This window comes from Zea mays, chromosome 2, assembly GCF_902167145.1.
Source record: "Zea mays cultivar B73 chromosome 2, Zm-B73-REFERENCE-NAM-5.0, whole genome shotgun sequence".
NCBI lineage: Eukaryota > Viridiplantae > Streptophyta > Magnoliopsida > Poales > Poaceae > Zea > Zea mays.
This window is the reverse complement of record NC_050097.1, coordinates 233,032,707-233,176,885: the sequence shown is the minus strand read 5'-3', so window position 1 is coordinate 233,176,885 and position 144,179 is coordinate 233,032,707. Positions and strand designations below refer to the sequence as shown.

Sequence of the window (144,179 nt, the reverse complement as noted above, 5' to 3'; positions counted from 1 at the left end):
GGCAAGTTTTGTACTTGGCCGAACCACGGGATAACCACCGTGTCAACTCTGTGATTGCTTTCTTGTGGTTATCGTGTTTTGAGTTCTCTCTAGCCACTTGGCCATACTTGTGCTAACCCTTAACAAGTTTTTGTGGCTTAAGTTTTGATCTTTTACAGGATCACCTATTCACCCCCCCCCCCCTCTAGGTGCTCTCACGGGGCCGGGTGAGGACGCGATTCCTCCGAGGTCGAGGTTGAGGCCGAGCCCTGGGGTCGGGCGAGGCGGAGACCACCTTTCGAGGCCGAGGTTGAGGCTGAGCCCTGGGGTCGGGCGAGGCGGAGTCCTCCTTCCGAGGCCGAGGTTGAGGCCGAGCCCTGGGGTCGGGCGAGGCGGAGTCCTCCTTCCGAGGCTGAGGTTGAGGCCGAGCCCTGGGGTCGGGCGAGGCAGAGCTTCCTGTTGCGCCTGAGGCTGAACTTGGTTGTTGCCAGCCTCACTCTAGCGGGTGGCACAGCAGTCGGAGCGGGGCGAGTGGCGCTGTTTTCCTGTCAGGTCGGTCAGTGGAAGGGCGAAGTGACTTCGGTCACTTCGACCTTGCCGACTGAGGCACGTGTGTCAGGATAAGGCGTCAGGCGATCCTCGCATTGAATGCGCCTACGATACGGTCGGTTGGTGAGGTGATTTGGCCAAGGTTGCTTCACAACAAAGCCTGCCCGAGCTGGGCTTCGGGCGAGTAGAGGGTGCGCCCGTTGCTTGAGGAGGCCCTCGGGCGAGGCGTGAATTCGCCTGGGACTACTGTTCCCGCCCGAGGCTAGGCTCGGGCGAGGCGAGATCGCGTCCCTTGAGTAGACGAAGCCTTGACCTGAATCGCGCCCATCAGTCTCTGTAGCTTGTGCTGATGGTGGTTACCAGCCGTGTTTAGGAGTGTTGGGGGTACCCCTAATTACGGTACCCGACAAAAATCAAGTCCGGGAGAGAGGGTGAAAACAAATCAAATGAGAAACAAGCGGATGAACACGGTGATTTGTTTTACCGAGGTTCGGTTCCAAAGAACCTAGTCTTCATTGAGGAGGTCACAAAGACCGGGCTATTTCAACCCTTTCCCTCTCTCAAACGTTCACATAGACCGAGTGAGCCTTTCCCTTAATCAATCGGGTCACTAAGACCCCGCAAGGACAACCACACTCTTAGGTGTCTCTTGCTTTGATTACAAGTCACTTGAGAACAAGAATGAGAAACAAGAAAGGCAATCCAAGAAGCAAGAGCTCAAAAGAACACAAAATCTCTCTCTCGCAAGTCACTAAGTGTTTGAGATGAATTTGGGACTTGGAGAGTCTTTGATCTTTTAAATTGTGTCTAGGAGTGAATGCTAGAGCTCTTGTATTGAATGTGATACTCAGAAATCTTGGATGCTTGAAGTTGTGGTGGTTGGGGGTATTTATAGCCCCCAACCACCAAGGTAGCCGTTGGGGAGGCTGCTGGTGATGGGCGCACCGGACAGTCCAGTGCACCACCGGACAGATACTGTGCACTGTCCGGTGCGCTGCCACGTCACCCAACCGTTAGGGTTTTGGAGCAGTTGACCGTTGGCGCCTTTGTCTGCTTGTGGCACCGGACAGTCTGGTGGTGCACCGGACAGTCCGGTGCCCCTCTGACTTATGCTGCGCACTGTGCTGCACTTTTCACGCTTGTCAGAGTCCACCGTTGCGCGGAGGTAGTCGTTGCTCCGCTGGCTCACCGGACAGTCCGGTGGCACACCAGACAGTCCAGTGAATTATAGCGGAGTGCGCCTTCGTTTTCCCGATAGTGGCTGGTTCAACCCTGTACGGGCCTGGTGCACCGGAGACTGTCCGGTGGCACACCGGACAATCCGGTGCGCCAGACCACAGCACACTTAAGTCCTTTTTGTTCCTTTTGAATTGGCTCCCTAACTTGAATATTTATTGGTTTGTGTTGAACCTTATGCACCTGTAATACATGAATTCTAGAGCAAACTAGTTAGTCCATATGTTTGTGTTGGACGTTCAACCACCAAAATTAATTGTAGGAAAAGGTTAACCATATTTTCCTTTCAGTTGGTCCAAGGCAATGTGTTGACCTTTTAATCACCAAAAACAAACTAGAAATGGCATAAGGGCACATTTCCCTTTCAGAGGACACCTGGATAGTATCAGGATACTTAGAAGGCATCTTGGCAACATCCTAGGGTATAGTCTTCTATTGATGTAGTCAAATCTAATGCTTTAACTTTTATTATTAGTAAGTACACATGTCAATATCTAGTTTCATCGTGTTTCTTTCATATTTAGTGAACACGCCATTATTTTCACAAATATTAGAATGCATGAGTTTAATCGCAAAGCGGATGCCAGCCATCTTGCAGTCATGATAAGGCTCAATGACATACAACTCATGTCTATCGTTTTGGAGGAAAAAATTGCTACTTTAGCCCTTCTAACGTGGGCTCTCTGCTATTATGTGACCCTCTGTCTATGACTTGTGGGATCATTTGTGTCTATGATTTGTAGGTCTGGTGGTAAAATAGAGAAGTCTACAACTAATAGTGACAAAATAGCAAATTTCCCTCGTTGGAGACATCGTACTTATGTTCGATAGCGTCCATGAGCTCTTTTGCTCTCTTTATGATCATAGCACTAGGTTGCAAACTCGAGATGCAATCTAGTGCTATCACATTATCCATGTCGAAATCTGTATGCTTTTTAATAGTTAGAGGACCTTCACAAGACTTCACAGCCCAAGATGGGTCTATAGTGGTGAGCCACAAATCAAGTTCATAGACCATCTCTTAAAGTTCAATCCACCAAATTCCTCGCATTTGATTATATCAGCAAAGCTACTACCCACCTTTAAGTTCCTATCAAAATTTTGAACATCGTCACATGCAGCGTCAGGGACGAAAGAAGATTGGGGTTGTTTTGCACAGAGAAAGAGATAACTCCATCTTATTTAGGAGGAGGACGTCCTCAGGCGAGTAGGCTTGAGATAACTTTTATGTAGAACTAATTTTTTTTTATCATCACACTACGTATGGTACGGTTGGGTTTTTAATTTTTATTGTAAAATAAATATATCTCGGCTCATAGACTGCAATATCTAAAAAAAAATGTAGCCTTATCTTGCCACGGCAACCTAACGTGGATATTATATTCTGCGTGAAAAGAAAACGAAAGGAAATAAAAACCGTTTGATGCCATTATTAGAAGAGTTATGAAAGGGGAGACTAGGGAAAAAAAGACACGAGTAGCATAGCATAAAAAAAAAGGTCCCACCGAGATTTGAACTCGGGTTACTGGATTCAGAGTCCAATGTCCTAACCGCTAGACCATGGGACCTATGATGCAGTTATTGGCTTCTTACTTATATTTATTCATGTTCAAAGTGCACATGGCACTAGACTACTACAGTGCTAGAGGTACAGTTTATTAGTTTGCCGTCCCGTCGTTACTCCATCATGCTGGCCTCTTTGTCGTTTATATATAATCTTTGCATAATTCAAAGTCTTTGAGTTCTTTTAGTAGTTGTTTGAACAATTCAAAATGAAAAGTAAAGGAAGAAATCCCGGTACTCTTAGCCTTACTTCGATAAAAACACATCAATCCGACGCTGCTTCCTGCTGTTTCCCTGTCATACATGCAAACCCCTGTAGCTTTCACCTTTTAAGCGAGAGTTTGTGTTTGGTACTTGGTGATTGGCATCATCTAGATAGTTTGGTAGTGGTTGGAAGCTTGGTGATCTCTAGGTGATGACTGTAAGAGGCCTAATTTAAAGTGTAAACAGTTATGAGTGACTCATCAAGTCACCATACCAAAGTGACCAAGAATCAATCCACAGAGTGTGCTTGATCGTTACATAGATTAAGGGAGGCTATACCCTTGCATATGTGCTACAACAAGGAATAGTGAAGACTGTCAACTCTCCAGTACCTCGTAAAGACATCGTTGATCTCTAACCCGCTCTTTACGTTGAGCCTTTACATTTGTGCGGTTACTTTTGTGTCTTTATATTTTTATTAGTATTGACATACTAGTATAGGGTAAAAACTAGGTTACAAAACTTTGGCGTGTAGGATAGAAAACACTCTTAGACACAAGAAGTGAAATAAACACAGTGATAGGATTGGATTTTACGAGAACTTTATTTAGCCCAATTCAACCCTTCTCTTGAGCATCTTAATTCTTTCGATCAGCAGTGTGGTTTTCCTCCACGGCGGATGCTTACTCGTCGTTGCTCTTCTATGGCAGTTGCTTTGCCGCCGTTGTCGTGCCATCCCTTCGTGTTGGACGCTTTGCTGCCAAAACCGTGTTGGTTTCTTCTTTAGCGCATACTTCGGTGTCAAGGTCATATTAGTCATCGTTCTGACTCCGGTAGATGCTTTGTTGTTGGTATTGTTAGTACTCCCTCCGTTCTTTTTATTTGTCGCGGTTTAGTTAAAAATGAATTAGCGAGCGACAATATTCGAGAATAGAGGTAGTATTTTCTAGATTGGTGTTTTTCGTTGTAGTTAAGCCTTCGGTGTGGTGGTCTCTCTATTGAGATCTATTTTTCTTGCAAGTTTAGAGTTCTAAGAGCATCTCCACTAGTTCCCTAAAAATAACTCCCTAAACTTAGATTTAGCAAGTTGCTAAATACATATTGGGAACAAAAGTTATATTATTCTCCAACGATAATTAAATTTTTTAAATTATGCTAACTTAGTTTTTCTAGTTATTACTTGCATCTTCAATTTTGGTTTCATTTTGTACGATAAAGTTCAATAATCATTGTTCTTCTCTTGATTACTATCTCATTATGTATGAATCATGGTCGTTCGATTTTCTCTAATTTTTTAATGCATTATATTTGGACTCGTCAAACGAGGATGATAATTAAATATTTTAAATTATGATAACTCAGTTTTTTCTCTAATTTTCATTATGTATGAATCACGGTTGTTCGATTTTCTCTAATTTTTCACTTGCATATATGCGCGAACTCGATGGCTGACAAGTGATTTCATGGCATGATTGACACACGAAACAGGATATTGGAAGTGTGGAATAATTCCTTAAGCCTGGTGACTAAATAGGGATATTCAGGAAGTTGATATATTTGAGGGTCTCATTTAATGAAGTGTTGGATTTTGGGTTCATAACACCCTAAGGCTTGTTTGGGAGAAGGGGTTTGGAGAGAATGGGGGCTAGAACCTCTTACTATTTAAATTTGAATAGTAAAGGATTGTAGCCCCTTGATTCCCTCCAAACCCCTTACTCCCAAACAAATTCTAAATTAATTTTAGTGACTTCTTTTGGGAACTAATGAATATCTTTGGGCAATGACTAATATGCAAGCAGTCATTAGGTGCAAGCGTGCAAGCAGTTCTCTACTTCTCTTGGTCCGTTAGATCTAGATCCAAGCATATATGTAATCGTGGTTTGTTAGGGGCGTCTTTATAAAACTACACGAGGTAGTGGTAGAAGGATTTAAATGCTAAATATGGTATACGGTTAGATCTAGATCTAACCGACCAAGAGACATGCTTGCACGATTACATCTAATGACTACTTGCATATTAGTCGTTGTCATCTTTAAGAGCTAGTTTGAGAACTCTATTTTACAAAGGATTTTCATTTTTCTTTGGAAAATAAAAATGGAGTTGCCAAAATAGTGGTTCCCGTCCCACTTTTTCTTGCTACTCTAGTTTGTTTCATGTTGTTTACCACTTTTTCTTAGTGGTTCGTAACTTTTGCTAGGAGGATACTCTCGTAGATGCAGTAAGAGAGATAGGACATGTGCTACACATAATTCTTTTTCTCTTAATAAAACATGTGCTACGACGTGTTCTCTAAAAAGAAAGGGAGGCAGTATGGGCCAGCGACATGGGAGGTAGCAGAGAAATACTGAAAAAAAGAGAGAAAATGATAGGGAAGAAAGTCACAGTTGCGAGTCTTACAACTAGAGATATAAATAGTATGGGTATTATATGTTCGTATTCGAATTTATTCAGTCTAAAAAACCGAGATCCGCTATGTATTCGAGTTCAAATATTAAATATCTAATCTGTATTTGATTTATATCCATATCCATATACTTAAAGTTGGGTATTTAAGATGATATCCATTCAAATCTTATCCGACGCGACTCGATAATATTTGTATCCGATCTAAATTCGAAGAGAAAAATGTAAAAATAAATGATATATACAAAATTTGTCCGTATTCAATCCGATTACACACCGCTACTTACAACCTCTTTTCAATGTCGGTACATGTTTAGAGCCGTTGGTGAAAATTATTTTCACCGCTAGCTCATAAGGCAGTTAGTGAAAATGTTGTTGATTTTCATTATCGGTTCGTAATATGAACTACTACCGATGAAAATAATTTTACCCATAATTATGTGTACAAACAGTTGCTCATACAGTATCACAAGTGTTTTCAGTGAACTACTGACGAAAATGTTTTCTGTAGTAGTGAAAGGTTGTACGGAAGATGCCAAACAAAACTATTTTTGTCGTACTTCATTCTACCAATTAATCAAAAACAGGATGGTAGAAACTACGTGTGTCGAGCAGCGCTATTCGTCACTCTATATAAAACTTCACTCAAAGAACACTCAGTAATTTCTGGGAACAATTGAATATCGTTTAGTGATTTCCGCTAATGACTAAATATATACACACATCTAAATGTTATTCATCACCTAGGGTGACAAACCCCACGATCCATCATCTGGATCAAAAGGTTTAGTCGGAATAGTCCACCAGGGAATCAACTGCATCGGGAAATTAACTAGACCAGGGAACCAACCACACCAACCGACCAGGAGTTAAAACGGGTCCATATGCGATTAACGAGGCTGATCTACTCTTCGCGCGTAGCGCGCAACAATAAATATTCTGTCATTCAAGGTTTACTTTTACTCCAACGTACAACCAGAACAAATATTCAACTATTTAAGATTTATTTTAGTCATTCGTCGTTTTAAATTTTTATAAGGAAAGAACGTTGAACAACAATTCAAGGTTTACTTTATCCATTCAGAAATAAATATTCGTCAATTCAAGGTGATGATCGAGGATAGGAGGCGACTGCTGAGACACGATGATGAGGAATTACGGACGTTGGGTGGCACGATGGTGGATGGATCGAATCTAAACAGAGTTGGTTATATATATATATATATATATATATATATATATATATATATATATATATATATATATATATATATATATATATATATATATATATTCAGAAAACGTCGTCCTCTTTAGCTAATTATTAAGTCTCTTCTTGAAACTTGTTTTTGTGCTCGAGAAGCCGATGCCAAGAACAAGCCTAGTTGTTCTTATCCCCCCACTTCGTTTCTCACTTGATGCTCATCCATCCATCCATCCGACAGGCACCATCGTCCGTGAAACATTCAACGCAATCCACATCGTTTTCTCTCTTCGCGGAAGCTTGCCGCCGAAACTCCCACCATAAAAGTTAGGGGTGGCCGCTCCCCCATGACGTGCCTTTTCTTGACGTTTGGCGAGCGGCAGCAGTTCGCCGGCGAAGGGCCTCGAAAACTTTTGTCATTTGTTGTGCCTGGATGGTTACACCAATCACCTACTTGACGGGCCTTTCCTATTTCCAGCAAACGAACGAGATTTGTGAAGGATTGGACGAAGAACAGAATGATGCTCTGCACTGTCCACAGTCCTCACCCATTGACCATTCATTTTCAGAGGCTGTTGTCAGCCGCTGCTCTCCTTCAGTTTGCCACCCCCCACTCACCCAACCCCAATCAGTACAATAATGACTGCATGCTAATCCTGACTGACGGGTAAGCAGCACTGAACAAAGAGCACTCCACATAAAATAAAATAAAAAACCCACCAGCCAGAAACACACATCTGTATATGCAATCAATCAAGTGCTCGGCAAGAACAGGTGCCTGCATGCTTGACAGTTTGGCGCGGACAAAAGCTTCCACCATCCTTTGTTCCCCCATTTCACTTACATACACATGGTACAGTCAAAACTTCTTGATTCTGGAAGCACGGGCCGCTGGGGCACATGGCGGGTACAATTAGGAGGCTTAATCACAATCGGCAGCAACAACTTACTAAGGGGAGGCTATAGCAAACAACACATATATATATCTAATAATTAGGGACACAAGGAATGGGGTGTTTGGTTTTCAAGGGGAGGGATCTAATGTGGCTTTCTACTGTGTCCTTACATTGATCTGATCTGCTGTGTATGGTACAAAACATACACCGGTATGGCCGGTTGGCTATGATGAGGGGCTTCCTGTCCTGTATGTACACCGTGGGAGCGCGCTCAGGGTTCCTGGCTGTTCACCCGGTGGTGAAGCTCCAGCATCTCCTGGTGGTTGGGGTCCACCGAGAGGGCCGCGCGGCAGTCCTGGAGGGCGCTCGAGACGTCGCCCACGTGCTCGTGGAAGGCCGCGCGCAGGTGGAGCAGGTTCAGGTCCGCCTTGAAGGCGATGGCCTTGGTCAGCTCCGCGATCGCCTCTTTCTCCTTGTGGTTGTCCATCAGCACTGCACACCGCCAGATCAGATTAGGAAAGAGTCCGCGTCAGCATATCGGGGCGACGGAACAATGAAAAGATGAGCTAATCCTTGGACTGAATGGAGTATGTTCTGGTTGTTACACCTACTGAATGCTGATCAGGTTGAACATAGACAATGGAAGGCTACATTGACTTCTCACCAGCTTTTATGTTAGGAACCAGGGTAGCTGGTTCGTTAAAGTAGCACCAATACTGGAAGTTGAGCAGATGAGCTATATCTGTTGATGACAATTATAAACTACTTTTCAAGAATTTTATATCCTATGTTTCAGTCTGCTTGGAATCTGATGGCCTAGGATCACACATCACCGCCAAGCTTTGTCATGCTAAAATTATAAGAAACTGGATATACCCATGCAGCACGAAGCAGCGCTTACCAGCAGCACGGTATCTGTAAGGATAAACTCGCAGAGGGTCGAGTTTGGTGACCATCTGCAGGTCCGTTTTCGTCAGCTCCCGGTCACAGTACTCGGATCTCTTCTCATATGCCGAAGCGTTGTTCCTGGCCTTCTCTATCAGCTTGGTCATTTCGTCGTATGCACCAGCTCTGTTGTTCCGTAGGAAATGAACCCTTGCAAGGCCTTGATGCGCTCTGGTGTGACCGATCTTTAGTGCATTAATGTAGCATTCAGCTGCCAGGTCTAGCTTCCCACAATCCACATAAACACTTCCGAGGTTGTTTAGAGCCTACATGTCAAGTATTTATCAGTAAGTTGCAGTTATGCATCCTCTCGAACATCTCAAATTACAATGGTACAGAACGATACAGAGACATAAACAGCGCAGTTTCTCAAGTTCATGTATTTATTTTCAATTTTTCGTTTGATTGACCATTGAAAGGAGTGCTCCACTTATACATAGGATTAAAGTAAAATACCCAGTGACGGTGATGGTATCAGATGCTCTAACTTACCTAATAGGTCAACTAGTTGGTAGGAAATAATATTAAACTTTGAGTGTACCCAAGAATCTAGATCTAGGTGATCAGTTGCCATGCTAGGAGAAACAGGACAGTCATTTTTAACGGTGGCAGTGTCATTGCCATATTCAATGCAACAATAGTCAATGAACTAATAGGACATCTTAACTTCCTAACAAAATGTAGCAACACCTGGCAATTGAACAAATATATAGGCAAAGGATGAAAGCAATAACAAGAATCTAAGACCCCACCCTACCCCCAAAAAAGAGACTACTCAATAAATGTAGCAATAAAACTCCACTTCTTATTTTCCAAGGAGAATGATGAAAGTCTAGGAAAAAAATATTAGTGACAACTATATTCCAATTTTTGGTACAAGGTCACTTAAATCGCAACATTTGCTGCATGTCAAGGCAGAAGAAGAAAAAACAGCTGCTCCAAACCATCCATGGTCAATTTAGCTAAGTGAAATTATTCAGGACATGATGCAAAGAGAGAAAAAAAAACTTACCTGACCCTTCCGAAGTCTATCTGAGGGACACCGCAATGCATCTTCTAGAAGTGATACAACTGTTGCTGAGGTAGAAGGATCAAGACTCGAATCAGCCAAAGCATAAGCTTTCAGAAAAAATGCCTCAAATGACCTTTGTATTGCAATGGATGCTTCTGCCTTCTGCAATCCTTCCTCGCAGTGGCCAGTATCATACAATATCCATCCTTCATAGACAAGCCTTTCATGATCACTCGCAGCATGCTCACGAGCAAGCTGCAAACTCCTCATTGCCGCCTCAGGACAGTTTAATCTGATAACACAGAATTAAACCACATCAATCCTAACACCCCAAATAGTGATTCCATAAAAAAAACATACAGTAAGTCAACACTTAGCACAAGAGGCATGTGCAAACATGCTGACAAAACTAAAATGTGAGAATATTCCAGCTTTCGGACACATAATTCTAGTAGGCGCAAGACATGGCAAGTTGCCAAACCATGTGCAATAGTATGAGCATCTACTATGAACATTATTTTGTTACTCTATAATACTGGAATAGGAAAACTATTCTTCTGGGCAAAAATATAAATTAATTTATTTACCTGAGAAGAAGCAAAGATTGCCTAAAGTACAAAACTCCTTTGGCGGTATCTGACTCCAACATTTGATATATAACAGAGAGGGACCCTATATCATCCACAGATGACCAGCGATCATAAAGCTGCATCCAACAGTCAGCAGCTGTCCACTGCTCTACATTCTCTAGCACTAGCATTCTCAGCTGCTTGGCAGCAACCCGGCCACCAATCATACGATAATCTGGGGCAAGAGTGAGTATTGCCTGCACGTCACATAAGGCAGCCCTATAATCCTCAAGGGCAAGGTAGCAACAGAACCTTAGTTCTAAGCACTCCAGCACCAGCTTGAATCCAAGTATCCGGTTGATCTCCATCAATGCAGCTTCAACACTTTGCCTTTTCATCAAAGATGCAGCTCGGAACATATAGGGATATGTAAGAGTAGGGTCCAACTCAGTAGCCTTGTTAAGATTTTCTAACTTGTTATCACCATCCAAATATAGAGCTCTCTCTTGATACATCCACCCAAGAGGCCACCGAGATGACATGACAGAGTCTAGCAACTTGAGAGCAAAATGCTTATTACCCCTCAGAGAGGCCAATCTAGCTAAACCCACTATCGAATAGAGATGGCCGGCAGAAAATGCAGCATTGAACAGGCGCTCAGATTCAGGGTAATCTTTCCTTAGAAATTTGGTGCATGCCAGCTGATGTAAGGCCAGCTGATTTTGCCTAGAATCTGATGCCGACTCTACCAGCTTTTCCAAGAAACTTACAGTGACATCCGATGTTGGGTTGGTACTCATGGAGACTTCACTAAGAAGACAATATAGGGAGAAAGATGCATTGCCAACCATTGTCAATCTCTGTGCCTTATTTGCAGAAGAGAATATCCTAACCACTTGTTCATCATTCAAGCACTCTGGAAGCTCATTCAAGAGCACTTGCAAGCATGAAGCAGCAAGGATGGAACAGCCCAGCTCAAGAGCGCACTCCATGAAGTCTATAGCATCTTGCCTTGAAGAGACGAAAGAAGCAAGCTTTCGCTCACAGGCATCCTTGAGGCCCTTGCAGCAAAACTTATTGGCAAAATCAAGAATCTCCAAGATAGCATCAGCTGACAAATACGGTAGTCTTCCTGATAGGCTGAATTTACTGATTGCCCTCATGCCAATAGGGGAGATACCATTTCTAGACATGTCAATGACCTCTAGATATGATTCCCTAAATCCACCGTTAAGCATTGCATACAGTGGAGTTGACAGCGCCGCGAGCTTCCGACGATCGCACGCAACCATATCATCTCTTATCCGGAAATGAACCACCGCAGAACCCCGAAACTCATCATCATCACCATCGTAGTTTATCACATGTGACCCAGTGGAGACCTGCAACACGAAATCCAGCAGCCTGAACTCCTGCAAGCACTTGCTGCACGAGCTGAGCAGGTCGGAGATGGCCTCCTCCCCTTTCTTCTCGTACTTGAGCCATGCCCCGAAGATGAGCTTCTCGTGTATGGTGCTCCCCTTCTCCCACGCAGACTGGAGGCTCCTCCGAGACAGCTTGGCCTCGCCGAGGCCACGGAAGACCTGATACTGGAGGAGGTACAGGGAGGACTTGTCGTCAGGGGGGCAGGACTCCAGCTCCTCGTGTATCTGAGCCAGTACGTCGACATAGTCCGCGGGCTTGAAGTGCGGAAGCACAGCCGGCTCTGGCATCTTCATCAAGGACTCTCTGCGACGGACAAAATGAGGATGAACATCTCGACCGGCCAACTTTGCACAACCAAATCAACACCGGTGCCTAAAAGACCGAGTCTTGCGCGCCACACAATTCAAGCATAAACGAACTTGGAGACTGGAAACAAGCGACCAGGATGGAGCTTACATGGAGGAGCCGGCGGCGGCATGGCCGGAGAACTTGGAGAGCTTCCCCCTCTCGAGGGGCAGCCATGAGTGGGGCGCGGAGTGAAGCTTGGTCTCTTTGCAGGCCGACTCGGAGAAGAAGAGCTTCCTCATGGCACATACCACGGCGGGGGCGCCACCCAGATCAGGGCTCCACCTCCACTTGTTCGTCTCGAATCCACTCAAATCCTCGCCATCCAGACCAGGGGCCCCAGATCGCCCCCGAATTCGCAATGAAACGCCGGGAACCAAGCCCCCGCGCCAGCCGCTGGCGACGACAGGCGGCGAGATTCGGAGCCCGAGAAAGCAAGAATTCCGGAGGGGCGCCCCGGGAGGCGGCGGCTTGGGAGCCCGGATCGGAGGCCCGGTCGAGCTCCCGGGCAGACGTCGGAACCCGGCCCCCAACCGCCGACCGATTAGGGGGGAACAGCACCAATCTACCGCTAGAGAGGGAGAGGGAGGGCGAGAGCGCGGTGGGGGGCGGATAGAGAGAGGTGGAGAGAGAAACCCAAATGCGCCGGCTTTAATGGCGGGGCGCAGCAAGAAGCCAGCGGGGAAGTAACCACTCCGCCAGGCGGCCCCCGCCCGGAGACTGCGAGAGCGGGCGCGAAACGCCAAGATTTGCTCGCTCCGCTCTCGGCTCTCGCTGCGGCGGCGGGAGGAGGAGGGGAGGGGGGGGCGGTTGGAGGGAAGAAGAGGAGCGAGCAGGCGGGGTCCCGCGATTCGGCTGCTTTGGAACGGAATTCCTGGGAATCCAAAGCCCCCGACGAACGCTTTTGTGCTGCGGCCGCTGGGCGCTGCTGTGACCCCGCTCTCTCTCTCACACTGGTCTGGTCTCGCTCCGCTCGGCTTTTCTGGTGAGGAAAGATGGGAAAGAAAGAGGCCGCGCTTTATCGATCTACTCTCCTCCTACCTCCCGTCTCTTGCCGGTGCGCGGGAGCTCCCGTGCTAATAATCCAGGGCGGCGGACAAAGCACGCGGCTAATCGCTTCGGAGTCCCGTCCCGTGTGGTCGTAGCGACGTAGTCTCGTAGGGCCCCAGCCCCAGCCGCTGCCGCGTGCGCGTCCTCTCTCCTCGCGCTCGCGGGCGGTGCCGTGGGCTGGTGGTGGTGCGCGCGATGGCGTCGTGCGGCGTCACTGGGGCCGGAGCCGGCCGTAGTGCCTGCGCCGCTGGTCCAGGCCAGCCACAGGCCCACAGCTCCACCAGAGCAGTGTCGTCCACCCAATGGCGCGTTTGCCCGCGACGCAAAGAGTTAAGTGGTTTTCCCTCCTCCTTCCTTCGGCACGGCAGGCAGTGGTTTTTATTGCTGTTGTATACGTGGCCGTGAGTGCACGAGGCCGGCGCGCGCGTGAACGGCCGGCATCGGCGATTTCCAGTTCGGTTTCGTCTGCCGGCGACGGAGGGGGGATTTGTAATTGGGTACGTTTTTTTTATTTCATGTATCTGGTGGGACGCTGCACGGATGAGAACGTACGGCAGCTCAGACGGCACATGTACCTTTGCCTTGTGCATAGGATAGCAGCACATGTGCTAGCAGGCAAGTGAGGCAACCGCAACTGGCGGTAGAATCTGACTAGAGTTTGTTTGGTTACACCCGGCTAAAATTTAGCTCATGTCCCATCGAATGTTTGAACCTCCGTTCCGGGTATTAAATGTAGTCGGATTATAAAACTAATTTGTCAGCCGAAGATTAAAAGACGAGACGAATCTAGTCCAGTTGGTTGGGTCTATATTTCATACTCCTATTTAAAAGTCAAACGATTGATGTGATCCGGGCTTAACTTTAGCAGGAGCAACCAAACACACTGTCTGACTTGATCAACAGTTCAACACAGACGTTTTCACATGGTCAACGGTAAAAAAAGGGGCAGTCTGAGGGGGTGTTTGGTTGCTCCTGCTAAATTTTAGTCCGGGTCACATCAAGCGTTTGACTTTTAAATAGGAGTATGAAATATAGACCCAACCAACTGGACTAGATTCGTCTCGTTTTTTAATCTTCGGCTGACAAATTAGTTTTATAATCCGACTACATTTAATACCCGGAACGGAGGTTCAAACATTCGATTAGACAGGGGCTAAATTTTAGCGGGGTGTAACCAAACACCCCCTGAATCCCGATGGATATTGCTGTTGCCCCTGCACACGTCACTGTCTCTGCGTGCCCCGCTTTTGGTACATTTTCTACTGTATGTGACTTTTAAAAAAAGGGCCGTCCTTTAATAATTTAGCGTGGATATATATATGATATATAATACATAGACCTTCCATGATAGAAGCTATATATTTCATATTTGCTTCATTTCTTCCTACCAGTGAGCAGCAAGTTTTCTTAACGTTTGGTTAGAGAAATGGAGTGACCCATCTTCTTCTCACTCCTCATATTTTTATCTGGTTTGAAAAATAGAATGAGTTGATCAATTATCGTCTCATTTCTTATAAGCTAATAATTAGTATATATACGAGGAGTGTGTTGATTCCACCAAAATTGATGGAATTAACTTATGATGCATCACCTCATGAAGCATTGGACGACTCCACAAACCAAACACATTATGTATTTTTCCCACGTTGCTATAAATCTAACATATCTAATATGTCATCTTTTGTAGCATATCTATATCACCATATTATAATTGCTCTAAGAGAGAAAGTTGCGTCCAAGTATATTTCCATCCAAGCGGAATAATATAAGGCGTGAAGGGGAACTACATGTGCATGCGTAAATAAATCATAGCTCATTTGATAAATCTCCGTCCATAAAAAAAGGAAATCATTTTCGTAGCATGTCCCAAAAGGTTAAACATTTAAAAAAAAGGGCATAATCGGCCATGTCTTCTCGCTAGCTGTACGTATTCAGGCTAACAAAAAAGGGCTGCCAATATTCTTGTTCTAGACCACCCGCCACTGAAAAGTATCGATGCTTTTTCCTCGGCGAGGAGATAGTATCTCAATCGCCTAATAAAAGACAGCACCACACCCAGCGCGTGTCCAAAAAGGATACGGCGACATTTCTGGAGGCTGCATCATGGTTATCCTGAGCGATTTTGACGAGGGTGACGAAAGCACCAAGTCATTTTTGGATTGTCTCCAACGGCTCCCTGTCAACCTCTCTCACTGTATACACGGATCATAGTTCTCCGACAACTCTCGCAGTATGCAGGAAGAACTAAAGGAATATTCCCATATACATGTAAGAGGGAAGCATTATAGTATCATATATTTTAATCATTACCTCGTTTTTAAGATATTAATCTGCATTATAGTATCATATATTTTAATCATTACCTCGTTTTTAAGATATTAATCTTGTGTTGGTGTCGATCTAGACGTCAAATACCGAAAGGTGTATCATCTGATAGTGCTCTATGTAGAGGCGAGCACGGTCTGTGGCACAGGGTCGGACGGTCCGCGATGGCGCAGAAGTCGTCTTCTTCTCGCAGCAGAGACATAGATCTCGTCTCTCGAGAGGGATCCCGTCGGGGAGGAGAGATCTTAGGATATGTCTTGTCGTCAACAGGCCACCTAAGACGCCTCTAGTCGACGCAGAGCCGGAGAGAGGTGAACATTCGAGTAGAGAAAGTGTAAACTAAGGCTAAACTATGGTTACTTCTAATGCATAAGGTAAAAACGATAAGTGGAGTTGATTGGATCAATTGTGAAAGTTCAACCGGCTGTAACCCTTCATCATATAAAGGGAGGAGGACTGGACTCGTTACAAGTCAGTTCCAGAGTTAACCCCGCAGGTTTTACTAACAGATCCCGCTAGAAATCCGATAACCGGCCTAACTAATTTTGTACGTGCATGTACCATCCGTGTCACGACCATTGACCATTCGGTCCTAAGGCCGGACCGTCCGATAGGCCATTTTTAATGCTCAACATCTTGTTTAAGCACCGTAACATGGTACTAATGTGTATTGATGGTAGTACAAATATTGTATGATTTTTCAATTTTTTAAAAACATAAATAAATGTTAAATAACCGAGTTATAGTGTATAAGGAGGATATATAGTGTAGATTGTTAGAGGGTGTAGTGAAATATAATAAAAATTACAAATAAAAAAGATATATAGAAGAATGGTTGAAAAGAGTCTCCAGGTCGATATGGACCATATAATAAGTGAAAATCATAAAATACATCATAAAGCACACTTTATCCATACCAAAAAGCCAACTTATATTATGAAATAATTGTTAGCACATGAGAGTGACACCCATTATTGATCTCGGCAAGCAATTTACACAAATAAACTTTATGAAACTAATAGATAGCACGTGGCATTGACACTCATTGTTGATTTGGTCAAGCAATTTTCACAAATAAACATAACTGATTAGTGAAATAAATATGAGCCTTAAAATTGTAAATTGAGAACAGAATAGAGTGTACCACTAATTTTTAGGCAATAACATATGACATTTCTCCATCGCTTCAAACTATTTTTTGATATTTTCGTTATCTGCATCTAAATATCCACTACCGAAATCCGGCTTTTTGCCGAGTGCTTTTTGTCGGGCGCTCGGCAAAGTCCTGCTCTCGGTAACGATCGCGTTTACCGAGAGCAGGACTCTCGGCATAGAAATACACTCGGCAAAGACATCTTCGCCGAGTGTCAAACACTCGACGAACGACGACGCTCGACAAAGGGTCGTCAATAGCCGTCTATGGCTGACGACCGTTATCTTTGCCGAGCGCCGAGCGAGCAGCGAACGACGACGCTCGACAGAGGGCCGTCAACAGCTATCTATGGCTGACAGCCGTTATCTTTGCCGAGTGCCCCACGGCTGACACTCGGCAGAGTATTCTTTGCCGAATGTCGAGCATTCACAGAGCACTCGGCAAAGAACCTGACAAAGGGACCCGCTGGTGGATCATTTGCCGAGTGCAGTCCGAAGACACTCGGCAAATGCGCCGTCTCCGTTACCCGGCGCCGTGGCGGCCGCTTTTTTTTTGCTGAATACCAACTGACACTCGGCAAAGTCTTTGTGAGTGTCCAATAAAAAGTACTCGGCAAAGAAGTCGTTGCCGATGTACTTTTCGTCGAGCTCTCTTTATCGAGGGTTACACTCGGCAAAGACTATGCCGAGTGATTTAGGCACTCGGCAAAGCGCTCGATTCCGGTAGTAGTATTCTCCTTCTTAGTATAATGCGTCATTGAGCCATTCATTAGTATAATTCTATCTTTATAATACATATTGCTCAAAATATCCTCTCAACTAAAGTCACTACCACAAGAAATATCAATGTTAGTTCGATCAGACAATAAACCAATGGATAAGATGTCTTCATTTAGTTCAACAAGTTGTCTAAGTTTGGTACATCCAACAAAGTTCTTGACTTCTTCTAACACTGTTTATAAAGGCTTATGGTGGGGTTGGCAAAATAGTAAGGTCACCAATATCAAAATCCTCGGCATAATTTTTAGCAAGCCTCAAAATCCTTGTTTACTTCAATTGATTTCCGACCCATATTTATCCTTTGGTTCACACAGTCATCACACTTTAGCGTAGCTTTTGCATGAGTCTTGCAAAAATTGTGCTTATTAAGAATATCCCTAGCTTTCTTCCAATTCACACGACCTTATTGAGCAAAAGACAAAACTAGCAAGAATTTTAGGCTTCGCTAGCTGAATTAAAGAACATGTAGCAATATAAGCAGTTTATATTGCTACATGCTCTTTATTTATCCTAATGTAGACCATTTTATTGGCATGTTCTACAATATATCAAGTAGATATGACGTAATATTTTAATCATTTAGACTATGGAAGGAAGGTGGCTCATCCGTGGAAAAAACAAATACTTGCGTGCATTTTTTTCCTTAGTGGACTGGAATTTGATTGTGCAGGCACATAGTCTTCTGCAGTGGTGGAGCCGCGGTCCAGCTAGACTAAATTATTAGTTAGATTGTTTGTATGTTTTTAGCTATTTTTAGTAGTTAATTATTAGCTTTAATATCTCTACTACTCTATACGACGATAGTGTAGACGTACACACTTTTTGGTGCACGGTTCTGCCTCCAGTCGCTCGCTCTCTCTCGCGCCCGCTCTCTCTCTCGCGCCCCCGCCGCCAAACCCGCTAATTCGCTGATCCTGCCATCCCCGCCGCTCTAGTCTGTCGCCCGCGCGGCTGTTCCAAGAAAGGAAATACTAATCCCGCCATCCCCGCCGCTCCAGTCCGCCGCGCCGCGCGGCTGCTCCAAGGAAGGTCTGCTCCAGTTCGCCATCCCCGTGCGGTTCCGCTGCAGTCCACGCGGTTCTGCTCAAGGAAGGAAAGTCTGGATCGGTGGTCGCCCGCGCGGCTGTTCCAACGAAGGAAATACTCATCCGCTATCCCCACCGCTCCAGTCCGCCGCCCGCGCGGCTGCTCCAAGGAAGGTCCGCTCCAGTCCTCCATCCCCGCGCGGTTCTGCTCCAAGGAAGGAAAGTCTGGAGCGGCGGACAGGAAGGTCCGCTCCAGTCCGCCATCCACGCGCGGTTCCGCTCCAGTCCCGCTATCCTCGCCCCCGCTCTCCTCTCTCGGCCGCCATCATGGAAGGTCCGCTCACCAGCCGCGCAGATCTCACCAGCCGCGCCCCGCTCACCAGCCGCGCAAATCGCCCACCTACCGCAAATCACCCCCTTCCATCCATTGCAGTCGCGCCCTCACTACTGGAGCTTCATGGCAGGCGCGCCCCTACCATCCATGGCAGTCGCGCCCCTACTGTCAAAGATCTCGGCCACCAAGTTGTAGGATTACGGGGAGGCTACACTAGCGCAAAACAAAATTTTCAACCCCATAATACCAAGAACTACTGCGGTTATAGGTCATGGAATTACCACTAGACGCGCAAAGCAGCGGAAGACGTCTCGATGTAGACGAACGCGTCGAGCAGTGTCGTGCAGTTGCCGGCGTCCTTCACGTCCTTGCACGGTTCGTCCAAGTGCTCCAGATGCAGCACCTCCGAGGTATCCACACGTACAGGGAGGAAGCGCCACGTACCGAACTGCTAGGTTCACGACGGCGGCTTGGCGAGGGCGAGAGGCGAGCGACGGCTGCTGGTTTGCAGGTGGCGAATTAGGTTATTTCTTAACCGCGCCCCTGCCCCTCATTATATAGGCGTTATGGTGGGCTTCTGACGCCGAGGCCCATCATTAACCCTAAAGCCCAGTCTAATTTCGGATCTAATCCGAATTAGGCTTCCTTCCCCTTAAGTGTGTGACCCTATAGGTTCACGTACAAATAGACATAGCCCGAGTACTCTTACTTGGCCCAATAATTGACAGCGGCCTCTAGCAAGACATGTCAACTCCTATGTGTACATAAAGATCATATCAGACGAACCATTGCGACATTACGTACATGTTGTTCCCTTTGTCTCACGATATTTGGTCTGGCTCTAAGCTGACCTCTCTTTCTCGATACTGTGAATTGGAATCCTTTCAATGGTTAACTCTTAACCCTAGCACGGCCATGCATTTCTTGATCCAATCACTCGAGGGGCCCAGAGATATCTCTCTCACAAAGAGAGGGACAAATTCCATCTTGACTGACCATGCCTCATAGCATGCTTCCTGACAAACCCAAAACTACCTTTATAACTACCCAGTTACGGGATAGCGTTTGATAGTCCCTAAGTAAGTCAATTCACATCTTGAGAACATGCGACAATCTCAGGTCTAAGGATACAGTATTCATGTTGCAAGAAGAGAACTATATTACAATATCTCACGTTGGGTCGGTCCAGCCTCATGTCATACATGCGCCCACATTATTAGTTTAACATCTCCATGTTCATGACTTGTGAAATGTAGTCATCAACTAATACATGTGCTAGTCATCGACTCTGACTAGGGACATCATTTAGAATAACCATATAAGTAAAGAATCTCACAAACAATTCACATAATTGCTAATCAATACAAGGTGCCTTCCATGGATATTCAATTAAGCAATATATATATCATGGATACAAAGAAATATGCTCATCTCTATGATTATCTCTAGGGCATATTTCTAACACAAGTATCGCGGCTGCCTTCCCCTCATTGCTCCCCCTCCTCTCATTGCCTTCCCCTCATCGGCCACCAACTATCTTCAGACCTGAATAAGAGAAGGGGGTGTCTGTTATACAAAAATGAAAAAGAAGATGACTCTGGAAGCCCATCAGATGTTGAGATATTAGAAAACCCAACAGATTCTAATAAGAGGAAACTACTCCACATGCTTGATGATAGCGAAGTAGTGTATGAAGATGAGGAAGGCCCTATTACTCAAGCAGACTTGCAAAGGTGGTTTGTTGATGATTGGGATAAAAGAGCTCCTGTAAAAGTCTCTACCGATTGGTGCACAAATGATTTTTTAATGGTTGGTCTTTCCACAAAGGACATGCCAGTGACCAAAGTCGATTCAATAGATGTTTTATGTGATTATATCATGGCAATAAAAGACGATACGACACTAGAGTAAGTGCTCATTGATTTATTTATTTTATGTATATCAACTACTTAGATACTTGATATAGACTACAGGAGAACATGGGTGCGAAGTTTCAATCCTTTTAAGATAGAAATATCTGTCAAAGACCTGCAAAACATATTAACGATAAATCAAGATATGATTATAAGATGTTTTGACATGGTTGTTCGGCTGCTTGCCAATAAAGAGTCACGTAGGCCGAAAGAAGAAATCATAAATAATAGAAAGCATTATATGGACATGCGTTTTTGGGTAAGTTTGTTTCTAATTATTAATGTATTAATATATAGTATCTACATCTAATCCTCATGTGGACATGTATATATACTGTCCAGAGAATGGTTGGTTATGGTAAACTTCCAAAATACCATCAGGATCCTACAACAGAAGAGTTAGCCAAAACACTCGATTGTTGGCCATCAATGAATTATTATATCACGGGTTGTAGATATGTAAGTATGTGTTCATTTCGAATGTATTTATAAAGGACACTTCTGTTGTAGGATCCTAATGACTGATATTTTGCAGGTTATCATGTCATGGAAATTCAATGGATGTCACGCCCTTTTCGTAATAGATCATGTTAAAAAGCATGTGACTTTTATCGACTTTACACCGACTCAAGATTGGTGTAAACACATGCCATACAAGAGATTCGCGGAAGCGATTATCATGGCCTCAAAAAAATATAAGATTGCTTACAGCAAGAAACGTTCTGGATGGGCGGAGGATATCTTTAAGTGGGAACATACAATTCAGACTGGTGTTCCAATTGACTTAAGAGGGTATTTTCTTCGTACCACCTTCTCAGCAGTTTAAATTTTTTCTATGATAATCATTGTATAAAACATAGTTGCCCAAATATTATTCTATAGGTTTAATACTAGCTACCTCGTTCTACAAGCTATGGCCATGTGGGGGAATGACAGACGACTGAAATTTGTTGGGATGAGTGTAATAACGTTCGTTTTATGTTCAAAACTTACATTCCAGCTATCTCGTTCTACAAGATAATATGTTTTGTTCTCTTATGTCTTTGTCTGTAGGATGCAAAGACTATTCGAAAGAACTTTGTGATTGATCTGTTAAGTTATGAGGATAATTCGTGTCGATATGCCATCCCTGCAAATATACAACAGAGACTTATCGATATCGCTAAAAAGGATTAGCTGATTAGTGTACGGTTGTCGACACATTTGTCTGTAATTAAAAATTCTAAATTAACTTTTTAGAAATAATTTGTGTGACATTGATAATGTTTTCCACACGTATTATGCATATTATAGTGATGTTTTGTCTTTCGTATCAATGTTTTATACAAATCTTTTACGTCCCTCGCAACGCACAGACACATATCTATAACAATATAACACATATATGTACATAAGTTTTCGTGTTATTATACGGTTCTGTTGTAACGCACGGACACTCACCTAGTATTTAAATAAGGCTATAGTTTAACAGTAATCTATTATTAAAGAAAACCGTGAAACAGGGAGAGAGAAACCAGGCGGACGTAACGGCTAGTGGTGTTGTGGGTGTGGGATGTGGACAGCCGGTGCGGTCCCGACGCCTACCCCTTGTACAGTTCTGTTCTAGATCTGTGTTAGTGTGGGCGTGTGGCGGACTCCGGCAAGACGGTTGCCAACGGTGGCGCGGAGGCAGCCAACCACCATGCCGCGTACCCTGATCTACGAGACAGGCAGCGGGCATCGGGCAGCGGCATGCATGACTTGATTGTCTCTATGGTATGGTATGCTCTCGAAGCATCTTGGCTTTGCAGGCAGGCGTAGAGCAGCTGATGATCATCGATTTGGTACTAATTAATTGGACCACTTATTAATTACTAACCAGAGGTGTGCTGAGATCGTGGCTGCTGCTGCTGCTAACTGCATGCGTTCGGGTACTACATGTATTAGGCCCTGTTTGTTTAACCCCATGGATTATATAATCTAGATTATTTTTGGAGGATTATATAATCTGGATTATATAATCTGGATTATATAATCTGAGTAGCCCCGTTTGTTTATCCAGATTATTTGAGTTGTTAATAGGATTCTTTTGTATGATGAAGACAATAATGCCAATGGTGGGTTATAATGGCAATGGTGGGTAATTTCTAGGAAACTTGAAAGGGTAGTGGGGAAGTGGGAAAAAAATAATCTGAAATAAACACCTCCTCACTTGCTTATGGATTATCATAATCCAAGGGGTTAGATTATATAATCTCGGCAAATAAGCTGGACTGTTTGTTTGCCTCTTAGGATTATTTAATCCAAATTATATAATCTGAGTGGTAAACAAACAGACCCTTATATCACTAATACATGGCCAATAAACATCTAAATCAATACCAGTATTGACCTGCCTACCAAGCACCATGCATGCACTAGCGCTAGCGCTAGCGAGGCAGCAGAGACATATGACACCACACGTGCAGTCAGTAGTTCTACATGCGCACACGCATAGATCCATCGCATCCATCGGTGTGCTCTAAATTTTACACTATCAAATTTAAAAATGAGATCAGATTAGAATTAGAACTAGACTCTATTTTTAATTTGTTTTTTAAACTAGAATTAATTAAGTATTTAAATGAATTATAGAAAAATATTTAGATTATGATCTATTACCGTCCTACCTTTAGCCGACATGTTTAACCGCGTTTGGGCAGCCATCCACGAGCCCACGTCAAAAGACAAACTACCTATTACGAACTCAGAAAACCAAGGGCATGTTTTATTTCAACTCATAGATTATATAATCTAGATTATAATCTGACGATATTATAATTTGTAAGCATGTTTGGTTCGTTGACTAACTTGTCACACTTTGCCTAACTTTTCTGTCTAAGATTAGTTCTTCAATTCAAACGACTAACCTTAGTCAACGTGTGATATATTTAGCCACGAACCAAATAAGTCATGTATGTGGCGGTTTAGATGACCAGATAATATAAATAAAGATTATTAATCTTTGAGACACAAAAACAAAGGGAATAATACCCCTACTTGCGTGTGTTCTTGGGGAAAAGAAAAATAGCAGACGTTGTATTTTTATTAACATAACCACGAGTAATGGGGTTTTTTTGCTAAAAATAATCTAAAATAAGCTATCTCTGAGAAGACCTTAAGATTATATAATCTGGACCTATAATCTAAATATGATGTATTTGTTGGATTGTTTACATTAGATTATATAATTTGAATATATTATAATTCGAAATCTCTACTACTTGTTAAGTTAGCAATAGTAACCTGCCTTTTTGTGTTCTGCCTTCGGTGAATCTGCACCATCCGTTCGCTTCCGTGAATCCAAACCGTTCGCCCGCCCACGCCCGCGTTCGTTCCCCCACCTCCCCTTCCCCACCCCGCGTGAGACGCCGTGCGACCTCCGCGCGACCCGGTCTGCACCCTGTCGCGCCCTACGACACCGCCTCCTCGCGCCCAAGCCCATACTCAAAAATCAGCCAAACCCCTCGCATCTTCCCTCCCACGGATGCAATCGCGCCGCCGCCCCCATCCCTTCCCCCACCCCCATCGGCGATGTGTCTGCTCCAGCGGGCGGCGCTCTACTTTCTGGGTGGCGCCGACGACCGCGAGGCGCTGGCGTACGCGGCGCGGATGCCGGAGACCGGGACCATGTCGCTGACGGTGGTGCGGTTCAAGCTCCGGAACTGGGTTGGGATGGGCGGGCGCGACGAGGCGAGGCGAGGGACGAGGAGCTGCTGCAGGAGTTCTGGAGCAGGCACAGGGACAACGAGCGGGGTGGTGTACGTGGAGAAGACGGTGGAGGACGCGGAGGGCACGGCGTCCGTGGTGCGCGCCATGAGCGAGGAGTTCTGCATCCACGGCGGGGGAGGCGGCATCGAGGCCTCGTCGCCTTCCATGGCGAAATCGAGTGGGGAATAGGGCGGTTTAGGGTTTATGGGAGAGGAAAGAGGAGGGGTCGAGGGCATGCCTGGCCGCGACGGCATGCCTGCGGTCGCTGCCATGGGCCGCTTGCTACCAGACCTGGTGAACGATTCACTGCCACCGAGGAGGGCTATAAGAGCGTGAGATCCATCTATGCGCAGGACCACATCTTATCAGGGAGAAGGATAATGAGGAGGAAGAAAGTGATAGAGATGGTTTCTTCCGCAGATTACTCAGGGATAGCAAAGAGGAGGACATGAAACTGACACCAAGCTCAGATGGTTTGTTGAAGCGACTTTTTCGTGATAAGGAGGACATGCAAGGTGAGGATGATGAGAAGGAAGGATTTTTTCGCAGGATGTTCAAGGATAAGAACGAGGAGAGGAGAGATAGTAATCATGCAAGACATGGAAATGAGGAAAGACTGGGCAAGAGTGTGGAAGATGATGACAGAGAAGGTTTCTTCCGCAAAATTTTCAAAGATAAGAATGAGGAGAGGAAAGATGAAGGGCATCAAAAGCCAGATGAGAGGGAAAAGGTTGGTGCGAACATAGAAGATGATAAGAGAGATGGTTTTTTCCAGGCAACTCTTTAAGGAGAAAAACGATGAGAAAAAAGGCAGCACACCAAGCAAGAAAGAGGAAGCTGATAAAGGCCATAAAAATGCAGATGATGATAATTTCTTTCATAGGCTTTTCAAGGATAAGAATGGAGAAAATAAAGGGATTGTTCATGACAGGAATGAAGATGACAAGTGTGAGGAAGGTGATAAAGAAAACTTCTTCCGCAAATTATTTAAGGATAAACATGAGGAGAGGAGAACTGACGGACCTGATAAAAAATGATGATTATGGTAAGGGAAGTAGTGGTATCGAAGAGGAAGATAATCCAGAGTTTTTGTCATTCCGTAGGTTGTTTAGAGTGCACCCAGAAGATCCTAAGAGTGGGCACATAGAAAGCAATCAATCTAACAATCTTTCTGAGGGGAGCCCAGGATCAAAAGGCTTTTTTAAGAGGCTATTCCGTGATAGAGACCGCTCACTTGAAGATTCTGAGATTTTTGGGTCAAAAATGGCAAAAGAGGCAAGGATCTGGTCTCATGTTATTTTTCTGCTTGATACGATATCTCGTGTTCATGTTATAGTACTATATTATGCCAGTTTTTATATGTTGTTTTTTACAGTGATTTCTTTTTGCATCTGTCCTCATCATCCTAATTGTGGTGATATGCATTGCAGAAACACCCTGGTACTACAGGAATCAATGAGAAGCAAAGTGGGAAACCACCATTACCAATTAATGCAGTAGCAGAGCTTCGAAAAGGTTCTTGCTATGCTTCGTTGGAACTTATTGAGGCTTTATGTGATACATCTTATGGCCTGGTAGACATATTTCCTATTGAGGATCGTAAGATTGCCTCCGGGAGGTAGGTCAAACACATTACCATGTAACTACATGGCTATTCATTTCACAACCCTTCAGTCATCCTGTGCTAATCATTGCACTCTCTTTGTTCTTTTCACATTTTAACTTGTACCCTGCACTGCAATGATATTTTCTTTTGTGTGGCAGTCTCTTACAGAGATCAATAGCCAGATTGCTTCTGCTAAAAAAATTGGAGGTGATTTCTGCTGTCATATTCAGGATATCTCCTGAACTTTTGTTCTATATATAGTTTTGTTAAGCCTTTTGTTATTTGCATTGCTGGTAGTATTACATTAGCATCTTCCATTGGTAGTTAGAGGATGTACATTTATATTTTTTGCCTTGTCCATTTGTGTCTGAGGTTTGTATTATGGAAAATATTTTTGATGAGCAATCTTTAAAAATCAGTTTCAGTCATCTGCATAGATTACTTGAATAGCTTTTTGATAGAACTTGTTCTGTCATATTTTTCGTTCATCAGTTGCCATCACCATTGTAAGGACTGGAGTTAGTTTCTTTGTTTCTGCTGAACTGAGCACCTAGGTAATTTACAGACTGTGGTGTACTGAATTAAATGCATAAGGCATCAGAGCAATATGCCTAGCCAGTGTTTGTGTTAAAGAAGAGCACTCTCTTCTTGACTTGAAGCTCTGAACCAATGTGTTTTTAAGTTTATTTACATACCATATTACCATAGTTAGAATAACATCATAATATTTTCTTTATTCTTCTATGGCTAGGAGTATGCTTTCCGATGGGAAAGGGCATATATCGAGTGGTTCATATACCTGAAGACGAGTCTGTTCTTCTGAATTCTAGGGAGAAAGCTCCTTACCTTATATGTGTTGAAGTTTTAAAAGCAGAAGCTCCTAGGTATGCTGGTTTTCTGTATGTTCAATGAAAGTTAATGTTGAGTCTTTCATAAACCTGGTCAGGCTTGTTTTTGTACTAATTTTTATTTGTATATATGAGACTAGAGACACATAGCTCACAACTGGAGTTTCTATTGATTTTTTTATAAACAATGAAATGGTGGCCTTTGTCACTTTGTTACTGGAAGGAATCCTCTGATGCAACTGCATCCTGACGTGGTGACATGCGGACCAGCTGGGTGTGGGACCCACCTGCCATTGACCATGTCACGATGTGGAGTTATGTCAGGGGTACCATTTCCCCAAACAGATGTCATTCTGGTAACGACTTTTTTTCTTCTTTCCAGCCACTCTAAAGGATCATCAGATGGGCACAAATTATCAAAAGGTGGGATACCATTGGCTAATGGAGATGTGCAACTACCAAAACCACCTCCATGGGCCTATCCTTTGTGGAGCAGACACGAAACACAAAACTATGAAATAGATAGAATGCTGAAGTCTACTTCTCAGGTTATTGACCAAGCAATGGCTCAAATCTGGGAGACTAAAGTAAAATTTGTAAATGTTAGTTTCTCTACTGAGAAACTTGGTCGCTCAAGGAGCATTGTACTTTCTGAAACGGGTCGTAGGCTGCGACATGATGCTACAGATTCAAATATGATTGTGTGCAAAGCACGAACATTTTACTATAACAATGAAACCCACATTTGTACATAATTCATCATGGTATTATATGTTGCTGTTGCAACGCACGGGCACTCACCTATCTTATATAATACAGTAGGTGAGTGCACGTGCGCCATAGGCCCGAGTTTCTCTTCTAAGTCATCTTGGACAGCTCGCATATCCCATCCTCTATCTCATAACTATATAACACATATGTGCATATATAATTTATCGAGATATTATATATCCCCGTTGCAACGCACGGGCACTGACCTAGTAGATAGTGAAGCAAGCCTAGCTGCTAGGTAGCCACACCACACCGCTCGACACAAGGGAAAATCATTAGACGTTAGTAACATGGCCGCCGAGCCCTGGACGCCGCTCCGTGTGGGCTCTTCCTCGCTTTAGACTGTGGGCCTTTCAAAACAGCCCGCCCGCAGGGCCACAGAACGCGGCCTGTGAGAGGATTGCCCAAGCATTTTATCCACTAGGTGGAAGTAGGGAAGGAGATGAAAAGGGAATGGCATGTGGGCCCAAACGTAAGGTACACAGTTAGATCGTATCCACGGTTCACTCACATGATCATCCAAAACATTGTTTTACACCGTAGGCTACATTGTTTACAGAGTGAAGTTTGAATATATGTATGAGAATGGGTAAGCTACTAGAGATAGGGATGACAACAGGGAATTCTCCATCCTCATCCCTGCGACCAAAATTTGTTTCCCCACGGGATCCCCATGAATAGTTGTGGGAGACGTTTCTTTCACATCCCCGTTCCCCACGGGGATAAATCCCAAATGGCCGGATCACCGTTCTCGCTTAAATTATATTTAGGACATATATCTTTTGTTATTGACGCAAAACATTATCACTTATACATATTGTCAGAGGTAAGAAATCATTGTGTACATTAAAACGAACATATTTATATAATGTGTGATCTCTTGACAAGGTAATATTTTTATCATTACCTATTATACGAAAACATTGTCATGTGCAACTTAACGGGTCCCCGCGGAGAACGGGGATGAGGAATGCATCATCGTCCCCATCCCTATTTACCTGCTGGGAGGAAAATTTTCTCTGTTTATATCCCCGTGGGAGAAGAAACTTTCCCATCTCCATCCCCTAATTGAGGCCGCGAGAAATCGGGTATCGGATCTCTATTGGTATCTCTAGCCGGAGATATCCTTAGCTGCCACACATGCAGTTTATCCCAAACAATAACAATTTAGACCTTTTGTTGCGTGATTAGCAAGTTTGGAGACCTGAATTTGGAATTTCAGAAAATAGAGACCCTTTGTTGCGTTATTAGAAGTTTGAAACACCATCAAACATAACTCTCCTAAGAGCGTCTACAATGCCACACATGCAGTTTATCCCAAACAATAACAATTTAGATCTTTTGTTGCGTGATTAGCAAGTTTGGAGACCTGAATTTGGAATTTCAGAAAATAGAGACCCTTTGTTGCGTTATTAGAAGTTTGAAACGCCATCAAACATAACTCTCCTAAGAGCATCTACAAGAGAACACTAAAATATTCTTGCCCAAAACCTTTTAAGGCATGTTCGGTTATTGTTATCCCATGTGGATTAGATGGTATTGGAAAAAAATATGAAAGATTTTGACTTATTTAGAATTGAAATCCACATGGATTGAGAGTAAAACGAATAGGCCCCTATCAGGGACTGTTGGAAAAAACCTCCAAAAATATGTCACCCGCAATAGAATGCTAAAAAATTGTTTCTAAATTTTTTAAAAAGGAATTCATAGGTCTAGAGGAGTTTAATGGGCCACTCCCGCGGCCCGCAGGTGCTGCCATCGTAGGCTTCGTATTCTCCACATATATGGCATCGGGGTACAAAACTGGGCGCGGCAATGGCCTGTTTGGTTCAGCTTTTTTCTGACCAGTTTTTCTGAAAATCTGGCTGTGGGGAGAATCTGACTGTGGGGAGAATCTGAGTATCATTACGATTACGTGTGTAGGAAGATAAAGTTGTTCATAGGACTCAGGATCTAGAAAGTAACTGATTCATACTATTACAACGACTCAACCGATTATGTGTTTATGTTGATTTTGAATGGTTTTTGCCCCAACGAATTTTATAGAAGTTGGCTGAAAAGCTGAGCGTTTGGCAGTCCGCAGCAACTTTTGGTGACCAGAAGCTGCCAGAAGCCGAAACAAACAAGCCCATGGCATCGGGGTACAAAACTGGGCGCGGCAATCTCGTCGTTCCTCGAAACAAAACTGCACGCGCGGTTTGAAAAAAGTGGCAGGAAGCTACCGAATTGCACGCGCTCGGGAGGATTAGGGAGAGTTTGGCTCTCGCATATATGCGGGATCTATCACCGGAAAAGATTAGCAGTTTCTTGCAGGCGAGAAAAGTGGAGTTTCAAGCGAAATTAAAAACGCTATCCGGGTCTAATGGTGTGTAATCTTCCAAAACGTCTGCTTCATTAGTAAGAATGCATCGGAAAACACTTCCTACGATGTTCCTAACACATTGCTACTACTACCACGTCCTATTTATCAATCTAAAAGTATGTAACGACCTCCCTTAATTAGCATCCTATCTGTTAATTGGGCTATCGATCTAAGCAGTGTCGACCGACCGAGTTCAGGATGGATCCATCTAGACGCAGTTCAGCAGGACGATGGCGATGGCGATGGCGACGAGTACGGTAAGCTCGGCAGCAGATGTGGTGCTTTGGAGGACGACGTACGGTGGTGGCGGTGGAGGTGGAGAGGTGGACGTCGGCGTCGGCAGCGGCGCTACCATTACCGGAATCAGCTCCTTTGCCGTGTGTCTCAGACACACGGCAAAGGCTATTTTATACTCGGCAAAGTCTTTGCCGAGTGTAACACTCGACAAAGAACGCTCGGCGAACTATACATCGGCAACAGCCTCTTTGCCGAGTACTTTTTGTCGGGCACTCGGCAAAGAAAAGTCACCGTCACGGCGCCAAGTGACGGTGACAGATCCTTTGCCGAATGCCTTCTGTGGCACTCGGCAAAGAGGCCAATTTTGCCGAGTGTTTGCTCTAGAGGCCCTCGGCAAAGACTGGTCCAGTGGGCCCCACCGCCAGTCCCTGTGCCGAGAGCTCTAGTAGGCACTCGGCAAAGAACCCTCCAGTGGGCCCCTTTGCCAGTATCTTTGCCGAGTGCCTTTGTCAGCACTCGGCAAAGATGTCTTTGCGGGTTCCCAGGTTTCCTTCTTTGCCGAGTGCCATTGTCAGCACTCGGCAAAGATGGCTTTACCGGTTCCCAAGTTTCCTTCTTTGCCGAGTGCCAAGGTCATAGCACTCGGCAAAGTGACCCTTTGCCGAGTGTTACACTCGGCAAAGTGACCAGGATGTCCCTTTTCTATTTGCTTTTGTTGTTCCATCCAAACAAACAAAAGATATATATCATTCACATCACATTATATATCAATCACATCACAGAATGAACACATTTATCATCAACACCATATATATCACAAAGTCTCACTAAAGTCTCACAAAACAGATCACAAAGTCTCACTAAAGTCAGGATCATCACAAAACAGATATAAGTCTGCATCATCACTAACATCACCAAGTATCTCACAAGATAAAGTCTAACTAACATCACCAACACTTATAAAGGTAAGTCTGGATCATCACAAAACAGATCATCAACGAGGTGGGCATCTGGACTGGTTCGGCGAAGGGCTGGACGAAGCATGAGGGTTGTTCGACGCCGCCGATTGACCCTGCACAGAGAAGATTTTTTTAAAATTTAAAAATATACTTTGCCGAGTGCCTTTGATCTGACACTCGGCAAAGGCTTTTTTGCGGGGTGCCTTTCTGTTGGCACTCAGCAAAGACTAGACTTAGGGTTTTTACAAAAACTTTGCCGAGTGCCGCACGACAAGCACTCGGCAAAGCTTTCTTTGCCGAGTGTCCAAGCTAGGGCACTCAGCAAAATATATTTTAATTTTTTTATTTTGTTTATGAAATTTTTTGTGGTATGTTCCTACACTATGTAGACCTACATGTACCATTTTGGGACAATTATAACTGTGTTTTCAATAGCTAGTAGATTTAGTTTGTTTATTTGAATTTCTTCGGAAAATTTAGATTTGAACTGCAAGTCACTCGAAACTTGGAAAACTGTGCATGCAAAAATGATATTCATGCTACTTAGCACAAGTTACGACCGATTTCAGGAGCGGACCGGAAACTTCGAACACCATGCTCACTCAACATGGCCGTGAACTTGCCATCCAGCTGTTTAAAATTTTTATAAAACACAAACAAAGTCAGAAAATCATGAAACTTGTCCACGTGTTATGATATCATATGTACAGGCTGTGATAAAAATTTTAGAATGTTTGGAGAAAGTTGTGAGACACAATGTGTAGAAACCTAAGAGAACTACACATGAAATCATAGAGTTTCAATGTGGATCTCTTAGGTTTGTACACATAGCCCGTCATAGTTTTCTCGAAAATTTTTCAATTTTTTATCACAGCCTTAACATATGATATCATGACACGTAGACAAGTTTCATGATTTTCTGACTTTGTTTGTGTTTTATACAATTTTTAAACATGTGGATGCCAAGTTCACGACCATGTTTAGTGAGCATGTTGCTCGAAAAGTTTCCGGTACGCTCCTGGAATCGGTCATAACTTATGGTAAGTAACATGAATATCATTTTTGCATGCACGGTTTTCCAAGTTTCGAGTGACCTGCAGTTCAAATCTGAATTTTCCAAAGAAATTCAAATAAACGAACTAAATCTACTAACAATTGAAAACTCTGTTATAATTGTCCACAAATGATAAATATAGGTCTACATAGTGTAGGAACATACCACAAAAAGTTTGGGAGACAAAATAAAAAAAAATAAAAATATACTTTGCCGAGTGTCTAGAGAAGACACTCGGCAAAGCGTCCTTTGCCGAGTGCCCAATATGTGGCACTCGGCCTGACGACCGTCAGCTGTAGACGGCCGCTAACGGCCCTTTGCCGAGAGCCCTCTTTGCCGAGTGTTTGACTCTCGGCAAAGCAGTCTTTGCCGAGTGTTGGGCTGTGCCGAGTGTCCCGCACTCGGTAAATAAGATCTTTACCGAGCGTAGGACTTTGCCGAGTGCGGCGCTCGGCAAAGTCGGCTTTGCCGAGTGCCCGATAAAAAGCACTCGGCAAAGCCACCGGCACTCGGCAAAGAGCCGAATTCCGGTAGTGTACGGGCAACCACGGCGACGACGACGACCATGAGGTGATCCCATGCACAATTATTAAACCAAGCCAAACGCTCTCCGGTTCCAACGGGAGAAAGCCACACCTGCTGTAGCACGACGTTTTCAATGCAACGGTAACGATTGATCCGATGCACCCTACCGCACGTACGTACTTGAAGCCGAAGGCCGCTGTGCGTCCGGAGCGTGGGCGGTCGCCGGCGTGCCCTGCGGCGCGAAAGGGAGGGAGCACCAGCCCTTCCACAGTTCCACTGCAATGCAACACAAAGAACCGATCCATCGAACGCGTCCACGACCAGGAAACGTTACAGTTTTGCGTCCACGTTCATGCACGGAGCTACTCACTCTACGGTTTAGTAGTTTAGTACTTACTGCTGCAGAGCTCGATGGGCGGCTGGACCTGGCCGCAGCGGGCGGGGATCTGGAGCGCGCGGGCGACGTCGACGTAGTCCCCCGTGGCGCGCCCGACGTAGCAGAGGCAGAAGGGGTCGGCGTCGAAGGCGGCCTCGTACGCCGCGCAGCACGCGGCCGAGGGCGCTCCCGCACTCTTCCAGCCCGGCCAGCGAGTCCTGGCAGTACCCCTGCGCCGCCGCCACCGCCACGGGAACTGACGTGGCGACGAAGGCGGCGGCCGCGACGACGACGAGGATGAGGTGGAGCGGGAGATGGCGAGGCGTCGCCATAGATAGTACTCGCCTACTCGGCCGAGATGGTGGATGGAGGGAGATTTGGAGATCAGGCGACGGCTGCAGCGAGGCTATATACGTCGTTTGCTTGCATTGCGATTGCGACGTGTATTTATAGTCAGGGTGCGAAATTGCTAACGACTTTTCCAGAGTTGAGGTGAGTGCCGGAGAAACATGGGAGGTTGTTTGGTTTCGGATTTGCATCTGGATTTGGAAGAGCAAAAGGACTTTCTCCTGCGACGCGTGCATGAAACAGACACGCAGTCGTAATTTAAATTTAACCGACTCCACGGGCGCGTAAAATGGCAAACCAACCCAGAACCCAGCCCCGAAAATGCACCGCGCCGCCGCCGCCACCGTGGCGGCGCCGCAGGCGACCGACGCGCAGCTCCTGGCGGGCGCGGTGGAGGCGGCGATCGCCACCCGATCCGCGCGGCTCGGCCGAGCGGCCCACGCGCGCGCGCTCAGGCTGCTGTCCCCGGCGCTCCCGCCCTTCCTCTGCGCGCACCTCGTCAACCTCTACTCCAAGCTCGACCTCCCGGGCGCCGCCGCCGCGTCGCTGGCCGCCGACCCCAGCCCCACCGTGGTGTCCTACACGGCCTTCATCTCGGGCGCGGCGCAGCACGCGCGCCCGCTCCAGGCGCTCTCGGCGTTCGCCGCCATGCTCCGGCTCGGCCTCCGCCCCAACGACTTCACGTTCCCTTCCGCCTTCAAGGCCGCCGCCTCCGCGCCGCCGCGCAGCGCCGCCGGAACGCAGCTGCACGCCCTCGCGCTCAGGTTCGGATACCTCCCCGACGACGCCTTCGTCTCGTGCGCGGCGCTGGACATGTACTTCAAGACGGGCTGCCTCGCGCTGGCGCGCCGCCTGTTCGACGAAATGCCCAACAGGAACGTGGTCGCCTGGAACGCGGTCATGACCAATGCGGTGCTCGACGGCCGCCCCCTTGAGACGGTCGAGGCCTACTTTGGGCTCCGGGGTGCTGGTGGGATGCCGAACGTGGTCTCGGTCTGTGCGTTCTTCAACGCGTGCGCTGGTATGACGAACCTGTCCCTTGGGGAGCAGTTCTATGGTTTTGTGGCCAAGTGCGGCTTTGGCAAGGATGTCTCCGTGTCCAATTCTGTGGTGGATTTTTATGGGAAGTGCCGTTGCGTGGGGAAGGCCAGGGCGGTGTTTGATGGGATGGGAGTTCGGAACAACGTGTCCTGGTGTTCTATGGTTGTTGCATATGCGCAGAATGGGGCAGAGGAGGAGGCTTTCTTTGTCTACTTGGGTGCAAGGAGAGCTGGGGAAGAGCCGACTGACTTCATGGTTTCCAGTGTGCTCACCACATGTGCAGGCCTGCTAGGACTTGACCTTGGGCGTGCTCTGCATGCAGTTGCTGTCCGTTCCTGCATTGATTCAAACATTTTTGTTGCAAGTGCCTTGGTTGACATGTATGGGAAGTGTGGCGGAATCGAAGATGCTGAGCAGGTCTTTTTCGAGATGCCACAGCGGAATCTTGTCACATGGAATGCGATGATAGGAGGTTATGCTCATATTGGTGATGCTCACAATGCACTTTCTGTGTTTGATAAAATGATAATGGGTCAAGAAACAGCACCTAACTACATCACACTTGTCAATGTTCTCACGGCATGCAGCAGAGGAGGTTTGACAAAGGAAGGGTATGAGTTGTTCCAGACAATGAAGTGGAGGTTTGGGATTGAACCAAGAATTGAGCATTATGCTTGTGTGGTGGACTTGCTTTGCCGTGCAGGAATGGAAGAGCGAGCTTATAAGATCATACAGGGGATGCCAATGAGACCTTCCATTTCTGTCTGGGGAGCACTACTTGGGGGGTGCAAGATGCATGGGAAGACAGAACTAGGAAGGATTGCTGCTGAGAAGTTGTTTGAACTTGATCCTCAGGATTCAGGCAATCATGTTTTGCTCTCAAACATGCTTGCATCTGCTGGCAGGTAAAGTAACTTAAATACCCTTCTTTTCAAACAAGCTGCACTCACTCATAAATTGTGCTTCAGATTTAATGTAAATTTTGAATTGCCCCAGGTGGGCAGAAGCAACGGATGTGAGAAAGGAGATGAAGAATGTTGGGATCAAGAAGGACCCAGGGCGCAGTTGGATCACTTGGAAAAATGTTGTCCATGTTTTCCAGGCTAAGGATACAACACATGATATGAATAGGGAGATCCAGGCATTGTTGGCCAAGCTCAAAGGGCAAATGCAAGCTGCTGGATACATGCCAGACACACAATATGCTCTCTATGATCTTGAGGAAGAAGAGAAAGAATCAGAAGTGTTTCAACACAGTGAAAAGCTTGCTCTGGCTTTTGGATTGATATGTATACCACCTGGCATACCTATAAGGATCATGAAGAATCTGCGAATTTGTGTAGATTGCCACCGGGCTTTTAAATTCATATCTGGTATTGCTGGTAGGGAGATAATTGTGCGGGACAACAATATGTTTCATCACTTCAAAAATTATGAGTGTTCATGCAAGGATTATTGGTGAAAGTTGTATCCACAAGATATACTGATGCATGTTTTGTTGGCATCTCTAGAAGCACCTCTGCAGATATAGAAGGTATCTATTTTAGTTCCTTTACATGATTTGTATTCTATCATGCTCCAACATAGATTTTGTTTTAGTTGAATTCTTTAGCCATTGTGTTAGTGAAAACCATTGTCTTCATCTTCCAAATTCTGAACTATCGTAACTGATATGAATATATAATAGATTATTGCAGCAGAAGCTATGTGATGTTTATTCTCAAAACACACCATATCAGTAGTGACAAATTATTTTGTGTATTTCATTTACTAGGTGATGGCATGTGGGTTGTTACATCAAATAACAAGTATTTATTCTAAAAACATCATTGATGAACCAATCACAGTGGATACAAATGCCAAAGCAAGATGCTAGCCACTAAGGCCGTGCTCAGTAGAGCATGCATATGGCCGTGCAAAATAATGTATCCTACTGTAGACTGCATTGTTTACAGAGTGAAATTTGAAATAGTGAGTGTGATATGATGTGAGATAAGGAGGCTGTTGGAGATAGCCTAAGGCTAAAACTGCACTAGGCAAAAACAGTGCAACTTGCACAATATTTGTTCATACTGTAAGTAGAGGGATTCTAACTCTCATCAAGAGGATGACACTATGAGTTGGGGCAATTTTCTGTTTATTTCCTCAAACACTACACAATGCCATACCCATCTAAGGGTTGTAGACCCATATTTATAGCCCTAGAGGCTGCACTACCACACCTTCTCACACACACTACACAACAGGATTGTCCTCTAGATGCTAAAGAGACTACAGAGGACAGTCAAAAAACGACTGCTGTCCTCTAGATGCTAAAGAGACTACAGAGGGCAGTCAAACTGTCCTCTAGATGCTAAAGGACTACAAAGGACAGTCAAAAGCGACTGCTGTCCTCTAGATGCTCAAGACTTATTCCATCATTCTCCCCCTAAGTCTTGGGCGTCGTCTTGTGGGAAAGTTGGGCCATCCCGGACCTGGAGCAAAGCTCAACAAATTTGATCTTCCCAAGGGGCTTGGTGAGCAGGTCTGCAAGCTGATCCTTGGTGTTGATGTAGCGCGCCTTGATGCTCCCTTCTGCCAAGCAGTCTCGGATGAAATGGTATCTCAGCCGGATGTGCTTGCTCCGTTCATGGAACACGGGGTTCGTGGCCAATGCCAGAGCGGACTGGCTGTCCACCCTGAGTTCCACCGCTCCAGTGTCTCTCCCGAGGAGATCACCGAGCAGTCGAGCCAGCCAGAGCGCCTGAGTCGAAGCAGTGGACGCCGCTGAGAGCACTTAGAGGGGGGGGGGGGTGAATAGGTGATCCTGTAAAACTTAAAACTTAAGCCACAAAACTTGGTTAAGTGTTAGCACAATAATCACCAAGTGGCTAGAGAGGAGTCTCAACAAAACACAGTATCCACAAAGATATCAATCACAGAGATGACACAGTGGTTTATCCCGTGGTTCGGCCAAGACCAACGCTTGCCTACTCCACGTTGTGGCGTTCCAACGGACGAGGGTTGCAATCAACCCCTCTCAAGCGGTCCAAAGACCCACTTGAATACCACGGTGTTTTGCTTTGCTTTTCTTAATCCCGTTTGCAAGGAATCTCCACAACTTGGAGCCTCTCGCCCTTACACTTGAAGTTCACAAAGAAGCACGGAGCAATGGAGGGATTAGCAACTCACACAAGACACAAAAGATCACAGCAAATACGCACACACAGAACCCAGACTTAAGCTCAAATGGCTAGCACACTAGAACGGAGCTCAAATCTCTAGAATGTCGAATCAAGTGCGCAAGAATGATGTGTGAGTGATCAATAGTGCTCAAGGGATGCTTGGTATCCTCCTCCATGCGCCTAGGGGTCCCTTTTATAGCCCCAAGGCAGCTACGAGCCGTTGGGAGCAATCTGGGAAGGCAATCCTTGCCTTCTGTCGCGTGCACACCGGACACTGTCCGGTGCCCGATTTCTTTCCTTAAATGGCGCAGCCGACCGTTGGCAGCCAGAGAGCCGTTGGCGCACCGGACATGTCCGGTGCACACCGGACAGTCCGGTGCCCCCTTCTAGCCGTTGGCTCGGCCACGTGTCCCGCGCAGATCGCGCGGCCGACCGTTGGCTCACCGGACAGTCCAATGCACACCGGACAGTCCGGTGAATTATAGCCGTACGTCGCCAGTGAATTCCCGAGAGCGGCCAGTTCGCTCGAGCCAGTCTGGCGCACCGGACACTGTCCGGTGCACCACCGGACAGTCCGGTGCTCCCAGACTGAGCAGACTTTGGCTGAACAAAGCCATCTCATTTCCAATTCGATTTTTCCTGTTTCCAGCACTTAGACACAACACATTAGTCCACAAAATAATGTACTAAGTCTAGAAACATACCTTTTGACATGATTTGCACTTTGTCCACCACATTGCATAGATCAACACAAAAGCACTTGCGTTGGCACTCAATCACCAAAATACTTAGAAATGGCCCAAGGGCACATTTCCCTTTCAATCTCCCCCTTTTTGGTGATTTATGCCAACATAACATAAAGCAAGTAGAACAAGTGCAAAATCACTTCAAATAAAACTCACATTTGTTTTGAATTAGATTTGGCATATATGGATCATTCTTTGCCACCACTTGGTTTGTTTTTGTAAATCAAACTCAAATTTCTATCTCTAAGTCAAACACACATGTTAGGACATAAAGAGAGTCATTCCAAAAGGAATTGATTCAAGATTTCAAAAACTCCCCTTTTTCCCATAATCAACATTTCTCCCCACAAGAAGCCAACTTTTGACAAGAGAGACAATAAAAGAGTTTAGTTTTGACAAACCAAAAGCTCTATTCTACTATTTTCAAAATCTCTCAAGTGGTAGCTGATCCATTTATTGCTTTGACCTTTATTTTCTCCCCCTTTGGCATCAAGCACCAAAACGGGATCAATCTTGGCCCTTTAACCCTATTGCCTCACCAAAATCTTCAACGAAGAGCAAATAGGCAATAAGAGTGTAAAGATGAACTTGGAAAAGTTACTCTTTTCATCGGAGTGCAGTGGAAGTCTTTCATGGTACAAGTCCACCTTTTCCCTTTCAATCCTTCTTCGAGACTAAATCATCAAACTCAAGCACATGGTTAGTCTCAAATGGTCAAGTTGTAACACATCTCCCCCTAAATATGTGCATCACTTTGCAACGGACTTGTGAGGTCCAGGGAGTGTTTGTACAACTTGAGCACCATAACTAAGCAACAAAATGCATAAGGAACATGATCAAAGGCATAAACACATGTATGCTATAAATCAATTCAAGTTCCGCGAATCTAAGACACTTAGCTCACTACGCAACTTGCAAAAGGTCTTCTCATCTAGAGGCTTGGTAAAGATATCGGCTAGCTGGTTCTCGGTGCTAACATGAAACACTTCGATATCTCCCTTTTGCTGGTGGTCTATCAAAAAGTGATGCCGGATGTCTATGTGCTTTGTGCGGCTGTGTTCAACAGGATTTTCCGCCATGCGGATAGCACTCTCATTATCACATAGGAGTGGGACTTTGCTCAGATTGTAGCCAAAGTCCTTGAGGGTTTGCCTCATCCAAAGTAGTTGCGCACAACACTGTCCTGCGGCAACGTACTCGGCCTCAGCGATGGATAGGGCAACGGAAGTTTGTTTCTTAGAGTTCCATGACACCAGGGACCTTCCTAAGAATTGGCACGTCCCCGATGTACTCTTCCTATCGACCTTACATCCAGTATAGTCGGAATCTGAATATCCAATCAGATCAAAGGTAGACCCCTTTGGATACCAGAGCCCGAAGGAAGGCGTAGCAACTAAATATCTAAGGATTCGCTTCACTGCCACTAAGTGACACTCCTTAGGATCGGATTGAAATCTAGCACACATGCATACGCTAAGCATAATATCCGGTCTACTAGCACATAAATAAAGTAAAGACCCTATCATAGACCGATATGCTTTTTGATCAACGGACTTACCTCCTTTGTTGAGGTCCGTGTGTCCGTCGGTCCCCATCGGAGTCTTTGCGGGCTTGGCATCCTTAATCCCAAACCGCTTCAGCAAGTCTTGCGTGTACTTCGTTTGAGAGATGAAAGTGCCGTCCTTGAGTTGCTTCACTTGGAACCCAAGGAAGTAGTTCAACTCGCCCATCATTGACATCTCGAATTTCTGCGTCATTACCCCGCTAAACTCTTCACAAGACTTTTTATTAGTAGAACCAAATATTATGTCATCGACATAAATTTGGCACACAAAAAGATCATCGTCACAAGTCTTAGTGAAAAGAGTTGGGTCGGCTTTCCCAACCTTGAAAGCATTAGCAATTAGAAAGTCTCTTAGGCATTCATACCATGCTCTTGGGGCTTGCTTAAGTCCATAGAGCGCCTTAGAGAGCTTACACACGTGGTCGGAGTACCGTTCATCCTCGAAGCCAGGGGGTTGCTCTACGTACACCTCCTCCTTGATTGGCCCATTGAGGAACGCGCTCTTCACATCCATTTGGAACAACCTGAAAGAATGGTGAGCGGTATATGCTAGCAAAATACGAATGGACTCTAGCCTAGCCACAGGAGCAAAAGTCTCCTCAAAGTCCAAACCTGCGACTTGGGCATAACCTTTTGCCACAAGTCGAGCCTTGTTCCTCGTCACCACTCCGTGCTCGTCTTGTTTGTTGCGGAACACCCACTTGGTTCCCACAACATTTTGCTTAGGACGAGGCACCAGCGTCCAAACTTCATTTCCCTTGAAGTTGTTGAGCTCCTCTTGCATGGCTAACACCCAGTCCGGATCTAGCAAGGCCTCTTCTACCCTGAAAGGCTCAATGGAAGAGACAAAGGAGTAATGCTCACAAAAATTAACTAAACGAGATCGAGTAGTTACTCCCTTGCTAATATCACCCAGAATTTGATCGACGGGATGATCCCTTTGAATCATCGCTCGAACTTGGGTTGGAGGTGCCGGTTGTGCTTCTTCCTCCATTACTTGATCATCTTATGCTCCCCCTTGATTACACGCCTCCTGTTCATCATCTTGAGATGAGGGATGCACCATTGTTGAGGAAGAAGGTTGATCTTGCTCCTTTTGTTCCTGTGGTCGTACATCACCAATCACCATGGTTCGTATAGCGACCGTCGGAACATCTTCTTCATCTACATCATCAAGATCAACAACTTGCTCTCTTGGAGAGCCATTAGTCTCATCAAATACAACGTCGCTAGAGACTTCAACCAAACCCGATGATTTGTTGAAGACCCTATACGCCTTTGTATTTGAGTCATAACCTAACAAAAACCCTTCTACAGCTTTGGGAGCAAACTTAGAATTTCTACCCTTCTTCACTAGAATATAGCATTTGCTCCCAAATACACGAAAGTAAGATATATTGAGTTTGTTACCGGTTAGAAGCTCATACGACGTCTTCTTGAGGAGGCGGTGAAGGTAGACCCTGTTGATGGCGTGGCAAGCCGTGTTCACGGCTTCCGACCAAAAGCACTCGGGGGTCTTGAACTCTCCAAGCATCGTCCTTGCCATATCGATGAGCGTCCTGTTCTTCCTCTCTACCACACCATTTTGCTGTGGTGTGTAGGGAGCGGAGAACTCGTGCTTGATCCCTTCCTCCTCAAGGTACTCCTCCACTTGAAGGTTCTTGAACTCGGACCCGTTGTCGCTTCTTATCTTTTTCACCTTGAGCTCAAACTCGTTTTGAGCTCTTCTTAGGAAGCGCTTGAGGGTCCCTTGGGTTTCAGATTTATCCTGCAAAAAGAATACCCAAGTGAAGCGGGAAAAGTCATCCACAATAACTAAACCATACTTACTTCCCCCTATACTTAGATAGGCGACGGGTCCGAAGAGGTCCATATGTAGCAGCTCCAGGGGTCTTGATGTGGTCATCACATTCTTGCTGTGATGTGCTCCTCCCACTTGTTTACCTGCTTGACATGCTGCACAAGGTCTATCTTTTTCGAATTGCACGTTAGTTAATCCTATCACGTGTTCTCCCTTTAGAAGCTTGTGAAAGTTCTTCATCCCCACATGTGCTAAGCGGCGATGTCACAGCCAGCCCATGCTAGTCTTAGCAATTAAGCATGCATCTAGACCGGCCTCTTCTTTTGCAAAATCAACTAAGTAAAGCTTGCCGTCTAATATACCTTTAAAAGCTAATGAACCATCACTTCTTCTAAAGACAGACACATCTATGTTTGTGAATAGACAGTTATATCTCATATTGCACAATTGACTAACAGATAGTAAATTATATCCCAGAGACTTAACTAAGAATACATTTGAAATAGAGTGTTCATTTGAGATTGCAATTTTACCTAACCCTTTTACCTTGCCTTGGTGTTCCCATCACCGAATATTATTGAATCTTGGGAATCCTTGTTCTTGACGTAGGAGGTGAACATCTTCTTCTCCCCCGTCATATGGTTTGTGCATCCGCTGTCGATAATCCAGCTTGAACCCCCGGATGCATAAACCTGCAAGACAAATTTAGGCTTGGGACTTAGGTACCCAACTCTTGTTGGGTCCTACAAGGTTAGTCACAATTGTCTTAGGGACCCAAATGCAAGTTTTATCACCCTTGCATTTTGCCCCTAATTTCCTAGCAAATATCTTCCTATCCTTTCTACAAATAGCAAAGGAAGCATTTAAAGCATGATATATTATAGAAGGACCATCCATAACTTTCCTAGAAACATGAACAATATTCTTTCTAGACACATGATGAACATATCTCCTAGACATATCTCTATCATGCATATAAGAAGAACTGGAAGCAAACATAGCATGTGAATCATAACTTCTATAGTCATTTCTAGCATGTCTCCTATTATGATACATAAAAGCATGATTCTTTTTAGTACTACTTGCCATAGGAGCCTTCCCTTTCTCCTTGGCGGGGATGGGAGCCTTATGGCTTGTTAAGTTCTTGGCTTCCCTCTTGAAGCCAAGTCCATCCTTAATTGAGGGGTGTCTACCAATCGTGTAGGCATCCCTCGCAAATTTTAGCTTATCAAATTCGCTCTTGCTAGTCTTAAGTTGAGCATTAAGACTAGCCAATTCATCATTAAGTTTAGAAATTGAAACTAGGTGTTCACTACAAGCATCAATGTCAAAATCTTTACACCTATTACAAGTTGCAACAATTTCTACACAAGATGTTGATTTACTAGCTATTTCTAACTTAGCATTCAAATCATCATTAATGCTCCTTAAGTTAGAGATTGTCTCATGGCAAGAAGATAATTCACAAGAAAGCATTTCATTTCTTTTAACTTCTAGAGCATGAGATTTTTGTGCTTCTACAAATTTGTCATGTTCTTCATACAACAAATCCTCTTGCTTTTCTAAAAGCCTATTCTTATCATTCAAGGCATCAATCAATTCATTAATTTTATCTACCTTGGTTCTATCTAGGCCCTTAAATAAACATGAATAATCTATTTCATCCTCATCACTCGATTCGTCCTCACTTGAAGAAGCATAAGTAGAGTTTCAAGTACATACCTTCTTCTCCCTTGCCATAAGACATGTGTAACGCTCGTTGGGGAAGAGGGATGACTTGTTGAAGGCGGTGGCGGCGAGTCCTTCATTGTCGGAGTCGGAAGAGGAGCAATCCGAATCCCACTCCTTGCCTAGATGCGCCTCGCCCTTTGCCTTCTTATAGTTCTTCTTCTTCTCCCTCTTGTTCCCTTGATCCTGATCACTATCATTGTCGGGACAATTAGCAATAAAATGACCAAGCTTACCACATTTGAAGCATGAGCACTTCCCCTTTGTCTTGGTCTTGCTTGGCTGCCCCTTGCGACCTTTTAGCGCAGTCTTGAATCTCTTGATGATGAGAGCCATCTCTTCATCATTCAGTCCGGCCGCCTCAATTTGTGCCACCTTGCTAGGTAGCGTCTCCTTGCTTCTTGTTGCCTTGAGAGCAAGAGGTTGAGGCTCATTGATTGGACCATTCAATGCGTCGTCCACGTATCTTGCTTCCTTGATCATCATTCGCCCGCTTACGAACTTTCCAAGTATCTCCTCGGGCGTCATCTTGGTGTACCTAGGATTCTCACGAATATTGTTTACAAGATGAGGATCAAGGACAGTAAAAGACCTTAGCATTAGGCGGACGGTGTCGTGGTCCGTCCATCGCGTGCTTCCATAGCTTCTTATCTTGTTGACAAGGGTCTTGAGCCGGTTGTACGTTTGGGTTGGCTCTTCTCCCCTTATCATAGCGAACCTCCCGAGTTCGCCCTCCACCAACTCCATCTTGGTGAGCATTGTGACGTCATTCCCCTCATGAGAGATCTTGAGGGTGTCCCAGATTTGCTTGGCGTTATCCAAGCCGCTCACTTTGTGGTATTCATCCCTACACAATGAAGCTAGAAGAACAGTAGTAGCTTGTGCATTTTTATGAATTTGCTCATTAATGAACATGGGACTATCCGTACTATCAAAGTGCATTCCACTCTCTACAATCTCCCATATACTAGGATGGAGAGAGAACAAGTGACTACGCATTTTGTGACTCCAAAATCCGTAGTCCTCTCCATCAAAATGAGGAGGTTTACCAAGTGGAATAGATAATAAATGAGCATTTGTACTTTGAGGATTACGAGAGTAATCAAAAGAAAAGTTTGAATTGACCGTTTTCTTTTTCTCGTAGTCGTCGTCGTCCTTTTGGGAAGAGGAAGATTCGTCGCTGTCGTAGTAGACGATCTCCTTGATGCGCCTTGTCTTCTTCTTCTTCCCGTCTTTGTGCTTGTGGCCCGAGCCCGAGTCGGTAGGCTTGTCATCCTTCGGCTCGTTGAAGATAGACTCCTTCTCGTTGTTGTCGACCACCATCCACTTTCCCTTATGATCCATCTCTTCGGGCGATTAGTCCCTTCTTGAAGAGAACGACTCCGATACCAATTGAGAGCACCTAGAGGGGGGGGGTGAATAGGTGATCCTGTAAAACTTAAAACTTAAGCCACAAAACTTGGTTAAGTGTTAGCACAATAATCACCAAGTGGCTAGAGAGGAGTCTCAACAAAACACAGTATCCACAAAGATATCAATCACAGAGATGACACAGTGGTTTATCCCGTGGTTCGGCCAAGACCAACGCTTGCCTACTCCACGTTGTGGCGTCCCAACGGACGAGGGTTGCAATCAACCCCTCTCAAGCGGTCCAAAGACCCACTTGAATACCACAATGTTTTGCTTTGCTTTTCTTAATCCCGTTTACAAGGAATCTCCACAACTTGGAGCCTCTCGCCCTTACACTTGAAGTTCACAAAGAAGCACGGAGCAAGGGAGGGATTAGCAACTCACACAAGACACAAAAGATCACAGCAAATACGCACACACAGAACCCAGACTTAAGCTCAAATGGCTAGCACACTAGAACAGAGCTCAAATCTCTAGAATGTCGAATCAAGTGCGCAAGAATGATGTGTGAGTGATCAATGGTGCTCAAGGGATGCTTGGTATCCTTCTCCATGCGCCTAGGGGTCCCTTTTATAGCCCCAAGGCAGCTAGGAGCCGTTGGGAGCAATCTGGGAAGGCAATCCTTGCCTTCTGTCGCGTGGCGTACCGGACAGTCCGGTGCACACCGGACACTGTCCGGTGCCCGATTTCTTTCCTTAAATGGCGCAGCCGACCGTTGGCAGCCAGAGAGCCGTTGGCGCACCGGACATGTCCGGTGCACACCGGACAGTCCGGTGCCCCCTTCTAGCCGTTGGCTCGGCCACGTGTCCCGCGCAGATCGCGCGGCCGACCGTTGGCTCACCGGACAGTCCGGTGCACACCGGACAGTCCGGTGAATTATAGCCGTACGTCGCCAGTGAATTCCCGAGAGCGGCCAGTTCGCTCGAGCCAGTCTGGCGCACCGGACACTGTCCGGTGCACCACCGGACAGTCCGGTGCTCCCAGACTGAGCAGACTTTGGCTGAACAAAGTCATCTCATTTCCAATTCGATTTTTCCTGTTTCCAGCACTTAGACACAACACATTAGTCCACAAAATAATGTACTAAGTCTAGAAACACATACCTTTTGACATGATTTGCACTTTGTCCACCACATTGCATAGATCAACACAAAAGCACTTGCGTTGGCACTCAATCACCAAAATACTTAGAAATGGCCTAAGGGCACATTTCCCTTTCAGCCGCTATGTACTCGGCCTCGCAGCTGGACATGGCCACAACCTGCTGCTTGACCGACTGCCAGCTAATGATGCACTTGCCGAGGAAGAAGAGGATCCCGCTTGTGCTCTTGCTAGTGTCGATGTCACCGGCGTGGTCGCTGTCGCTGTACCCGACAAGGCGTGCCTCCCCAGGGCACCTCGGGTAGTAGAGACCGTGGTCGAGAGTCCCCGCAACATAGCAGATGATCCTCTTCACAGCCTGCTCATGCTCCGTCGTCGGTCGCTGCAGGAACCGACTAACGTAGCCGACGGAGTATGCCAAGTCAGGTCGTGTGTGGACGAGGTAGCGAAGGCTCCCCACAAGTCGCCGGTACTGTGTAGCATCCACCTCCTCCGTCGTGCTGTCGCGACTCAGCTTCAGCCTCTCCTCCATCGGAGTGAGAGCTGGGTTGCAGTCGGTGAGCCCAACCAGCTCAACAATGCGCTTGGCATAGGCGGTCTGGCGAAGTGTGATCCCGAAATCTCCCTGGTGCACCTCAATCCCCAGGTAGAAGGAGAGATGCCCCATGTCACTCATTTGGAAGGTGGCCTTCATCTCTTCCTTGAACGCTGCCACCTCTGCATCCTTGGCGCCGGTGATCACCAAATCGTCGACGTAGACACCCACCAGCAGGGCACTTCCTCCATTGCCCCGCCAATAGATGGCCGCCTCGTGCGGGCTTGGCGTGAAGCCCATTCCTTTGAGCGTGGAATCCAGCTTGGCATTCCACGCCCTTGGTGCCTGTCGCAGGCCATAGAGAGCCTTGCGCGGCGCAACACCTTGCCTTCCTTGCCAGGGATCGCAAAACCTGGCGGCTGGTGTACATAGACCTCCTCCTTTAAGTCGCCGTTAAGAAACGCCGACTTGACATCCATGTGATGAACATGCCAGCCCTCCTGGGCTGCCAGCGCGAGGAGTCGCACAGATTCCATCCGTGCCACAGGGGCGAAGGCATCGTCGAAGTCGATCCCCTCCTGCTGCAAGAAATCGCGTGCCACCAAGCGAGCCTTATGCTTGACAATGGCGCCGACTTCATCCCTCTTCAGTTTGAACACCCACTTAAGGGTGATCGCGCGATGACCAAGAGGGAGATCAGCGAGCTCCCAAGTGCGGTTCGTCTCAACCGCGTCCATCTCCGACTGCATCGTGGCACGCCAAGCCGCATGTTTCTCGGCCTCCGCGAAAGACCGAGGCTCACCATCGTCGCATGCAAGATGCAACTCTCCTACAAGAATGCGAGACGCAGGGCCCGACACCGACGGGTCGATGAGAAGGCCCTCCACCCTTTGATACCGCAACGGCTCACCGTCGTAGCACGCGTCGACGCGCTCCTCGTCGCGGGAGAGCGGGGTCATGAGCTCCACTGGGTCGTGCTCGACACGAGCTGGTGTCGGAGAGGACGTTCCTGGAGAGGGTACCGTCGGTGCTGGAGTACGTGGTCGCGAAGAGCTCGCTGTAGCCGGAGTCGTGGCTGGAGTGCGTGGTGGTGAAGAGCTCGTTGTAGCCGGAGCTGGAGAGCGTGGCGCTGGAGTCGGTGGAGACTTGGGGGCTGGGGTAGACCTGCTCGGAGAAGAGTTGCCTACTCCCCCAGCTCCCTCAAAGTGAACGTACTCGATGGTGAAGTCGTCGTACGTCGGAGTCGTGTCGTCGTCCCCCGCCTTGTCCCACGCCCATCCTCGCCCTTCGTCGAACACTACGTCGCGCGCCGTGCGCACACGCTGTGTTCCTGGGTCAAGGATGCGGTAGGCCTTAGAGCCCTCCGCGTAGCCAATGAACACCCCCGGGGTGCTCCTGTCGTCGAGCTTGCCGATGTGGCCAAGTTCCTTGGTGAACGCGAGGCAGCCGAAGACCCGTAGGTGAGAGACCGCCGGCTTGCGCCCATGCCAAGCCTCGTACGGTGTCATCCCGTTGAGTGCCTTGGTGGGCGAGCGGTTGAGGATGTAGACCGCTGTCACCACCGCCTCTCCCCAGAAGACAACCGACATTCCCCTCTGTTTGAGGAGAGCCCGAGCCATCCCCACAACCGTCTGGTTGCGCCGCTCGACGACGCCGTTCTGCTGCGGGCTGTACGACGCGGAGTAGTGGCGCTGAACGCCCTCATCCGCGCAGTACGACGCGAACTCAGCTGCCGTGAATTCGCCGCCGTTGTCGGTGCGCAGCACGCGCAGCTTGCGGCCGCACTCCGCCTCCGCAGCGACCTGCACACGCCTGATGGCGTTCACAGTCTCTCCCTTGCTACCAAGGATCATCACCCACATGTAGCGGGAGAGATCGTCGACGAGCAGCAAGAAGTAGCGTCGTCCTCCTAGTGTGGCTGGTGTCACCGGGCCACACAAGTCCCCATGCACGAGCTCGAGCCTCTCCTTGGCTCGGAAGCTCGACTGCTGAGGAAAGGGGAGCCGTCTCTGCTTTGTCAACACGCAGACATCGCAGAATTGCTCCACATGGTCAAGGCACGGCAGGCCTCGTACCATCTCCTTGGCATTGAGCCGCTTCAGGGCCTCGAAGTTAAGGTGCCCGAAGCGCTCGTGCTACTGTCATGCCCCGTCGTCTCGACGAGCAGCAAGGCAGCAAGGTTGTGCCACCTTCACATTGAGGATGTATAACCGATTTGGACTCCTGCGTACCTTGGCAAGAAGGCGACGAGAGGGGTCCTAGATCCTCATGACTCCGTGCTCGACCTCCACGCGCGAACCATTCTCGTCCAGCTGTCCTAAGCTGATGATAGAGTTCCTCAATGCGGGGATGTAGTAGACTCCGGTGAGTAGTCTGTGCTCACCAGATGCGGCGGTGAAGACGACTGAGCCGGCGCCCTTGATCTCTACGCCGGAGGCGTCCCCAAACTTGACGGAGCCTCGGACGCTAGAGTCAAGCTCGGTGAAGAACTCCCGTCGGCCGGTCATGTGATGAGTGGCGCCGGTGTCGAGGCACCATCCTTCGATCATGTCTTTGCTGGAGCCGTCGTCGAGGAAATCGCGTGCTTTCGACTCATCAAGGTGGAGGAGTGCCGCTGCGGCCGATGCCGCTTGAGATAGCTCGATGCTTGCATGTGCTAGGAGCAGAGCCTCCTCCTCCGCCTCCGCTTGTGCGACGTTGGCCTAGCCACGTCGTGGCTGTCGACAGTCCCTGGCCCAGTGGCCAAGCTTGCCGCAGTTGTGACAGCCGTCGTCTCGTGCCGGCTTCTTGTTGCCGACGGCGCCGCCTTGGGCACCTCCACGGGCACCACCCTCAGCATGTCCTCGCGCCCCGGCCTGGGCGCCTCCACGCGCCTTGCGTGGCTTGCCGCGTTTGCGACCTCGTGTCGAGGAGGACTCCCCCTTCTTCTGGTCACCCTGGCAGGCCTCCCACTGCTCCCGAGTGAGATGTAGCTTTCCACCAATAGTGATAGGGCCAGAGGGAGCCTGTGGTTCGTCGCCGTCGACCACCTTGAGACGACCTATCGCCGCTTCGATCGTCATCGTGGAGAGGTCTAGCAGAGACTCGATCGATCGAGCGATCTGCTTGTACTTCTCGGGGATGCAACGGAAGAGCTTCTCAACAGCTCTCTCCTCATCGTAGGTGTCGTCGCCGAACTGCACCATCTTCTGCAACAGAGTGTTGAGGCGGAGAGCAAAGTCATCAACATCCTCACCTGGCTTGAAGGCCAGGTTCTCCCACTACTTGCGAAGTGCCTGCAGTCTGGGCTGCCGCCGCGTGCGCCCTCGCCCGGAGCGCCGTTAGCGCGTCAGCGCCTATCTGGGCTGCCGCCACGCGCGCCCCCATGGGGGTGCGCGACTGCCCACTGTGCCGCCTGCTCTCGCGCTGCTTCCCTCGTCAGCCTGAGCTCTTCGTCGGTGTTGTCGTCGACAGAAGCAGAGCTGCCAGCTCTACTGCCGCGCAGAACCTCGAGCTCTGCTGCCGCCGCACGTGCAGCATCCGCCGCCTCCGCTGCTTCTACTTCCGCTCTCGCTGCTGCCAGTTCCGCTGCCGCCAGCCGTGCTGCCCTCGCCGCTGTCGCTGCAGCCGCTGCTGCTGCTTGCTCTCGTTCTTGTGCCGCGGCGACCTCGGCTTCCTGCTGGCGCCGCGCACTCGAAGTGACCGAGCGTAGGGACATGGTGGGCTAGTGAGGGGTCGCTGCGTGTGGAAGAGGCTGTCTCAGACGAAAGGTTGCTCGTCTGAGCAGGAGAGGAAGGGACAGTTGGAGCTCTTGCTGCCGACTGAGTGTGGGGAGAAGCGCGGGAAGGAGATGAGCAAGAGATGTTTAGGCTGCAGGATAGTTTGGCTCCGATACCAATTGTAAGTAGAGGGATTCTAACTCTCATCAAGAGGATAACACTATGAGTTGGGGGCAATTTTCTGTTTATTTCCTCAAACACTACACAATGCCATACCCATCTAAGGGTTGGAGACCCATATTTATAGCCCTAGAGGCTGCACTACCACACCTTCTCACACACACTACACAACAGGATTGTCCTCTAGATGCTAAAGAGACTACAGAGGACAGTCAAAAAACGACTGCTGTCCTTTAGATGCTAAAGAGACTACAGAGGACAGTTAAACTGTCCTCTAGATGCTAAAGGACTACAGAGGACAATCAAAAGCGACTGCTGTCCTCTAAATGCTCAAGACTTATTCCATCACATACAAGTGCTATTATTCCTTGAATTGTATATTAATCCCTTGCAGCCAAAGAATCTTCTATTGTATATTAATCCCTTGCAGCTAAATCCCCATTGTGATGTGAGTTTAGAATCAGTTTTTAACTCTTCAACAGCAAAGCAAGGAGACACTATCAACCTTAATTATATATGAATGTGATCAATGTGGGCATGCATACGAATAATTGTTTGAATTAGAACACAGATTTGCATCAAAAGTTATAACCATTAAAGGAATGCAACAGCTCACAGATAACACGTCAAAATAAATTAATCTTCTTAGGATAAGAGGCATTATCCGACTACAATAGATGCACAATAGACCTATAGATATTCACAATTGGATGACTGAAAATAGATTATATGCTTATTTTAGTTCTCACAACAGCTGCATATTTTTTCTTTGATTCAGAAAGAGAATCGGTAGTGCATTGCACTTTTAGTTTTCCTACATGTTATCATCAAATAGTACCAGCAGTTTGAATAAGAATGTGATCCGACGCATAGTTACTTATGGAAAATGTTGGAAACCCTAATACCATTCCAAAGAGAGAGAGAGAGAGAATGATGGAATAAGTCTTGAGCATCTAGAGGACAGCAGTCGCTTTTGAATGTCCTCTGTAGTCTCTTTAGCATCTAGAGGACATCAGTCGCTTTTTGACTGTCCTCTGTAGTCTTTTTAGCATCTAGAGGACAACAGTCGCTTTTTGACTGTCCTCTGTAGTCCTTTTAGCATCTAGAGGACAACAGTCGCTTTTGGACTGTCCTCTATAGTCTCTTTAGCATCTAGAGGACAATCCTGTTGTGTAGCGTGTGTGAGAAAGTGTGGTAGTGCAGCCTCTAGGGCTATAAATATGTGTCTCCAACCCTTAGATGGGTATGACATTGTGTAGTGTTTGAGGAAATAAACAGAAAATTGACCCAACTCATAGTATCATCCTCTTGATGAGAGTTAGAGTCCCTCTACTTACAGAGAGAGTTGTACAATATATGGGGGAGTCCCTAACGGGCCATCTAACAGTAAACCTAAGCCTAGTGGGACCCGCACGTGTTATAGACTCCTTCTATGGTCAGCAGTACCAAAGGCGCAAAAAAGGAAAGGAGCAGCAGCAAAAGGAATCAGGAGAGGAGATATGATTTAGGCACAGAAAAGGAAAGAAGGAGCCACAGAAACAAAAGGAATCAGGAGATATGATTTAGTTTGTTCCTATACTAGCAGATTGCTTAAGAATAAATGAGAAGAGTGTTTCCCTCAATTAAGAGATATGATCTAGTTTATTTCCCTGTTAGTATATTTCCTTAAGTAAGGTTTCCTTAAGAGAAAGAGGTGCTAGCTATATAAAGCACCATAGTTTGTAATAGGGGACATCGAAGAAGAATAGATCTCCCAGAGAGGGCGATCTCCTTCGGTCACCTCGACTGGAGATCGACCTCCTCTGGTTCCACCTTCCCCATAGTCCATTGAGTCCATTTCACTCGAGTTCAGCTTTGTGTGGTGTCGATTTCCTGGTTTCCTCCCCCAATCCACATTAAATTGGTATCAGAGCCCACCAGGAGCATCGCCTGCCCATGGCCGGCTCCGTTTCCGATCCTGCAGCCATGACCGCCTCCGAGAAGCTCGATTTCCTGATCAGGGAGATGGCCAACATGACAGACCTGGGCACTAAGTTGTCTGCGCAGATGACTACTGTCACCAACCGGATGAACTCCCATGACAGCCGTCTCGCACGGTTGGAAACAGAGGCTCCCGAGGGGGACCAGCCAGTCCCTCCTCTCCACCCCCAAGCCGCCGATGCATCCGCCAGCGCCGTGCACGACGACACGCACGACCCATCCGGAGGGCGGACCATCCAAGGGGTCGATCGGGAGGGACACCGCTTCCCCGACGGGTTTGGTGGCGGCCACGTGCAGGGCGACCGTGCAGGGGGCCTTTATGGCCGCGCCGCTGACCGCATGAGGGGTCCCTACGGCCGCGTTGACGCCGGCGACTTCTACGGCCGTGGTCACGGTGCTGGCGGCGGTCGGGATGGCTTCGACGGCGGCTTCCCCCACCGCGACCGTCCCAAGCTCAACTTTCCCTCCTTCGACGGTACATCAGACCCTCTTCCGTGGCTGACAAAGTGTGTGGCCTATTTTCGTGGCATGCGTACCATGGAGGAGGAGAAGGTTTGGATGGCAATGATGCACCTCGAAGGCATTGCTGCAGAGTGGTACTACGCTCTGGAGCGGGATTATGGCATCCTCACCTGGTCTCGCTTCGCCGATTTCGTCAACATGCGGTTCGGACCGCCGTTGAGGACAAACGGTCTCGCTGAGCTGAAGGATCTGCGTCGCACGAGCACAGTGGATGACTACATACGTCAATTTTCCTTGGCATTATGTCATTGTGCTGATCTATCTATGCAGCACCAAGTGAATTTATTCACAGCAGGTCTGGGCGAGCCTTTACGCACGGACGTGGAGCTGCAGGCCCCGTCCCATCTACAAACAGCCATGAACCTGACCCGGGCCTATGAGCGGCGCGACACGGAGGTCAACAACGCGTTGCGGGGTATGTATCGCGCACCAACAACCAAGACTGACGCATCACTGGCCCAACATCGGCCGACGATGGTCACCAGACCGCGCTTCAAGCGCCTGACTGCTGAGGAGATGGCAGCCAAGCGTGCCAACGGCGAGTGCTACCACTACGCCGAAAAGTACACTGCTGACCACAAGTGCAATGCCCGCGGGGTATTCTTGATCGAGCTGGACGACGACGCGGAGGCCGACACACTTGCCGACGATTTGGGTGTGTCGCTCCACGCCCTCACCAGCATCGACGTGGGCGGGACCATGAAGCTACACGTCCGTATCGGGGATACAACCTTGCTGGCCCTAGTGGACTCTGGGTCGACCCACACCTTCATCCATGAGACCACGGCGTCCCGGTTGGGCCCCTCCGCGTGGAACCACGCCCGGGCCTCACCGTCAAGGTGGCCAATGGCGAAAGAGTCACCAGCCAAGGTGTCTGCCCCATGCTACGCGTCTCCATTGATGCAGAGGACTTCGACCACACCTGCTACGTTCTACCTCTCGCCGGCTTCGACGTGGTTCTGGGGGTCCAATGGCTTCGCTCCCTACTCTGGAACTTCAACGCCCTAACCATGACGCTCTGGCGTCACGGCCGCACCGTGACATGGACAGGGGTGGGAGGCCCTACACCCCGGTGCAACGCCATCGTCGGGACGCAGGACTTGCTACCCGCGTTACTCGACTCCTACGCCGACGTCTTCGCGGAACCACGAGGACTGCCTCCACAATGTCGCCAAGACCACCGCATCCGGCTGCTGCCGGGTACGCCTCCAGTGGTCGTCCGACTGTATCGCTATCCTCAACTCCTCAAGGACGAGATCAAACGCCAGTGTGAGGACATGCTTCAGCAAGGCATCATCCGGGAGTGTACATTGGCATTTTCCTCGCCGGTGTTGTTGGTCAAGAAGGCGGACGACTCATGGCGATTCTGTGTCGACTACCGCGAGCTTAATGCGCAGACGGTGAAGGACAAGTTTCCAATTCCGGTGGTCGACGAGCTGCTCGACGAATTACACGGCGCCAAGTTCTTCACCAAGCTCGATCTTCGCAGTGGCTACCATCAAGTCCGCATGCATCCAGATGATGTTGACAAGACGGCGTTCCAGACACATCGGGGACATTTTGAGTTCCTGGTGATGCCCTTCGGCCTCACCAACGCGCCATCGACATTTCAGTCCTTAATGAATGACGTGCTCAAGCCCTTCATTCGCAAATTTGTTCTGGTTTTCTTTGGTGATATTCTGATCTTTAGCAGTTCATGGGCGGAACACTTACAACATGTCAAGCAGGTGCTTCAGGTTCTGCAGGAACACCACCTCGTCCTAAAACGGTCCAAGTGTTCTTTCGGCCAGGAGTCTATGGCGTACTTGGGCCACATCATCTCAGCCACAGGTGTGGCAATGGATCCTGCAAAGGTCTCGGCAGTGGTGGCTTGGCCGCAACCGCGGTCTCTGCGGGCACTCCGAGGCTTCCTTGGTCTTACGGGCTACTACCGTAAGTTCATCGCTGGATACGGTGCTGTGGCCGCCCCCCTGACGTCTCTCTTGAAGCGCGAGGCATTCACTTGGACAGAAGAGGCGACAACTGCCTTTAACCGCCTTAAGCAAGCCTTGATCATGGCGCCACTACTCCAGCTTCCGGACTTCTCCGAGCGCTTCATCGTCGACTGTGACGCTTCCGGCACGGGTTTTGGTGCCGTACTGCACCAAGGGGATGGCGCCATTGCATTCTTCAGTCGAGTGGTGGCGCCTCACCACCAGAAGCTGCCGGCCTACGAGCGGGAGTTAATTGGTCTTGTCAAAGCAGTCCGACATTGGCGTCCGTACTTGTGGGGGCGTCCATTCACGGTACGGACTGATCACTATAGCCTCAAGTTTATATTGGACCAGCGTCTTTCTACCATTCCGCAACACACATGGGTCAGTAAATTATTTGGGTATGACCTCACGGTGGAATACCGCCCTGGGAAACTTAACGGGGCAGCAGACGCTTTATCCCGCCGTGATGAAGATGTTGCAGCCCTTCACAGCATCTCGGCCCCGATTTTTCAGCTTTTTGACACACTTCGGGCAGACTTGGCTAATGATTTCCAAGGTATAGAACTGCGAGCAGGGCTGCAGAATGGGACGGCTCCTCCTGGTTGGACTGAGTCTGATGGGTTATTATTGTATAATGGGAAAGTGTTTGTTCCTGCTTCCTCTTCTGTGTGGTCTTCCTTGCTAGCTGAAGCACATGAAAGTGGACATGAAGGTATTCAGAAGACATTGCACAGATGGCGGTCTTCTTTCTACAACCCTTTAGCTGCCCGAAGGGTGCGAGAGTTTGTACAAGGCTGTTCGGTATGCCAGAGGAATAAAACTGAACATCTACACCCCGCTGGGTTACTGCAGCCGCTACCTGTTCCCTCCGAAATCTGGAGTGATATCTCGATGGATTTTGTCGAAGGCTTTCCGAAGGTTGGGGGCAAGTCTGTGATCCTAACAGTGGTAGATCGGTTCTCTAAATTTGCTCATTTTATTTCCCTCGGTCATCCATACACTGCCGCATCTGTTGCTAAAGCATTCTTCGATGATATTGTGCGCCTTCATGGTATTCCGTCCTCCATTGTGAGTGATAGGGATACTGTCTTTACTAGTTCTTTCTGGACAGAACTGTTTCGCTTGGCTGGTGTTAAACTGCAGATGAGCTCAGCTTTTCATCCTCAGTCTGATGGGCAGTCCGAGGTGGTCAACCGAGTGATTGTTATGTATCTTCGCTGTCTCGCCGGTGACCGGCCTAAAAGTTGGCTCAAGTGGCTTCCTTGGGCTGAATTTTGCTATAATTCTTCTTATCAAACTGCCCTGCAATGCTCTCCATTCAAGGTGGTTTATGGGAGAGACCCCCCGACCATGGTCTCTTATTCACCAGGGACAACATGAGTGGTGGTTGTGGACCGACAGATGCAGGACCGGGACCTTTTCTTGGCAGAAATTCGGGAAAGACTGCTTCAAGCTCAAGTGACAATGAAAACGTATCAAGACAAGAGCCGTCGGGATGTCCAGTTCATCGTGGGCGATTAGGTCTGGCTCCGTTTACAGCACAGGACTGCTGTTGGTGTCACTGCAGCCTCTCCGTCCAAATTAGGGCCCAAGTTCTATGGTCCGTATCAAGTGCTGCGGCGCATTGGCAATGTGTCTTATCAGCTCCAACTTCCTCCACGTGCCAAGATTCATGATGTGTTTCATGTTTCACTACTTAAGAAGTTTGAAGGACCCCCGCCAGTGGCTGTTGTTCCTTTACCAGATATTCTTCATGGCAGAATTGTCCCTACACCTAACAAGGTTACTAAAGCCAAGCTGAATCGTGAAGTCTGGGAAGTCCCAGTGCATTGGGTTGGTCGGCCTGCTACTGACGCCTCATGGGAGCAGCTGGATGACTTCAAGCGTCAGTTTCCTGCAGTACAGCTCGTGGGCGAGCTGTTTGTTGAGGAGGGGGGGAAATGTTATAGACTCCTTCTATGGTCAGCAGTACCAAAGGCGCAGAAAAGGAAAGGAGCAGCAGCAGCAGCAAAAGGAATCAGGAGAGGAGATATGATTTAGGCACAGAAAAGGAAAGAAGGAGCCGCAGAAACAAAAGGAATCAGGAGATATGATTTAGTTTGTTCCTATACTAGCAGATTGCTTAAGAATAAATGAGGAGAGTGTTTCCCTCAATTAAGAGATATGATCTAGTTTATTTCCCTGTTAGTATATTTCCTTAAGTAAGGTTTCCTAAGAGAAAGAGGTGCTAGCTATATAAAGCACCATAGTTTGTAATAGGGGACATCGAAGAAGAATAGATCTCCCAAAGAGGGCGATCTCCTTCGGTCACCTCGACTGGAGATCGACCTCCTCTGGTTCCACCTTCCCCATAGTCCATTGAGTCCATTTCACTCGAGTTCAGCTTTGTGTGGTGTCGATTTCCTGGTTTCCTCCCCCAATCCACATCAGCACGACACAATAAGGACCGGACACAAATACACTAACACCCCCACAATCGAAACTCTAGCCACGACAGATGTTGATACTGGACCGAAACTCCTCAAACACCATCGTCGGAAGCCCCTTGGTGAAGACGTCGACGAGTTGCGAGGTGGTCGGAATGTGAAGGACACAAACATCTCCAATGGCGACGTGCTCGCGAACGAAGTGGAGGTCAATCTCGACATGCTTCGTGCGTTGATGCTGGACGGGGTTGGTGGAGAGGTAGACGACACTGATGTTGTCGCAGTAGACCAGGGTGCTCCTCGTCAGCGGACTGTGGATCTCCAGTAGCAACTGGCAGAGCCACGTCGCCTTGTCCACACCGTTGTCCACGACGCGGTACTTAGCCTCGACGCTGGAACGAGTGATGACTGACTGGCGCTTCGACGACCAGGAGACAATGTTGTCCCCTAGGAACACGACGTAGCTTAAAGTGGACCGGCGCGTGTCCGGACAGCCGCCCAGTCGACGTCGGTGTAGACGCGAAGCTCGGTGGTCTTGGATTGGCGAAGAAGGCCGAAGTCGAGGGTACCCCAGAGATACCGCAGGATTCGCTTCATGGCGGTGAGGTGCGGCTCACAGAGGTTGTGCATGTGAAGGCACACCTGTTGGACGGTGTAGGCGATGTCGAGGCGGGTGAAGGTGAGGTACTAGAGAGTCCTGGCTAGGCTTCGATAGCCATTGGAGTCGGCCACCAGAGCCTTATCGTCGGGGGAGGCCTTGCCTTGTGTGTCGACCGGAGTCGCGCACAGCTTGCAGTTAGCCATGCTAGCGCGCTCCAGGATGTCCAGGGTGTACTGGCGCTGGTGGAGGAACATCCCGGGGGAGCGGCGCTCGACGATGACCCCTAGGGAGTGGTGCAGCTCACTCATGTCCTTCATTGCATACTCCTGCTGGAGGGAGGAGATGATGTGACGCAGGAGCTCGACGGAGGAGGCCGCGAGGCCGATGTCGTCGATGTAGAGGAGGAGGTACGTCATGTCCGATCTGCGGTGGAAGGCGAACAAGGAGGTGTCCGACTTGGGCTCGACGAAGCCCTGCGAGAGTAAGAAGGTGGCGAATGGACTGTACCACGCTCTGGGCGTCTGCTTGATATATAAGTTCAAGCAACTTGGTTCAACCATTTTATCAAGCACATATGAGAAGATAGGTAGCAACCAGTGGTGCAACAAAAACGTAGGCAGGTAAAAAAAGATAAGTTCAACAATTATTATTTCAAAAATGAAGTTGGGTATGCTAAACTGATATTACATATAGAAGTCTAACCTCGTCCTCCCCAAACTTCTAGTCTGGAAGATCTTCTGATCATGTTAGTGTGCTTGAAGAATGTGGGTTTTCTTAGTAAAAACATGTAGTATAGGAAAAAGAGGTAAGCTTCTCTCTTTATCCTTAATAATTAGGCGCCCTTTTAAAAAATCTTCCAGTGAAGCCAAATTAGATTGAAGTTACTCTATTATTTTATTCATTTGCAGTAGCTTCCTACCTCAGAAAGTTTAGCTGTTCAAGCCCAAGACAAATGAAGTTGCAACCCTGCAGTGCAACAGCAGACTCAGTCTCACCTGTCATCGCCCCAGGAGCAGTTCCTGAGCAGAGTTACCTCAATGATCGGCGCAGTGCTCCCGACTCCAGGGGCTGGCAGGACGAGAATGTCAAGGGAACCTCGTTCGAAGGAAAAGTTGAGGCGCAGCAGAAGACTAGCAGGGTTGAGCGCTGATTCGGCTCATATTCGACCTGGTAGACCCAAGAAAAACGTCTTGAAGGCTCTGAAGATTTCAGATGGCTCTGATCTCCTATCTCAAAAAGCCCTTGATGCTTATACCAAGCTGTTCCTTGAACCGCTTAATCAAGAGCAGGTCAGGGCCTTGGCGGCGCTGTTTGGCTGGACAGTGCCAGACCTTGAGGCGCCAGCTCCGCTCCAGCTAGGCTGCTGAGTAGTCTGTGTGTGGGTTGTGGTCGTTCTCTTTTGTCAGTAAGCTTTATGGATCCTAGGCGTATTTTATTTTGGAATATGAGGGGATTAAATTCCTTCTCTCAATGAGTATTGATGTAGTCTGTTTGCAAGAATAAAAAATGCCAATTTGTTCTAGACGCTGCATCCTCTCCATGTTAGGGACAGATTTTGATAACAACCTCATCTTCCTCCCAGCAGTTGGTGCTAGTGGCGGCATTCTGGTGTCCTGGAGGTCGTCGGTAGGTCTTGTCCAAGCTTCGAGAGTGGACAGATTTAGTGTGTTAGTCCAATTCTTCCCAAATATTGGGGACCCCTGGCGGTTAACATGTGTGTATGGCCCTCAAAGTTCAGATGACAAGATTTTATTCATGCAAGAATTAAAAGATATAAGAACTCAATGTCCAGGACCGTGGTTAGTGGGAGGAGATTTTAACCTCATTTATAAGGACGAAGACAAGAACAATTCAAATCTGAACCGTACAATGATGGGAAGATTTCGAAGAGTGATCAATGACTTGGCCATCAAAGAGATACCTCTGGTAGGTAGAAGATTCACTTGGGCAAGTTCTGTTTCGGGTAGCTCCCAGTGCTTGTCAAGCTGGACAGAATATTTTGCTCTGTTGACTGGGATCATAAGTTCTCTAATTATCTGCTGCAGAGCTCAGCTTCTGAAGATTCTGACCACTGTCCACTCATCTTGGGACTGAATGATGGGCATCACGGAAAGAGGAGATTCCATTTCGAAGACTTTTGGCCTCAGTTTGAAGGCTTTCATGAAGCTGTCCTTTTGGCCTGGGAGTCTGTCCCAGCCACTAGGTGTCCCTTGGAAACCTTCTCTTCCAAGCTAAGGGCTACAGCTAAAGGCCTTCAAAGTTGGAGTGATAAAAAAGTCGGGCATTTTAAAGCACAGCTAGAAAATGCAAGAGAGATCATTCATCAATTGGAGATAGCTAGAGATATCAGAGCGCTTAGCCAACTTGAGGCTTGGCTGCTATCAGCCTTGAAGAAGCTTTCCCTGGCTCTATCCTCGCTGCTCCGCTCAGTGGCGAGAATTAGATCGAGAATCACGTGGCTCAAGTGCGGGGATGCGAATTCTAATCTATTTCACCTACATGCCAAGCATCGCAAGCAAAAGAACTTTATAGCTATGCTAAAGAAGGAGAACCAGGTCATTACAGCTCATGAGGAAAAGGCTCATTATCCTGTGGGACTTTTATGCCAACCTGATTGGATCTAGTGATGATCGAACCTGCACCCTTAACCTGGAAGAATTAGGCATACAACAACATGATCTCAGTGCATTGGACGAGCCTATTTCGGAACAGGAAGTGTGGATCACTATCAAGAACCTCCCCAATAACAAAGCCCCAGGACCGGATGGCTTCACTGGAAAGTTTTACAAGAATTGCTGGCCTGTAATCAAAGATGACTTGATGCGAGCCATTGGTGCTGTGTGGAGGAGGGACTTCAGAAACCTTCGCCTCCTCAACTCTGCCTTTATCACGCTGTTGCCAAAAAGGGAGGGCGCTGATGGGGCTGTTGATTATCGCCCCATTAGCCTGATTCACAATTTTGCTAAGCTCATGACGGCAAAACTGGATTGCTTAATCTCGTGGCTTGGTGGATCTGGAAGCACAGAAATGCTTGTGTTTTTGATGGTGTCTCCCCAAACACGAATACAGTTCTGCAACAGATCCAGAAGGATGCCAGGCTTTGGGAGATGGCAGGTGCTAAGGCTCTGAGAAGGCTGTGGCCTTAAATTAGGGGCTTGGTTCTATTCCCCCCCCCTTTTTCTTTCTTTTTCTTCCTTTTTCTCCTTTATTTTCTGATTTTCTCTCTTTTTATCCCCTTTTTTTTGTATAGCTGTTGTTCTTGGTCTTCTTTAGACCTTCTCTCTACTTAATATAATGATGCGCAGTTCTCCTGCGTGTTCGAGAAAAAAAACCAAAGTGCTTTCATTAAAGATAGATTTATACAAGATAACTTTATGATGGTGCAGCAAACTGCTAGATATCTTCATGCTCAGAAACAACCCAGAATCCTCCTTAAATTGGACATTTCTAAGGCCTTTGACACCGTATCTTGGCCCTTTCTTTTGGAGGTGTTGAAAAAATTGGAGTTTGGATATGTGTGGAGAGATATTATTAGTGGCATCCTTTCTACTTTGCTCCACACAGATTCTGTTGAATGGTGTCCCAGGTGACTACATCTCTCATCATCGAGGGTTGAGGCAAGGAGATTCCCTCTCTCCCATGCTTTTCATCATAGTTATGGATACTCTTAACCTGCTGATTTCTAGAGCAGCCGAAGCTGGTCTTCTCCATCCCCTCTCCTCGAGATCCAATCTTCATAGGCTCTCTTTGTACGCTGACGATGTGGTCCTATTCCTGAGACCTTCACCTGCAGAGATTGAGCTGATTATAAAGATCTTACAACTTTTTGGGGAGGCCTCTGGATTGAAGACAAACATTCAGAAGAGTAGTGTGCTTCCTATTCATTGTGCGCCAGAACTAATTGAATCCATTCAGAATCAGCTCCCTATTCATTGTGGGTTGAGACAAGGTGATCCTCTATCACCCCTCTTATTCATCCTAGTCATGGATGTTCTTAATAGCCTATTCATCAGGGCAAATGAGTGTGGATTATTACACCCCCTTGCTGGCAGAAACATTAGCCAAAGGGTTTCAATGTTTGCAGATGATGTTGCTGTGTTTTTAAAACCAGCTTCTGGGGACTTAGTGGTGGTCAGAGAAATTTTGAGGTGTTTTGGTGTTGCCTCAGGTCTTCATACTAACTTGCAAAAAAGTTTCTCCTACCCAATTCAGTGCAATAATGAGGGGACTGCGCTGGCTGTTCAGACCTTGGGGTGTGCCTCAAAATTTTTTCCCACAACCTATCTTGGTCTCCCTCTAAGCAGCAAAAAACTTAGTGCTGGGGATCTCGCTCACTGGATAGAAAAAATTGCTGCCAAGCTTCCAGGATGGAAGGCTGAGCTTTTAAATCTTGCGGGAAGAGTCACTCTTATCAAATCTGTCCTCTCTGCCATCCCAGTTTACTTATTTATTGCTCTTAATGCTCCTAAATGGGTTATCAAAGCCATTGATAAAATTCAACGTAACTTCTTGTGGAAAGGAAGAAAGGAGGCTAGAGGAGGTAATTGCCTTGTTTTTTTTTTCTCGAAACACGCAGGAGAGCTGCGTATAATTTATATTAAGAAAGAGAAAGGTCTGAGAACAGACCGGGGTACAGACGACTCCTTACGGAGGTCGAAAACACAAATACAGAAACACACTCATCCCTTATCTATGACACAACAGCAGGCCCTCCTAGACTTAAGGCCATAAGCCCCTAAGCCCTCTAGCCCCGGCCATACCCCACAGCGTAGCATCCTCGTGGATGTGCTGCAGGATATCTCTAGTGCTCGGGGAAGCTCCCTCGAAGACACAAGTGTTTCGATGTTTCCACAGCCACCAAGCCACAAGGATTACCAACGTGTTAAAACCTTTTCTCTTCTCTTTAGGAACCTGACCTTCAGCATTGCTCCACCAATCTTGGAAAATCATGTCCTCAGGCCCAGGTGCCAGATATTGCAGCCCCACTTTACACCACACCTGCCACCAAATGTTTCTAGAGAACACACAAGAGAGCAAAGTATGCTGGACTGTTTCTTCATGTTGATCGCAAAAGAGGCATTTGTCATGATGATCCATACCTCGCCGGGCCAATCTGTCAGCCGTCCAACACCGGTTGAGAGAGGCTAGCCAAATGAAGAATTTACATTTTGGAGGAGCCCTTGGGATAAAATCTCTAGGCCTCTTGATTTAGGGGGCCTTGGAATTCCTAATCTCCAAAAGATGAACTGGGCCCTACAATTGCGATGACTTTGGCTACAAAAAACTGCTCCTTCGAAGCCTTGGAGTGGCCTGGATCTTAAAATATCTTCCCAGGCCCGAGCTTTATTTCAGGCAGCAGTGTCTACCACCATTGGTAATGGTATTTCAACTTTCTTTTGGAAAGATAAGTGGATTCATGGGTATTCTATTGTGGATATAGCTCCCCTTATTGCTGCTGCAGTTCCGATGAAGATTAAAGAAGTAAGGACTGTGCAACAGGCCCTTACCTCTCATTTCTGGGTTCAAGATATCCAGAGGAATCTCTCTCTGGCTGAGATTGAGCAATATCTACAATTATGGGAGGTAATTTGAATCTTTTCAGCTTCAAAATTCAAATGATCAGCATGTGTGGATATTTAGCAACGATGGTCTGTACACCTCCAAATCTGCCTATAGAGCTTTTTTCATTGGAGCAGAATCCTTTGAGCCCTGGAAAAGAGTTTGGAAGAGCTGGGCAGCTCCTAAGTGTAAGATCTTTGTTTGGTTGGCCATAAATAACAAATGTTGGACAACAGACAGACTTAAAAAGGGGGCTTGATCATCCTGAAAATTGTGTTCTATATGACCAAGAAGACGAAACTGTGCAGCATATTCTATCTAATTGCGTCTTCACAAGACAATTTTGGCATAATATTTTAACTCCAATTGGTCTCTCTTCTGTGGGTCCTAAGAGAAGAGATTCAGTTTTTGCTGAATGGTGGAGAAAGGCTTCAACCAAGATTCCCAAGAGCAAAAGAAAGGGGTTTAATAGTATGGTAATCCTTGTGGCTTGGAGTATTTGGAAGCAGCGAAACAGGTGTGTTTTTGAAGGAGCTCGACCCTGCCTTCCTACCTTAGAGGACGGATTTAAAGACGAGATGAGATTGTGGTTTTCTGCTGGAGCCAAGAACATGCGCTCTCCTTTTGACCTGGATAGAGAAAGGAAAGTCTTATAGCCTATTAAACGACTGGGGTGTTGGTTTGTCGTATGTGTCTGTGCGGTGTGTGTTTTGTAAGGGTGAGTGTGTGTTCTGTTTGTCCCGGGCCGCAGGCCCTTTTTCCCTCTACTTTAATTTAATTTTTCTCGAAAACGCGCAGGAGAGCTGCGCCCCTTTATATATTAAGAAGATAGGAAAAAGGTCTAAAATAGACCAAACAACAGCAGGCCTCCTCACGGGGGCCAGAAAATAGCATACAGAAAAGAACTCATTTAACAACACACCACTCTAGGGAGCAGCTCCAGAAGCAGCCAGAGAACATAGGGCCTTCGCCCCAGCTGCCTCCCAACGACTTCTCTCCTCGTCTGCCCAAGCAAGGATATAGGTGAGGCAAGGAGACAATCCATCAAAGACACATTTGTTTCGATGAATCCAAATAGTCCAAGCACCCAGAATAATGAGGGAGTTAAGGCCTTTTCTGGTGACACCTGAGACCACCTCTGAAACCTCCTCCCACCAATTCAAGAAGGAGGTGACCGCCGGCTGGGGAGCCAGGGAGTGAAGGCCAAATTTCCGAAAAAGCTGGTACCAAAAGACTCTCGAGAAGGAGCAAGCCACCAGAAGATGATCAAGGGTTTCTTCAGCTTGGTCACAAAGCAGACATTTCTCATGGTGGTTTAGGCCTTTCTTAGCTAAACGATCTGCTGTCCAACATTTATTATGGGCAGCAAGCCAAATGAAAAAACGACACTTTGGCGGGGCCCAGGTTTTCCAAACCCTTGTGAAGTGTCCAAAGGAAACTGAACCCATGAACAGTCCATTATAAGCAGATTTTGCAGAATACATTCCATCTGGGGCAATACTGAAAATATGTCTGTCTTCAACTCCAGGCTGCAGCTCAATGGCTGAGAGCATCTCCCATAGCTGAAGGTAATCAATCAACACACCCACTGAGAGAGCCCCTTTTATATCAGCAATCCATTTTCTGTTAGTCAAAGCTTCAATCACAGTTCTGCTGTTCACAATCCGCCTAGGAATTGTAGCTAGGAGTCTAGGTGCCAGGTCTGCAATTTTCTTTCCATGTAACCACTTGTCTTTCCAGAATTTGGTGCTGGCCCCATCACCAACTACAGTGAGCACTACCTCATTAAAGAAGGAAGTGGCCTTTTTTGGGATTTTCATTGGGAGACCAATCCAGGGCCTAGAGGGGTCTGTTCTAGACAGCCATAGCCATCTCATTCGAAGGGCCCAGCAGAGTTCTTTTAAACTGGAGATACCCAGCCCACCAAGCTGAAGGGGGCGGCAAACCTTTCTCCACGCCACCAGGCAGTGCCCCCCATTTACCTTTTTTCGACCTCGCCAGAGGAAACCTTTCCTTAATCTGTCAATGGCATCTAAACCCCATTGTGGGATATCCACTGCCATTGCCATATAAATCGTCATGCTGGTAAGAACATGCTGAACTAGGGTTCTTCTCCCTGCCTTCGTTAATAAGTCTGCCTTCCAATTTGATAGCTGGTCAGCAATTTTATCAATAAACGGCTGGAGGTGCTGCCTAGACAGCTTGTGCAAGGATAAAGGAAGACCCAAATAACGGCAGGGGAACGAAGATATTCCACAAGGCAGCAGACCTTGTGTTTCCACCATATCTTCCATTGAGCATCTGATAGGAATGACATTAGATTTCTGGGCATTATTGTGCAGCCCAGAGGCATCCCCAAAAAGCTGAAGAATGCCAAGAGTGATAGATAAATCTGCTGCTGAAGGGTGAACAAAAAGGGCAACATCATCAGCATATAAGGAGATCCGATGGAGCCTTTTCCTGTTGGATAACTGCTGGAGTAAACCCTCCTCTTCTGCCTTGGAAAACATATATACCAGGACGTCCATGGCAAGAATAAACAATAAAGGAGATAGGGGATCCCCTTGCCGAAGGCCTCTCCGGTGGTTGATGTGCTGTCCTGGAAACCCATTCAGCATCACTTGAGTAGAGGAAGAGGTCAACAAACCACAAATAATATCCCTCCAAATCTGACCAAAACCAAGCTGCTTCAATACCTCAACCAGGAAAGGCCAAGAAATCGAGTCGAAAGCCTTAGTAATATCCAACTTGTAGAGCAAAGAAGCCTTATGCTGTTGGTGAAGCAGTCTTGAGGTTTGTTGAACCAACATAAAGTTGTCCTGGATGAATCTACCTTTAATGAACGCACTCTGGTTAGGTGACACCATCTCATTAAGCCTTTTAGCCAACCTATTGGCTAGGATCTTTGTGATCAGCTTAGCGAAGCTATGCACAAGGCTGATAGGCCTGAAATCCTTCACCATTTCAGCTCCATCATTCTTTGGGATCATGGTTATATATGCAGAATTAAGGCGTCCAAAATTATCAAACTTCCTACCCCAAACAGCGGAGATTGCAGCCATCATATCCACTTTTATAATGGGCCAGCAAACCTTGTAAAAGCGACCAGTAAAACCATCAGGCCCAGGGGCCTTGTCAGCAGGGATCCTTTTAATGATATCTACCACTTCTTGCTCAGAAAAGGGGGCATCAAGCTCAGACAGCTCAAAAGAGGGCAATCCCAGGGCATCAAGATCAATCACCCTATCACGATCAACACATTTTCCAATAAGGTTGGTATAGAAACGATCCACACAAGCAGCCTTTTCAGCATGACTTGTTAGGGTATGATCCCCATCCACCAGCCTAGCCACAAAATTCTTCCTCTTGCGATGACGAGCATGAAGGTGAAACAGTTTTGTATTAGCATCTCCCTCCTTTAACCAGGAGATTCTAGATCTGAGCCTAGCCATGGTGCGCTTGAGAGAGGAAAGCAGTAGAGCTTGCTTCTTCAGCCGGTTTTTGAGCCAAAGCTCAGCCTGACTGAGCACTCTAATATCCTGAGCCATTTCAAGTCTGTGGAGAACTTCTTTGGTCAAAGCAAGCTGAGAATGCACGTGACCAACCTTCTTTTCGCTCCAAGCCTGTAACCTTTTGGCAGTTTCTTTGAGCTTCAATTCTACAGTTTTAAAGGGGCAAGGGACCGGTATCACAGCATTCCATCCAGAATGAACAACTTCCTGAAAGCCATCCAGTTTGGTCCAAAAGGATTCGAAGTGAAACCTTCGTTTTCCAGATTTATTATCCCTAAGCCCCAGAAGCAAGGGGCAATGGTCAGAATCCTGGGAAGCAGCACTTTGAAGTAAAACATTGGGGAAGAGCAGTTCCCAGTCAACTGAACAAAGAACTCGGTCTAGCTTGACTAGAACAGGTGTCTCTTGATGGTTGGACCAAGTAAATTTCCTCCCATGCAAAGGAATTTCTTTAAGGGCAAGATCCTCGATCAGCCCTCTAAACCTTCTCATCATGACTCTATTCAGATTTGCATTATTCTTATCAGAGTCCTTATAAATTAGGTTGAAGTCTCCAGCTATCATCCAAGGTCCAGGGCAAGCAATTCTAATCTCTCTGAGCTCTTGTAAAAAACTATCCTTTTCACTATTTCTTGGAGGGCCATACACACAAGTAAGCCACCACGCACTTCTATCTTCACTGCAAAACTGAACTGAAACACTGTAAGTGTCCTGTCTTTTCTGGCCTGAAACCCCAACATTTCTTCTCCAAGCCACAAGGATACCTCCACTAGCCCCAGCAGAAGGTAGACAAATGTACGAACTGAAGTCTGATCCAAGCAGGGAAAGAATGGTGTGAATTGAGAAGGACTGCATTTTAGTTTCCTGAAAACAGACCACATCCACCCTAGAGGAGTCCACCATTTCACGCACAGAATCTTGGCGCATCAGCGAGTTCAGCCCCCTTACATTCCATATCAAGATTTTTGAAGGATCCATAACCAAAACGAAAGGAATACAACCAAGAAGGAGTGAGGCAAGGCACTAATTTGTCCTAACCTCAGGCGGGGGGCTCCAGCCAAACAAGGCTGAGAGGGCCTCCACATGGCACTGAGGAAGGGGGTGCTTGAACAGATTGACATATTCTTCAAAAGCCTCATTGCTAAAATCGTCAGAATTAGAGATGATCTTCAAGGATTTCATAACCTTCTTGATGGACCTGCCTCCCAGCTCTTGCATGTTGAACTCGACCCCGATGCCTGCCACCCGACGACTTCTTCTAGGTGCTGATACAACTGGTGGTGTGGGGGAAGACAAACGAGATTTCCTTATGAGTTTTGGGGCTGGCAAGATACCAGAAGGCTTCCTGCAGATGCTGTTAAAGAAGACATCCATTTTAGATTCCCATCCTGAGCCTAATTCCGGAGGGGAGATCTGGACGGTGGGGTTCGGGTCATTCAACAGTGGAGCATGATCCAGCATCCTTTCAGCATCAATCTCTGCAATATCACCGCAGCGATCATCCTTCTGTGGCTGAGAAAGGCCTTGCTGGCACTGTCTTTTCAATTGCCTTCTGTGATAAACCTTCAGCAACTGTGGGGTAAAGCTATTTCCCAGGTAAGGCTGGAGGGGCGAGCTTGGACAAGACAACTCCAGCGTCCCAGGTTGCTGGGGCGAAGTATCCCTGTTCAAGCCCCGCGACCCATCCATCCCAGATGTGTCTTGGAGGGGTGGGCTCAGTCCTGCCAAAATCAACATCCCAGCATTAAGGGACTGTTGGGGTGAAGGCGGCAAGGGTGAGTCCAGCAACCCTACGCAGCCCTCATGCGTATTCGAGAAAAAAAAGAATCAGCTCCCTTGTAAGGGCTTGTTCGGTTATTCCTATGACATGTGGATTGGATGGGATTGGAAAAAAATATGAAAGATTTTGACTTACTCGGGATTGAAACCCACTCAATCCCACCCAATCCACATGGATTGAGAGCAAAACGAACAAGCCCTAAGGTGGATGGCTTCCCCTTCAAATATCTTGGGTTGCCCCTATCTTTGAGGAAGTTGTCCAAGGCACAACTGCAATTTCTGGTAGTCAAGGTAGCCGACCTTCTACCTGGCTGGAAGGCTGATCTAATGACTACAACTGGGAGAGCTGTTCTGGTTCAGTATGTGCTCACTGCAACTATAATTTATCATGCTATGGCTCTGGATCTTGCTCAGGGAATAATTCATGTCATTGATAAAATCAGGCGAGGATTCTTATGGAGAGGCAGAAAGAATGCTAAAGGAGGGCATTGTCTTGTTGCTTGGAAGAAAGTAAAAAGGCCTAAGGAGTTGGGGGTCTTGGGATTTCGGATCTTCAATGCCTTAACTGGTCTCTCAGACTAAGATGGCTGTGGCTCAGGAAAACTGAGCGGGACAAGCCTTGGGCTGTTTTCAAACTACATGCAGATTCCACGGTCCACAATTTCTTCTCTTTGGCCATGGTAACTGAGCTAGGTGATGGTAAGTCAATGCTATTTTGGAAAGATAGGTGGTTGTGGGGCAAACGTTTACAAGATTGGGCTCCTCATCTACTCAGATCGGTTTCCAAGAGAATTATCAATAAAAGAAGCCGAGGCCTTGGCTGATTGGAGATGGTTGAGGGACATTCATGGAACCCTTACTTTGCAAATCCTTCAGGAGTTCTTTCTTATCTTGGAGCAGTTAGAGGGAATAATCCTGCAGCAAGGAATTCCTGACAAACACCTGTGGAGGCTCTCTAATTCAGGACAATACACGGCCAAATCAGCCTATGATGCCTTTTTTCTAGGTTCAACCTTATTTGGGGCAGCTGACCTAGTGTGGAAAGGGTGGACTCCCCCAAAATGTTCCTTCTTCATGTGGCTTGTTGCTCACAAGACAGCAGACCGGTTGGCTAAAAGGAATCTCCCCCACCCCACTCTTTGTGTGCTATGCGATCAGGAAAAGGAAACTATTAACCACCTTCTAGCTGGCTGTGTTTTTGCTAGGCAATTTTGGTTCTACTTTCTACAAAGGCTGGGTCTGTCTGTGCTCTCACCTCAACCCGGGTCGGAGTCCTTCTTGGAGTGGTGGCTGCAGGCAGTGTCTGTGACGATAAAGCTTTGAAGAAGGGATTAAATTCTCTCATCATATTAGGGGCCTGGACCTTGTGGAAACACAGGAATGATATTATCTTCAATGGTGCGACTCCCCATCTCTCTACTGCTCTCTCCAATGCTGGAGAGGAGGCCTGGTGTTGGAGCAAGGCTGGTGCTAAAGGCCTCCTGCTACAGTTGGCGCAGGATGTGGATGATGTAGGTTTTTTACCTTAGAGTCGTTAGGTTGCTGGCTGCTGTTGCTGGTTTTTTCTAACCGGCTCTCTGTAGTCCAACCTTGTGGGTAGTGTGTGTGTCTGTGTGCCTTAGCCTTTGGCTGGGCGTGTGTAATTTCTTTCTTTTCGTCCTCCTTCTAATGAAATGATATGCATCTCTCCTGCGTATTCGAGAAAAAAAAATAAAGTTGCAACGGCTGATCACTTCCTAAAAAAATAGTTCCAATGAAGCCCAAGAGCTGTCGCTTACCGTTCTCTCTAGAGAGATACCATTGTCTATGGCAACAGCTCGCCCTCTTCTTGTTCTCTTTGTATACTTTGGAGCTTTACACCTGTTACCAGTTGTTCAATCGAATACCAAATGTTCCATTCCACGTATAGTATTAGTAGTATTAGTAAACTGTGTCCCTTCACTTCATCCATTTCAGGCTTTCAGCAGTGGGCTGCATTGCATGATCACAGTAGGACCCACATGGTAAGTGAGACAAGGTACAATTTTGAAGTTTGAAATGATACTAGAGGAGTTTTTGCTTTATATTAACACAAGTGATCTTTATATGGTACAAGAAATTCCAACTGAGATTCAAATGTTGATTCACATTTATTGATGCAATCATTTTTTAAAGAACATGCAAACATGCTGAAATCATACCTTCTAGCATGTATTGCAATCTTTAGCCACCTTCAGTCCAGCTACAGCCTAGTCTCAAGTCCAGTTATTTTGACATCGACAACTTTGTACTTCTCCGGTTCTCCCAGTTGAAACATAAAACCAGCCAGCATCTTATAGTTATCTCTGTTTTCTGGATCCAAGGACAACAGATGCCTACCTGCTGCTTCTCCAATCACCAAAATGTCCCCCACAATATAGGGTTTCTTGCATGTTCAGAGTGGGAACTCTGGATCATATGATATGCATCACTCAAGCGTACAGTACGACAGCATATCAACGACACATGAAATATGCTCTATAACTAGCTCCCGCCTGCACATATCTACTGGCTCCAGAGAAAGGGAGGCAGTGACGAGGGGCAGATGGAGGTAGTGGTGGAGAAGGGCAACGACCTCCACATGGCGGCCGTGTCTACCTCAGGTGCGCGCTTGCCGTTCCGTATAGGATTGTGTAATTGTGTTACAAGTGTGGTCCGTGGCATTTTGCTAAGCGACTGGAGTTTCTTTTCGTCCAGTTCGTGTGTTGAATCTGCTGTTGTAGCATTCTGGTAGGATTGACTGTAGCATGTTATTGGAAATGATGGTGTTGCATCGACGGACTGTGTCCAGTGAATTAAATTCGTTACCACATCTGGATCTGCCACTATATTTCAGAGTTCACAATGGTCGCTTTCAGTTTCAGTCCACTGGATGCATAAACTGTTTCCACAGTTCTGTTAAGATCAGATGTTGGAGTGCATCTCTTTGCACAATGAAGAGTTAAGTTTATGTTAAGAAAAGATAGCCAGAACCAACTAATACCAGGCAGTTCCATTTTGTTGTGTGCTGGGTAGATAGCAACTTTTGTTTACTGTTTACATGCTGTTCAAATGGCAGTTTAAGTAATTTAGGATTTATGTGTTATATCATGTGATTGTTTCAAATCCAAGCAACTTTTTGGTTGTGTGCAGAGCTTATAGATGACCAAATGGGTGGCTCGGCCCGGTCTGGCATGGGCCCGCCACGGCATGGCCTGTTTAGGGCATGGCCCGTTAGACCCGGTTAACTAATCGGGTTGTGCCAGGTTGGCCCACGTGCTGCGGCCCAAGAAACAGGCCATGGCCCGTTAGACCCGGTTAACTAATCGGGTTGTGCCAGGTTGGCCCACGTGCTGCGGCCCAAGCACGGCACACTGGCCTGTGCCGGGCTGTTAGCATGTTGGGCCCAATCTAACAATATAGGAATAAACAGTGAAAATGCAAAAAAGTCAGGTGGACAAGGGTTCGAACCTTGGCCGGCTCCTTAGTCATTAGATGAGAGCGGCTAACCAACACAACCAAGGATATTTTGTGTCTTATGAAGGATTCTTATTCAATATATATATATAGACACACACACTAATTATTGTAAAATAAAAAAATAATTGTGCCGGGCCCGGCCGACACTACGGGCTGAAGAGGCGGCCCAAGCACGGCACGCCCTTCGTGCTGGGCTGGCACGGGCCTAATTTGTATCGTGTCGGGTCGGACCTCGGCACTATTAAATGGGTTGTGCCTTAGGCCAGCACGCCAGACACGACCGATCTAGCCATCTATAGCTGAGCTGGTGGATGACTGCCATAAATGTTGTACCGATGAAGCGATGATTCAGATGATTCTATCAGCAAGGTTTGAACTACGAATCACCATTAATTGGCATAAGGAAAACATATCTTTTACCTGTCATACATTTCTTTGTTTTAGGATTTACAGTTCATGTTTTTATGCTGGTTTCTGACTGTCATTTGGTTTCTGCCGATACTGAATGGTGCTTAGATCTTACGCTGGTTTAAGAATTTTATGTGTTTCTTTGTTTGCTTTCAAAAATGCTTCTACTAGGAACTTGTCTTACCGAGAAGAATATTTGAATATCTTACCTAACACTAAATTTTTAGATAGATAATAGTCCTTGGATATGTTTATTATGATCTAGGTGTCCTTGTAAGCTCTTAAGGAATTTTTCATAATATGGTAATACATTTGTGATAATTGTTCTGTGGGATGCCCTGATGGATTTTGCCTTTGCCAGATTTAGCCGTTCCTCTTATTTGACTGTGTATACAGATATTTTATGAAAAGAAAAAACTATCTGTATATGCTCTTTTAATCTTTTTCATATAATAATAAATGTTGTCATGAACTGTTACGTCTGCATGTATGTTTTCTTTGTTCTAATGTGATATTTGACCATTTTGGTAGGTTCTGCTGCTGCCGACTGGCCTCCATAATTTGAATCCCCACTGGTCTGATCATGCTTAAAACTTCTCCAACGCCCGCAAGGACTTGGCTCAGGTTTGCTTCCCAAAACACAATTTTTGTTGCGCGAATATTGTGGTTCTTACAAATATTCTCGCCATTATCATCTTTGTTGTCAAATATATCTCCCACTGCTACAATTTTAGTTGCAACAGCATTTAAATATTCCAGTTGACTGCATAAACCAATTTTCTGATTTTCTGTGCATATCGATTTAAAGTACAAGAACTGAATGCTCAAAGGTAAGCCCAACGCCCCAACCTACACTTGCATCACCTTTTTTCAGTCAAAGGACAACGGAAGCCGGAAGCATCCCTTCATACTTTCAATTATACAAATTCACGAACAGTTTTACATAGAATTAAAAATCTTCCTCTAAGATTAATTAAGTTAAGCAAGCTCCTAAGGAAAGAACAAAACCAAAAGGTGCACCCACAAACTACCTTCTTTTTAGCTGACAATTCCTAGCAGGTGCTACTGCACATATTGCCATCAGCATGCACACTCATGCATGTGATAAATACAACTCTTCCAACTGGAATCACCTCTTATTTCTACATGAGTTTCAATGAATGGAAGAATATATAAGGAAGGAGTGGATAGACTCAGATTGAAATGGTGTAGGGAGAAACAATTTAACTTGCCATGTTCAAACCTACGATCGTGCTGGCCGACGTTGAACAAGAGAAAGGATTTTGTATCTTTATTTACTTATTTATTATGTCACACAGCAGAGGCAGCTCACCTTAGCCTATCTCCAACCATTTTTCTTTAATTCTATCCTTTATCTGTACTTTCTAATATATTTTACTATCTTTCTTTAAAAGATTCCCCCCCTACATACACGTCTCCATCCATTCCCCATATATGGCTCCACCTATATACTATACTACCTCCGTTTACAAATATATGACACCGTTGATTTTTTTGAAAATTTTGACCAATCATTTTATTCAAAAATATAAAATTTTAAGTCAAACACAAACTATCTTAAGTGATAAAATAAATCAAAAAAAACATAAAACCCTAAACCCTAGTACTAGGCTATTTAACATTTATTTATTTATCACTTTTTGAAATTAAAAAAAAACATACAACTACTTTAGAGACAGCCTCAGGTCCGGGCGAATCTTCTTTTTGTTGGGTGGAGAAGCATGTGAGACGGCCTATCATGGGCGCTTTCCATCATGGATAGCACTCGTGAGCGGTGAGCATTGGAGAGGTGGAGGAGAGTTGACCCTTAGTTTATGCATTGCTATTACTAGCTGTAGCAGGAAATGTATGTCTCGTGCTGTGCAAGTGCGCATTGACTCATTACGTACGTCAGCTCGGTTACATGTTGACTGTGACCGCCTCGATGACGTCTGCTAGTGCTGACCGTGTCTCACATGTACGGACCAAGCACTAGTCCTGCACGTGATGATGTATACGTTTGTTTTTATATATAGTGCCGTACCCGTACGAGACATGTAGTCATGTAGTCAAGTATCTTATTATGATTACAGCTCTAGCTCATCAAGTGCTTCCTGTACAAGAAAGCTAGCGAAAAAGTAAGGGATTGATTGTTGCATGGTTGTCCCTACTCGAAGATGTTCTTTAATTTCATTTTTATCTCTATGTTTTTAAAGTCTGCGTGTATGTCCTTTCTTTTTTGAAACGAACAGTCAATCTGTCCCCAGTTCGTTATCAGAGCTTAACGGTGTTAACTTAGCCCACAAAACACTGATGAACAAGGTATTATAAGTGGAATATTTAAAAGTTAGGATTTTTTTTTAAAAAAGAAGCTTGTGTCTTATATCGATATATCACTACTGCATAACCAACAATACCTGCTGCTGCGTGTGCTAGAATGGACAGTGATCCAGCTTTACTGCCGGATCATAATCAAGCCGAGTTAGAATCCAGATAACAATGATTGGCCTATTTAGTTGGCGGTAAAGCCGTCTAAGGCTGTCGTCGGCTCTGGTCTATATGTATATACTTATTGGTAGCTAGTGACGCGGTACTGCTAGCGGCAACTTGATAATGATTCATGAGGTATATATGCTTGCTGTCCCTATTGTTTTGGTCATTTTTACACCAAAATTCTTGTAGCGGGGCCTTTTGCTAATATATGCGGTATGTGCTCGTGTGGGGCTGCATACTTTTTGAACTCCGTCGGCCGCATGCTCTCAACAAATACTGTCTGACGTACGTAAAGGAGTATATTGAATATATGTCTAAATTAATTTTATTTTACTAATAAAATATCAGCCATGTATATATTAAATTTAGTAATAAAAGACTGTGTCAAGTAACAAAATATTTTTTTCATCAATTCTACTATAGGTTTTACGGTGGATGGGGAAAAAAAATCTGGACCGTCTTTTGTTTCAGATCGGAGCATATCCGCTACTACAGGATGGATGTGCACACTACACTACACGGTAGGTAATTCGTCAAATCATGCTCGCGCGCGGGGAAAAGCAGATGGGTTGTTTTGGCTGTGTGGCCTGCTTTGGCATTGCAAAGGTGTGTACTGCTTGCGACTTTGGCATATATTTCGATTTCATGCGCATGTGGTTTGATGCTTTTTATTGTGGTCTGTGGTAGTATGCTATCCATGCATGAGATATATCTGATCATGCTTATACGCATGCGCATTATAGTCCCAGCCAGCACTAGCTAGGCTTTACATAGCATAATAATTAACCTAAGCCAGAGCGTAAATATACAAGCCAGAATAATAGCTGCACAGGGTACTTTAAGCATTGTGTGTTTTTTTTTAAAAAAATTCCTGGCAGCCAAAATCCTCTCGAGCGGTCGAGCCTAATATCTAACTCAAGACTGTTTGAATTACGATAATTCCAAAGTTGATTAATTTTTTTTAGGACAGATAGAAATGCCTCCTTTTATGTTGTCTAACCCACTGCTATCCCCACGCGTTGAGATTCATCGGAACACTCCGATACATCGTCCATTATTGAACGACCAAATGATTCCCCGGGCCCCGCGCGCACACCAATCTGCAAGCATTTTGGATGCTGCCCTCCCAGTGCGGAGAGCTTATGAGTAGCTCAAAGATTTCTTCAGCGCTTGCTGTGAATAGACTGTGCATGTGATAGCCATTACCCATTTGAAAAAGTTTTTTAGTACGAAAGAATACTAATTGTGGTATGTATAATCCTATTTAATAAACTGTCTCTTGAATAGTTTCTAGGGGTTATATAAAAAATACAAGAGACAAGAACCCGTTGAAAGCTTAGGGTTGTATCATACCATTTATTAGCTGTCTCTTGTGCTTTAAAAGCCGATCCAAGATCTCTAGGTTGTACGTACATGCCCCTGTGAATTTCTACTCATACTAAGTTTCTTTTCGTTTCTTGCTGTAATAACTGCTTAGTCGATGCATAGATATGTGTCTTTTGCAGAGGAGGGCTACCCCCCAGCAAACCCGGCCCGCATCGACTGGCATACTTGATGCCCATGTTTAGTACACAAAAGTCCATTATTCGTGTAGCTAGTACAGTATCACACACAGGCTGCTTGCAACAACAATGGTCCAAGACTGCTGCTTGTTGCTATATATACGCATGGGAGCAGAAGGACATGTGCACTATCACTCGTGCATAACACTAGCAGAGAGAGAACATAAATCCAAAGATGGGCTGGAGACCACACGTTGTCTCTGTGTCATCTTCTGCACTACTAGTGCTGCTTCAGCTCCTCGTGCTACTGATGCTGCCCGCTGATGCGTCGTCATCAAGCCAAGTAAGCTGACAAGCTGTTTTTCTTCCCTGTTCCGGCCTCTTCCCCTGAAGCTTCATGTGTCTGCCTGCCTGCCTGCCACTGATGCTAGCTGTTCCTTGAAAGAACTCAGACGACGACGACGACGATCTACGTCGTGTACATGGGCGAGAAGAAGCACGACGACCCTTCCCTCGTCGTGGCGTCGCACCACGCCACGCTGGCCTCCGTTCTTGGGAGGTGCGTACCATTATTACTAGTATATGTAATGAGTTAATGACCCAGACGACCTAGCAGCTCGTGCTGAAGCTGGCTTTCTGCTGCTCATCTTGTGCCATTCATGTCGTCGACGGAGGCAGCAAGGATGAAGCACTCAGCTCCATAGTCTACAGCTACAAGCACGGATTCTCCGGTTTCGCGGCGAAGCTCACCCAGCCCCAAGCGGAGGAGCTTAAAAGTGCGTCGTCGTAGCCTCGCCGGAGCTAAGCATGAATCAAGTTGTTTTATTACTGAGAATAACGAGCTTATTTGCAACATATATATAATGACCTACTAGAATACCCTGGAGTTGTGAGCGTGAAGCCAAACACGTACCACCACGTCCACACGACTCGGAGCTGGGATTTTCTTGGCATGAGCTACGGCCAACAGCAGTCGTCGTCGTGGTCGTCGTCGTCGCGGCTCCTTAGGAAGGCCAAGTACGGCGAAGATGTCATCGTCGGCGTCATAGACTCAGGTGGTTCTGGTGGTTTCGACATCACTTAAATCCAGTTTGCGTTGCTGACATGTATGCTTCTGCAGGCATCTGGCCGGAATCCCGGAGCTTCGACGACAGCGGGTACGGCTACGGCCCCGTGCCGAAACGGTGGAAAGGCGTGTGCCAGACAGGCCAGGCGTTCAACGCGAGCAACTGCAACCGGAAGGTCATCGGCGCGCGGTGGTACGCCGCCGACGTCAGCGAGGAGGACCTCAAGAACGAATACAGGTCGCCACGGGACGCCAACGGCCACGGCACGCACACCGCCTCCACGATCGCCGGCTCGCCCGTGCGGAACGCGAGCCACCACGGCGGCGGCCTGGCCGCCGGCATAGCGCGCGGCGGGGCGCCGCGCGCGCGGCTGGCAATATACAAGGCCTGCCACGCTGTCGGCGGCAGCGCGAGCTGCGGCGACGCCTCGATCCTCGCGGCCCTCGATGCCGCCATTGGGGACGGCGTCGACCTAGTGTCCCTGTCGCTGGGAGGCTTAGGCGAGATCTACCAGTCGTTGCACGCCGTGGCGGCCGGGATCACCGTGGTGCTCGCTGCAGGGAACGATGGCCCCGTGGAGCAGTCCCTCAACAATGCCCTGCCGTGGGGCATCACGGTGGCCGCCGCCACCATGGACCGCACCTTCCCGACAGTGGTCACGCTGGGCGACGGAGAGAAGCTGGTGGTACGTACGCCGCGCCTACTAATGAATCATTGTCACTCACCGTTATTCCATACAACACTAGTACGCTGCCGCTACCGTTGGGACGGCACAGAACATTACAACAGGCGGTCGGTGTGGTAGACCCACTAAAAAAATACTCATAAAAAATAAATTTAATATTAAAACGAACATATTGTCCATATACCATATATTAAACCGATAAGCAGTTGCAACTGTCTCATGCCAATGTACCTAACACATATGGATAAATCTATGAAATCTTTGCACCATTCAAAAATTTCAAAACAAAACATCTCACAGGCTGTAGGTCCGTTTGACGAATCATTTCGTGTTGTTGCTGACAAATTTGTGCCGAATATAAATGTGACGTGGGGCAAAAACATGAGTCTCTTTGCAGGGGCAATCACTGTATTACCACAACCGCTCAGCGGCGGCATCGACGAGCGACGACGACGACTTCGCTTGGCGCCATTTGATATTATTCCCTAGGTAACGCCGCATGCACTTTAATTTGCTTTCGTAATTAGTTAAACGTCAAAAAAAAAATCTGAATTAATTAGAACAACGGACCCAATCCATCATCCTGCATCGTCAGCTGCGACGAGAAGAATCTGGGGTCGGAAAACATCACCGGGAAAATCGTCATATGCCGTGCGCCGGTGTTCTGGTCCGACTATCCTCCTCCGCGGCAGCTTAGCAGGGCCAGCCGAGCCGCCATCGCCGGCGGGGCCAAGGGCATCATCTTCGAGCAGTACAGTACCAACAGCCTTGACACCCAGGTCGTCTGCCAAGGCCACCTGCCATGCGTCGTGGTGGACAGAGAATCCATATTCACGATCCAAAGTAGCGACAGGTACTTACTAGTGATCATCTTTGTCTGCTTGCAGCTGCATGCTACGTGTTATTCATCATTCATTAATTTAGGATGATGTCTGTCTGACCCCAGTACCTTGCCGACTGTGTATCCTCTGCCAGCAATGTGGCCAAGATTTCGCCGGCGGCGACCATGGTCGGATCCCAGGTCGCCTCGCCGAGAATCGCGACGTTCTCGTCGAGGGGCCCCAGTGCTGAGTTTCCCTCCGTACTCAAGGTGATGTACATGTGTATTCGATCGCTGCTGCCTGTTATACATACATATCACAACGTGTCTCTGTTTGGGCGGACGGCAGCCCGACATAGCAGCCCCTGGAGTGAGCATCTTGGCAGCCATGCGTGACTCGTACGTGCTCCTGTCCGGGACATCCATGGCATGCCCTCACGTCTCCGCCGTCGTCGCCTTGCTCAAGTCGGTCCACCCGGACTGGTCGCCTGCCATGATCAAGTCTGCCATTGTCACCACAGGCAAGCCACAGATAAATTAAATCCAAGCAGAGATCAACTGTTGCTCCAACTGAAACCTCCCATCATCCATTGACCCCGGTGGTACGTCTGCTTCAGCATCGGTGACCGACCGATTCGGCCTGCCGATCCAAGCCAACTCGGTGCAGAGGAAGCCGGCCGACGCCTTCGACATGGGCGGCGGCCTCATAGCGCCGGACAGGGCCATGGACCCCGGCCTGGTGTACGACATCCAGCCGGAGGAGTACACAAGATTGGACGACCGCGCCGACCGCCTCAACCTCCCGTCCATCGCCGTGTCCGACCTCAAGAACTCCGTCACGGTCTCGCGCACCGTCACCAACGTCGGGCCGGCGGAGGTGGCGACGTACCGGGCCGTGGTCGAGGCGCCGGCCGGCGTCACGATGGACGTGGAGCCTCCGGTGATCGCCTTCGAGAGAGGCGGCGCCAGGAACGCCACGTTCAGGGTGACGTTCGTGGCGAAGCAGCGGGTGCAGGGCGGCTACGCGTTCGGGAGCCTGACGTGGCTGGACGACGCCAAGCGGCACTCGGTGAGGATCCCCGTCGCCGTTCGGACCGTCGTCCGGGACCTCGTCGCCGATGTAGCTTGATGGTCGAGTTCGGTTTCTGGGCACGCACATACATGTGTTCCGCGTTGTTTACGTGCTGTGTTTGTCTCGCGGCGCCGATTCGATCGGGTTCTTGTAATAAGAAAGATGGCGTGGAAGGAAAAAAATTTGGTGCAGCACTGCTGCAAACTAGAGTGGTTTGCAGCTCCTCACAAAAAAGAGGATAGACCCCACCCGCAGCAACAATAATACAACTAAAACGTTATCTGCTGGACCTACAGGTGGGGTCTATCCTCCTTTTTGTGAGGGGCTGCAAACACTCTGGTTTGCAGTAGTGCTGCACCAAATTTTTTTCCGCGTGGAAACACTTGCATACAAATAATGCCCTCTTGCAAAGCAGTTCTATATATTATTTTAACACACATGCAGTTTTTGGAGAATGAAAAAAAAACGGTCTATTTCTTTTTGATATTTTATATTTTGTTCCTCGATATTGATGTTCAATAAAACCCCTTTCAAAGATAAACTATTTTGATCGAGTTTTGATATTAGGTCTGGTTTAGTTCTATTAATCCTAGGATTAAAGTTTAGTCTTAGTCTCTACTCTGTTTGGTTGTAGGGTCTAAATAGATTCTAAATACATTAAGGCCCCATTTATTTCGTTGGAATTGAATTCTATTTTAATAATTATAATTTAGACAAAACTAATTAAGTTCATATATTTATATATGCAATATATTTGTATATTATTCTAAATCATATGAGAGAGATAGTTATATACTACATTTATGTTATAATGAAGCAAATAAAAGAGTGTGTTATAAGTTGTACATCGGAAAAATAGCATGTAAATCTATAGAATTAATTTTTATCTCTCACCCTATGAATTTGAGATAGACTTATATGATAACTTTAGAAAGTAGTGGAATGTCACATTCCAAAAAATAGACTATTCCATTAGTAAGACTCCAATTCTCCAAAATGAAAGGAAACAAACAAGACCTAAATGTAACACATAAACACTAAAATACCCCTTTTCTTGTATCACATCAGTTTTCTAGGCAAGGATAATTGGAGTAAATGTTGTCCTTTAGTCTCTTTTAGCACCCATGTGAGAGACTATAGACTACAGTTAATTAGTCTATACTTTAGTCCTTCCGTTTGGTAAAATAGAGACTAAACAGGACTAAAATACCCATATTTCCCTTTAGTCTCTTTTCTTGTTAAAGGAGGTATCATTTTACTTCTATTTGGATAGCAGTGGTAAAGGAGGTGTAGAGAGCGTTAATGGGTCAAGAGGACCACTTTTAGCACAATTTAGCAGAGAAGGGTGTGTTTGGGGGTGGAGTTTTCTCGTACCGCATTATTTCAATACCATGATATATAGCATGTTACAACAAAAATACCATAGTTTCAGCAAAACCACAGTAAAATTAAGGAAAATTCCTGATATGCTATCAGATTTTATATTTATTGGGGACTTGTTCTCAAATACTAAGAGTTAAGAACAAGGCAACATGAAAAGTGTTAAATGTTAAAATCCTTCGTCCTTCGAAGCATTATCTCCCTTCGGATATAATGGATTCCGGACGAAGGTTATGAAGGACAGACCTTCATAAACGCAATGAATGATGAAGAAGGATTCATACACAAGAAATGAAAAATAATATAAACACTTTAAACATTATTATCAACTTATTTTTATTTGCATTACTGTATCAATAATAACAAATTACAAATGTACCTTCGGCTCGAAGGAAAGCAGGAGTACAAGCGTGACGCAAAAGTAAATGCCCAGTCAGCGTGAATAGTACGGGAATACTGTTCACCTATTTATAGGCACGGGTCGCAGCCCATGCAAAATTACATCCAGGCCCTTTGCTTTTGACAATAACTCTATAGTAATCTATCTGGGTCTAGATAGTCTTTTCCTCTTTAAGTTGGTTTCCTCTTTTCTGTCATCATGCCGAAGCTCCCTTGCGCACAGCTTCGGCTCTGCTCCATCCTTCGTATTGTTTTCGTGCTTCTTCATACCGTGGGCTCTTGTTCGAAGATCCCTGTCCACACATTATACTCCAGAGGCATTGTTAAATCATGTTTTTGAGGACCTTCGGAAGCCGAAGGCCTCCAACAATACTCATTCCTTGTGTGCCACTGAGTGGCATATAGGTATTTTTTGTGTTTGACATGTGGGGCCAGTGGTACACAAGGAACGAGTATATTTTCCAATGACATACAGGGAATTAGCCCAAAATTAAAGTATTTCTTGATACATAGCGTTGTTTGGTAGCACAATTTTTGGCTAGAATCAAGTTCAAATTCAAATACTAACTACAACTTGTGACGGTCTCACAGACTACAGTTCAAATCAAATTGCTACAACCATTGGCAAACAAACAAACGATTTTTCAGCGAATAGAAAATATGTTATTATTCAAAGCGTTTATTTTTTTGCATATGTTATTTGCTGCTAACAAGATAGTTGGTTAATGAGACAAAAGAACAGGAAACGCACGGAGGGGTGAGAAAAATGAGCGCCACCGCGCGCGGAACATGAAACTTTGGTCTTGAGTTGTGTAAATACTCCAAAATTACCACAATTTTTGCAAAACCAAGGTATTGAAAACTCAGTTTTTCACTAATCTCTCAAACAACTTTTATTCTATAGTACTAGAGTATCAACGGATACTATGATATTCAGGGCCGTGCCTAGGCATGTGCGAGTTGTACATCGGTAATGGCTTTTTGCCAAGTACTTTTTGTCAGACACTATCTAGTACTTGACAAAGAAAAGTTGTCGTCACGACGACAAGTGATGGTAACGAGGCCTTTGCTGAGTGTTCTCTCTGGCATTCGACAAAGATCTAAACACTCGGCAAAGAGACAGATTTCGATAGTGTGTAGCACATATTTTCCTCCCTACCATGTCGTTGCGCTGAAGCGAAACTATCGAGCACCGCACCAAAGAATGAATCTTCATAGGATCTTAACATGTCTGTCCGCGTGAACGAAGTTCTCTAAATTAAAACTACCAAATTCATATTTGTGCTCTACTATGACACAAAAAAGTGAGAGCACCTAGAGGGGGGTGAATAGGTGATCCTGTAAAATTCAACAACTAATAGCCACAAAACTTGGTTAAGTGTTAGTATGACTAAGTAGCGAGCTCTTGTGAACACACAAGTAATCACAGAAAAGCAATCAGAAGAGACACAATGTTTTATCCCGTGGTTCGGTCAAGTATAACACTTGCCTACCTCCACGTTGTGGCGTCCCAATGGACAAGGGTTGCACTCAACCCCTTTCAAGTGATCCAATGATCAACTTGAATACCGCGGTTTTTCTTTGCTTATCTCTTTTTCCCGTTTGTGAGGAATCTCCACAAGTTGGAGTCTCTCGCCCTTACAACAAATATCACAGTGAAAGCACAAGAGTAAGGGTGGGAAGCAACACACACAAATCCGCAGCAATACACACGCACACAAGCCAAGACTTGAGATCAAAATGAAGCACAACGAGTTCACAACTAGAACGGAGCTCAAATCACTAACACAGTCGATCAAGTGCGCGGAGATGGAGTGTGGAAGACTTAGAATGCTTAGAGTATGCTTGGGTGTCTCCTCCATACGTCTAGGGGTCCCTTTTATATTCCCAAGGCAGCTAGGAGCCGTTGGAGACCAACAATGAAGGCTAAGATTGCCTTCTGTCGGGTGGCGCACCTGACAGTCCGGTGCGCCACCGGACAGCCACTGTAGCTTGTCCGGTGCTGATCTCCTTCCTTTTCTGACGCAGTCGACCATTGCACCTCGGCATCGGTTGGCGCACCGGACAGTCCGGTGCCCCCTTCCGACCGTTGGTGCGGGCCACGTGTCGCCCGCCAATTTCGCTGCCGACCGTTGCGCAGTCGACCGTTGGCTCACCGGACAGTCCGGTGAATTTTAGTCGTACGTCGTTGAACTTTTCCCGAGAGCGATGACTTCGCCGCGGACGACTCACCGGACAGTCCGATGAATTATAGTCGTACGCCGCCGTCGAGTCTCAAGAGTGGCCTGTTCACCGAGACTGGTCTGGCGCACCGGACACTGCCCGCTGCACCAGACCGAGCAGCAGTTGGCTGTACAAAGCCAACTCTTTTCCAACTTCTTTTTCCTGTTTCTTGCACTTATACATAATACATTAGTATCCAAATCAATGTACTAAGTCTAGAAACGTACCTTGTTACATGATTTGCACTTCTTCAATCTTCGGCACAATTTAACACTTAGAGAATATGTGTTGGGCACTTAATCACCAAAACACTTTAGAAATGGCCCAAGGACATATTTCCCTTTCAATCTCCCCCTTTTGGTGATTTATGCCAACACATCCAAAAGCAACCAAAAGAAGTGCAGTATCAATGCAAAAGAGAACAAAAATTGTCTTTCCACGAATTTTGACATATTTGTATCATACTTTGCCACCACTTGGTTTGTTTTTGAAAATCAAATTCATTTTCCTATCTCTACAACAAACTCACTTGTTTGAGCACAAAGAGAGATAATCCAAGAGTAAAAAATTATTAAGAGCCAAAAACTCCCCCTTTTTCCCATAGTCAAATTCTCCCCACAATAGACTAAATTTTGCAATATGAGTGTTTTGGACAAATCAAAAAGTTCTAACTCTACTCTTTTCGAAATTTCACAAGTGGTAGATGATCCATTTGCTTTGGCCTTAATTTCTACCCCTTTGGCATTAAGCACCAAAATGGGATCATTCTTGGCCCTTTAACCCCATTGCCTCACCAAAATTGTCAATTAAGAGCAAAAAGGCAATAAGAGCATAGATATGAACTTGGAGTTATTACCGGAGTGCAGTGGAAGTCTTTGCATGGTCCAAGTTCACCTTTCCCTTTCAATTCACTTTTGAGACTAAATCAAGTAAACTCAAACACAAAGGTTAGTCTCAAAGGGTCAAGTTGTAGCATGCCTCCCCCTAAATAAGTGCATCGCTTGCAAATGGACTTGTGAGGTCCGGGGATCATGTGTACAACTTGAGCACCACAAATGAACAAAAATAGATTGAAATGCATAAATTAACATGATCAAAGGCATAAAACACATGTATGCTATAGATCAATCCAAGTTACGCGAATCTAAGACATTTAGCTCACTACGCAACCTGCAAAACCTTTTCTCATCTAAAGGCTTGGTGAAGATATCGACTAGCTGGTTCTCGGTGTTAATATGGTACACCTCGATATCCCCCTTTTGCTGGTGGTCTCTCAGGAAGTGATGCCGGATGTCTATGTGCTTAGTGCGGCTGTGTTCAACAGGATTATCCACCATTCGGATTCAACTCTCATTGTCACATAGGAGTGGGACTTTGCTCAGATTGTAGCCAAAATCCTAGAGGGTTTGCCTCATCCAAAGTAGTTGCGCGCAACACTGTCCTGCGGCAACATACTCGGTCTCAGCGGTGGATAGGGCAACGGAAGTTTGTTTCTTTGAGCTCCATGACACCAGGGACCTTCCTAGGAATTGGCAAGTCCCTGATGTACTCTTCCTATCAACCTTGCACCCGGCATAATCGGAGTCTGAATATCCAATCAAGTCAAAGGTAGACCCCTTTGGATACCAGATCCCGAAGCAAGGCGTAGCAACTAAATATCTAAGAATCCGCTTAACGGCCACAAGGTGACATTCCCTTAGGTTGGATTGATATCTAGCACACATGCATACGCTAAGCATAATATCCGGTCTACTAGCACATAAATAAAGCAAGGAACCTATCATAGACCGGTATGCCTTTTGATCAACAGACTTACCTCCTTTGTTGAGGTCGACATGTCCGTCGGTTCCCATTGGTGTCTTTGCGGGCTTGGCGTCCTTCATCCCGAACCGCTTGAGCAGGTCTTGCGTGTACTTCGTTTGGGAGATGAAGGTGCCGTCCTTGAGTTGCTTCACTTGGAACCCAAGGAAGTAGTTCAACTTGCCCATCATCGACATCTCAAATTTCTGTGTCATCACCCAGCTAAACTCCTCATAAGACTTTTGGTTAGTAGAACCAAATATTATGTCATCGACATAAATTTGGCACACAAATAGGTCACCATCACAAGTCTTAGTGAAAAGAGTTGGATCGGCTTTCCCAACCTTGAAAGCATTAGCAATTAGGAAATCTCTAAGGCATTCATACCATGCTCTTGGGGCTTGCTTAAGTCCATAGAGCGCCTTAGAGAGCTTACACACATGGTCAGGGTACCGTTCATCCTCAAAGCCAGGGGGTTGCTCCACGTACACCTCCTCCTTGATTGGCCCGTTGAGGAAAACATTCTTCACATCCATTTGGAACAACCTGTAAGAGTGGTGAGCGGCATAGGCTAATAGAATGCGAATAGACTCTAGCCTAGCCACAGGAGCAAAAGTCTCCTCGAAATCCAAACCTGCGACTTGGGCATAACCTTTTGCTACAAGTCGAGCCTTGTTTCGTGTAACCACCCCATGCTCGTCTTGCTTGTTGCGGAACACCCACTTGGTTCCCACAACGTTTTGCTTGGGACGTGGCACCAGGCTCCAAACTTCGTTCCTCTTGAAGTTGTTGAGCTCTTCCTGCATGGCCAACACCCAGTCCGGATCTTGCAAGGCCTCTTCTACCCTGAAAGGCTCAATAGAAGAGACAAACGAGTAATGCTCACAAAAGTTAGCTAGTCTTGAGCGAGTAGTTACTTCCTTGCTTATATCACCCAGAATCTGGTCGACGGGATGATTCCTTTGAATCGTTGCTCGGACTTGAGTTGGAGGGGCCCGTGGTGCTTCTTCCTCCATAGCCGTGTCTTCTTGTGCTCCCCCTTGATCACACACCTCCTCTTGAGGAACCTGTTCATCATCTTGAGTTGGGGGATGCACCATTGTTGAGGAAGAAGGTTGATCTTGCTCTTGGTGTTCTTGTGGTCGTATATCTCCAATCGCCATTGTGTGCATTTTGGCCGTTGGAACATCATCTTCATCTACATCATCAAGATCAACTTGCTCTCATAAAGAGCCATTAGTCTCATCAAATACAACGTCGCTAGAGACTTCAACCAAACTCGATGATTTGTTGAAGACTCTATACGCCTTTGTATTTGAGTCATAACCTAGCAAAAACCCTTCTATAGCTTTGGGAGCAAATTTGGAGTTTCTACCTTTCTTTACTAGAATGTAACATTTACACCCAAATACACGAAAGTATGAAACGTTGGGTTTGTTACCGGTTAGAAGTTCATACGAAGTCTTCTTGAGGAGGCGATCACTACTACAAAACATGTTATATGAGACGGTTAATTTTCAGTTCTTAAGACGCTTATGAAGTGTCCAAATTTGATGGAGTCGTAAAAGATGTCCCACATTTAAGATGGTTATAAACCGTCTTAAAAGATATTATATAAGACAATTTATAATTTATAACCGTCTGTAAAAGGTATTTGTTTAAGTCATTTTGTCCGATAAACCGTCTTAAATTATGTATTTGTTTAAGACACTTCTTTTAAAGAACCGCAGAGAATACAAACATTATAAGTCATAAAGTATTTATCAAACTGTCTCGAATATCCTACAATAATAGACGATTACAATAGAAAAACCATCTTATTTAGGTGACTAATATTAGACGTTTTAGAAACCGTCTTATTTAAGAGACTGATATTAGACATTTTGGTGACCGTCTTATTAAGATTTAAACGAAATGACTTACACGGCAGTACATTCTTCAATTTATAATCATTTTTCAGATATCACGTTATAATAATTTGAAAGAGAAATATACATAAACATATATTGAACAACATTATAATTAATATAATATAAGTAAGTACCTTTTAATGTCTCATAAATAAGCATTGTCAAACAACTCATACATAAGTGTACTCTAAATCTAAACTAAAATACAATTGTTCGCACTAATGTTGGATCCCTCTTTACTTTGAAAACCCATTTGAGTCCTATAGCCTTAGTGATCCCTTGGCAGATCAGCAATCTCCCAGGTCTGATTTTCTTGAATTGACTTTAGTTCAACCTCCATAGCTCTTTTCCAGCAGTCCTGTGAAAGAGCCTGTGTTCTTGCAGCTGAACATTATTACATACAACAGAACCTTGGATGTGGCAACCATCTTCAACAACAAGAAGATTCATCACAACCGAGTTGACAATCTGTAGCAAGGGTGGAAATGATCTCTTTCATGACAAGGAAGTAAAGAAGCTTCAACCAGAATGGAACTTAAATTTGGCAAGGATACCTTATAGGGTGTTTACAGCTGCATCAACTACTCCGTCTGGTACTGGCTTTCCTCTCTGTACTCTGTGAAGAACTTCATTTCCACTTAGTTCTATAGGACCACAATTTCAAGTACAGATTGAAGTTAACCAGAGATATACATGTTGATGGGTATCCAAGGAAAGACTTGTTACAATATACATGTAGCGAAACAACCTATGGCTAATTGAACAATAGTATATCATTGCGAGCTATTAATCCGCAGATCCTATGGCATGGCCGCATAACATGCATCTACAAGTTTATAAAGCTAGGATCTTCTCCCTGAAGCATCAGACAAATGGGGAAGTACAGAAGATTGTAGGTACCAAAGCTAGAAAATATTGTTTACTTACAAAAGCTCCGCCAAGCTTGTCGAGCATCCAATGCGTGGGCGCATTGAGCCTCTTCAAGTGCTTCTTCAATCCCTAGCCTGGATTGCAAAATAATAATGATCAACAAAAGCGCAACAGATTCCAGTATGGCATTCATAGGTGACTCATCCAGATTGCATCAGCTGTTAAAAGTAACAGCAACTACACACTACTTGAAAACAAAAGACCCTTTTCATACATGTCTATCTCTATTACTTATATATGAGCAGTGCCATCGTCAGCACCACCTGTATGTATACCTAGGACGACATCAGCTGGCGAGGGGCGCGGGGACGCACGAGCGTCTTGGACGGGCTCACCCTGAAAACACACTAGAACGACTCCGTTATCCAACCGCCCAGAAGAGCTCCTTCCTCAATGCAACGCGTAAGATCAGTCAGAGTTTTACCTTATTGGCAAGGATCTCAGTACCACACCGCTACAGTGAGAGAGCGGCAGTAGCACTTTCTGCCTGGAAAAAAAATATTGAGGCCCAGTCTTAAAACAGCTCGCAGAATAATAAGGCATTTGAACGGCAGACCAAACAACTTGCAGAATAAAAAAGAAGCTACGCAAATTTGAAGGCGAAGGTATGCTTAGCTGACCATCACGAATCCCAGTTTCAGCCCATGGAGCGGGATCTGTTGCTCATGTCTGCCTTTCTGTCCTTTTAGATAGCCAACGCCAATAGTTCATGTAAAACTATTATCAACTGTTCCATTGTACATGTATAATACGTGGAAACAAACACAGTCAGTAGCCACGAATACCCATTCCTTATGCCAAATTTGTGACATGAGATGGAAATAGTACATCAATAACCCTTGATATACTGAAATCCAAAATTAAAGACTTCAGCTATGCTATAAAAATAAACATTGATAAAATGTTCCAAGCAAATTGTAATATATAATTAGACAGGATACAGAGATATAAATAAGTGAATGTAAGACCTGGTAGAGCGCATGACTAAGTTCTTGTCTTGCTGTGTGTAGCTGCTGCTCCAAAGCAAAATTAGAAAGCATGAGAGCATCCCACTCCTGCAAAATTCAAGAAAAACAAGTTCGGGTAGAGCTATAGAATCATGATTTGCATCTTTGGACAGGCCATAGTAATAATAATGTGTATCACAGAGATATTAAGTATCATGATGATCAGTGCATCCATGGGTAGTAATGGCAATCAAAGTATTTCAAGTGATTCCCAAATAAGGTCAGTTGTTAGATTCACTTAGTTTATTCTTAAAATAAGGTCAGATATCAGGTTCACTTTCAAATATAAGCCCAGAAAGGCACTTGAGATGCATGGTTATTAATATCCTTAGGAACAAGGCGCAGAAAATGCACGTGACACATCGCACTTAAACCCAGAAAGGCACGTGCCTGAGCAAGTGTGCTGCGGTCAGAGTGCATTCAGATAGTTATGCTGTGTCATACCTCGATAACACCACACTTAACAAAACAAAGAAAGGTTGACAACACCTCATAATCAAATTTTAGACATTCTAAAATAAGCTCAGAAAAGATAACTGGACCCCTTACGTTCTGAAAAATCCCAAGGAGTCCTGGAATGCTTGCAGCCTGCAAAGGCCTGGGCTTCACGACCTGCAAAGAATGTAGTTCTTGAGTTTTGGCAGATTGGGACAGCAGTAATAAAATACTTTAGGTGTATATGAGGCTATCAAGGTAGTTAATGAGTATACAATATATGTTGTTGTCCTAATCAGAAACACTAATCGATGTGGATGCAGAAGTATAAACAGAGTACACAACATCAAATTCCACCATTGATTCAGAAACATATCAATATAGTTCTTGAAAGTTAAAGTGAAAACACTGCCCAACCAATGAAAATATCGATATACAAAAGATTATGCAGTGGAAACAAATCGATCCCTAACTTAACAACCTTTTATGTGCTTTCTTTTACACAAAAGATTATGCAGTGGAAACAAATTGATCCCTCCCCCACTCACGCTCGACACGCAGGCTCAGGTGCGTGTCGGTGGCTCCCATCCCGCCAGTAGCCTCGCGTCCTCGCCTCCAGTCCTCCGCACACCGGCCGGCGACCTTTCATGCGTGCCTCACGCTCTCCTCTCCCCTATAGTGAACTGTTAACGGCGCCGGGCCCCAGCGGCTGCGCTGCGCGCAGCCGGCAGACAGCGGGAGCCTGTATCCATTGCTCCACTAAGGCAGCTGCACTGCTTTGGGAGCGCTTATGCCCTGGTAAATCCCCTCCTAAACCCTACCATTTGGCCAAGGTGCCACCCCATAGATGCCCCGTGGACACCTTGGAGATGCCCTGCTGCTAAGGCGACACCTTACGCGTCCAGGCAAGGCGATCGGGATGCCTTGCAGGCCAGGCTCGCCTTACCGCTTAAGCGACGCCTTAACAACTATGAGAGCAACCATACAAGACATAATTTCGCTACCGATGCTCATCGCCTTCCTCACTTAGTATCAAGAGCAACGTTGTGAAACACATATTGCCTACTGATACTCTAAAGCCCATACCACATGCTACTGGAAACTTTGACTCAACATATTGATAGCATACCAGAGAAACCATACCTTGTTGGTCTTGACCGGCACGATATCATCCATAGTAAGCTCCTCCTTGGTGACCGGCACGATAACATCTAAATTTTGAAGGACTCGTTATGGTTATGATATGCGGATAGAAGATGGATCTAGCATAATAGTTTTTCTGTTCATAGCGATGGTGTGGCTTGCAAATGTGGCAAAAAGGCTTGGTATATAGTTATGGATGTGAAAAAAAAACGAAGCTCATTGATATCGTCGACAACAAAAGGGTTCTGTTGCACATCCTTAATCAGTTAATCCTAGGATATGGTCTGATCGATTAAGGGAAAAGCTATAGCCTTGTCACAATCCGGACAAACACTGATCTTAGTTACTTTATGAAATTCAAATTTTGGCTTAGCCAATGACTACATTTGGAAGCAGTCCAGTTAGAACCACTCATTAAAAATTATTAGTCATAAGACCAAGATTAGAAAACAGGAACAATAATCTATGAATAGGCTCGACTACTGCATACTAACCTCAAATATTGCATCTCTGGAGTGTTCATATTCTCGGGATACCACGCTCCTTTGAATTATCCTCACTTTTAAGTAGCTCATCTTGACTGTTGTGTCCGCACTTCCCTGCTTTTTTGGCATCTCAAGAACTTCCACTTCATAGAGTACAAGCAAATGAATAAACTCTGTTGGGATTCCACAAAATAATCTAGGGAGTTTAAATTAACATATCTTTGGGTTGGGCCAAATTATGTAAGATTATTATTGGGTAACATGTTAATAATCTTACACAAGTATTCTGGATCAGGAATCTTCACCTGTTGATGATAGAGTAAAACTTGAATGGCAACTGTCCACATATCAGACGTCAGGAGCAAAATTTTGAATAATGTTGATCCACTGCTCTGCAAAAAAGGATGTCAAAATCAAGGCTAAAATATTACTCCATCCTTTTCGAAATGTAAAGTGCGGTTTGACCTGCCAACACCACACTTTGACCACCAATATATCATATATTATGATGTTTATCATGACAACAAAGCTCATAGCATATGGAAGTGCTTTCAAATATGAATCCAATGGTACCTTTATGTGAACACTGATTTTAAAAATTATCTTCACACGATCTCTATCAAACAACAGTCGAGATGTATCACAGGTTTAGGAACTCCACAAATTTGATAACTGTCATAGTCCTAAAAGATGTTGCCGATATATTTGAAAAGGTAACATTGTAATCAATTTCAACTACCAAAACATATCACAGAAAAGGTATGGGCCATTAATAACTTTTTAGCTGAATTTTTTAGGTTTACTACTCTATGCAGTGGCAAATTCAGATATTACCAAAGCCCCAGGCCAAATTTAATAACAAAAGGATAATAAAATCCAGTGGAACATGTTCTTGTTTCAGCTTGAGGATTTTATGTGACATGATCTCTCCTGTCTAGTGCTGGACAATGTTCCTTGTCTATACAAAGTTACCCTTTTATCTCATTTGCTTTCATTTAAGTACCATTTTCTAAACCAAAAACCTACATGACCCCCATACTATCTCCAAAATGACCAGGCATCTAAAAGCTATGGGCTAAAAAACACAACACAAATGAACTATGAGTGAATTTTCAGACTTAAGAACAAGCAGATGAGAAGTCGATCCTCACCCAATTTGCAACTCGTCGGCAAGCGCGTCAAACACCAGTTCACCACTCTGCCCAGTTGCATCACCACTCACCAAATGTTGTCATCTAAGGCAGAGGAGGGGGCCCACGGTGGCGCGCTCGACGCCGGTCGGACCTGGAGAGGCGCGTCGCGCGCGGAGAGGGAGGGACCAGCCAGGCAGACCATAGACGCGGCTGTGCCTCACGCTTAGCAGATCCGAAGGGGTGAGAAGGGATAGACCGCGAACACTGATTGCTGGTGGGGGGCACCACGGCGGGGCGCTAGCCGCCAATGGCCGCAGGCTAGATTCCGTAGACGACGCGACGAGCAGGAGGGAGCTACGCGAGTCCGGAGAGGTGGCGACCGATGAGCATGAGTCGGCGTTGGAGGAGGCGGCGAGCAGAAGGTGGATGATTGCAGCCCTAGTGGTTGGAGCTGGTGGAGGATTTAGCAGTCAATTTGGAGTGAGGATGTCGGGCTGGACTTTAATTGAATCACAGGCCCACTACGGAGTGTGCAGGGCAGGGCATGACTTGGACTCTGTCACACACGTTCACACTTTTATTGTTTATAAACTCATTCCATATCTATGACTATATTATCTAAATTGGTCATATCACTAGAGAGTTCATAATCTTCTTCGTGATTCTAAACCACTCAGATCTTAAAAAATTAAATTGTAATTCTCCAAAAAGAACGATGTCAAGCAAAATGATGACTTATGTGACACACTAATGATCGGGTCGCATTTGGGTCCATTTTATCATCTATATAAAGTTGTAGAGATAAGTTTTACATTTTATATTATATATATCATCAACTAATCCGAATTCACTGTTTACTATGTTATTCACAGTATGTCTTATCAGAAATATCATAAAGAGACGGTTTCATAATTAGGAGTGTCTAGTATACTCACTAACATCTAAGACAGTTCTTGTAGTATAGACGACTCTAATAATATCTTTATTTGAGATGGTTTTTTATACAGAAGTGTCTAATATACTAACCACAGTCTAAGACAATTCTTGAAATCTTAATGACTTGAAAGGTATATTTATTTGGGACGGTTTTCAATAACAATCTGTCTTAAATTAATATAAGACATTTGTTACCATGTAAGTGTCTCAAAACACTTTTTTATTAAAGACGGATCTCTAGCAAACCGTCTTACCTTACTCATCACCGTATGATAAAAGTCGCTTCTATAAAATACATTGATATCCGTCTTAAAATGTGCGTCTTAAATAAACATATTTCTAGTAGTGGATGAAGGTAGACCCCGTTTATGGCGTGGCAAGCTGTGTTCACAACTTCCGACCAAAACCGCTCGGGCGTCTTGAATTCTCCAAGCATCGTCCTCGCCATGTCGATAAGCGTCCTATTCTTCCTCTCTACCACACCTTTTTGCTATGGTGTGTAGGGAGCGGAGAACTCGTGCTTGATTCCTTCCTCCTCAAGGTACTCCTCCACTAGTAAGTTCTTGAACTCGGACCCGTTGTCGCTTCTTATCTTTTTCACCTTGAGCTCAAATTCGTTTTGAGCTCTCCTTAGAAAGCGCTTTAGGGTCCCTTGGGTTTTTGATTTATCCTGCAAAAAGAATACCCAAGTGAAGCGGGAAAAATCATCAACAATAACAAGACCATACTTACTTCCCCCGATGTTGAGGTAGGCGACGGGTCCGAAGAGGTCCATATGAAGTAGCTCCAGAGGTCTTGATGTGGTCATCACATTCTTGCTGTGATGAGTGCTTCCCACCTATTTACCTGCTTGACAAGATGCACAAGGTCTATCTTTTTCGAAAAATACATTGGTTAGACCTAACACATGTTCTCCCTTTAGAAGTTTATGAAGGTTCTTCATCTAACATGTGCTAGACGGCGATGCCATAGCCAGCCCATGCTGGTCTTAGCAATTAAGCATGCATCTAGATCGGCCTCCTCTTTCAAAAAATCAACTAAGTAGAGTTTGCCATCTAGTACACCCTTAAAAGCTAATGAACCATCACTCCTTCTAAAGACAGACACATCTACATTGGTAAATAGACAATTATAACCCATATTACATAGTTGACTAACAGATAATAAGTTGTACCCGAGCGATTCAACTAAGAACACATTGGATATGGAATGCTCGGATGAAATGGCTATCTTTCCTAGTCCTTTAACCTTGCCTTGGTTCCCATCTCCAAAGATGAACGAATCTTGGGAATCTTTGTTCTTGACGTAGGAGGTGAACATCTTCGTCTCCCCAGTCATGTGGTTTGTGCATCCGCTGTCGATAATCCAGCTTGAGCCCCCGGATGCATAAACATGCAAGGCAATTTACACTTGGGTTTTAGGTACCCAACTTTTGTTGGGTCCTACGAGGTTAGTTACAATAGCCTTTGGGACCCAAATGCAAGTCTTGTCTCCCTTGCATTTGACCCCCAACTTCCTAGCAACCACTTTTTCATTTTTACATGAAATTACAAACGTAGTGTTGCAAGCATGAAAGACAGTGGTAGGTTTATTACACATTTTCCTAGGAGCATGAGACACAAAATTTCTCCTAGGCCTACCATTACAATTAGAACTTGAAGCAATCATAGCATGTGAATTAAAAGCATTGTAACTCCTATTATAATGAGAATTTCTAGAAAATTTTCTATCATTATACATGAAAGCATGATTCTTTTGATTACTACTAGCCATAGGGGCCTTCCCTTTCTCCTTGTTGAGAATGGGAGCCCTTTGGCTTGTTAAGTTCTTGGCTTCCTTTCGAAAGCCAAGTCCATCCTTAATTGAGGGATGTCTACCAACGGTGTAGGCATCCCTAGCAAATTTTAACTTGTCAAAATCTATCTTGCAAGTCTTAAGTTGAGCATTAAGACTTGCCACCTCATTATTCAATTTAGTAATTGATGTAAGGTGTTCAACACAAGCATCAACATCAAAATCCTTACACCTTTTACAAATGGCAACATGTTCTACACAAGATCTAGTTTTATTGGCTACTTCTAGCTTAGCATTTAAATCATCATTAACACTCTTTAAGCTAGACACAGTTTCATGACAAGCAGATAAATCAAAAGAAAGCATTTCATTCCATTTAACCTCTAAAGCAAGAGATTTTTGCACACTAACAAACTTCCCGCTTCTCTAACAATCTATCTTTTTCATTCAAAGCATCAATTAACTCATTAATTTCATCTACTTTTGTTTTATCTAAACCCTTAAATAACTCGGTATAATCTAATTCATCATCACTAGAATCATCATCGCTTGAAGTAGTATACCTAGGGGTTTCTCGAACACTTACCTTCTTTTCCTTGGCCATGAGGCAAGTGTGGCGCTCGTTGGGGAAGAGTGTCGATTTGTTGAAGGCTGAGGCAGCGAGTCCTTCGTCGTCGGAGTCGGAGGAACAGTAGTCCGAATCCCATTCTTTGCCAAGGTGCGCCTCGCCCTTCGCCTTCTTGTAGGCCTTCTTCTTCCCCCTCTTCCCACTCTTTTCTTGTTCCTGGTCGTTAGCATTATCGGGACAATTTGCTATAAAATGACCAGTCTTACCACATTTAAAATAAGAGCGCTTTCCCTTTGCTTTGCTCTTGTTGGGATGCTCCTTGCGTCCTTTTAGCGCGGTCTTGAAGCGCTTGATGATGAGGGCCATCTCATCTTCGTTTAGCCCGGCAGCCTCAATTTGTGCCACCTTGCTAGATAGCGCCTCCCTGCTGCTGCTTATTGCCTTAAGTGCAGCGGGCTGGGGCTCATAGATGGGCATTGGGCCGTTCAATGCATCATCAACATATCTTGCTTACTTGACCATCATACACCCGCTCACAAACTTTCCGAGTATCTCCTCGGGCGTTATCTTTGTGTACCTGGGATTTTCACGGATGAGGTTCACAAGACTCAATAATAGTGAAAGACCTGAGCATAAGTCGGACGACGTCGTGGTCCTTCCATCTCGTGCTTCCATAGCTCCTGATCTTGTTGACTAGGGTCTTGAGCCTGTTGTATGTTTGCGTTGGCTCCTCTCCCCTGATCATCACGAACCTTCCCAGCTCGCCTTCCACCAACTCCATTTTGGTGATCATGGTGGCGTTGTTTCCCTCGTGTGATATTTTGAGGGTGTCCCAGATTTGTGAAGCGTCCCGATCCTTTAGGACTCAAATGTGATACAATTACTAGTCCCAGGAGGCTAGTAACCACATTCCTTACTTCAAATAGTATAGAGTTTAAATAAAGGTTATTACAATACCGGGGTACAAGCTCGAGAGAGCCAGAAAACAAAGCGCAGTAGAAGGTACACTAGCCCAATCCACAGGCAGAACTGGGTGCAGACACAGCCCTCTCAATCAAGCATAGCAGAAAAGAAGTCTTCGGCTGCTGAAAAACATAAATAAATCTGGGTGAATACACTAGGTATTCCGCAAGCCCATCCCGCTCTCGTAAAGAGAAAGAGACCTATATCATACATGCTTTATATGGCGGAGTTGAAGTCACTCTTCTTTTTCTCAGAGAAAGGCAGTTTATGTAGGGTTTTTCCTAAGGAAATAAAATAACACAAAACTCAACCACCACTGAGCTTCCCGATCTCGTGGCCTTGTTTTCTTTTTCAATACGCACGTACACACACATTTTCCTGTTCACGGAGGTTGTAAAACACTAATTGTCATACCACACCAGACTCGTCCATACCAGTGGACATGGACTATTCGAATAGGTTTCAACTCTGCGCGGAGGGGTACACTTTACCCACTAGTCCGGTTTCTGCGATCTCACCGTCATGAGACCCGAATGCCGAATCTCTTTCTTTCCTCGCATGTCCTAACCTTAACGATTATACCGGAAGGAGTCAGGCCACCGCCATGTCCAAACAGGACAAAACATTCCCCCTCCTTATCCTCTCGGTGCTCCCCAGCCTTCATAACCCTGGGGTTGGACCGTACGAGTTCAAATTGAGTGACTACCCACACAGTCTCGAGTGGTTGTACTTATCATGAGTACAGGTAGTGAAGGATGACAAACCGGTCCTTATATGAGGGGACAATCCTTCTGCTCACGCCTAAACCAGCTGAGCCAACACCTTAGGCCCTCCCCTAGACCAGGGAGTCCCTGATCATCCCACTCACAAGGTGATGAGGGTGAATACCCTTCATCGCACATTCCTTTTTTTAAAACCTCGTTTGAAGAAACACACTGCCCTTTCTCCCATCCCACATTTTGTATCCAAAAAATATATGTTAATGCGGGCTATCTCTCTACTCACAATGCAAATATTCCACCCTGTAATCCTGGCCTAGGTAGTGGTAGAAAGAATAGGTAATTTATGCATCAAGGGAAGGATGGACTTGCCTTCGTCGAAGCTTTCCTGGCACAAAAGATCTACCTCTGGGAGATCGGGCTCCGGCCCTTCTTCCGGGGCTACGGGTTCCGGATCGACGGTCCCCGCTTCTTCTAGTAAAACAGGCAATAAACAATACATCAATTGTGGTTTACTAAGTGGAGTGTGTCAATTTCTAATAATATCATTTCATGTGACTTTAGAAAGTGTTTTGATAATTTTTGGTGCATAAAATATTGAGATATAAATAACTAAAGGAGAAAAGGCTGAAAAAGAAAAAGAAAAAGGTTTTAGGCTCTGGTGGGCCGGGGGGGCGAAATCTGGCCCAGCCGGGCGCAGGGGCGCGAGCGCGCCGGCCCAGCTACGGCCCACGGCGGAATACGGCGCGGGCGCGTGATGGATGACGTCGTTTCCACGGGGCCCACGCATCAGGGAGAGCAGGAGGGGGGAGACGGCGCCAACGGCTGACGGGGCAGGGCGAACCGGCCGTCCGCGGGGAGAAACCCGGCCGCCGGTGGGCTCGACGGCGGTTCGCCGCCGGTGACCCGGTTCTTGGGCATCGGGCGGGCGCCCTAGCATGAGGAGGGGCTGGCGAGCTTAGGGGTGGGCCCAATTTGGCCAGAGGAGGCTGGGAGGGGGCTGACCGCGGGGAGGTGGCGGAGCTCCGCGGCGGGAGTCGTCGCCGGTGAGGCTCGTGCGGGGATCGGGGGCATGGGAGTGGTGTTCCATGCTCGCGGCAGTGTGGCGAAACTGATGAGCCTTGCTAATTGCTCGCTGAACAACCAGAGGGGGAGGGAAGAGAGGAGGAGGGCATACCGGAGTGGAGGAAGACGGCGGCGCTAGCGCGATTGAGCTCGGATGAAGGGGAGATGGGTGGCTGAGGCCAATGCGGGGCAAAGAGGTGCTCGAGGCGACCCTTTTATAGGCGCCCGAGGGGAGGGGAGCGATGGAGCTAGGCGGACGCCGGTGAGGTCGCACAGCGCCGGAGTTAATGCCGCACAGCGGCGACGACGAGACCGCACGGCGGGGCGGTGCCATGCAAGGACGCGGCCACAGCGGTGAGGATGAGGCGGTGCCAAACTTCCCCATGCGGCGAGGGGATGGGGCGAGGGGATGGGGCGAGGGAGAGGACGATGGTCGGAGGTGACCGCGGCAAAGCCGTACGCGGCGAGGGGATGGGGTGACTGACTGGCGGGGCTAGCCTGTCAGCGGGAGCGGTCGCGAGCGAGGGCGAGGGGGAGGCGACTAACGAGTGGGGATGGCGTGTCAGAGGTGCGCGGGCGCGAGCGCGGAGTGGGCCGAGGGGGGGGGGGAGGTCGCGAGTGCGAAGGGGGGGGGGGGGGGTGGCCGCGGGCGTGGGCTGGAATCGGCCCAGCCAGGGGGAGAGAAAGGTTTCTCCTTTTCTTTTTTATTTTCCAATTTCTATTTTTATACCCTTTTCTTTTGAACAATTAATTAACTAGATAATCTTAGGTGCTAAAAAAATAAAATCTAAGTGAGGTGCTTCTAATCAAACAAAGTGTATGCATATGATGAGAAGACCTAAGGAGATTAGGGATAGATAAAAAGAAAAAAGGGGTTGGATTAGGGTTCCAAACCTCGGGTTGAAAATTGGGATGTTACAAACCTACCCCACTTAAAGGAATCTCGCCCTCGAGATTCAGATGGGGCTCGAGAAAAGGTAACGATATTCCCTCCTCAGAGAGTCCTCACTTTCCCAGGTAGCTTCCTCTTCTCCTTCTCTACTCCACTGAACCTTACAGAGTCTTACTTCTGAGTTGCGGGTCTTTCGGACTGCTGAGTCAAGAATCTTTATTGGCTTTTCCCCGTACTGGAGATCTTTTTGAATCTGAATTGTCTCTGCCTCGATGTGGTTCTCTGGTACTTGCAGGCACTTACGGAGCTGGGACACATGAAACACATTGTGAATATCTGACATGGATTCTGGTAATTCAAGGCGGTATGCTGCGGGTCCCACTCTGCTAATGACGGGATAGGGGCCGACGAAACGTGGTGCTAGCTTTCCTTTCATTTGGAACCTTTTGACCCCATGCATCGGGGAGACCTTGAGGTATACAAAGTCTCCTTCCTCAAATCTGAGTTCTCTCCGTCTATTGTCTGCATAACTTTTCTATCGACTCTGAGCTTCAAGTAACCTCTTGCGGATCAGGGCAACTTTTTCTTCGGCCTCTTTAACAAAGGCGGGTCCTTCTAGTGTCCTTTCCCCTACATTAGACCATATTAGGGGGGTCTAGCACTTTTGTCCATACAATGCTTCGAACGGTGACATCTTAATACTGGCCTGATGGCTGTTGTTATATGAGAATTCGGCATACGACAAACTGGACTCCCAGTTTCTGTCGAACATCAACACATAGGCTCTTAATAAATCCTCGAGGACCTTGTTGACCCTTTCCGTCTGACCATCTGACTGGGGGTGATAAGCGGTGCTGAAATCTAACTTGGTGCCCATAGCTTGTTGAAGGCTCTTCCAGAATTTTGAAGTGAACTGTGTCCCTCTATCTGACACTATCTTCCGAGGAATACCATGGAGCCTGACTATCTCTTTAAGATATATCCGGGCAAGGGTGGCTCCCCCAAAAGTGGTTTTCACTGGAATGAAGTGGGCCACCTTGGTGAGACAGTCTATTATTATCCAGATAGAGTCATTCCTTTTTTGCGTCCGGGGCAGTCTGGTTACAAAATCCATGCCTATTTCCTCCCACTTCCATTCAGGCACTGGGAGGGGTTGCAGTAGGCCTGCAGGTTTCTGGTGTTCGACCTTTGTTCGCTGGCAGGTGTCACACCGGGCCACATACTGTGCTATCTCTTTCTTCATCCCTCTCCACCAGTATCTGGTTTTGAGGTCTAGGTACATCTTGGTGGTTCCTGGGTGGATGGAGTAGGCTGAGTTGTGAGCTTCATTGAGCAAGACTTCCCGTGCCTCTCCTTTTGGTACACACAGACGGTTCTTGAACCAAAGGACTCCTTGTTCATCTGTCCTAAGGTCCGGAAGTTGCTCTTTGCGAGCTTTTTCCATAAGCCTCGCTGTCTCCGTGTCCAGGCATTGAGCCTTGCATATGTGGTCTTCTAGCATTGGCTTGACTTCTAGGCTACCGTTGTCTCTCAGACATGCATTCAGCTGAGCTGATTCCTTCTTCCAATCTTCTAAAAAGTTGGTTCCCTTTATCCCAAAAGGTTTTCGGCTGAGGGCGTCTGCTACCACGTTGGCCTTTCCGGGGTGGTAATGGATCTCAAGGTCATAATCTTTGATCAATTCAAGCCATCTTCTCTAACGGAGGTTGAGGTCTGGCTGAGTGAAGATATACTTCAGACTCTTATGATCAGTGAAGATGTGGCATTTGTTCTCAATTAGATAGTGCCTCCATATTTTTAGGGCATGCACTATGGCTGCCAATTCCAAATCGTGGGTGGGGTAATTCTGCTAATGCGGCTTGAGTAAGTGGGATGCATAAGCAATAACTTTCTCATTTTGCATCAGGACACACCCTAAGCCTTGCCTTGAGGCATCACAGAAGATGACGAAATCCTGGTGTATATCAAGTAGTGTCAAAACGGGCGCGGTTGTGAGCTTCTCCTTTATGATCTGGAAACTTTCCTCACACTTTGGGGTCCACACAAACTTATTGTCCTTCTTGAGAAGTTCGGTCATAGGTCTTGCTATGCTGGAGAATCCCTTGCCATGCCCAGAAAGCTTCGCACTTCACTGACGTTGGATGGTTGCTTCCATTTTGAAACTGCTTCTACCTTGGACGGGTCTACTTCTATTCCTTCTGCAGTCAAGATATGCCCAAGGAAGGCTATCTTTTCTAACTAGAATTCACACTTGCTGAGCTTAACATAGAGTTGATGTGCCCTGAGTCTTCTGAGGACGATTCGAAGGTGACGCTCATGGCCCTTGCGATTCTTGGAATAGATAAGGATGTCGTCGATGAAGACTACGACAAACTTATCCAGTTCTTCCATGAATACTTTATTCATGAGGTTCATGAAAAAGGCGGGTGCGTTCGTTAGTCCAAAAGGCTTTACCGTGAACTCATATTGTCCGTATCTGGTGACGAATGCGGTCTTCTGAATATCTGCTTCCTTGATTCTCAGTTGGTGATATCCCGACCTTAGGTCTATCTTGGAGAAATATTTGGCTCCCTATAGCTGGTCGAAGAGATCGTCGATCCGAGGGAGTGGATACTTATTTTTTATTGTAACTTCATTCAAGGATCGGTAATCAATACACATTCTCATACTTCCATCCTTTTTGGTGACGAAAAGGACGGGTGCTCCCCAGGGAGACGAGATGGGACGGATGTACCCTTTTTGCTGCAGCTCTGTGATCTGGAGTTTTAATTCTCTGCTAACTCTGTGGGGGCCATGCGGTATGGTCTCTTTGCGATGGGTGCAGTGCCAGGAATGAGATCTATACAGAACTCCACTCCTCTTTCAGGCGGCATTCCAGGCAGCTCTTCTGGAAATACATCCCTGAATTCTTCTATTACGGATATATTTTCTGCTGCTAGATTAAACATCATTGGATCGTTGGCGGGCGGTTAGGCCTGACAAGAAATTGCTTTTCCTTGGCGGTCAGTGAGAAGGACAGTCTTGCTTGCGCAACTTATGATGCCCTTGTGCTTAGTTAGCCAATCCATTCCTAGTATTACATCAATCCGTTGGGATGGCAAGACGGTTAAGTCTGCCAAGAACACTACCCCACTTAAAAGAATTCTGGCTTGGGAGCATTTGAGCTGGCATAGAAGGTCTGACCCCGGGGTTCGGGTGACCAAAGGGATTTCTAGGGGTGTAGAGGGGATTCCATGCCTTTCCACAAAACTAGTGGCTATAAATGAATGGGATGCTACTGAATCAAAAAGTACAGCAGCGGGAGTAAATTCGACAAGGAACTCACCGAGCACTACTCCTGGAGCTTGCTGGGCCTCTTGAGCATCGACGTGGTTAACTCGTGCTCTACCCTGATACTGGGTCCTGCTCTGCTGACTATTGGAGGGGAGTGCCTTGGAGGCAGGTGCCGAGGTATTCTTGGGGCCATTCACCGAGTTGGAGTAGGTAGGTCCGGGTGCCTTCAACTGGGGGCAGTTATTCTTGTAGTGACTGGGGTCTCCGCAGTGCCAACAGGCATTTGCTGGCGGTTGGTTGCTTGCAACCGAGGGGGCCTGAAAGGAACTCTGACTCTGCTAGCTAAAACGTGATGGAGTGGGTCCAGCTGGTCTATTGAAGCTTGGTCCCTTGGGTGGAAGCCCGAAGGATCGAGCTCTCTGGTGTCGGTCTTGCTGCTGAGCTCGGAGAACTTGGAATTTCCTCTTGAGGTGACCTTTTTCTTCTTTTTTTGCCCTTTCCACTTGTATGGCTTTGTTGGAGAGGTGCGAGAAGCTAAGGAAATCTTGGCTGGCAAGGATGGTCTTGAGTTCTGGTCTTAGCCCTTTCAGAAAACGGGCCATCTTCTTGGTTTCTGTGCTGACATCGTCAGGCGCGTAACGAGCCAACTCTGTGAATTTGTGCACGTACTCATTGACAGATCTTCCACCTTGAGTTAGTTCCTAGAATTCATCTTCCTTGAGTTGAACGATCCCTTGGGTTACATGGTGCTCATGGAAAGCGGTTTCAAATTCTGCCCAGGTAGCGTCCCTGACGGCCGCGCTGAAGGTATCCCACCATGCTAGGGCCATCCCAGAAAGTTGATGAGCAGCCAATTGAACACGCTGATTTTCGGGGCATCCAATGGCTTCCAATTTCCTCTTGATCGTACGCAGCCAGTCATCGGCATCGAGGGGATTGTTGGATCCAGCGAACGTGGGAGGCTTGAGTCTCAGAAATTATCCCATCCTGTTCTGTGGTCTTCCACCACCTGGGCGCTGAGTTTCCAGACTTCTAGTGAGGACTTCAATGAGTCGGGTTTGATTGGCTAGAACTTGGGCCAAATCTAGTGATAGTTCTGGAGGTGCGGGGAGGTGGGTCTCACTCCCTTCTCCACCAGCTTCTCCTTCTCCTCCTAGGGGAAACCCTGCTCCAATCCCGGTGGCGGTAGGCGTGGTTTTATCCGAAGCCATCTGCCAGGGAAAAGAGTTACTACCATGCACATGCCAATTTTTTTCAACAAGTTACTTTATTCCTTACACAAGTTCATTACAGCATACAGCTACCACAAGTTCATTACACGCGAGTGCTATCTAGGGTACTACCGAACTCCTTCTCTAAAGTGTCCCCAAATTCCTTGAGAAGGTCATCAAGGCTAGCTAGGGACATTTCCTCGGTGTCGGATGAGTTCCTTATCCTGGTAGGAGGTAGGGCTGGAGGGGCTTCTTCCTTCTGCTCAGTCTGGCATCCTTGGCTTCTGGTCTTCTTGCGGATTTTTCTTGCGGGGGCGAGCTTCTTTAGTTTCTTGTCGTAATCCATCTTCAGGGTTCGGTAGGACTCACAGGTGTTGGTTTCCTCGCCTTCTGCTATCTCGAGACTCTCTTGAAGGGACGCCTTTTCCCTTGTAAGTTCCCTAACTTGTTGCTCTAGGCTTTCCACCCGGGAGTTTAGGTGAGTGCAGTGGGAGGCAAGGTCATCATATTGGTTATCGAGAGTGTGGAGGTATCCATCCATGTAGACGATGGTGGGGTCATCCTCGGTAGGGTCTCTTCCTGACAGGGCCTAAAGTCTTATCCTCCAGGCGAGGGTATTTTTGTTGCTGGGTGGAAAGTAGCGAAGGGGGGTTTCAAAGATTACTCTGTTGTAGTTCAGGCATAGTTGTCGGAGGGCTTTTCGGGCAACATTTTGGCAAGTATCTGGGAAGCGGTGTCCGGTGAAAGTGACTTGGAAAGAAGGATGGTTCGGGTAGTTTTGGCTTTCTCCCAGGTAGACTGCCATAGAGCACTTCTCCATTCCATTCTCGAGATATTCCTTCCAGACATATTCTGGCTTCTTGCGGATCCCCATGTGAAGCGCACAACTTCGCAACAGATGTGGGAACCCCTCCACCTCTAAGCAGTAGGATGTCCTAATGACCAGAGAGTCTTCCATCTGGAATAGTGAGAGCACCTAGAGGGGGGGTGAATAGGTGATCCTGTAAAACTTAAACTTATAGCCACAGAAACTTGTTAAGTGTTAGCACAATAATCGCCAAGTGGCTAGAGAGGAGTCTCAACAAAACACGATACCACAAGAGATCAAACACAGAGATGACACAGTGGTTTATCCCGTGGTTCGGCCAAGACCAACGCTTGCCTACTCCACGTTGTGGCGTACCAACGGACGAGGGTTGCAATCAACCCCTCTCAAGCGGTCCAAAGACCCACTTGAATACCACGATGTTTTGCTTTGCTTATCTTTATCCCACTTGCGAGGAATCTCCACAAATTGGAGTCTCTCGCCCTTACACTTAAAGTTCACAAAGAAGCACGGAGTAAGGGAGGGAAGCAACACACACAAATCCACAGCAAAATGCGCACACACACGGCCAAGAATCGAGCTCAAAAGACTATCTCAAAGTTCTCACTAGAACAGAGCTCGAATCACTGAGAATGACACACGAATGCGCAAAGACTAAGTGTGGATGATCAAGAATGCTCTAAGGTTGCTTGGTGTACTCCTCCATGCGCCTAGGGGTCCCTTTTATAGCCCCAAGGCAGCTAGGAGCCGTTGAGAGCAAATCTGGAAGGCTGATCTTGCCTTCTGTCGACTGGTGCACCGGACAGTCCGGTGCACACCGGACACTGTCCGGTGCCCGATTTCTTTCCTTAAACGGCGCAGCCGACCGTTGGCCGCCAGAGAGCCGTTGGCGCACCGGACATGTCCGGTGCACACCGGACAGTCCGGTGCCCCCTTCTAGCCGTTGGCTCGGCCACGTGTCCCGCGCAGATCGCGCGGCCGACCGTTGGCCCAGCCGACCGTTGGCTCACCGGACAGTCCGGTGCACACCGGACAGTCCGGTGAATTATAGCCGTACGTCGCCGGTAAATTCCCAAGAGCGGCCAGTTCGCCCGAGTCAGTCTGGCGCACCGGACACTGTCCGGTGCTCCAGACCGAACAGCCTTTTGGCTGTACACAGCCAACTTTTCTCTGACTCGATTTCTCCTGTTTCAAGCACTTAGACACAATACATTAGTCTTCAAAACAATGTACTAAGGCTTAGAAACATACCTTTACTCTTGATTTGCACTTTGTCCATCCATGGGTATAGATTCACATTTAAGCACTTGTGTTGGCACTCAATCACCAAAATACTTAGAAATGGCCCAAGGGCACATTTCCCTTTCAATCTCCCCCTTTTTGGTGATTTATGCCAACACAACATAAAGCAACTAGAACAAGTGCAATATCACTTCAAATAAAACTCAAATTTATTTTGATTCAATTTTGGCATATATGGATCATCCTTTGCCACCACTTAGTTTGTTTTTGCGAACCAACCTCAAATTTCTATCTCTAAGTCAAACACACATGTTAAGGCATAAAGAGAGTCATTCCAAGAGTATTTGATTCAAGATTTCAAAAACTCCCCCTTTTTCCCATAATCAACATTTCTCCCCACAAGAAGCCAACTTTTGACAAGAGAGACAATAAAAAAGACAAAAAACTCTATTCTCCTATTTTCAAAATCTCTCAAGTGGTAGCTGATCCATTTATCGCTTTGGCCTTTATTTTCTCCCCCTTTGGCATCAAGCACCAAAACGGGATCAATCTTGGCCCTTTAACCCCATTGCCTCACCAAAATCTTCAATTAAGAGCAAATAGGCAATAAGAGTTAAAAGATGAACTTGGAGAAGTTACTCTTTTTATCGGAGTGCAGTGGAAGTCTTGCATGGTCCAAGTCCACCTTTTAATTCTCCTTCGAGACTAAATCAAGCAGACTCAAGCATATGGTTAGTCTCAAAGGGTCAAGTTGTAACACATCTCCCCCTAAAACTGTGCATCACTTTGCAACGGACTTGTGAGGTCCAGGGAGTGTTTGTACAACTTGAGCACCATACTAAGCAACAAAATGCAAAAAGGAACATGATCAAAAGCATAAATACATGTATGCTACAATTCAATCCAAGTTCCGCGAATCTAAGACATTTAGCTCACTACGCAGCCTGCAAAAGGTCTTCTCATCTAGAGGCTTGGTAAAGATATCGGCTAGCTGGTTCTCGGTGTTAACATGAAACACTTCGATATCTCCCTTTTGCTGGTGGTCTCTCAAAAAGTGATGCCGGATGTCAATGTGCTTTGTGCGGCTGTGTTCAACAGGATTTTCCGCCATGCGGATAGCACTCTCATTGTCACATAGGAGTGGGACTTTGCTCAGATTGTAGCCAAAGTCCCGAAGGGTTTGCCTCATCCAAAGTAGTTGCGCGCAACACTGCCCTGCGGCAACATACTCGGCCTCAGCGGTGGATAGGGCAACAGAGGTTTGTTTCTTAGAGTTCCACGACACCAGGGACCTTCCTAAGAATTGGCACGTCCCTGATGTACTCTTCCTATCGACCTTACATCCAGCATAGTCGGAATCTGAGTATCCAACCAAGTCAAAGATAGACCCCTTTGGATACCAGAGCCCGAAGCAAGGCGTAGCAACCAAATATCTAAGAATTCGCTTCACCGCCACTAAGTGACACTCCTTAGGATCAGATTGAAATCTAGCACACATGCATACGCTAAGCATAATATCCGGTCTACTAGCACATAAATAAAGTAAAGACCCTATCATTGACCGGTATGCTTTTTGATCAACGGACTTACCTCCTTTGTTGAGGTCGGTGTGTCCGTCGGTTCCCATCGAAGTCTTTGCGGGCTTGGCGTCCTTCATCCCAAACCGCTTTAGCAATTCTTGCGTGTACTTCGTTTGGGAGATGAAGGTGCCGTCTTTGAGTTGCTTCACTTGGAACCCAAGGAAGTAGTTCAACTCGCCCATCATTGACATCTCAAATTTCTGCGTCATTACCCTGCTAAACTCTTCACAAGACTTTTGATTAGTAGAACCAAATATTATGTCATCGACATAAATTTGGCACACAAAAAGATCACCATCGCAAGTATTAGTGAAAAGAGTTGGATCGGCTTTCCCAACCTTGAAAGCATTAGCAATTAAAAAGTCTCTAAGGCATTCATACCATGCTCTTGGGGCTTGCTTAAGTCCATAGAGCGCCTTAGAGAGCTTACACACGTGGTCGGGGTACCGTTCATCCTCGAAGCCAGGGGGTTGCTCCACGTACACCTCCTCCTTGATCGGCCCATTGAGGAAAGCGCTCTTCACATCCATTTGATACAACCTGAAAGAATGGTGAGCGGCATATGCTAGCAAGATACGAATGGACTCTAGCCTAGCCACAGGAGCAAAAGTCTCCTCAAAGTCCAAACCTGCGACTTGGGCATAACCTTTTGCCACAAGTCGAGCCTTGTTCCTCGTCACCACTCCGTGCTCGTCTTGTTTGTTGCGAAACACCCACTTGGTTCCCACAACATTTTGCTTAAGACGAGGCACCAGTGACCAAACTTCATTCCTTTTGAAGTTGTTGAGCTCCTCCTGCATGGCCAACACCCAGTCCGGATCTAGCAAGGCCTCTTCTACCCTGAAAGGCTCAATAGAAGAGACAAAAGAGTAGTGCTCACAAAAATTAACTAATCGAGATCGAGTAGTTACTCCCTTGCTAATATCACCCAGAATTTGGTCGACGGGATGATCCCTTTGAATCATCGCTCGAACTTGGGTTGGAGGTGTCGGTTGTGCTTCTTCCTCCATCATATGATCATCTTGTGCTCCCCCTTGATCACACTCCTCTTGATGAACCTGTTCATCGTTTTGAGTTGGGGGATGCGCCATTGTTGAGGAAGAAGGTTGATCTTGCTCCAGTTGTTCCTGTGGTCGCACATTACCAATCGCCATGGTGCGCATAGCGGCCGTTGGAACGTCTTCTTCATCTACATCATCAAGATCAACAACTTGCTCTCTTGGAGAGCCATTAGTCTCATCAAATACAACGTCGCTAGAGACTTCAACCAAACCCGATGATTTGTTGAAGACTCTATACGCCTTTGTATTTGAGTCATAACCTAACAAAAACCCTTCTACAGCTTTGGGAGCAAATTTGGAATTCCTACCTTTCTTCACTAGAATGTAGCTTTTACTCCCAAATACACGAAAGTACGATACATTGGGTTTGTTACCGGTTAGAAGCTCATACGACGTCTTCTTGAGGAGGCGGTGAAGGTAGACCCTGTTGATGGTGTGGCAAGCCGTGTTCACGGCTTCCGACCAAAAGCACTCGGGGGTCTTGAATTCTCCAAGCATAGTTCTCGCCATATCTATGAGCGTCCTGTTCTTCCTCTCTACCACACCATTTTGCTGAGGTGTGTAGGGAGCGGAGAACTCGTGCTTGATCCCCTCCTCCTCAAGGAACTCTTCCACTTGAAGGTTCTTGAATTCGGACCCGTTGTCGCTCCTTATCTTCTTCACCTTGAGCTCAAACTCATTTTGAGCTCTCCTTAGGAAGCGCTTGAGGGTCCCTTGGGTTTCAGACTTATCCTGCAAAAAGAACACCCAAGTGAAGCGGAAAAAGTCATCAACAATAACTAGACCATACTTACTTCCTCCTATGCTCAGATAGGCGACGGGTCCGAAGAGGTCCATATGTAGCAGCTCCAGGGGTCTTGATGTTGTCATCACATTTTTGGTGTGATGAGAGCCTCCCACTTGTTTCCCTGCTTGACAAGCTGCACAAGGTCTATCTTTTTCGAAATGAACATTGGTTAAACCTATCACATGTTCTCCCTTTAAAAGCTTGTGGAGGTTCTTCATCCCCACATGTGCTAAGCGGCGATGCCACAGCCAGCCCATGCAAGTCTTAGCCATTAAGCATGCATCTAGACCAGCCTCTTCTTTTGCAAAATCAACTAGGTAAAGCTTGCCGTCTAGTACACCCTTAAAAGCTAGTGAACCATCACATCTTCTAAAGACAGACACATCTACATTTGTAAACAAACAGTTATATCCCATATTGCATAATTGACTAACAGATAGCAAATTATATCCAAGAGACTCTACTAAAAACACATTAGAGATAGAGTGCTCATTTGAGATTGCAATTTTACGTAACCCTTTTACCTTGCCTTGATTCCCGTCACCGAATATTATTGAATCTTGGGAATCTTTGTTTTTGACGTAGGAGGTGAACATCTTCTTCTCCCCCGTCATATGGTTTGTGCATCCGCTGTCAATAATCCAGCTTGAACCCCCGGATGCATAAACCTGCAAGGCAAATTTAGGCTTGGGTCTTAGGTACCCAACTCATGTTGGGTCCTGCAAGGTTAGCACAAATATCCTTAGGGACCCAAATGCAAGTTTTGTCTCCCTTGCATCTTGCCCCTAATTTTCTAGCAACTATCTTCCTATCCTTTCTACAAATAGCAAAAGAAGCATTTAAAGCATGATATATTGTAGAAGGTTCATTTACTTTTCTAGGAACATTAACAACATTTCTCCTAGGCAAATTATGAACAGCATTTCTCCTACCAACAATTCTATCATGCACATTAGAAGAACTAGAAGCAAACATGGCATGAGAATCAAAGGCATTATATGCATTACAACTCCTATAAGCATTTCTAGATTGTCTCCTATCATGGTACATAAAAGCATGGTTCTTTTGCACACTACTAGCCATAGGGGCCTTTCCTTTCTCCTTGGCGGAGATGGGAGCCTTATGGCTTGTCAAGTTCTTGGCTTCCCTCTTGTAGCCAAGTCCATCCTTAATTGAGGGGTGTCTACCAATCGTGTAGGCATCCCTTGCAAATTTTAGCTTGTCAAATTCATTCTTGCTAGTCTTAAGTTGGGCATTAAGACTAGCTAATTCCTCATTTAATTTAGAAATTGAAACTAAATGATTACTACAAGCATCAATGTCAAAATCTTTACACCTATTACAAGTTTCAACAATTTCTACACATGAATTAGATTTACTAGCTACTTCTAGTTTAGCATTTAAATCATCATTAAAACTTTTTAACTTAGCAATAGTTTCATGACAAGAAGATAATTCACTAGAGAGCATTTCATTCCTCTTAATTTCTAGAGCAAGAGATTTCTGAGCTTCTACAAATTTATCATGTTCTTCATACAACAAATCCTCTTGCTTTTCTAACAGTATATTCCTATCATTCAAGGCATCAATCAATTCATTAATTTTGTCTACCTTAGTTCTATCTAATCCCTTGAATAAGCATGAGTAATCTATCTCATCATCATCACTAGACTCATCCTCACTTGAAGAAGCATAAGTACTAGTATTAGGAGTGCTTACTTTCTTCTCCCCTGCCATGAGGCAAGTGTGACGCTCGTTGGGGAAGAGGGATGACTTGTTGAAGGCAGTGGCGGCGAGTCCCTCATTGTCGGAGTCGGACGAGGAGCAGTCCGAATCCCACTCCTTGCCAAGATGAGCCTCGCCCTTTGCCTTCTTATAGTTCTTCTTTCTCTCCCTCTTGTTCCCTTGATCCTGATCACTATCATTGTCGGGACAGTTAGCAATAAAATGACCAAGCTTACCGCATTTGAAGCATGAGCGCTTCCCCTTGGCTTTGGTCTTGCTTGGCTGTCCCTTGCGACCTTTAAGCACCGTCTTGAATCTTTTGATGATGAGAGCCATCTCTTCATCATTAAGTCCGGCCGCCTCAATCTGTGCCACCTTGCTAGGTAGCGCCTCCTTGCTTCGTGTTGCCTTGAGAGCAAGGGATTGTGGCTCGTTGATCGGACCATTCAAGGCGTCGTCCACGTACCTCGCCTCCTTGATCATCATTCGCCCGCTAACGAATTTCCCAAGAACTTCTTCGGGCGACATCTTGGTGTACCTGGGATTTTCACGAATATTGTTCACCAAATGAGGATCAAGAACGGTAAATGACCTTAGCATTAGGCGGACGACGTCGTGGTCCGTCCATCGCGTGCTCCCGTAGCTCCTTATTTTGTTGATAAGGGTCTTGAGCCGGTTGTATGTTTGTGTCGGCTCCTCGCCCCTTATCATCGCGAACCGTCCAAGCTCGCCTTCCACCAACTCCATTTTGGCGAGCAAGGTGACATCGTTTCCCTCATGAGAGATCTTGAGGGTGTCCCAGATCTGCTTGGCATTGTCCAAGCCGCTCACCTTGTGATACTCATCCCTGCACAAAGAGGCTAGCAACACAGTAGTAGCTTGTGCATTTTTATGGATCTGTTCATTGATAAACACAGGGCTATCCGAGCTATCAAATTTCATTCCACTTTCCACAATCTCCCAAATGCTTGGATGGAGAGAAAACAGGTGAGTACGCATTTTGTGGCTCCAAAATCCGTAGTCCTCTCCATCAAAGTGAGGGGGCTTGCCAAGTGGAATGGGGAGCAATTGAGCATTTGAACTATGCGGGATGCGCAAATAATCGAAAGAAAAGTTTGAGTTAACCGTCTTTCGTCTATCGTGGTGGTCGTCGTCCTTTTGGGAGGAGGAAGATTCGTCGCTGTCGTAGTAGACAATTCCTTGATGCGCCTTGTCTTCTTCTTCCTCCCGTCTTTTCTTTTGTGGCCCGAGCCTGAGTCGGTGGGCTTGTCATCATTGGGCTCGTTGACGAAGGTCTCCTTCTCCTTGTCGTTGATCACCATCCCCTTGCCCTTAGGATCCATCTCTTCGGGCGGTTAGTCCCTTTCTTGAAGAGAGCGGCTCTGATACCAATTGAGAGCACCTAGAGGGGGGGTGAATAGGTGATCCTGTAAAACTTAAACTTATAGCCACAGAAACTTGTTAAGTGTTAGCACAATAATCGCCAAGTGGCTAGAGAGGAGTCTCAACAAAACACGATACCACAAGAGATCAAACACAGAGATGACACAGTGGTTTATCCCGTGGTTCGGCCAAGACCAACGCTTGCCTACTCCACGTTGTGGCGTCCCAACGGACGAGGGTTGCAATCAACCCCTCTCAAGCGGTCCAAAGACCCACTTGAATACCACGATGTTTTGCTTTGCTTATCTTTATCCCACTTGCGAGGAATCTCCACAAATTGGAGTCTCTCGCCCTTACACTTAAAGTTCACAAATAAGCACGGAGTAAGGGAGGGAAGCAACACACACAAATCCACATCAAAATGCGCACACACACACGGCCAAGAATCAAGCTCAAAAGACTATCTCAAAGTTCTCACTAGAACGAAGCTCGAATCACTGAGAATGACACACGAATGCGCAAAGACTAAGTGTGGATGATCAAGAATGCTCTAAGGTTGCTTGGTGTACTCCTCCATGCGCCTAGGGGTCCCTTTTATAGCCCCAAGGCAGCTAGGAGTCGTTGAGAGCAAATCTGGAAGGCTGATCTTGCCTTCTGTCGACTGGTGCACCGGACAGTCCGGTGCCCGATTTCTTTCCTTAAACGGCGCAGCCGACCGTTGGCCGCCAGAGAGCCGTTGGCGCACCGGACATGTCCGGTGCACACCGGACAGTCCGGTGCCCCCTTCTAGCCGTTGGCTCGGCCACGTGTCCCGCGCAGATCGCGTGGCCGACCGTTGGCCCAGCCGACCGTTGGCTCACCGGACAGTCCGGTGAATTATAGCCGTACGTCGCCGGTAAATTCCCGAGAGCGGCCAGTTCGCCCGAGTCAGTCTGGCGCACCGGACACTGTCCGGTGCTCCAGACCGAACAGCCTTTTGGCTGTACACAGCCAACTTTTCTCTGACTCGATTTCTCCTGTTTCAAGCACTTAGACACAATACATTAGTCTTCAAAACAATGTACTAAGGCTTAGAAACATACCTTTACTCTTGATTTGCACTCTGTCCATCCATGGGTATAGATTCACATTTAAGCACTTGTGTTGGCACTCAATCACCAAAATACTTAGAAATGGCCCAAGGGCACATTTCCCTTTCAAATAGGAAAAGAAGGGTCTGTTAATATCGGGGAAAGGAGATAAGGTTTTTCTTGGGGTAAGAGGTATTTTCTTTTAAGGCAACTTTTAAGGTCAGGGCTGCGACCTACGGCCAGTCCTATGGCTCTGATACCACCTGAAGCGTCCTGATCCTTTGGGACTCAAATGTGATACAATTACTAGTCCTAGGAGGCTAGTAACCACATTCCTTACTTCAAATAGTACAGAGTTTAAATAAAGGTTATTACAATACCGGGGTACAAGCTCGAGAGAGCCAGAAAACAAAGCGCAGTAGAAGGTACACTAGCCCAATCCACAGGCAGAACTGGGTGCAGACACAGCCCTCTCAATCAAGCATAGCAGAAAAGAAGTCTTCGGCTGCTGAAAAACATAAATAAATCTAGGTGAATACACTAGGTATTCCGCAAGCCCATCCCGCTCCCGTAAAGAGAAAGAGATCTATATCATACATGCTTTATATGGTGGAGTTGAAGTCACTCTTCTTTTTCTCAGAGAAAGGCAGTTTATGTAGGTTTTTTCCCAAGGAAATAAAATAACACAAAACTCAACCACCACTGAGCTTCCCGCTCCCGTGGCCTTGTTTTCTTTTTCAATACGCACTTACACACACATTTCCCTGTTCACGGAGGTTGTAAAACACTAATTGTCATACAACACCAGACTCGTCCATACCAGTGGACACGGACTATTCGAATAGGTTTCAACTCTGCGCAGAGGGGTACACTTTACCCACTAGTCCGGTTTCTGCGATCTCACCGTCATGAGACCTGAATGCCGAATCTCTTTCTTTCCTCGCACGTCCTAACCTTAACGGTTATATCGGAAGGAGTCAGGCCACCGCCATGTCCAAACCGGACAAAACATTCCCCCTCCTTATCCTCCCGGTGCTCCCCAGCCTTCATAACCCTGGGGTTGGACCGTACGAGTTCAGATTGAGTGACTGCCCACACAGTCTCGAGTGGTTGTACTTATCATGAGTACAGGTAGTGAAGGATGACAAACCGATCCTTATATGAGGGGACAATCCTTCTGCTCACGCCTAAACCAGCTGAGCCAACACCTTAGGCCCTCCCCTAGAACAGGGAGTCCTTGATCATCCCACTCACAAGGTGATGAGGGTGAATACCCTTCATCGCACATTCCTTTTTTAAAAACCTCGTTTGAAGAAACACACTGCCCTTTCTCCCATCCCACATTTTGTATCCAAAAGATATATGTTAATGCAGGCTATCTCTCTACTCACAATGCAAATATTCCATCCTGTAATCCCGGCCTAGGTAGTGGTAGAAAGAATAGGTAATTTATGCATCAATGGAAGGATGGACTTGCCTTCGTCGAAGCTTTCCTGGCACAAAAGATCTACCTCCGGGAGATCGGGCTCCGGCCCTTCTTCCGGGGCTACGGGTTCCGGATCGACGGTCCCCGCTTCTTCTAGTAAAACAGGCAATAAACAATACATCAATAGTGGTTTACTAAGTGGAGTGTGTCAATTTCTAATATTATCATTTCATGTAACTTTAGAAAGTGTTTTGATAATTTTTGGTGCATAAAATATTGAGATATAAATAACTAAAGGAGAAAAAGGCTAAAAAGAAAAAGAAAAAGGTTTTAGGCTCTGGTGGGCTGGGGGGCGAAATCTGGCCCAGCCGGGCGCAGGGGCGCGCGCGGGCGCGAGCGCGCCGGCCTAGCTACAGCCCACGGCGGAAGACGGCGCGGGCGCGCGAGGGATGACGCGGTTTCCACAGGGCCCATGCGTCAGGGAGAGCGAGAGGGGGGGAGACGGCGCCAACTGCTGACGGGGCGGGGCGAACCGGCCGTCCGCGGGGAGAAACCTGGCCGTTGGTGGGCTCGACGGTGGTTCGCCACCGGCGACCAGGTTCTTGGGCGTCAGGCGGGCGCCCTAGCATGAGGAGGGGCTGGCGAGCTTAGGGGTGGGCCCAATTTGGCCAGAGGAGGCTGGGAGGGGGCTGACCGCGGGGAGGTGGCGGAGCTCCACGGCGGGAGTCGTCGCCGGTGAGGTTCGTGCGGGGATCGGGGGCAGGGGAGTGGTGTTCCATGCTCGCGGCAGTGTGGCGAAACTGATGAGCCTTGCTAATTGCTCGCTGAACAACTAGAGGGGGAGGGAAGAGAGGGGGAGGGCTTACCGGAGTGGAGGAAGACGGCGGCGCTAGCGCGATTGAGCTTGGGCGAAGGGGAGATGGGTGGCTGAGGCCGGTGCGAGGCAAAGAGGTGCTCGAGGCGACCCTTTTATAGGCGCCCGAGGGGAGGGGAGCGGCGGAGCTAGGCGGACGCCGGTGAGGTCGCACAGCGCCGGAGTTAATGCCGCACAGCAGCGGCGACGAGATCGCACGGCGGGGCGGTGCCGTGCAAGGACGCGGCCACAGCGGCGAGGACGAGGCGGTGCCAAACTTCCCAGTGCGGCGAGGGGATGGGGCGAGGGAGAGGACGGTGGTCGGAGGTGACCGTGGCAAAGCCGTACGCGGCGAGGGGATGGGGTGACTGACTGGCGGGGCCAGCCTGTCAGCGGGAGCGGTCGCGAGCGAGGGCGAGGGGGAGGCGACTGACGAGTGGGGATGGCGTGTCAGAGGTGCGCGGGCGCGAGCGCGGAGTGGGCCGGAGGTGGGCCGAGGGGGGGGGAGGTCGCAAGCGCGAAGGGGGGGGGCGGCCGCGAGCGTGGGCTGGAATCGGCCCAGCCAGGGGGAGAGAAAGGTTTCTCCTTTTCTTTTTTATTTTCCAATTCCTATTTTTATACCCTTTTCTTTTGAACAATTAATTAACTAGATAATCTTAGGTGCTAAAAAAATAAAATCTAAGTGAGGTGCTTCTAATCAAACAAAGTGTATGCATATGATGAGAAGACCTAGGGAGATTAGGGATAGATAAAAAGAAAAAAAGGGGTTGGATTAGGGTTCCAAACCTCGGGTTGAAAATTGGGATGTTACAATTTGCTTGGCGTTGTCCAAGCCGCTCACCTTATTGTACTCGTCCCTGCACAAGGATGCTAGCAAAATAGTGATAGCTTGTGCATTCTTATGGATTTGCTCATTGATAAACACAGGGTTATCGGTACTATCGAAATGCATTCCATTTTCTACTATCTCCCATATACTAGGATGGAGAGAAAATAAGTGACTACACATTTTGTGACTCCAAAAAGTGTAGTCCTCTCCATCAAAGTGTGGAGGTTTACCAAGAGGAATTGAAAGCAAATGAGCATTGGAATTAAAAGGAATACGAGAATAATCAAATGAATAATTTGAATTAACCGATTTCTTTTTCTCGTCGACGTCGTCTCTTGGGGAAGAAGAAGACTCATCGCTGTTGTAGTAGACGATCTTCTTGATGCGCCTCTTCTTCTTCCCGTCCTTCTTCTTGTGACTCGAGCCAGAGTCAGTGGGCTTGTCGTCCCTTGGCTCATTGAATATGGACTCCTTCTCCTTATCGTTGACCACCATCCCCTTTCCCTTAGGATCCATCTCTTCAGGCGATTAGTCCCTTACGTGAAGAGAATGGCTCTGATACCAGTTGAGAGCACCTAGAGGAGGGGTGAATAGGTGATCCTGTAAAATTCAACAACTAATAGCCACAAAACTTGGTTGTGTTAGTATGGCTAAGTAGCGAGCTCTTGCGAACACATAAGTAATCACAGAAAAGCAATCACAAGAGACACAATGTTTTATCCCGTGGTTCGGTCAAGTATAACACTTGCCTACCTCCACGTTGTGGCGTCCCAATATACGAGGGTTGCACTCAACCCCTTTCAAGTGATCCAATGATTAACTTGAATACCATGGCTTTTCTTTGCTTATCTCTTTTTCCCATTTGCGAGGAATCTCCACAAGTTGGAGTCTCTCGCCCTTACAACAAAGATCACAGTGAAAGCACAAGAGTAAGGGTGGGAAGCAACACACACAAATCCGCAGCAATACACACGCACACAAGCCAAGACTTAAGCTCAAAATGAAGCACAACAAGTTCACAACTAGAACGGAGCTTAAATCACTAACACAGTCGATCAAGTGCGCGGAGACGGAGTGTGGAAGACTTAGAATGCTTAGAGTATGCTTGGGTGTCTCCTCCATGCGCCTAGGGGTCCCTTTTATAGCCCCAAGGCAGCTAGGAGCCGTTGGAGACCAACAAGGAAGGCTAAGATTGCCTTCTGTCAGGTGGCGCACCGGACAGTCCGGTGCGCCACCGGACAGCCACTGTAGCTTGTCCGGTGCTGATCTCCTTCCTTTTCTGACGCAGACGACCGTTGCACCTCGGCGTCGGTTGGCACACCGGACAGTCCGGTGCCCCGTTCTGACCGTTGGTGCGGGCCACGTGTCGACCGCCAATTTCGTTGTCGACCGTTGCGTAGTCGACCGTTGGCTCACCGGACAGTCCGGTGAATTTTAGTCGTACGCCGTTGAACTTTTCCCGAGAGCGACGACTTCGCCGCGGACGACTCACCGGACAGTCCGGTGAATTATAGTCGTAGGTCGCCGTCGAGTCCCGAGAGTGGCATGTTCACCGAGACTGGTATGGCGCACCGGACACTGTCCGGTGCACCCAGACCGAGCAGCAATTGGCTGTACAAAGCCAACTCTTATCCAACTTCTTTTTCCTGTTTCTTGCACTTAGACACAATACATTAGTACCCAAATCAATGTACTAAGTCTAGAAACGTACCTTGTTACATGATTTGCACTTCTTCAATCTTTGGCACAATTTAACACTTAGAGAATATGTGTTGGGCACTTAATCACCAAAACACTTTAGAAATGGCCCAAGGACACATTTCCCTTTCAAAAAGACGTATTATTTAGCGACAATAGCACTCGAGAGTGAAGCTTTGGAAAAGATCGAATATAAGCATATTGTACAAGATTTTCTTTAAAACCCACCAAAAAACAATGTTATTCAAATAAAATAGATATGTTTCTTTAGATATTCTATTACAATATATATTATTGTAAGTTGTAGATCTTCATTACTGATTTTTAATAAAAATATAGATCACACTGCTTTAGATTTGGCATAGGCCCCAAATTTCTCTAGCCCGACCCTGATGGTATTCCTTAAAAACCATGGTAAAAATCCACTCCTAAACAGGCCCTAAAGGTCTAATTAGTGCTAAACTTTAGCATTATTAGTATGTCTGTTTGGTTTCATATGTGCTAAACTTTAGTAAAAAGTGTTGTGCTAAACTTTAGTACTACAGAAACAAACATGCCTTAAGGCTAGGTCCAACCTAAGATTAAGGCTATCTCCATCGGAGCGTGTATATGAAAGTGCAAAACACTATTTTACACTTTGAAATATGAGGTGCGATAGAGGGTAGAATAGGGATGCTGATGGAGATAGCCTAAAGGCGGTAATAGGAATTTCTATAAGACCCTGTTTAGATCCTTTGAATTGAATTTTATTATAATAATTTAGGGTCATATTAATTAAGCTAATATGGTTTTATGGAATATATTTGTATACTACATGCGTTCACAAATATATGACACCGTTGACTTTTTTCGAAAACTTTGACCACTCGTCTTATTCAAAATATTTATTCAAAAATGTAAAGTTTTAAGTCAAGGACAAACTACATTAAGTGATAAAACAAATCGCAATAAAATAAATGATAATTTATTTTTTTTGAATAAGACGAGTGATCAAAGTTTTTTTTAAAAAATCAACAGTGTCATATATTTATGAACTGAGAGAGTATTATTGTTGGTCATATAGGGAAGATATTTATATACTATATTTCTACCGTACAGAAACGAGACGAAGAACGTGTTATAAATTACATAGTAGAAACATAGTCTAGCGATACATAAAATCAAATTTCATCCTTCGCTCTATGAGTTTGAACTTTGGAACGTGATGGATTGTCGAATCCCAAACTACACAGACTTCTCTGTTAAGTAGATTATAATTCTTCTGAAATGAACGAATCCAAACGACTCCTGATAAAAAAAAGGTGAGGGTAATTTATTTTTTGCGGAGACTAAAACATAGAAAAATTAGTCTTCATTGGGTTCTGATGACGGACGGGACAGGGAACCATCTCCGTGCTCGTTTCCACGTACTGGCCCCACAAACTTGATCTAAATTAGTTTTTGGCGTGGTAAAATTCTACTAAAAAAGTCTAACTCATAGTCTAGTATAAATTAAAAAAAACTAAACTTTAAGTAGATGTATCCTGTAATTGTTTTGGTGCACTCCGGTACCAGAATTGCGGACTGTGTGCTTTTGTTTATGTCTGAATCATCGGGCTTTCGTGATCTCTGATTGCAACATTGGATGGGTTGTGTTGTAGGGACAGTGACGGAACACCAAGGACAGTCTCACAGGTTTCCACTGCAGTTGGGGAGCTTTGGTAGCAATTTGGGTGTTCCTCGCCACCCATCAACTGCATCATGGCATGCAATCTCAATGAACTCATGCATGATCCTAAGTTGCTGCATATCATTCTTGATCGGTATGGGAACTTTGTGATCCAGACAGCATTTAAACAGTGCCAGGTAAATATATTGTTTAATCCTCAGCCAAAAGAATCGCATGTGCAATCGATTAACGATTGTTTAATGTTGCAGAGCAAACAGTATGCTGCTTTTGTTGAAACTATCAGGCTGCACACTGCTGCAATGCTAAATAACATGTATGGGAAGATGGTTCTCTCGAGTATACATGCTTGAAGAACAAGCCCTGCCGATTTGGCTTCTATTAACCAGACATTTTCGGCGAATGTCTTCAGACTTTCAGAGACAGCAGACAGAACCATTGTACAATTTTATGATAGCTTGCAGATATTACAGATAGTGTATCTTCACAAAAGGGGAAAAAGATCTTTTCTTTCCAGGGAAATTTTGGTTAGGGGAAGCATTTGTCTTGGCCACTTTAGTGTAATTTGGCATGTAGAATTAGTATAGTTTCATCTGGGTGTGAAGATGGTGATTTATATATATTTTTTTTGAGAGAACAGGAGGGGGAACCCCTACTGAAAATTTTATTAAAACTAGAAACAATACAATGATTAGTGCATACAGGTAGATATATTACACAAGGGAAGGGTTAGTTATTACTGCCATTGCTGAAGCCAGTCAGGGATGGCGGAATCAAATCGTCCCCGAGCTCTATGGATGACCAGGAGTAATTCTTTTGTGAATTCATGTTTATATTGCTGCACCGTTGGATCTTTGTTCTGAAATAACCATGCATTTCGACACTTCCAAATGCTCCAAGTCATGAGGATAACTATCTCCATAGAGAAGGGAACATTGAGCTGTTGTTTGAGATTTGCCGAAGCCTCCTCGGGATTAGCAATTCTAGGGGGCGTCAAACCAATTGAATTCCAACAGGCCTTAGCAAAGTTGCATATGAGGAAGTGATGGTATAGAGTTTCCTCCTTTTGCCAGATGCAGTTTTCACAAGTGTATGACTCAAGAGTCATGTTTTTCCTCCTCAGCATATTCCTTGTGTTCAGTCTGTTTTTCAGCCACAGCCAATAAAAAACTTTATGCTTTGGTTGACATTTATTTTTCCAAAGCGATTTGAAAATGTGGTGAACTTGATAATGACCTATAAGATGCTTGTAAGTCTTTTTTTAGAGAAAATCTCTGATCCCCAAATAAGTTTCCAAATGTCCTTTGCGTTGGTCACAGTGATACTGCTCATAAGCCTGTGCAGACAGAGAAAGCTGAAAAATTTCAAAAAGGTGTTCTTTTTGTTTTGCTTCTTTGATAGAGAGTTTGCTGTTGCAAGCAAAGGAAAATAATTCCGGATATTGTTTAGCCGAGGTGCCCTTATTTTGTCTTGGCCACTTTAGTGTAATTTGGCATGTAGAATTAGTATAGTTTCATCTGGGTGTGAAGATGGTGATTTATATTGCCGTGGTTGTTATCGGTAACTTCGTGTAATGTGTTAGTTGTATGGTAAAAGCTAAAGTGGCACAATATAGTCTGGTCTTTTGTCCTTTTGGAAACTGAATTGGAACCGTTGTTCAACACTTCTTGGGGCCACCAGCCAAAGGCGTGCAAGGTTTTTTTTTAGCATGTTATTTGCACTAAGTTTGCACTGCTACTGTGTTTTACGACTAATTTGTTTTTTATCTGGGATTTTTCAAACACAAGAGAAAATTACAACGTGCTGAGAACGATGCTGCCTCTGTTCAAGTTACAGTTGTTAGTTCTTGCAATTGGCTCAAAACAATGCTATGCATTCCAAAAAGGCTCCCATGAACCCGTGCTCCAAACAGGAGGAAAATTCAACGAGGACTCCTCACCATTGGCTTCGTTTCAGAAATCAATAGTGAATTTAAAACCGAGACAGACAACTAGGGATGGCAGTGAGTGTGGATCTGGGTGTCAAATTTCACCCTAGATCTATACTCGATCCGTAAAATAATTGGTTAGAGCTAGGTGTGACTTTTCACCCACAGGTACTCGATAGATCTCAAAATACTAGCTTTTAACTCATTTTTCAAACATGATTTTGCTGATAACTGAATGACTGATTTTCATTGCTCTTTAATTCTAATGCTCATTAGCTATTTGAATGTGTAATAAACATTATTTTGTCAAGTATGGTTTTACACTTTTACTGTTGTCACTGAGCCAATCTAAAATGTAAGAACTTAGATTATTACTATTATTTGGCTTACTGGACTAGTTATGTTATGTGTCACTGAAACTAAATGGAGTTTTTGAAAAGTTATGATCATGTGAAATGTGAATTGATAATACATTCTGTGCTTTTAAATAATTATGTGTTACCTTGCCATTTATGCTGCTATTTATTTAATTATTTGTAATTGTGGATCACCCAACGGCTTGTTCGGTTAGAAGTGGATTGAGGGGGATTAAAGGGGATTCAATCCCCTTCTATACAAATTTAAATAGAAGGGGATTTAATCCACTCTAATCTCCTTTAGGGCTTGTTCGGTCCTACCCCAATCCATATGGATTGAGAGAGATTAAGGGGGTTTCAATTCCTAGCAAATCAAAATCTCCATCAATCTGTATCAATCCTCTCCAATCCATATGGATTAAAAATAACCGAAAAAGGTCTTAAACCCCTTCAAACCGAATAAGGACCCAGTGGGTGCCCAACACTTACTGGGTGCTGGTGTAAAAATTCACCATTAAACATTATGGGTGCAAGTGTGATTTGATGTGCCGGATGTCAACATATGTGGGTGTTTTGCTCCACCCACATTACACACAAGTAAAATGTACTCTCATGCGACCTCAAAAATCAACAAGGACTGTAAATGTATGCCCAGGATCAGCACAAGTTGAATTCAGAACAAGGAAGCACATAGTGGCCATTAGGAACGGAACAGGTACAAACCCTTTGTTTCAATTGAGAATCCAAGTTCCACAAACAAAGTGTTCTGCTACCTTAAACATATCAGGTTACAAGAACATGGAAGTTTCCAATTGGGTAGCTATGATGCCTCAACAAAAAAAAACATCATCAAACTCAAACTACACCTAGAACCTTCCTCGCCCTCTAAAACCACCACGGCTTCCACCCCTTGGACCTCGGCCACCACCCCTTGGTGGTCCTCTTCCACCCCGGAACGAACCACCACGGCCTCGGCCACCACCCCTTCCACCACGGCCACCACCTCTAGGTGCTCCTTGAGATTGTCCCCTGTTTAAAGCAAACAAAAATGTAGAAAGGATTAAATAACTCCATTTTTCACAAAACAGCAAGCAAACAATGCAGATGAAACAACAGATAGACTGAGTCATACTTTGGTTGCGGCAGGAAGCGCGAAAGAGGCAGCAATTTCATGGGGTCGATATAGAACTTGTCGCCTTCCTTGTACGATGTTGCAATGATCCCTTCCATCATCTTCACAGAGAAATACTACACGTGCAAAAAAAACATATTCACCACAACAATAGTAGCATAGCTAAAGGAGTGATTTCAAGGAACCCTTAATAAATGTCACCCTACTAAAATGACACATCAGAACAACAAGTATGTGAGTCTATAGCCCAGGAAGCCAGGAACGAGAGCAGGGATCAACAATAATTTCAAAGGAACACCATGCTCCGTGGGGCATTTTACTGTTCGAATGTGAGAACACCTCTACTACATACAAGATTAAACATCTGCAAAATCACGCAGCAAGTCCTCACTGCACTAAGTAAATAATCAGTGCTCTCTCTAAGAAACACACCTACAACAAGCTGTGGCAATACTACTGCTCTTGCCACACTAGAAAATTCACCACAGCCTCAAGTGCCCATGAGAAGGTAAAAAAAGATGTATTTCTTTTGTTTTTACTCTTGAGACGTTCAGAGATTAGGGAGGCGAGGAGATGCTCACGGATTCGTTGATGGGGCCGAAGATCTCGTCGACCTTGCCGACCTGAGTCTTGTTCTGCAGGTATATGGGCGCGTTGAAGTAGGGCACCTTCTCGTTGGTGAGTTTCGTCACCGCGTCTCCCTCGCACGCGTGCACGAACGTCGACACCTCTGAGCAGGCAAGACGAAAATCCCACCACAAGGTCAGAAAAAAAAACACCCTAGCAAAGGACCCAATACCCTCACGCGGGTGGGGAGAGAAGGGGTGGCACCGACCGACGACCTCTGCGGGCGGGCCCTCGTCGCGGAACCCGCCGCCGAACCGGCCACCACGGCCTCCGCCGCCGAACCGGCCACCGCCGCCGCCTCGGCCTCCACCTCCGCCGAACCGGCCGCCGCCGCCGCGCCCTCTCGGTGGCCGCATGGTGCGCGCGGTGCTTCTGGGCTCGAGGGGAGCTGAGTGAGGAGGAGGGTCTTGGCGGAGCGGAGAGGGAGGCGGCGGACGGTTGGGACGGAGGGGCACGGTTTAGGGTTTTAGCAGGGCCGGCGCGGGATTTTGGTGTGGTGGGTTCGGAGGCTGACAGGTGGGCTCAGAACGGTGCAGTGAGGCATGGTCGTTGGATAGGTGATTCCTGCTGGGAGAGGATCTTGGCTGTTGATGTGAACGTCCAGTGTCAGCGTGTGTTGCCGGTGTTAGTTTAGGCACTGTTTGGAGACGATTAAGGCCTTGTTTGTTTCTGCCGGATTGGTGGGTCGGAACGATTCCTGACCGGATTGCTTCTCTAATTTATATAAACTTTGATTAGCTGGAACGATTCCGGGTGCAATCCGACGGAAACGAACAAGGCCTAAGGCCCTGTTCGTTTCTCCGGGAATGGCCCTGAATTTTTTCAGGTTGATCAAAACTTACATAAATTAGAAAAGCAATAAGGCTTGGAATTGTTCCGGGTACCCGTTCCCACACAACCGAACGCCCCCTAAGTCTTTGTTCGTTTGTGCCGGATTGGTGGGTCGGAACGATTCCTAACCGGATTACTTCTCTAATTTATATAAACTTTGATTAGCTGGAACGATTTTGGGTGTAATCCGACACAAACGAACAAGGCCTAACCAGTTCGTTTCTGCTGGAACAGACCAGGATTAATTCCAAATCTCCTAAACTTATAGTAATTATTGAAGGAATCCAAGCCAGATTTATTCCACCCCTTCATTCCATGCGAAACTAACAGGCCCTAAGGGCCCGTTCGTTTCTCCAGGAATGAACTAGGATTCGTTCCAGCTCATCAAAATTTATATAAATTAGAGAAGTAATCCGGTTAGGTATCATTCCGGAGCTCCAATCCGTGAAAATCGAACAGGGCCTAAGACAATGTTCGGTTAGTTTGGAATGGAGGCCTGGAACTATTTCCGTTTGAATTGATTATATAAATTTATATAAGATCTCTTCAGGTGAAATAAATTCTAGATCCAATCTAGAATAATTGAACATGTCCGTTTTTAAGAATTCAATTTTATCTCCGGTTTCTATTAAATCAGTTTATAAAAAAACTCGTTAATGATGTTTGAAACCAGCTCAATTTTTATAAACTAGTTTTAGTTAGGAGGGGTAACTTTCTTGAATTTTAAGAAACTGATAATCCTGTTTTTATAAACTAGGACATAAACTTATGTTTGAAATCATCTCAAATTTTATAAATCAGCTTCTTAAAAACTGAGGGCTTCCAAGCAGATCCTTAGTCGTGTCATATTAATGGGTGTTTGAATACACTAGAGCTAATAGTTAGTTGGCTAAAAATGATTGTGAAATTTAGCTTGTATTAGCTAATTTGCTAAAAATAGCTAATATCTAGATTATTAGCTAGCATGTTTGGATGTCTTTATCTAATTTTAGCAACTAATTATTAGCTCTAGTGCATTCAAACATCCCTTAAATATTTGAAAGTCAATTATGAGCAATAAATACAGTTTAATTATAAAACTAATCATACACGCCAAGGCAAATTTATTAAACCTAATTAATCTATAATTAACAAATATTTAATGTAGCATCACATGGATGAATTATAAATTAATTAGAATTAATAGACGTGTCTCATCATATATTTTTGTCTACATAATTAGTTTTATAATTAAAATATATTTAATACTTGTAAATGGTTCAGCATTCAGTGAGGTGAGAGTAAAAATTATCCCTCGGTGAGATGGGTCCTGTGTCATAGCCAAGACATAAATTTCGCCATGATCAGGTGGTATTAGACTAGCTGCAGTGTCGACCGTCAGTGGTCCCTCTCCCTATCCTTGTAGATGTTTAGGGTGTCCCTTAGGCCACATTGCTTAGCCCTACTCCCTCCTCCACCCTTTGCTGCACATGCGGACACACCACATCAAGAAAAGCATCGTGCCAGCCTCCTTGCATCGATTTCCGTGCTCACTAGTATTGTTAGTTGAGAGGAAAATGATATTGGGTGATAAATGAGTTTGAAAATGGGTACAGAGAGAGAATTTATGGGGAACCGTTGTGGAAAGGAAAAAAGTAAGAAGTTAAATCTAGATGATATGGTATTATAGTACGGTATAGAGGGGAAAATTTAGGAGAAACCACTGTGGATAGCATTAGGCATTGGGCGCGAGAACACCGGAGGTGTTTGAGTGGATTGTTGGCCTGTTCGTTATACGTGAGCCCATTTTGTAACTCGTATATATTGTGAACCGTTCGACAATAGAGAACAACAAAATTGTTTCCTATGCCTTCTAGAACTATGCTCTCTCATTCATTCTCTCGTTACCTCGAACTCTAGTGATGTTCTAAAGGATATTTGTATTCTCTTATCTTATCGATTGTGATACGAGAAAAAATGTTTTTGTCGCTCTCAGTTTTGTCTCTTTACTATTATGTCATTCTCTATCTATGATTTGTTGCACTATCTGTGGTTGGTTGGAGAGCCACGAAAGTGGAGTGGTTTTATTTCATATTTGGAGAGCAGAGCGGCTCCATTCCAGATTATGAGAGTGTCACACCCGGTTTTAGGGGTCCAAACCCAGGCGCTATTCACATGTGTGATAGGATCAAGTCTCACACATATGATGACTCATGGTACAGAAACGAATGTTACATCATTAATATATAACGAAGTTCTGTATAAAATAGTTAAATAATTACATCATACGATGACAACGATCCAGCAACCCAAAGTTGACTGGGAGACGACGGCCTAGACCACTCACGAACTCATCACAACATCCTTCATGTGCCTTATCCTGTGGTATCTATTCTTGACCTAGGGGATGTGAGTACAACAAGGGTGAGCTCACATACGTTCATGAAAGGGAAATGTGCCCTTGGGCCATTTCTAGTATATTTTGGTGATTAAGTGTCTAACACATATCAAGTGGATTATTATATGCCAAATAATGAATGAAGTGCAAATCAACAAGAAGGTATGATTCTAGACTTAGTACATTGGTTTTTGTACTAATATATTTGTCTAAGTGCTAGAATCAGAGAAAAGAAAAGAAGAGAAGAACTTGGCTCGAAGCAGCCAAGACTCTGCTCAGTCTGGCACACCGGACTGTCCGGTGGTGCACCGGACAGTGTCCGGTGCGCCAGGCTGGACTCCGGCGAACTGGCCACTCTCGAGAAACTGTGGCGGCGTACGGCTATAATTCACCGGACTGTCCGGTGAGCCAACGGCCGCCAGCGCAACGGTCGGCCGCCAAATCCGCGGGCGACGCGTGGCCCGCTCCAACGGTTGGCAGGGGGCACCGGACTGTCCGGTGCGCCAACCAGCTCGAAGATCCAACGGTCGGCTGCGCCAGGAATGGAAGGAAATCCGCACCGGACATGCTACAGTGGCTGTCCGGTGGTGCACCGGACTGTCCGGTGCGCCACCCGACAGAAGGCAAGAATTGCCTTCCTTGTTGGGTTCCAACGGCTCCTAGCTGCCTTGGAGCTATAAAAGGGACCCCTAGGTGCATGGAGGAGTCACCCAAGCATTCCTTGATCATTCCTAAGCACCAAGACTCCATTCTCGCGCATTTGATTCTTTGATATAGTGACTTGAGCCCCATTTGAGTAGAGAACTCCTTGAGTTGTGTTGTGAGCTCAAGTTGTGGCTTTGTGTGCGTGATTGTGCTCTTGTTTTGAGTCTTGTGAGTGTTGCTCTCCCCTCCCTTACTTCCGTGCTTCTTTGTGATCATCAATTGTAAGGGTGAGAGGCTCCAAGTTGTGGAGATTCCTCGCAAACGGGAGAAAGTATAAGAAAGGAAAACATCGTGGTATTCAAGTTGATCATTGGGTCACTTGAAAGGGGTTGAGTGCAACCCTCGTCCATTGGGACGCCACAACGTGGAGTAGGCAAGTGTTATACTTGACCGAACCACGGGATAAATCACTGTGTCTTTTGTGTTGTCTTTCCTTGTGATCATTGTGTTTCACAAAAGCTCGGTCCTTAGCCACTTAGTCCTATTGCACTAACTCTTAACCAAGTTTTTGTGGCTACAAGTATTTGATTTTTACAGGATCACCTATTCACCCCCCCTCTAGGTGCTCTCAATTGGTATCGGAGCCGTTCTCTTCACGAAAGGGACTAATCGCCCGAAGAGATGGATCCTAAGGGAAAGGGGATGGTGGTCAACGATAAGGAGAAGGAGTCCATCTTCAACGAGCCAAGAGACGATAAGCACACTGACTCTGGCTCGAGTCACAAGAAGAAGGACGGGAAGAAGAGGCGCATCAAGAAGATTGTCTACTACGACAGCGACGAGTCTTCTTCTTCCCCAAGAGATGACGACTACGACGAGAAAAAGAAACCGGTTAACTCAAACTTTTCATTTGATTATTCTCGTATTCCGTATAATTCAAATGCCCATTTGCTCTCTATTCCTCTTGGTAAACCTCCACACTGAAAGTCGCCTAGAGGGGGGGTGAATAGGGCGAAACTGAAATTCTCAAAAATAATCACAACTACAAGCCAGGTTAGCGTTAGAAATATAATTAAGTCCACGAGAGAGGGTGTAAAACAAATCGCAAGCAAATAAGAGATGTGACACACGGATTTGTTTTACCAAGGTTCGGTTCTTGCAAACCTACTCCCCGTTGAGGTGGTCACAAAGACCGGGTCTCTTTCAACCCTTTCCCTCTCTCAAACGGTCCCTCGGACCGAGTGAGCTTTCTCTTCTCAATCACTTGAAACACAAAGTTCCTACAAGGACCACCACAAGATTGGTGTCTCTTGTCTCAATTACAAGTGAGTTTGATCGCAATAAAGAATCAAGAAAGAAGAAAGCAATCCAAGCGCAAGAGCTCGAAAGAACACAAGCAAATCTCTCTCTCTAAGCACTAGGGCGTTGTGTGGAATTTGGGAGAGGATTTGATCTCTTGAATGTGTCTAGAATTGAATGCCTAGCTCTTGTAAGTGGTTGGGAGTGTGAAAACTTGGATGCAATGAATGGTGAGTGGTTGGGGGTATTTATAGCCCCAACCACCAAACTAGTCGTTTGGTGGGGCTGACTGTCGTATGACACACCGGACAGTCCGGTGCGCCAGCCACGTCACCAAAGCCATTGGGATTTGACCGTTGGAGCACTGTCTTCTGGGCCCACCTGGATGTCCGGTGGCGCACCGGACATGTACTATAGAGTGTCTGGTGCGTCAGTATGGGCGTGCCTGACTTCTGCGCGCGCTGGCGCGCATTTATTGCGCTGTAGGTAGCCGTTGGCGCCGAAGTATCCGTTGCTTCGTAGTCACACCGGACAGTCCGGTGTACACCGGACATGTCCGGTGAATTATAGCGGACTAGCCGTTGTGAATTCCCGAAGCTGGCGAGTTCCTGAGGCACCACTCGTTGGAGCACCGGACACTGTCCGGTGTACACCGGACAGTCTGGTGAATTATAGCGGAGTCGCCTCTGGATTTTCCCGAAGGTGACGAGTTTGAGTTGGAGTCCTCTGGTGCACCGGACACTGTCCGGTGGTGCACCGGACAGTCCGGTGCGCCAGACCAGAGGTGCCTTCGGTTGTCCCTTTGCTCTTTTGTTGAACCCAATACTTGATTTTTTTATTGGCTAAGTGTGAACCTTTTACACCTGTATAACTTATACACTAGAGCAAACTAGTTAGTCCAATTATTTGTGTTGGGCAATTCAACCACCAAAATCAATTAGGAAAATAGGTGTAAGCCTAATTCCCTTTCAATCTCCCCCTTTTTGGTGATTGATGCCAACACAAACCAAAGCAAGTATAGAAGTATATAATTGAACTAGCTTGCATAATGTAAGTGCGAAGGTTGCTTGGAATTGAGCCAATATAAATACTTACAAGATATGCATGGATTGTTTCTTTGTTTTTAACATTTTGGACCACGCTTGCACCACATGTTTTGTTTTTGCAAATTCTTTTGTAAATCTTTTTCAAAGTTCTTTTGCAAATAGTCAAAGGTAAATGGATAAGATTTTGCAAAGCATTTTCAAGATTTGAAATTTTCTCCCCATGTTTCAAATGCTTTTCCTTTGACTAAACAAAACTCCCCCTTAATGAAATCCTCCTCTTAGTGCTCAAGAGGGTTTTGATATTAATTTTGAAGAGGGTATACCAATTTGAAATTATATCACAAGTAAGATATCAATTCGAAAATACTCTTTGAAAAACTAAAATTTTACAAATTGGTGGTGGTGCGGTCCTTTTGCTTTGGGCTCATACTTTCTCCCCCTTTGGCATGAATCGCCAAAAACGGAATCATTAGAGCCCTTTGAATTACTCTCTCCTCCTTTGGTCATAAATAAATGAGTGAAGATTATACCGAAGACGAAGTCCTTTTGCTTTGGACTCATGTTTTCTCCCCCCAAAGATGGAGAGATGCGCGGAGCGACGGCGAAGGATGAGTTACGGAGTGGAAGCCTTTGTCTTTGCCGAAGACTCCAATTTCCTTTCAATACACCTATGACTTGGTTTGAAATAGACTTGAAAACACATTAGTCATAGCATATGAAAGAGACATGATCAAAGGTATATAGATGAGCTATGTGTGCAAATCAACAAAAGAAGTTCCTTGAATCAAGAATATTTAGCTCATGCCTAAGTTTGTTAAAAGTTTGTTCATCAAGTGGCTTGGTAAAGATATCGGCTAATTGATCTTTAGTATTAATGTAAGAAATCTCGATATCTCCCTTTTGTTGGTGATCCCTTAAAAAGTGATACCGAATGGCTATGTGTTTAGTGCGGCTATGCTCAACGGGATTATCCGCCATGCGGATTGCACTCTCATTATCACATAGAAGAGGAACTTTGGTTAATTTGTAACCATAGTCCCTAAGGGTTTGCCTCATCCAAAGTAGTTGCACGCAACAATGGCCTGCGACAATGTACTCGGCTTCGGCGGTAGAAAGAGCTACGGAATTTTGCTTCTTTGAAGCCCAAGACACCAAGGATCTTCCCAAGAACTGGCAAGTCCCTGATGTGCTCTTTCTATTGATTTTACACCCCGCCCAATCGGCATCCGAATAACCAATCAAATCAAATGTGGATCCCCTAGGATACCAAAGCCCAAACTTAGGAGTATAAACCAAATATCTCAAGATTCGTTTTACGGCCGTAAGGTGAGCTTCCTTAGGGTCGGCTTGGAATCTTGCACACATGCATACGGAAAGCATAATATCCGGTCGAGATGCACATAAATAGAGTAAAGAACCTATCATCGACAGGTATACCTTTTGATCGACGGATTGACCTCCCTCGTCGAGGTCGAGATGCCCATTGGTTCCCATGGGTGTCTTGATGGGTTTGGCATCCTTCATTCCAAACTTGCTTAGAATATCTTGAGTGTACTTCGTTTGGCTTAGGAAGGTGCCTTCTTGGAGTTGCTTCACTTGAAATCCTAAGAAATACTTCAACTCCCCCATCATAGACATCTCGAACTTTTGTGTCATGATCCTACTAAATTCTTCACATGTAGACTCGTTAGTAGACCCAAATATAATATCATCAACATAAATTTGGCATATGAACAAGTCATTCTCAAGAGTTTTAGTAAAGAGTGTAGGATCGGCTTTTCCAACTTTGAAGCCATTAGTGATAAGGAAATCTCTAAGGCATTCATACCATGCTCTTGGGGCTTGCTTGAGCCCATAAAGCGCCTTAGAGAGTTTATAAACATGGTTAGGGTACTCACTATCTTCAAAGCCGGGAGGTTGCTCAACATAGACCTCTTCCTTGATTGGTCCATTGAGGAAGGCACTTTTCCTGTGCATTTGATAAAGCTTAAAGCCATGGTAAGTAGCATAGGCCAATAAAATACGAATTGACTCAAGCCTAGCTACGGGTGCATAGGTTTCACCAAAATCCAAACCTTCGACTTGGGAGTATCCTTTGGCCACAAGTCGAGCTTTGTTCCTTGTCACCACACCATGCTCGTCTTGCTTGTTGCGGAAGACCCATTTGGTTCCTACAACATTTTGATTAGGACGTGGAACTAAATGCCATACCTCATTCCTAGTGAAGTTGTTGAGCTCCTCTTGCATTGCCACCACCCAATCCGAATCTTGGAGTGCTTCCTCTACCCTGTGTGGCTCAATAGAGGAAACAAAAGAGTAATGTTCACAAAAATGTGCAACACGAGATCTAGTGGTTACCCCCTTATGAATGTCGCTGAGGATGGTGTCGATGGGGTGATCTCGTTGGATTGCTTGGTGGACTCTTGGGTGTGGCGGCCTTTGTTCTACATCCTCCTTGTCTTGATCATTTGCATCTCCCCCTTGATCATTGCCATCATCTTGAGGTGGCTCATTTGCTTGATCTTCTACTTCATCAACTTGAGCTTCATCCTCATTTTGAGTCGGTGGAGATACTTGCGTGGAGGAGGACGGTTGATCTTGTGCTTTTGGAGGCTCTTCGGATTCCTTAGGACACACATCCCCAATGGACATGTTCCTTAGCGCGATGCACGGAGCCTCTTCAACACCTATCTCATCAAGATCAACTTGCTCTACTTGAGAGCCGTTAGTCTCATCAAACACAACGTCATAAGAAACTTCAACTTGTCCAGAGGACTTGTTAAAGACTCTATATGCCCTTGTGTTTGAATTATATCCTAGTAAAAAGCCTTCTACAGTCTTAGGAGCAAATTTAGATTTTCTACCTCTTTTAACAAGAATAAAGCATTTGCTACCAAAGACTCTAAAATATGAAATGTTGGGCTTTTTATCGGTTAGGAGTTCATACGATGTCTTCTTGAGGAATCGGTGTAGATACAACCGGTTGATGGTGTAGCAGGCGGTGTTGACCGCCTCGGCCCAAAACCGATCCGAAGTCTTGTACTCATCAAGCATGGTTCTTGCCATGTCCAATAGAGTTCGATTCTTCCTCTCCACTACACCATTTTGTTGTGGCGTGTAGGGAGAAGAGAACTCATGCTTGATGCCCTCCTCCTCAAGGAAACCTTCAATTTGAGAGTTCTTGAACTCCGTCCCATTGTCGCTTCTTATTTTCTTGATCCTTAAGCCGAACTCATTTTGAGCCCGTCTCAAGAATCCCTTTAAGGTCTCTTGGGTTTGAGATTTTTCCTGCAAAAAGAATACCCAAGTGAAGCGAGAATAATCATCCACTATTACAAGACAATACTTACTCCCGCCGATGCTTATGTAAGCAATCGGGCCGAATAGATCCATGTGGAGTAGCTCAAGCGGCCTGTCGGTCGTCATGATGTTCTTGTGTGGATGATGGGCACCAACTTGCTTTCCTACTTGGCATGCGCTACAAATCCTGTCTTTCTCAAAATGAACATTTGTTAGTCCTAAAATGTGTTCTCCCTTTAGAAGCTTGTGAAGATTCTTCATCCCAACATGGGCTAGTCGGCGGTGCCAGAGCCAACCCATGTTAGTCTTAGCAATTAAGCATGTGTCGAGTTCAGCTCTATCAAAATCTACTAAGTATAGCTGACCCTCTAACACACCCTTAAATGCTATTGAATCATCACTTCTTCTAAAGACAGTGACACCTACATCAGTAAATAGACAGTTGTAGCCCATTTGACATAATTGCGAAACGGAAAGCAAATTGTAATCTAGAGAATCTACAAGGAAAACATTGGAAATAGAATGGTCAGGAGATATAGCAATTTTACCCAAACCCTTGACCAAACCTTGATTTTCATCCCCGAATGTGATAGCTCGTTGGGGATCCTAGTTTTTCTCATAGAAGAAGAACATCTTCTTCTCCCCTGTCATGTGGTTTGTGCACCCGCTGTCGATAATCCAACTTGAGCCCTCGGATGCATAAACCTACAAAACATGTTTAGTTCTTGACTTTAGGTAGCCAAATAGTTTTGGGTCCTTTGGCATTAGATACAAGAACTTTGGGTACCCAAACACAAGTCTTTGACCCCTTGTGCTTGCCCCCAACATATTTGGCAACTACTTTGCCGGATTTGTTAGTTAAAACATATGATGCATCAAAAGTTTTAAATGAAAAACTATGTTCATTTGATGCACTAGAAGTTTTCTTCTTAGGCAACTTAGCACGGGTTGGTTGCCTAGAGCTAGATGTCTCACCCTTATACATAAAAGCATGGTTAGAGCCAGAGTGAGACTTCCTAGAATGAATTCTCCTAATTTTGTCCTCGGGATAACCGGCAGGGTATAAAATGTAACCCTCGTTATCCTGAGGCATGGGAGCCTTGCCCTTAACAAAGTTGGACAATTTCTTAGGAGGGGCACTAAGTTTGACATTGCCTCCCTGTTGGAAGCCAATGCCATCCTTGATGCCAGGGCGTCTCCCATTATAGAGCATACTTTTAGCAAATTTAAATTTTTCGTTTTCTAAGTTATGCTCGGCAATTTTAGCATCTAATTTTGCTATATGATCATTTTGTTGTTTAATTAAAGCCATGTGATCATGTATAGCATCAATATCAACATCTCTACATCTAGTACAAATAGATACATGCTCAACGATAGATGTAGAGGGTTTGCAAGATTTTAATTCTACAACCTTAGCATGCAATATATCATTCTTAGTTCTAAGGTCGGAAATAGTAGCATTGCAAACATCAAAATCTTTAGCCTTAGCAATTAATTTTTCATTTTCATTCTTAAGGCTAGCAAGAGAAATGTTTAACTTATCAATCCTAGCAAGTAAATCAACATTATCATCTATAGGATTGGAAGTTGAAACATTACAAACATGAGAATCAACCTTAGCAATTAATTTGGCATTTTCATTTCTAAGGTTGGCAATAGTGTCATGGCATGTGCTCAGCTCACTAGATAATTTCTCACATTTTTCTACCTCTAGAGCATAAGCATTCTTAACCTTAACATGCTTTTTATTTTCCTTGATTAGGAAGTCCTCTTGAGAATCCAAGAGATCATCCTTTTCATGGATGGCACTAATTAGCTCATTTAATTTTTCCTTTTGTTTCATGTTAAGGTTGGCAAAAAGGGTACACAAATTATCTTCCTCATCACTAGCATTATCATCACTAGAAGATTCATATTTAGAGGAGGATTTTGATTTAACCTTCTTCCTTTTGCCGTCCTTTGCCATGAGGCACTTGTGGCCGACGTTGGGGAAGAGAAGGCCCTTGGTGACGGCAATGTTGGCGGCGTCCTCGTCGTCGGAGGAGTCGCTAGAGCTTTCGTCGGAGTCCCATTCCCGACAAACATGGGCATCGCCGCCCCTCTTCTTGTAGTATCTCTTCTTCTCCTTTCTTCTCCCTTTCTTGTCGTCACCCCTGTCACTGTCACTAGAAATAGGACATTTAGCTATAAAGTGACCGGGCCTACCACACTTGTAGCAAACCTTCTTGGAGCGGGGCTTGTAATCCTTCCCCCTCCTTTGCTTGAGGATTTGCCGAAAGCTTTTGATAACAAGCGCCATCTCCTCGTTGTCGAGCTTTGAGGCGTCGATTGGTTGTCTACTCGGTGTAGACTCCTCCTTCTCCTCCGTCGCCTTAAATGCGACCGGTTGTGCCGCAGATGTGGAGGGATCATCTAGCTCGTTGATCTTCTTCGAGCCCTTGATCATATACTCAAAGCTCACAAAATTCTCGATTACTTCCTCGGGAGTCATTAGTGTATATCTTGGATTACCACGAATTAATTGTACTTGAGTAGGGTTAAGGAAAATAAGTGATCTTAGAATAACCTTAACCACCTCGTGGTCATCCCATTTCTTGCTCCCGAGGTTGCGCACTTGATTCACCAAGGTTTTGAGCCGGTTGTACATATCTTGTGGCTCCTCCCCTTGGCGAAGACGGAAGCGACCGAGCTGCCCCTCGATCGTTTCCCGCTTGGTGATCTTGGTGAGTTCATCACTCTCGTGCGCGGTCTTGAGTAAGTCCCAAATCTCCTTCGCACTCTTCAACCCTTGCACCTTGTTATATTCCTCTCTACTTAGAGAGGCAAGGAGTATGGTTGTGGCTTGGGAGTTGAAGTGCTCAATTTGGGCCACCTCATCCTCATCATAGTCTTCATCCCCTACGGATGATACCTGTGCACCAAACTCAACAACATCCCATATACTTTTGTGGAGTGAGGTTAGATGAAATCGCATTAAATCACTCCACCTAGCATAATCTTCACCATCAAATGTTGGTGGTTTGCCTAATGGGACGGAAAGCAAAGGTGTATGTTTAGAAATGCGAGGGTAGCGTAAGGGAATCTTACTATACTTCTTGCGCTCTTGGCGCTTAGAAGTAACGGACGCCGCGTCGGAGCCGGAGGTCCGTTGATGAAGAATCGGTCTCGTAGTAGACCACTTTCCTCATCCTCTTTTTCTTGTCCCCACTCCGATGCGGCTTGTGGGAAGAGGATTTCTCCTTCTTCTCTTTGTGTGAAGAATATTTCTTTTCCTTCCCTTTGGAGGAGTCTTTCTTCTCCTTCCTCTTGTTGCGGGACTCTTCCGATGAAGTCTTCCCGTGGCTTGTAGTGGGCTTTTCGCCGGTCTCCATCTCCTTCTTGGCGTGATCTCCCGACATCACTTCGAGCGGTTAGGCTCTAATGAAGTACCGGGTTCTGATACCAATTGAAAGTCGCCTAGAGGGGGGTGAATAGGGCGAAACTGAAATTCTCAAAAATAATCACAACTACAAGCCGGGTTAGCGTTAGAAATATAATTAAGTCCACGAGAGAGGGTGTAAAACAAATCGCAAGCAAATAAGAGATGTGACACGTGGATTTGTTTTACCGAGGTTTGGTTCTTGCAAACCTACTCCCCGTTGAGGTGGTCACAAAGACCGGGTCTCTTTCAACCCTTTCCCTGTCTCAAACGGTCCCTCGGACCGAGTGAGCTTTCTCTTCTCAATCACTTGGAACACAAAGTTCCTACAAGGACCACCACAAGATTGGTGTCTCTTGTCTCAATTACAAGTGAGTTTGATCACAATAAAGAATCAAGAAAGAAGAAAGCAATCCAAGCGCAAGAGCTCGAAAGAACACAAGCAAATCTCTCTCTCTAAGCACTAGGGCGTTGTGTGGAATTTGGGAGAGGATTTGATCTCTTGAATGTGTCTAGAATTGAATGCCTAGCTCTTGTAAGTGGTTGGGAGTGTGAAAACTTGGATGCAATGAATGGTGAGTGGTTGGGGGTATTTATAGCCCCAACCACCAAACTAGCCGTTTGGTGGGGCTGACTGTCGTATGGTGCATCGGACAGTCCGGTGGGACAGCCACGTCACCAAAGCCGTTGGGATTCGACTGTTGGAGCACTGTCTTCTGGGCCCGCCTGGATGTCCGGTGGCGCACCGGACATGTACTGTAGAGTGTCCGGTGCGTCAGTATGGGCATGCCTGACTTCTGCGCGCGCTGGCGCGCATTTATTGCGCTGCAGGTAGCCGTTGGCGCCGAAGTATCCGTTGCTTCGTAGTCACACCGGACATGTCCGGTGAATTATAGCGGACTAGCCGTTGTGAATTCCCGAAGCTGGCGAGTTCCTGAGGCGCCGCTCGTTGGAGCACCGGACACTGTCCGGTGTACACCGGACAGTCCGGTGAATTATAGCGGAGTCGCCTCTGGATTTTCCCGAAGGTGACGAGTTTGAGTTGGAGTCCTCTGGTGCACCGGACACTGTCCGGTGGTGCACCGGACACTGTCTAGTGTACACCGGACAGTCCGGTGCGCCAGACCAGAGGTGCCTTCGGTTGTCCCTTTGCTCTTTTGTTGAACCCAATACTTGATCTTTTTATTGGCTAAGTGTGAACCTTTTACACCTGTATAACTTATACACTAGAGCAAACTAGTTAGTCCAATTATTTGTGTTGGGCAATTCAACCACCAAAATCAATTAGGAAAATAGGTGTAAGCCTAATTCCCTTTCACACACTTTGATGGAGAGGACTACGCTTTTTGGAGTCACAAAATGCGTAGTCACCTTTTTTTCTCTCCATCCTAGTATTTGGGAGATAGTTGAGAATGGAATGCAATTTGATAATACGGATACCCCTGTATTCATTAACGAACAAATTCATAAAAATGCACAAGCTACCACTGTTTTGTTAGCATCGTTGTGCAGGGATGAATATAACAAGGTGAGTGGCTTGGACAACGCCAAGCAAATATGGGACACCCTCAAGATCTCGCATGAGGGGAACGACGCCACCATGATCACCAAAATGGAGTTGGTGGAAGGCGAGCTAGGAAGGTTTGCCATGATCAGGGGAGAGGAGTCAACACAAACGTACAACAGGCTCAAGACCCTGGTCAACAAGATTAGGAGCTATGGAAGCACGAGATGGACGGACCACGACGTCGTCAGACTTATGCTTAGGTCTTTTACTGTCATTGACCCTCATCTTGTGAACTTAATCCGTGAGAATCCTAGGTACACAAAGATGACTCCCGAGGAGATTCTTGGGAAATTTGTGAGCGGGCGGATGATGGTGAAGGAAGCACGGTATGTTGATGATGCTCTCAATGGCCCTCTACCCGTCTACGAGCCTCAACCGGTTTCTCTCAAAGCAACAAGCAGCAGGGAGGCGCTACCTAGCAAGGTGGCACAAGTTGAGGCGTCCGGGCTAAACGAGGATGAGATGGCCCTAATCATAAAGCGTTTCAAGACCGCATTGAAAGGACGCAAGGAGTACCCTAACAAGAACAAGGCAAAGGGAAAGCGCTCCTGCTTCAAGTGCGGTAAGACTGGCCATTTTATAGCAAATTGTCCGATAACTCTAGTGACCAGGAACAAGGAAAGGGCGGGAAGAAAGAGAAGAAAAAGAGTTATAGGAAGGCGAAAGGCGAGGCGCATTTGGGCAAAGAATGGGATTCATATTGCTCTTCTTTCGACTCCGACGACGAAGGACTCGCCGCCTCGGCCTTCAACAAATCATCTCTCTTCCCTAACGAGTGCCACACTTGCCTCATGGCAAAGGAGAAAAAGGTAAGCGCTCGAGATACCCCTAAGTATACTACTTCAAGTGATGATGACTCTAGTGATGATGAAGTAGATTACACAAGTCTATTCAAAGGTTTAGATAGAACTAAGGTAGATAAAATCAATGAATTGATTGATGCTTTGAATGAAAAGAATAGATTGTTAGAAAAGCAAGAAGATATTTTATATGAAGAGCATGACAAGTTTATTAGTGTGCAAAAATCTCTTGCTTTAGAAGTTAAAAGGAATGAAATAATTTCTTCGGAATTATCTGCTTGTCATGAAACTGTGTCTAGCTTAAAAGTATTAATGATGATTTAAATGCTAAGCTAGAAGTAGTTAATAAATCTAGTTCTTGTGTAGAACATGTTGTCATTTGCAATAGGTGTAAGGATTTTAATGTTGATGCTTGTGATGAACATCTAGTTTCCATTTCTAAATTAAATGATGAAGTAGCAAGTCTTAATGCTCAACTTAAGACTTGCAAAAGTGACTTTGATAAATTAAAATTTGCTAGGGATGCCTACACTGTTGGTAGACACCCCTCAATTAAGGATGGGCTTGGCTTTCGCAAGGAAGCCAAGAACTTAACAAGCCAAAGGGCTTCCATTCCCGCCAAGGAGAAAGGGAAGGCCCCTATGGCTAGTAATGCTCAAATGAATCATGCTTTCATCCATAGTGATAGAAAACTTTCTAGAAATGCTCATAGGAGTTATACTTATGATTCACATGCCATGATTGCTTCAAGTTCTTCTTTTGTGCATGGTAGAAATATGCCTAGGAAAAATATTGTTCATCATGTGCCTAGGAAAGTATGTAATGAACCTTCTACAATTTACCATGCTTGCAATGCTTCTTTTGCAATTTGTTGTAAGAATAAGAAAGTGGTTGCTAGGAAGGTGGGGGCCAAGTGCAAGGGAGACAAGACTTGCATTTGGGTCCCAAAGACTATTGTAACTAACCTTGTAGGACCCAACAAGAGTTGGGTACCTAAGACCCAAGCCTAAATTATCTTGCAGGTTTATGCATCTGGGGCTCAACTTGGATTATCGACAGCGGATGCACAAACCACATGACGGGGGAGAAGAAGATGTTCACCTCCTACGTCAAAAGCAAAGATTCCCAAGATTCGATCATCTTTGGAGATGGGAACCAAGGCAAGGTCAAAGGCTTGGGCAAGATAGCTATCTCAAATGAGCACTCTATTTCTAATGTATTTTTAGTAGAGTCGCTAGGCTATAATCTCCTGTTTGTTAGTCAATTGTGCCACATGGGCTACAATTGTTTGTTTACAAATGTCGATGTATCTGTCTTTAGAAGGAGTGATGGTTCATTAGCATTTAAGGGTGTACTAGATGGAAAACTCTACTTAGTTGATTTTTCGAAGGAGGAGGCCGATCTAGACGTATGCTTAATTGCTAAGACTAGCATGGGCTGGCTGTGGCATCGCCGTCTAGCACATGTTGGGATGAAGAACCTCCACAAACTTCTAAAGGGAGAGCATGTGTTAGGACTAACAAACGTATGTTTCAAAAAAGATAGACCTTGTGCAGCTTGTCAAGCAGGCAAACAGGTGGGAAGCACTCATCACAACAAGAATGTGATGACTACATCAAGACCACTGGAGTTACTACATATGGACCTCTTCGGACCCGTCGCCTACCTTAGCATCGGGGGAAGTAAGTATGGTCTTGTTATTGTTGATGATTTTCCCGCTTCACTTCGATATTCTTTTTGTAGGATAAATCAGAAACCCAAGGGACCCTCAAGCGCTTTCTAAAGCGAGCTCAAAACGAATTTGAGCTCAAGGTGAAAAAGATTAGAAGTGACAACGGGTCCGAGTTCAAGAATCTTCAAGTGGAAGAATACCTTGAGGAGGAAGGGATCAAGCACGAGTTCTCCGCTCCCTACACACCATAGCAAAACAGTGTGGTAGAGAGGAAGAACAGGACGCTCATAGACATGGCAAGGACGATGCTTGGAGAATTCAAGACGCCCGAGCGGTTTTGGTCGGAAGCTATGAACACAGCTTGCCACGCCATAAACCGGCTCTACCTTCATCGCCTCCTCAAGAAGACCTCGTATGAACTTCTGACTGGTAACAAACCCAACGTTTCGTACTTTCGTGTATTTGGGAGTAAATGTTATATTCTAGTGAAGAAAGGTAGAAATTCTAAATTTGCTCCCAAAGCTGTAGAAGGGTTTTTGCTAGGTTATGACTCAAATACAAAGGCGTATAGAGTCTTCAACAAATCATCGGGTTTAGTTGAAGTCTCTAGCGACGTTGTATTTGATGAAACTAATGGCTCTCCAAGAGAGCAAGTTGATCTTGATGATATAGATGAAGACGATGTTCCGACGGACGCAATTCACACCATGGTAATTGGAGATGTGCGACCACAGGAACAACAAGAGCGAGATCAACCTTCTTTCTCAACAATGGTGCACCCCCCAACTCAAGAAGATGAACGGGTTCATCAGGAAGAGGCGTGTGATCAAGGGGGAGCACAAGATGATCAAGTGATGGAGGAAGAAGCACCACGGGCCCCTCCAACTCAAATTCGAGCGACGATTCAAAGAAATCATCCCGTCGACCAGATTCTGGGTGATATAAGCAAGGGAGTAACTACTCGCTCAAGACTAGCTAACTTTTGTGAGCATTACTCGTTTGTATCTTCTATTGAGCCTTTCAGGGTAGAAGAGGCCTTGCAAGATCCGGATTGGGTGTTGGCCATGCAGGAAGAGCTCAACAACTTCAAGAGGAATGAAGTTTGGAGCCTGGTGCCACGTCCCAAGCAAAATGTTGTGGGAACCAAGTGGGTATTCCGCAACAAGCAAGACGAGCACGGGGTGGTGACAAGAAACAAGGCTCGACTTGTGGCAAAAGGTTATGCCCAAGTCGCAGGTTTGGATTTTGAGGAGACGTTTGCTCCTGTGGCTAGGCTAGAGTCTATTCGCATTTTGTTAGCCTATGCCGCTCACCATTCTTTCAGGTTGTTTCAAATGGACGTGAAGAGCGCTTCTCTCAACGGGCCAATCAAGGAGGAGGTGTACGTGGAGCAACCCCTGGCTTTGAGGATGAACGGTACCCCGACCATGTGTGTAAGCTCTCTAAGGCGCTCTATGGACTTAAGCAAGCCCCAAGAGCATGGTATGAATGCCTTAGAGATTTCCTAATTGCTAATGCTTTCAAGGTTGGGAAAGCCGATCCAACTCTTTTCACTAAGACTTGTGATGGTGACCTATTTGTGTGCCAAATTTATGTCGATGACATAATATTTGGTTCTACTAATCAAAAGTCTTGTGAGGAGTTTAGCAGGGTGATGACACAGAAATTTGAGATGTCGATGATGGGCGAGTTGAACTACTTCCTTGGGTTCCAAGTGAAGCAACTCAAGGATGACACCTTCATCTCCCAAATGAAGTACACACAAGACTTGCTTAAGCGGTTCGGGATGAAGGATGCCAAGCCCGCGAAGACGCCAATGGGAACCGACGGACATGTCGACCTCAACAAAGGAGGTAAGTCCGTTGATCAAAAGGCATACCGGTCTATGATAGGATCCTTGCTTTATTTATGTGCTAGTAGACCGGATATTATGCTAAGTGTATGCATGTGTGCTAGATTTCAATCTGATCCAAGGGAGTGTCACCTTGTGGCCGTTAAGCAAATTCTTAGATATTTAGTTGCTACGCCTTGCTTCGGGATCTGGTATCCAAAGGGATCTACCTTTGACTTGATTGGATACTCAGACTCCGATTATGCTGGATGCAAGGTTGATAGGAAGAGTACGTAAGGGACGTGCCAATTCCTAGGAAGGTCCCTGGTGTCTTAGAGTTCTAAGAAACAAACCTTCGTTGCCC

The 144,179-nt window shown here is 45.9% G+C and overlaps 4 protein-coding genes, 1 non-coding gene and 1 pseudogene across 26 annotated transcripts; 2 read left to right on the top strand and 4 right to left on the bottom strand.

Moving 5' to 3' along the window:
* Positions 1-3,260: 3,260 nt before the first annotated feature.
* On the bottom strand, positions 3,261-3,332 carry TRNAQ-CUG (transfer RNA glutamine (anticodon CUG)). Its single transcript has one exon. It is a non-coding gene; the product is annotated as a tRNA-Gln (tRNA).
* Positions 3,333-7,842: 4,510 nt separating this feature from the next.
* On the bottom strand, positions 7,843-13,693 carry LOC100501097 (uncharacterized). The gene is made up of 5 exons (XM_008670297.4): positions 12,443-13,693; positions 10,580-12,289; positions 9,993-10,284; positions 8,937-9,246; positions 7,843-8,527 (listed from the first exon to the last, which is right to left on the bottom strand). Exons 1-5 carry the CDS (start codon positions 12,571-12,573, stop codon positions 8,307-8,309), a joined length of 2,664 nt encoding a protein of 887 aa, XP_008668519.1. The 5' UTR covers positions 12,574-13,693; the 3' UTR covers positions 7,843-8,306.
* Positions 13,694-24,462: 10,769 nt separating this feature from the next.
* LOC103649402 (phosphatidylinositol 4-kinase beta 1-like) lies at positions 24,463-26,186 on the top strand (annotated as a pseudogene).
* A 7,674-nt stretch (positions 26,187-33,860) lies between these two features.
* On the top strand, positions 33,861-81,009 carry LOC100278220 (uncharacterized). Of its 22 annotated transcripts, none has more exons than XM_035964708.1 (16): positions 35,042-35,671; positions 35,763-36,300; positions 71,005-71,051; positions 71,585-71,669; positions 73,465-73,557; positions 75,850-76,032; positions 76,932-77,271; positions 77,381-77,487; positions 77,607-77,704; positions 77,804-77,983; positions 78,049-78,680; positions 79,078-79,169; positions 79,276-79,533; positions 79,656-79,770; positions 79,850-80,021; positions 80,118-81,009. In XM_035964708.1, exons 7-16 carry the CDS (start codon positions 77,164-77,166, stop codon positions 80,627-80,629), a joined length of 2,274 nt encoding a protein of 757 aa, XP_035820601.1. In that variant the 5' UTR covers positions 35,042-35,671; positions 35,763-36,300; positions 71,005-71,051; positions 71,585-71,669; positions 73,465-73,557; positions 75,850-76,032; positions 76,932-77,163; the 3' UTR covers positions 80,630-81,009. The 22 variants fall into 22 exon arrangements, 17 of the variants coding, with proteins under 17 accessions (XP_035820601.1, XP_035820600.1, XP_035820606.1 ...); XM_035964707.1 differs by having other exon boundaries at positions 77,804-77,986; XM_035964713.1 differs by having other exon boundaries at positions 77,374-77,487.
* Positions 81,010-89,734: 8,725 nt separating this feature from the next.
* Positions 89,735-91,871, bottom strand: LOC103648091 (pre-mRNA-processing factor 19-like). The gene is made up of 4 exons (XM_023301798.1): positions 91,800-91,871; positions 90,771-90,833; positions 90,183-90,269; positions 89,735-89,941 (listed from the first exon to the last, which is right to left on the bottom strand). Exons 1-4 carry the CDS (start codon positions 91,830-91,832, stop codon positions 89,900-89,902), a joined length of 225 nt encoding a protein of 74 aa, XP_023157566.1. The 5' UTR covers positions 91,833-91,871; the 3' UTR covers positions 89,735-89,899.
* Positions 91,872-123,976: 32,105 nt separating this feature from the next.
* LOC100193822 (Putative H/ACA ribonucleoprotein complex subunit 1-like protein 1) lies at positions 123,977-125,486 on the bottom strand. Its single transcript, NM_001138904.2, has 4 exons — positions 125,235-125,486; positions 124,981-125,129; positions 124,400-124,515; positions 123,977-124,296 (listed from the first exon to the last, which is right to left on the bottom strand). The coding sequence occupies exons 1-4, from the start codon at positions 125,380-125,382 to the stop codon at positions 124,134-124,136; spliced, it is 576 nt and encodes a 191-aa protein (NP_001132376.1). The 5' UTR covers positions 125,383-125,486; the 3' UTR covers positions 123,977-124,133.
* Between the last annotated feature and the right edge of the window lie 18,693 nt (positions 125,487-144,179).

Bases quoted from the DNA above. Each gene is read 5' to 3' on its own strand.
- LOC100501097 (XM_008670297.4), bottom strand. From the start codon at position 12,573: ATGAGGAAGCTCTTCTTCTCCGAGTCGGCCTGCAAAGAGACCAAGCTT. The intron at 12,290-12,442 runs GTAAGCTCCATC...TGTCCGTCGCAG, and splicing joins GCCGCCGCCGGCTCCTCCAT to AGAGTCCTTGATGAAGATGC. The intron at 8,528-8,936 runs GTAAGCGCTGCT...GGCGGTGTGCAG, and splicing joins TTACAGATACCGTGCTGCTG to TGCTGATGGACAACCACAAG.
- LOC100278220 (XM_035964703.1), top strand. From the start codon at position 77,164: ATGGGCTGGAGACCACACGTTGTCTCTGTGTCATCTTCTGCACTACTA. The intron at 77,705-77,803 runs GTGCGTCGTCGT...ATGACCTACTAG, and splicing joins CCAAGCGGAGGAGCTTAAAA to AATACCCTGGAGTTGTGAGC. The intron at 79,534-79,655 runs GTACTTACTAGT...ATCCTCTGCCAG, and splicing joins ACGATCCAAAGTAGCGACAG to CAATGTGGCCAAGATTTCGC.
- LOC103648091 (XM_023301798.1), bottom strand. From the start codon at position 91,832: ATGGATGATATCGTGCCGGTCAAGACCAACAAG. The intron at 90,834-91,799 runs GTATGGTTTCTC...CATTCTTTGCAG, and splicing joins TGCCGGTCAAGACCAACAAG to GTCGTGAAGCCCAGGCCTTT. The intron at 89,942-90,182 runs GTCTTACATTCA...ACAATGGAACAG, and splicing joins TTAGTCATGCGCTCTACCAG to TTGATAATAGTTTTACATGA.
- LOC100193822 (NM_001138904.2), bottom strand. From the start codon at position 125,382: ATGCGGCCACCGAGAGGGCGCGGCGGCGGCGGCCGGTTCGGCGGAGGT. The intron at 124,516-124,980 runs GTGAGCATCTCC...TTGCACGTGTAG, and splicing joins TCGGCCCCATCAACGAATCC to TATTTCTCTGTGAAGATGAT. The intron at 124,297-124,399 runs GTATGACTCAGT...TGCTTTAAACAG, and splicing joins CGCTTCCTGCCGCAACCAAA to GGGACAATCTCAAGGAGCAC.